The sequence below is a fragment of the Pogona vitticeps genome, chromosome 4 (genome assembly GCF_051106095.1).
Source record: "Pogona vitticeps strain Pit_001003342236 chromosome 4, PviZW2.1, whole genome shotgun sequence".
Lineage (NCBI taxonomy): Eukaryota > Metazoa > Chordata > Lepidosauria > Squamata > Agamidae > Pogona > Pogona vitticeps.
The window spans coordinates 96705112-96848012 of NC_135786.1; the positions used below are offsets into that span (position 1 = coordinate 96705112).

Below are 142901 nucleotides of genomic sequence, written 5' to 3' on the forward strand. Positions count from 1 at the left end.
TCGCTCACGCAGCTCCTACTGCCCTTTTCCTAAGCAGTCACCAACGCAACGTGCGCAAGCGACAACGTCCGCGCTCCTCACGTGCGTCCATCAGACGCCGCGGCTGGTGAAAATGAGTCTAGGGAGGCGATTGGTTCCCCTTCCGTACTCCACGGGGGAGGGGCCTATCGGCTCACGTGTACTGCCCCCTGACCAATCGGGTGATCGCGTGATGTGAGCCTCTGTTACTGCTCCGGCTCCCTCCGCTGTTGCGGCGGGGTTGTTGTTCCCTTCTTCCCCCCTCCCTCCCCCGCCCGCCCTCTCGCCAAGATGGCGGCGCCGGCGGCGGGTTTCTGAGGGAAGCTGTTGCTGGCAGGGAGGAAGCGAAGTCCTGGCGAGCGCCGGGAAAGAAAGAGGAGACGCCTCGGCCCCGAGTCCCTCTCACTGCCTGGCCCTCACCTCCTCGGCCCTCCAGAAGGATGGTAAAATGACCCAAGCGGGGAAGAAGAAGAAAAGGGCTGCTAACCGCAGCATCCTGCTGGCCAAGAAAATCATCATTAAGGACGGCGGCACGGTGAGGAGAATGGCGGGGGAGAGGAGCGACCCAGCCCCGGGAAGGAAGGCCGGCCAGCGGAAGAGGGAAGGATGGGTGGGCGGGTGAGCAGGGGGACGCCGGCCGCTTGAAATGCCCTGAGAGGCCTCGGTTCGGGGCAGAAGAGTCCTGTTAGCATGTCCCGTCCGTGGATGTGCCTTCATACCAATTCAGATTCAAACCGGTTTTACTTGGGGCTCAACTGCCATGTGTTCAATCCGAAGGCGAATGTTTTAACTGCCCTTTTTACCAGTTTGGCTAGATTTTTTTGCCGCTGATTTCTGGCCCCCGTTACTGATCAAATAAACTTGCATTAATCCTTGGCTCCCCTCCCCGCTCCTTGGAGGGCTCTTACGGGGTGCTGGTTAAGGAAAATTATTGAACATGCGCAACACTGTGTTTTTGTTGTCATTCCTTCTCTCATCCAAAAGTAAATTTTGTTTCACGTGTTCTGATCATGTTCACTGTTAATTGAATTGATTCATTTGCAATCCTAACCTTTAGTTTGTATAGTTTGTGTGCTCAGAGAGTCGTCTAAATGTGTTGGGGTGTCCCTTTATTTTAAGGTGGGCTGGTCTGCTTTCAGAATGCCAAGACCCTCAACTCCCTGTGTGTGCCTTTTATGATAATACTACCTAGATCCACTGGGCAATTAAACATGGTTAGTTGTTTTTCTTACTGTTTCTGGATGGATCTGATAGGGAGTATACAGTCATGTATCTCCATGTGCTATAGGTCTGGCCTACCATGCCCTAAGAATAATTTCTTTGACAACTTTTAAAATAGAAGGTTCAGAAAAACCTAAGTGGACTTTTCAGTACACTAATACAGCTCAGAAGCCAATGTAGAGTGCCTTGTTGCACATTAACTCAATATGAAATATACAAAATTTTCAGCAGCGTTCAGTTGCCATCAGGAGGAGTGGTGAAAAGACAGAGGTTTTTGATTTGAATGTTACAAGTGTATAATAACAATGTGCCATCAAGTCAATTCAGACTTATGGTGACCCTTTTCAGTGTTTTCCAGGTAGAGAATACTCAGAAGTGGTTTATCATTCCGTTCTTCTGGGGGCACTGTGGGACTGTGTAACTTCCCCAGGCCACACAGGCTGGATCTACCCACAGTAGGGACAGTGGGAAATCAAACTCTAAACCTAGCTTCACAGCCAGATACCTAAACCACTGAACTTAACTAGCCAGCTGCAAGTGTATAGGCATGTCAGAATGGTGATAAGGGGTTATAATGGTTATACCTCCATTATTGCGGGACGTGGTGGCACTGCGGGTTAAACCGCAGAAACCTCTGTGCTGCAGGGTCAAAAGACCAGCAGTCGAAAGATCGAATCCAGGCAACGGAGTGAGCTCCCGTCACTTGTCCCAGCTCCTGCCAACCTAGCAGTTCAAAAGCATGTAAATGCAAGTAGATAAATAGGTACCACCTCGGTGGGAATGTAACGGTGTTCCATGTCTAGTCGCGCTGGCCACGTGACCACAGAAAACTGTCTTTGGACAAACGCTGGCTCTATGGCTTGGAAACTGGGATTAGCACCGTGCCCTAGAGTTGGACACAACTGGACTAAATGTCAAGGGGAAACTTTACCTCCATTACAGTATTAAGTGCTGTTCACCTTAAAGATACAATTGTAATGTGAAGTCGCTGGTGATCTGCCAACTCACTATGTTATTATAGTATTGGCACTTGGGGACCTAATTTGGTTCAGGAGCTTTAAACCTGATTCTGTATTAGCATCCCTTCATATGCTATGTTTCTGTAGCATAACTACTTTGGTGTAAATTGAAGTTATTACTGCTAGACAGAATTGGATACTTGACTTTTGAAGGCTGTTTACTTCTGATTGTCAGCTGCTTGGGAGTAGAAAGATTGGATCTTTCTATTACACTTTGCCTATTTGGCCACTGTGCATTAATGAATTCCTGTCACAGATACATGTGTTCAGCAAGTGAAATGTTTTACGTTTTTCATCGTGTTTGGACCCATCTGGTAGTTCATGTAGGATTGGCAGTTGATGTACAATGTTCTGTTGTTCAGGGCTACTGTTGCTGCTTCAGTAGTTACTATTCCTTAAATGCATTCTTTTTAAAAAAAAAACACCCACACCGGTGGCCATATTAGCCAATTATACAGTACAAAAGTTTAAAACAAAACTAACCATGTGCCAATAATGTAAAGCTACCCCCACACAAATATTTAAATTGCTTACATTCTTAACAATACTGCTATGACTTGAATCTAGCTCTGCCTGTTTTTGTTATGTATTTAAGAACTTGAGGAAAGTCAATGTGCCTGGCGGGCAGCTGACATGGTTACCGTAGTTGGTTTTTCAGTTAAGTCTGGGTTCAGTTTCTTGCTAAACCAGAGCTACTTTACACTTGATGTATAATTATATCAGTACTTTATACAGTAGCATATAAAACAGATGTGTACAGTAGTTAGAAATGCATAGGCATCAGGGACTTCCAGCCATTTAAGACTCTTGGTGGTTGTGTCCCTGAGTATGTAGGGACACGTCTTCTGTTTACACTTTTCGAATGTTATTGCTACCTGAAGTGTGAGGCAGCTATCATTGGGAGTAGCTATCTTAGCCTCAGCTGGTTCTGCTGTTGTTTTTCTGCAGGTGTGGTATTCCCACTTGTGTTGGTAATGATGAAAATACTATGTCTGCATGTTTATGAACAGTAATATGTTTTGTGCAAACTGATAATCCATTGCTTTGACTCAGAAGTTTAAATTTCAAATATTTAGCAGGCAAATTTCATGTGACTAATTTACATGAATGACACTTTTCTATTGGAACAGATAACATGGTATCCCAATAAATTCTGTTAGCTATTTGTAAGAGGTTGACAATATTTAAAGATAACAAGTCACATATAGAAAGGTAGTAAAGTATTTGACATTTTAAAAAGATATCTCTATCTATCTATGTATCTATATATAGATATAGATATAGATATGTAGATATATCTGTATATAGATATATCTATCTATCTATATCTGTGTGTGTGTGTGTGTGTGTGTGTGTTCTGGTTCAGATCACTGTTGCTGATATCTTAGATCTCATACATACCATTTTCAGCCAACTGAAGTTTTCTAGACTCATATCCGAGCTTGTCTAAAACTTCCAAAGTGGAAGAGACAAAGAGGGTAAGACTGTTAACTTGAGGCTGTTTTTTGTGTTCTGTTTGGATTTGTTTGTGTGCTTGTGATTCTTTATTTGGTTGCAGCTATATGCTCTACTGGTGGTAGCGAGGAAGCTTATAGGAAGTGAGTTGCCAACTTATTTGAGGAGGAACTAACACTTACCAAGTTTAAAGCTGCACTCAGTTTCCCTGCAGGAGCTTGAGAGCAGGTTGGCTAAGTGGGGCATTGGAGTTGGAGATCAGGTGTATTTTTTCTGCCTAGAACAAGAAAAAAAGGATGTTCAAGGAGCTTTTGTAGTGACCTGTACAGTAGCATGTTTGTCTTTCTGCCTGAAGATGAAGTTAGCTGGTTGCCCTTCTATAAAGGAAAGTAGAGCAGCTTTGAGCCCATCAGTCCACATTTCATTGCATCAGGGGAAAAGAAGCATATCTAAATAGAGTTCAACATACTCTTCTGGAAGAACAAAGAGGAGGATGCCCCTAGGGGAAAAGAATAATGCTAAGTGCAAAACACAACCACTTGGAGAAATGTGACACAGAGAAACAAGATTATGGAAATAAGTGTTGTCTTTAGAGCTACAGAATTGATATCAGGTCCTCACGAGGAACCCTGATTCTGGGCAGCTGGAACAGCAGCAACAAAGGGCACGGAAGTGACCATGGAGGATTTTATAGATAGAAGGATTTTTGTTACTGCCCAGAGGAGGAGACAGGTGGTGGTAGGTGACTTCATTTTGAGGGGGTGGAAGCAGCAGTTTGCAGACTTGACAGGATGCCTCAGTAGGTGGGCTGTCTCCTTTGCGTGAAGTTCAAGGACACGACAAAGATCTTGTCAAGATTCATGAACTCTAATGACCATCATCCCTTTTGTCTGATTCACATGGGAATAAAAAGTGGTTTTGGACACAACCTTCAACATACTACAAGTTACTATAATCTTGGGATTTTTAAAATACCCTTTTAATACCCTTTTTGAATACTTTAAAAAAAGGTCAGGGCCAAGGAAAAAAGTCAGGAATACTAGAAGTGAACAGTTGATTGCATAGATGGTGTCACCGGAAAAAGTTTGACTTTGTGTACGATGGGCTTCTGTAAAGAAAGATTCCTAGCAGATGTTGAGATGCACCTTCCTGGAGCTTGGAGAATATGTTTACTAGGAGACTTGCAAACCTGATTGAGAGATTGTTAAAGTGAATTCTGTGGGTGAAGGAGATACTTGGTACTGAGGATAAGATTGTAGGTAATAGACTAGAAATTGGAATAGTAGAGCAGGAATTCATCAGTGGATGGCAACAAAAAATAAGGACTTAGCTGGCAAGAATGACCCAAAGTCTTTCCCAAAGAACAAGAGCATAGGAAACAAACAAAATGAGCTTGTTGGACCAATACAGTATCTCAGTTTGTCAGGCAGCTTATTTCATGTAGGAGGAGAGCTCTGTAGTTATGACCATACTCAATTTCTTACTTAGATAACATAAACTGTGCTTTCAGTCTGGAGTAAACTTGTTTTGATGCCTGCACTTGAAGAAAACACGTAATTGTTATTCTGTGTTGGTTGACGTATATAACATAGCTGTCACCTTTTGTGTGCATTGTGGTCTTCAGCTGCAGGCTTCCCAACCAACTGCCTTTGTGAATGATTCTAAAATTGCTTAGAAACATAGATGGATTTTATGTTTATATAAAACTATTTATGGTCATTTGAGTGGTATAAGGAAAAATGGATGATGCTATGACTTCTTTTCTTTACAAGTATTTCTTAGAATTACTGTATTAAGAAATATTTTTGTCTTCTCTGTTTGGTTTTCTTTAGTCTTGAAAGCTCTAAGAAAATGTTAACTCTCTTTGAGAAAGTGTAAATGCAGTGTCTTAAAATAGTCAAAGGAAGTAACTTCCTTGAAGAAAGGAAGAAATCTTAACACAGCTTCTCTGACCTTTGTATGCTAAAATTCATATTACTGTGCTATGAATTCCTGCTTCTTTTTGTTCATACTGCTGCTTGTTCTCTATAGCTCTTGGGTGTGATGTACAGTAATAGTTAAGGTTAAGCTTTCAATAGTTCCAAGCAAGTGTACTAGAAGTTAGAACTCTAGGACCAGTATTAATAGGTGTAAAATCCTTTAACATTGTCAGATATTTTGTTTACCATTGGTGCCTCAATCCTCTACAAAGTCTCTGACCGCAGACATGAGTATTAAAAAGTGATGCTTCACTGTGCCTTTTATTTCCCTCTAAATTTTGTTCTCTTAGAAGAGGAAGGAAGTGCTAGGGTGGCAACAGGCAGTGTGCTCCATTATGTTTGCCTAGATGCTTTCTAGTTTTGAGTCCTGTGCTAGAAAGAAGAATCAGTATATTGTTGGAAGAGGCAGAGTTTTGAAGTGAGAAAAAGGAAAAATTATGATTCAGTAATTGCTGTTTTTAATACATGTATTTGGAAGGCACAATGAATTCTTATTTATTGTTAGCCAGGCATGTCTCTGTTGCTTAGACATGGACAAGGGCACGTCAAGAGAAAAACAGAAATGGTTCTGCCATCCTTTTCCAATACAGAACTGATGGAAAACATTGGAAGTATATGGGCTTTCTTTGTCTCTGTATCTGCTGGGTAATTGAAGCTCTAGTTGCTGGCAAGCACAGAGACATGTTTAGCTCATGTTTGGACCAGGAGATTATTCTCCCACCCTCTTTAATGCCAGTGCAGAGGGAAATCTAGGGCTTCTTTCACGTTTGGAAATCTGCCCCTTCACATTTATGACCGGACAAATAAGATTGTTGATCTCTATGTGTATATCCTTTTCTCTGCTGGATAGGCAGCTAGGCGTTCTAGCTTTTGCTTATCTGTTCTTTTATGGAAGAGGGAGCTTGTATGACATTTTCAGAAAATGTGCCTAGATAGATACCTGTAGTCAATTTTTATTTGCTATACCTGAGCCCTGCTGCAACGCTCAGGGAAACATGTAGTCTTGGACTTCAAAACATTTGATTCTAATGTCTAATAATGGAGAGACAAAAAACTGTAGGCTCATAAAAATGTTACTTTCATTTTATGTGTTTGGTATGAAACTGTACTTTTGTGATGTTTGGATTAATTTTTAGTTTAATCTTATTTAATGAGTAATTGAAAACCTGAGGTAATTAAGATTTTCATCTAATTCTTCTTTTGTTTCAAACATGCCTTATCCCTGTAATTGCAATTAATTATGGTTCCATGCAGAATTTTCTTGGAAAAAAGAAGTGAGAAAATCTATCACAGTACCACATGATGGTCCCTAGATAGCCAGTAATAAGCAGCTGGCATTCCGATCCATAAAATTAAATCTTTGAATCTGTATTTTTCAGCTATTGGCCAAAGTGGAACATTTTGATGCTTCCTCTGGAGTCTGTGCCAGAATACTGTTCTGCATTGCATTCTGGTTCATAAATTATCTTGGGTGTGTTTTGAATTTTGTTAAATTTTAACACCACCTTTAAATTGTTGAACATAATAAGTTAAGTTAAAATAATCGTTAAGTTAGGATAATCATAATAAGTTAAAATAATCATGTGAAGTGTTGTATCAGTCAAATAACTGTTGAATCTGTCAAAATAACTCTTCCCCCCACCCCCCAATTTCTTTCTTTTAGCCTCAAGGAATAGGTTCACCTAGTGTCTACCATGCTGTGATAGTTATATTTCTGGAGTTTTTTGCTTGGGGACTCTTGACAGCACCTACCCTAGTGGTAAGTAATACTTTTCCTTCCTTTTTATTCATTAGTCCTTATGCTGTTCATTGTTTATACTTGTGGTATTCCAATGTCTGAAGCTGCTGCAGCGATGTGATGAGGCGCTGGTTGTGTGCCTGGCCATGCATGATCAGCACTTTGTTAGGTTGCTGTGGCAGATTGTGAAGCTGGAGTGCTTTATGTCTATAAATATTGAATAGTATTACCAGATATGCTGTCAGAGCACATGTACAAACTCACACATGTTCAGAGACATGCCCATAAGGGATGTTTGAATCATGATAGTAGTTTGTGGTGAGACAGATTGGACTGAGTATATCACACTTACACAGAGATATTCACAAGAGGAATTTTATTGAACATGCTAGAATTAAAATGTATACAGTGATTTTTTTGACGGGGGAGTAGTAGTAAAGATTCAAAAAGGAAGTATATAATATTGGGAAATATAGACTCAAAAGAACTGTACTCACATGGCTGAGAGAGTCCTGGAATCAGGCTGCACTATGAAATACTGCAGTGCTGAGCAGTCGATTTGCAGGAGTGCTATAAGGATAAGAAGAAGAAAGAAAGGATGTTTCCGTAAACCACACACACAAAGGTAGAATGAGGAGCCCCCAGTGTGTGAGGAAAATGCTTCCAGAAGATTGATTAGGGGTGATAAGTATTACCTCTTCATAAGTCTTGTTAGACTATATTCAAACTGAAGTTGGGGTGGGTTGAAACTCCAGCTAGAATAATGTGAGGGAATTATTGGGCAAGGATTTGAGGAGAGGACAGGTAAACCGAGGTCCTAGGCCAAGATCCATGAATTCAGGAGAGCAGCATAGACTGGCAGGATTCTCTAGCTAAGTTCAGGATTCTGGGGGCAACTAATGTAGGGATTTCAGCTCAGAAATAATGAAGATAGCACAAGGGGGCCTGGCAGGAATCAGCAGGAGGAGAGCTTAGGTGGAGATAGGAATAGCAAGAAGATTTATCCCACAGCTGTTAATATGGCTACTGTGTATCTGGTTTTGCGAGGCTGATTAAAGTGATCTGGTCTCTTATCAGTTATTTGTCTACTTTACCTGTTCTGATGTTGTTAGGATCCTGCCCACTTGGCTAATCCTATCTGAGGGCCAAGGACAGTAGAATTTGAATGGGCTACTTGGCTAAACTGGAAGAAGATGGGCGGAGACTGTTTACAAAAATGCAGAGTATTCTAGGCTGTTTGCTTTCTCTGATCTCAAGGCAATTCTTGTATTAAAAAACAGAGAGAGAGAGAGAGATCTAGTCTGTATGGTCTTTCTGCTGGAGGACTATCCTGTGAGAAGAGCTATTTTGGCTGGGGCATTCATGTCTTCTGTGTAATTTTGATAGGGGTCATTTAGGTATATTCATGTCATTTCCTCTTGGCAGCTTGTCTCGTTTGAGACCAGAGGCTCTATTTTCTCACCCAACTGTTTCTAACTTATGCTTGTACTTGGCCAGAGAAGTTTTCCACTTGAAACAGTCTGTGATGTGCACACAGATGTCTTGTACTCTGCAAGGAAGTTGTACAAACCTCGACAGTTTGGTAGCAATAGTATATCAGCCACTTTAACTATTGTTTTCTGACTTAAATTGGGCTAACTATTGTTTTCTGACTTAAATTGGGCTTTGTCTGTCCATGGTGGTGTTTCATCGTATAATGTCCCTGGCTTGGAAAACACAGTAATAATTGTTGGGTTGTGTGCTCTCAGCTCACCCTTCATATTCTGTCGTACTTGTTGCCTGAAGTTGGTTTTAAGATCCTAATTAGTAAACAGAAGTAGACCAAGCTCCCCTTTATCAGCCTAAGAGACAATAGTGCTTTAAACCAGGATGTATAAATTGAGTAGATAGTGCATGACTGTTTTTTCATTTCTAATTCCAAAACCAAATGATTAACAAAATGAGAAACATGCAGACAGACAGACAGAGGGCGGGAGAATGCTTAGAAGAGCCATTTTTCCTAAGCATACAAATGCTGAAGGGGGAAATTCATTAAGTAATAGGGAGATATAACACGTATAAGAAGAACTTGTGCAAACTTTCCTGTCATATGTTCTTTTTTATTTGTAGCTATAAATGTGTTTAGTCAAATGTTTTATTAAAGATAGAGTGTTCCATTTCCAGTCTGAATATGATCAGTACCTGAGCCAGTTGGCTTCCAATCACCAAAAAGAGATTAATAAATATTTTCCTATATATAGCTATGAAATTGTGAGTACAATTCATATTTTGGAAGAGCAGGAGATGTAGAATATTAGCAGTTGTTGGACAAGGAGTGAGAAAATACTTACTGAGCTATCCCCTTGTGGGAAAGTCTGACAGCATCAGGTGAATGACAAAATGACAGAAGGAGGGTGGGCTGAAAATATGATAATATCTCACCCTGTTTGCCAAATATGAACATCTCATCCTGTTTGCCAAATTACTGCAGTAAAACTAAATGTTTAGAATCCAGCTCAGCAAGGCTACACAGGGTAGGAAATGCTGAAGGTTTTGAAGTGTTTTTGGAGATTTACAGTTTTGATAAGGTTTCTGTGGAGGAAGCAAAACTTTCTGAACTTGCTGATAAATTGCAGGACAGAGTATTAACACTGAAAGGAGGAAGTGGGTGGTCTGATAATAGAGTGTTGGCTCAGAGTGAAAAGTTTGGAGCTATTTCTAAAATGACAAAAGAAGAAACTAGATTAGCAGAAATTTAAAAAATAATGGAGAATAATATTTTGGAAAATAAAATAGACATGGAAAAACGCACAAAAACATACTGCCACAATTTAAAAAGATTTGAATGTGACAATGAAGAATACTGAAAAATAAATGCAGATATAGGATAAGATAATAGGAAAAATGTGAAGCTTCATGGATTCCAGGAAGGTATAGCCAAAGATAGAGTAAAATTCAGAGATGCAGTATTACAGTGGATTAATACAGTGGCATCAAGACTGGTTGTGTAGAAGAGAATTTGGAGAGACTGCATAGAGTGGGACTAAAGTGAGCAGTCAAAAGCAATAGATGTATAATGTATAATTTGATGAGAGTTAAATTAGAGGCCTTGTTTAAAAAATTCAGAAAATACATACTGTGGGGAGGTTAACTTCAGGAAGAATTGGGAAATATAGAGAGAAAAATGTGGGCATTAGAATTCTAGAACTAGATGGAGATACTGTATAATGGAACAGCCAATAAGAAATGAAGAAATTGAGGAAATAATTTATAAATTAATAATAGCAAACACACCAGTAATGGATTGATTGGGACCAAAACTGTTATACTTTTTTAGGATAATGCTGGTACCTAAATTAAAGTCCTTTTTCAACAAAATAATGGAGGGAGAAAAGATTCTGTTATCCTGGAAGCAGTTGATTATAATTTTAATTCTAAAAACAAATAAAGACTCTGCTGGCCCTGAACCTTATAGACCTATTTCACCAGTAAATCAAGATGCAAAGATGTTTATAGCAGTATTAGTACTGAATATTTTTTTATTACTGAATGCTGTACCATAAAGAAGATCAAAGAACACCATAGCAGTATTAATAAATGATGCGATAACAGATGTCTTCAGACTGAGGTACTAGATGAGGTTGCCTCCTTTCCCCAGTATTGTTTGCTTCAGTTATGACTTATTACTTACTGTTATTAGAGAAGATAATGAGATTCTATGTATTGATATTAAAAAGTTTTTTTAAAAATTAGTTTATTCACTAATGATAATTTTTTACCAGTATAAAATCCTTTAAAGGTTATGAAGAGTGTAAAACTATATTAAAAGAATTCGGAGAGATATGGATATATTGTCATAAATCAGACATAATGGTGTTTAACTATAACAAAGAGGAAGGAAAAAAAATAGAAAACAAATGGATGTCAGTACAGTATTTGAAAGACTGTTAAGTTTTTATGTATAAATATCCCAACTAATTTGGAAACATTGAAGGAGGAGAATTTCAAAATATTGAAGCAAGTAATCAAAAAATAAGTTTGATGATTTAAGGAAAGTTGGATTTTCATGGTTTGACAGATTTGCAGCATGCAAAATGAAGATACTACCCAAAATAAATTTTCTATTTATGATGCTACCAATGAAGACTAGTGAAGGAGAATCAAAGGATTGGCAAAATATGGTTAATATATTTTGTAATGGAGATAAGAAGTCAGTGATTAATAAGAGAAAATATTATAAATCTCGAAAAGTAGAAGTGTTGGGACTTCTTAATGTATAGCTATAGTATATAGTCGTATTAGGGACGTGGTGGCGCTGATGGACGTGGTGGCGCTGCGGGCTAAACTGCAGAAGCCTTTGTGTGCTGCAGGGTCAGAAGACCAGCAGTTGTAAGATCGAATCCACGCGACAGAGTGAGCTCCAGTTGCTTTGTCCTAGCTCCTCGCCAACCTAGCAGTTCGAAAGCATGTAAATGCGAGTAGATAAATAGGTACCATCTCGATGGGAAGGTAAACAGCGTTCCGAATCTAAGTTGCGCTGGAAATGTGACAACGGAAACTGTCTTCGGACAAACACTGGCTCCACGGCTTGGAAACTGGATGAGCACCGCCCCGTAGAGTTGAACACGATTGACTAAAATGTCAAGGGGAACCTTTACCTATAGTCTATTAATTAAGACATATGCCGGATATTATCTCTCAGTCCAAAAAGCTGATCTGGTTGAATATGGAAACAAATATTGTATTTGAACTCTGTAAACATTTCCTTTATACCAGATTTTTGAAAATAGTAAAAAAAAATATAGAAAATCCCTTCTTTAAAAATATGCTCTTGATTTGGAAAAGAAGTAAAAAAAATTATCCCACCAGTTTTCCCATTACATCTAGTGGTAGAGTTGGGGAAATTCCCAAGAAACCTAAAAGGATTGCTTGAGAATTTATTAATAAAGAGACAGTTTTTTAGAATAAAGGATCGGTTGGGAAAGATAAAGAATAAAGAGCAAATAAAAGAAGTGATATGTATGGATAAAATATGGTATAATATTATTCAACTAGAGCAGTGGCCAGAGCACTGGGTAAAAGAAATGGTAACTGTGACAAAGTTACAAAATATGAAGGAATTAGAAAAGGAAAGTGAAGATAATGTATTAAAAGGTATAATAAGGAAAATTCGTATTATTGGAAGAAAAAGATCAGGAGAACTCACTTAAATCATTATAGGGATTCAGAATAGGAGAAGAAATAAGTATTAGTACTTGGAAAAATGTATGGAACATTAGAATATTGAAATCTATATCAGTAAGGATGAAAGAATTTTTATAAGTTAGTTTGGTACTTAATTCTAATAAAATTAAATCAAATATATGGTAATTACTCTAATATGTGCTAAAGAGACCAGAAAGTGGGATACAGTGGTGCCTCGCGTTACGTTAATTCGTTCCAGCAAAAGCGCTGTAGAACGAAAACGTAATGCGAAATTAAAAAGCCCATAGAAACGCATTAAAACCCGATTAATGCATTCCTATGGGCTTGAAACTCACCGTTCAGCGAAGATCCTCCATAGCGCGGCCATTTTCGCTGCCCGTGCAGTGAGGAATCCATCCCAGAAAAGAGTTGGGAGCCTTTTTTTAACCCGGCGGCCATTTTGAAACCACCGATCACCTGGCCAAAAATCGTCATTTTGCGAGAATTGGTTCCCGAAGCAGGGAACTGATCGTCGCAAAGTGAAATTCCCCCATTGAAACCATTGTAAAGTGATCGCTTTTGCGATCACAAAAAGTTCGTCGTGATGCGGTTTCGTCGTTAAACAGGGCACTCGTCTTGCGAGGCACCACTGTACTTATTTTCAAATGTAGTGAGAATATATTGAAATTTTGGCAATTGTTTTTAAGGAAATAAGCAAGTTAAACTCAGTTGTGTTTCCTAAAGTAGTGCTATTATTTTAAAAGGAGGAAGGTAATTGAACAACTAAACAAGCAATTTCCAGTTTAATAAAAGCAGCAAGATTGATGATTGCTAGGAATTGCAAAACACCTTATAATTTCCAGTTGAGCAATTAATGCAGGGACATTAATATAGGGACACTTGGAATGTGGCGGCATACACATAACTCCGCCTCTCTCCACACAGCTTTCCTCCTCCTCCACAAAAATGATGGTTTTCAGCCCCTTTGGTTCTGGTCATGACAGAAGCCCACTCACAGGGGATGGAGTTGTGTGCATACATGGGGATGAAGTCACACGAGACAGATGCGAAGCTGGACAGGGATGAAAATTACTAGAATGTAATATGAAACCTAAGAGAGGGTAATAGGAAGAGATGGATTGATAGATGTAGAGAGAGAAACTGTTGATTTCCCCAAAAAGCAAGTGGCAAAATGCAGTTGCAATCATCAATACAGTTTTGGGAGGGAGATAAGTCTCCACAATGGTAAATGATATACAGTAGATTGTTACTCCCAATGAGGGGAAGCACTGTGTATTTAGATATTTGAGATTGTTTTTATTTTCTGGTTGTTTTGTTTTCTGGTATAAATAAATTAAAAAGTTACTATATAACAATGTGTGTGCAAGAGGCATTTTATTATAGTAAATTTTGTACTCAGGCAAGCATTCTATTCTCATTTAAATATCCAGGTGGCATATTCCTGATAAACCAGATAATCTTGTACCTGGTGAAAGGTGGCTGGATAGTTCAGTGATTTAGGTATCTGGCTGCGGAGCCAGAGGTTGGGAGTTTGACTCCCCACTGTGCCTTCCATGACTCGAGACACACTGTGTGATCTTGGGCAAGCTGCAAAATCCCATAATGCCCCCAGAAGAAGGAATAGCAAACCACCTCTGTGTATTCTCTACCTAGAAAATCCTGGAAAGGGTTGCCATGTGTCAGAGATATTAGTATAAAAGCTGTGTTTCTCAAATAGTTGCAAACATTTAATTATGTTCAAAAATTCCAGAGGCAATTGCTTTTTCTTCTCTGATGTCATCATTCAAATTTGTCTTGGATTGATACCTCTAGCCATTTAGCTTTGAAATCTATACATTTGTGCTGTGAAGAATGGAACATTTAAATGTGAGTGAAGACCATAAAATCACATACAGTACTAGTAGCTTCTGATATATGAATTTTTTCTTTTGTGATCTATTTAAACGGATGCTTATGGGTCCCACAACCATTTTTAATTTCTAATTGTTCAAATCTGTTGTATCTACCCATCCATAAGCCTCAACCTTTTTGTCATTCATTCTGTACAGCACAGAGAACACACAGTCCCGAATTCTAGATGGAGGAACAGGCCACAGTGCCACACAACTGCAAGTTGTGCAGAGCATGCAAAGACAATAATGTGCCTAGCAAACAAATTCCTGGCCATTAATGCTTCTCCAATGTTTGCATAGTTGCCAATGCTTAATTGTACTGTTCTGTCACGACAGAAAAAGAGCTGCCTTTTAATTATTATTATGACTGCAACATAATAAATTTGCAGTCATTGCACTCTCTTAACTATAAATGTGCCATTCCTCACTCTCCTTCCCAATACTTATGTAGAACATCTCACTGTACATTACAGATATTGATATGCTTTTTCCAATGGTTTGTCTGAGGTAGTAAGATCTTTCTGCTGTGAGCAAAAGTTAATCCGTTCTGCCTGTGTAGAGAGAGGTTTGTCGGTGGTAATTTTAGTTAATAACTTGTATTTGTATATGAGTCTGCTAGTCTAAATATGTGAATTCATAAATGTCCTACTGTAATATGCTGTTTGCATATTTATTTTACAGGTGTTGCATGAAACCTTCCCAAAGCATACATTTTTAATGAATGGACTAATCCAAGGAGTAAAGGTAAGTTTACTCTTAAATCCTTTGTACTAGTATATCTCTTTCATTCATAAGTAGAACGTCTTCTAGTTAGAACTGAATGTATAAGACACAACAAATTTCAAGTATGTCTTCAAATTGGAAATTTAAGTATAAGATCTAAATTGAGAGTAAAAAATTGGCTTGCTACCTTAACTGCTCAATCTGCAATGTGTGGTTTGAAGTGTAGGCGGTGATTCAAGTTTGAAGCAAGAACTTCCTCCTTTGATATCAATCACATTTAAGTCCTAGATATCTTTTTCCTCAGCTTGGACTCTCAAACTGCAAGGCTCGGAAACATTGCTTCCAGAGTTGATTAAAATTTTTGCTTTGACTTGACTTAATCTAGCGGAGTTTTGCTTTTTTTTACATGTGAATGAACTGCCCGGTGCTTTCTATAACCTTAATATATACTTTCACAGTACATTTTTTTTTACAATGTGTTTATCTCCATCTCCAATAATTTTTGGTTCATTTATGCTTTTTTAAAAGAATGATTTTTATCCACCCTGCATTGCTCCTTTGTTTGTAGTTAGGTGTAGCCACACCATTGTGCGTCATTTTTTGTTTTCTGAACGAGAGAGAAGCAAGTTGTAGAGGGAAGCATTTGAGTGCCATTCCTATTAAAGTGGACAACCTGTGACTGTGCTGAGTGACCTGGAGAACACTCAGTTGTGTGGACTTCTACATGCAGATATTAAATAGTATATATTTCAGTGAAAATATGGAGAAAAATAGGCTTGAGTCCAAGCTAAGATTTTACAGGAAGAACTTTGGGATTTTACAAGAAGATCTCTATTTCAATGTTGGGACATGAAAAGTTGCCATTGTTACCAAAGATGGAAGCCACCCACTTCCCTAGTGTCACTCTTAATAAAGGCTTCGACAAATTTCTTCATATGTATCCAGTAGCCAACTCTCCCTAAATCGGCGTGACCACTCCCACACAAATCACACAAGCAGCTCTAAGCATTCTTCTCAGAAGACAGTCGTTCTAAATTCTGTAGAATACGTGCCAAAACAGTTTCCTTTCTGTTTCTGCCAACTTAAATAACATTGTCATTCAAGTTTTCTCCTTTGGCCACAGGCTCTTTCCGCCTTCCATTTTACACTTCTTCCCCTAGTTTCTGTTCTAGACTCACTGCATGTTTAACTTTATGTTCCAGCAAGACCACTACATTCTGCTCTTACAATTTCTGCATGCTTTTATCCATACACTGTTCTTTTAACGGGTATAGTGCAAGAGTCTGACAGCAAGGCACACTTTTAAGTTATTCATAAATCAATGGCTTTCTTTGTAGGGAGGCCACTTAATTGTATTGAAAATTGTTCATTATACATTGTTGTACAGTGTGCCACAGGTTGTACTGGGGATCCTAAAGGATCTCTTAGACTTGGGATGGGCAGCATCAGTAGGCTTGGGGACCATGTCCGAGACCCCAGATCTCACGCCAGGTTGCACTGGTCCTAAAAATAGCCAGCATCGTTCATTTAAGAAAAAGCAGAAGTACTCTACTCATATGTGCACATCTAGTTTCTAGTTTGGTGCCTAAAATGTGATTTGTGCTCTCAGTGCATCGCTTCCCCAGGTTCCTAAAGTGTTCCTGGAGACCTCCAAGGATGAAAATGGCCCCTTTTCTTCCAGACTAGTGGTAGTTCAAGGTTGTTTATGAGACTACAGAAATGCCACTGCAGGAATATGTGGAGCCCACAAGGAGCATTTTGCACACCCCTTCTCAGACTATCAATGTTTGTTTTATTTTTCAAACTTACCCTGTTTCAGTTGATGGCCACTTTGTATCCTTTAACTGTGCCAAGTTATAAGCTAAATTGGTTTTCATTCATTGTCTTGTTTGGGCACTTGGCATCTTGCAAAACTCCCTGGCAGATTGTTTTACTCAATTTGGGATACTGATCTTGTAAACAGTGGCAACAGTTTAAAGATAATTGGGCTAGAATATTGCTGTTCTGGCCATGGAGTGGTGATGGGAATTCCAGAGTAACAAATCTTTCTGTAGACACCAGACTTCAGATGCTCAGTGTTTGGATTGAGTGGAGGGAGGCAGTGGGGTCTGTGTAGCAATGTCTTTTGAAAAGCTTGCCTAGCAGCCCCAAAATTTGCTAGTTTTAACTGTCCCACATTCCTCTCCTGCCCTTTCAGAGGGGTAACCAGGACAAGCTTGCTGTCTTAGAAACAGCATTCACTTTTCTCCTCAGAATGTCACTGATGGAGATCTTGGCTTCATATTTATTTGTTTCTTTGTTCATTCAACTTCTATACCACTCATCTGGCTACAAGGCCATTCTGGGCGGTTATGCTCATAAAGTGGGAGATGCAATAGCAGATAGGTCTTTAAATGATACTAGCCCACATGCCTGTATATTGCATGGGCTAAGTCTGCCTCCCTGGTTATCTGGAAGTGATACATACTTTATAATGGATCTTCTGACTAGCAGCATTATGACTTATGTTCAGTACAGTACAAACTTCACCTTCAGTACAGGTGAAGATTGGTGACTCCCAGCATTGTTTGGGGGATTGGATCTCTTGACATCAGCAGACTAAGGGGTAGCAGTAACAGCCTTATTGCATATTTCTTGTGTGAGAGAGGGACCTCTAGTTTTTGAGTGTTTATTTATTTATTTAAAATATAATAATCCTGCCTTTCTCAAAAAAAGGACCCAGGACAGCTTACATCATTAAAATTCAGTATTTAAAGCTAACAACAGTGAATATACAAATACTGGCCTTAGAATAGTGGGCCTTAGAAAGCATGGCTAACAACGCCAGTGGAGGTGATGGCATTCCAGTTGAACTATTTAAAATCTTAAAAGATGACGCTGTTAAGCTGCTACACTCAATTTGCCAGCAGGTTTGTAAAACTCAGCAGTGGCCAGAGGATTGGACAAGATCAGTCTACATCCCAATCCCAAAGAAGGGCAGTGCCAAAGAATGCTCCAACTACTGTACAATTGCACTCATTTCCAACGCTAGCAAGGTTATGCTCAAAATCCTACAAGGCAGGCTTCAGCAGTACGTGGACCAAGAATTCCCAGAAGTACAAGCTGGAATTCGAAGGGGCAGAGGAACTAGAGGCCAAATTGCTAACATGCGCTGGATTATGGCGAAAGCCAGAGAGTTCCAGAAAAAACATTTACTTCTGCATCATTGACTGTGCAAAAGCCTTTGACTGTGTCGACCACAACAAACTGTGGCAAGTCCTTAAAGGAATGGGAGTGTCTGACTACCTTATCTACCTCCTGAGGAACCTATATGGGGGACAGGAAGCAACAGTTAGAACTCGATATGGAACAACTGATTGGCTCACAATTGGGAGTACGACAAGGCTGTATATTGTCTCCCTGCTTATTTAACTTTTATGCATAATACATCATGCGAAAGGCAGGACCGGATGAATCCCAAACTGGAATTAAGATTGCAGGAAGAAATATCAACAACCTCTGATATGCAGATGATACCACTCTGATGGCAGAAGGTGAGGAGGAATTAAAGAACCTCTTAATGAGGGTGAAAGAGGAGAGCACAAAAAATGGTCAGGTGCTCAACGTCAAAAAAACTAAGATCATGGCCACTGGTCCCTTTACCTCCTGGCAAATAGAAGGGGAAGATATGGCGGCAGTGACAGATTTTACTTTCTTGGGCTCCATGATCACTGCAGATGGTGACAGCAGCCACAAAATTAAAATATGCCTGCTTCTTGGGAGGAAAGTGATGAGAAACCTAGACAGCATCTTAAAAAGCAGAGACATCACCTTGCTGACATAGTTAAAACTATGGTTTTTCCAGTAACAACGTATGGAAGTGAGAGCTGGACCATAAAGAAGGCTGACCACCGAAGAATTGATGCTTTTAAATTGTGGTACTAGAGGAGACTCTTGAGAGTCCCCTGGACTGCAAAAAGAACAAACCTAACTGTTCTGAAGGAAATCAACTCTGAGTGCTCACTGGAAGGACAGATCCTGAAGCTGAGGCTCCAATACTTTGGCCATCTCATGAGAAGAGAAGACTCCCTGGAAAAGACCCTGATGTTGGGAAAGTGTGAAGGCAAGAGGAGAAGGGGACGACAGGACGAGATAGCTGGACAGTGTCACTGGAGCTACCAAGATTAATTTGACCCAATTCTGAGAGGCAGTGGAAGACAGGAGGGCCTGACGTGCTCTGGTCCATGGGGTCACAAAGAGTCTGACATGACTGAACAACAACAACGAAAAAAGATCAAACAAATACAGCACTAAGAAACATAAGCAACATCAAAGCACATTCAAAGCAGTAAGGTGCAACAATCCATTTAAAAAAAACCACCAAATAGGTGGTGGGACTGAGAGAGAGGCCTCTCCTGATTATCTTAACACCTGAGCCAGCTCATAAAGCAAGAGGCAGTCCTTGTGATAGCTTGGACCCAAGCCGTTTAGGGCTTTTCTGGTTAGAACTAGCACTTTATTTATTTATTTATTTATTTTATTTTATTTTATTTTATTTTATTTTATTTTATTTTATTTTATTTTATTTCTATCCCGCCTATCTGATCATATTAGACCACTCTAGGCGGCTTACAGTAAAAACAACAATGTAATTTTAAAACTTTACAGCAGAAACGTAAATAAAAAATAAAATAATAAAGAACAGAATAAGAAAAAAGATCGTCAAGGGTTTTCTGTTGGGAAGGCCCGCCTATACATCAATGTTTTTAGTTGTTTCTTAAAAATGTTTCTTTAAATTGTGCCTGGAAACTAATCAGCAGTCAGTGGAGCTGCTGTAAGAAGAGACTTATATAATCTCTGTGACCAGCCTGTGAAGGTTCATGTAGATGGGCTTCCCCTTTCTTGAATAAATCACCAGACTCGTTGGAATCAAACGGATTAGTGTTGTTTATTAACTCAACCAATGGGGTATTAACATTAACATGATCTTTCCTCTGTATCTCTTGTTCAAGCAACAGCTCAGACAAGGGCAACCTTAAGTTTTCTTCAAACAGATTAACAGTAGTAACATTCCAAGGTCCAGCAATCACCCATTCTGTTTCAATTGTCTCTAGTCGGGGGTCATCCTGGTTTAAAAGTGGGAGGATGTCTTCATCCCCCATCCGTCCCTATAATGGAGTTCCTTCTCCTGACGAGTCACCCCAAGGTCCAGTAAGCACCCCATCTTCCTTAACTCCTTGAGATGCCATGCCCAGTGTGCCTCGTTTTCTCTGGCAATAGCTTCCTTCTCTCTAAGCTTCCTTCTCCATTCCCTTGTCTCAGACTCACCACAATATGATGGTCTCTGGGGTAAACCTTTATGCCTCCTGTTCTCAGCTTCAGCCTTAGGCACGCGAACCTGTTTCCGTTTCCCACTCCATGGATCCTGCATCCAGACTGTTTCCCAACCACATGGAATATTGTCCCGGGCTGTATTTATTTCCCCTAACCCCCCCTCTTCCAGAGCCCGCCTTTTCTCTTTTCTCGCCATTTCGACCCTAGATGGAATAGCCACACTTAACCCTTTCAACTCTTTCTCTAAGTCTTGGGTATCCACTGCTCGCGATATCCCTTTTTCCCTCATGTTCTTCTGCTCCAGCCCTTGGGTGTCTATCCCTTGGTCTTTCTTTCGGGGTGGGGTAGGAGGTGGGGTTGGATATCTTAAGGAGAGACGGCTCCACCAGAAAGACCCCTTGTCTTTGGTCTTTCCCCTCGCACAGCCCCAGTTAACATTCTGGCTGCTGTGTTTTGGACCCAAAGTTTCCTGACAAACATCTGCTGGATTGGTGGAAGTTGAAGGCCAGTATGTCCCAGGAGCTTGATTAGCATTTAATGCAAAAGTAATCCCAGTGATTTTATATTTTATTGAGGTATGGATAACTGGAGATTCAAAGAAATTTGATCACCACCCTGTGGTGGTGCTGCGGGCTAAACCGCAGAAGCCTGTGCTGCAGGGTCAGAAGACCAAGCAGTCATCAGATCGAATCCACACAATGGAGTGAGCACCTGTCACTTGTCCCAGCTCCCGCCAACCTAGCGGTTCGAAAGCATGCAAATGCGAGTAGATAAATAGGGACCGCCTCGGTGGGAAGGTAACAGCGTTCCGTGACTAAGTCGCACTGGCTATGTGACCATGGAAGATTGTCTTCGGACAAAACGCTGGCTCTACAGCTTGGAAACGGGGATGAGCACTGCCCCCTAGAGTCGAACACGACTGGACAAAAATTGTCAAGGGGAACCTTTACCTCTTTCTTCCTAGGAGGCTAATGAGTATCTATGGTGTGTAGCAACTGTTGTTTTACAGGCAGAGTTTGCCCAGCCTTCTATTGAGGCAAGAGCATGGAAGCAGGCTTTGAAGGTTATCTTTTCTAATTGGTCTTTTGCTGTACTATGGGAAGATTCTTTCCTGGCAGAAAGTAATGTATAGTAAGCTAGAATCCCTAAGTTTATCATGAATTAATTATGAAGTTGGGTGATGTAGTATCAAGATTATGTATAAGTAAGCAAATTTGCCAAATAGATCCGGCTAGCATTCAAATGAGAGCTTGACAAATATGTTCTCCCTCCTCTTTTGGTATCTCTGTTCCCAAGTCAATCCCATCATATTTCTTCCCTCTATCTCTTCCAGGTTACTGCCAAGTCTATTTATATGTAAGATTGAATATTGTCTCTTCAAGGGAAGTGCTTGGAACATTGTCAGGCTGGTGTTGTCACAGGGACAAACTTTCTCGGAGAAAGTTTGTCCCTATGACAACACCAGCCTGGATACTTTTGCACATATATTGCCTTTTACCCCTTTTTATGCAACTGCGAGAGAGTGTTTCATTAAATGGTTGTTGTGGGTTTTTCGGGCTCTTTGGCCGTGTTCTGAAGGTTGTTCTTCCTAACGTTTCGGCAGTCTCTGTGGCCGGTATCTTCTGAGGACAGGAGTAGCACTCTGTGCTCTGGTGTTTCATTAAACTTTTATTTGATAACACCACTATCCAAAACTACTAGAAGACAAAAATCCACTGTTTTCTGGAGCAATTGCTAGATGTGTTGCTGCGATTCAGCCCTCCAAGGTAATTGAACCACTTTATGGTGTCTAAATATTTCATTTTATGCTGCTCAACAATTTTTTTCATGAGCTTCTAAGGAGAGGAGAGGACAGAACGTTGTTAGTTACTCTAAATAAAGGCAGTTACTGTAAATAAAGGCAGATTGACACTTTGTTTTAAAAAATAGCCAATATATAGTATATTATGCCTTTATCAGGATATACAACCTTTCTGTTTTCTTTTTGCTCTTCAGTATATATTTCCTTCTATTTGCAGGGCCTACTGTCTTTCCTAAGTGCTCCTCTAATTGGGGCTCTGTCTGATGTTTGGGGCCGAAAATCCTTCCTGCTGCTAACAGTATTTTTTACATGTGCACCAATTCCACTAATGAAGATCAGCCCATGGTTAGTGTCCCTTTAAAAGTTTGCCTTTATATTTTGAGCAGGTTTATCCAGTATATTTAAGTTTTGTTATAAGTCTACTTTAAAATGTCAACCCCTCTTCAGTTGGTTTTGACTGATCTTGTATGAGCCTGGATTGGCCTTTGGCAGAGTGCCAGGTCACTCACCAATGACTGCATTGTGTATGACATGAAGAACTGTCCTTGGCTTCAATACTTGTTTTGCTGTCCCAACAGTACCAGAGCATAATAGAGCAACACTTGGTACACTTCAGACTTTTCTGAAATCTTGGAAGTACAAATCATTTGTAGAACTGTTATTTCTCTTCAGTTTCCTCAACAAGATTTTCTCATATAGCAACTTCAGATGCAAAATAGATTATCAGTGTAAATTCAGTGCCTCATTTGAAAGGCTGCTTCTTTTTAATTTTAATTAACTTTTTTTGCTGAAATACCAGTTTTTGAAATCCCTATCAGGTACAGACCCTCTGGCTGAAATCCTGTTGGCATAAATTTATGCCATACATACTAGATGATGTCATCAGCTGACAGATATCCTTAATTTCATTCAAAAACTTTGTCTCCCCCCTTTCACATTCCAAGGTTCACTAGGATCCTTTTTTATCTTGGGATACCTTTAAGAGCCTCAGAATGTGGGGGAGGGAAGTCTTTACCACCAGCAGTCCCACCACCAGATTGGGCAAATTTCTGAACATTAAATGGTTTGATCACAGACTATTGAATTTCCATAGAATTTTGAGAACTCTTTTTGAATTATGTAGAGAAGGAATAGCCTTGTGGGGTTTTTGTTTGTTTGTTTGCTAATAAAGAAGTTTTATATTATAGAATGCTTGGTTGGATCTTTATGGTGCTGCTGTAGAAGGTGATGGTGTTGTTTATACACCTGGTGGAGGAACTAGACTTAAGATACAGTGGTGCCCCGCATAGCGAGGTTAATCCGTTCCGGATTAATCTTCGCTATGCGAAAACATTGCTGTACGGGGCAGGAAAAGCCTATTGGAACGCATTAAACTTAGTTTAATGCGTTCCAATAGGCGCCAAAACTTACCCTTCCAGCGATGTTTTCGCTGGTCCGGCGGCCATTTTGGAGCTGCCGATCAGCTGTTCGGTGGCTCCAAAATGGCCGCCGGATGACCCGAAATGGCCCCCTGTCAGTGTTTTCGTGCCCTCCCCTTGCTTACCAAGGTCGCGAAAACGCTGCGGGGGGCATTTCGGGTCGTCCGCAGCCATTTTAATGGCCGTGAATGACCCGAAATGGCCCCCCGCAGCGTTTTCGCGACCTCGGTAAGCAAGGGGAGGGCGCAAAAACACTGACGGGGCCATTTCGGGTCATCCGGCGGCCATTTTGGAGCCGCCGATCAGCTGTTCGGCGGCTCCAAAATGGCCGCTGGACGCCCCAATCGTCGCAAAGCGAGTGCGGCGATTGGGGCAGCTGCGTATAGCGATCCCCAAAAAGGGATCGCTATACGGATTCTTCGTTATACGGTGCGCTCGTTAAGCGAGGCACCACTGTATATGTCTAATGCCAGTGTTAGAGCAAGAATTATATCTCTGCTGTTTAACCACGATAAATTTGTAATATAACAGTTGGATTTTTGGTGGTTGCACATAAGGTTGGGAAAGCTGTTTTGAGATTGATTTGGAGAACTGTAAAGATATTATATTGGGCATGATTAAATTTGTATGTCTCTTTCTTAAAGAGTGAAGGGGAAATACATTGTTGTTTTCTGAGTTCTATGTTGTCTATAGAGCTGATAATAGTTGTGATGATGTATTTACAACTGTAATGACAGTGGTTGGAAAATGAATACTGTGCTTATACAACCTGTGAATGCAAAATTAAACAGGTGAATTTTTGAGCTGCTTATTAATCAACTATCTTTAATTATGCTTTTTTCTTGTTTTTGGTCTTATGGTGTCTTTTCATCCTAGGTGGTACTTTGCTGTTATCTCTGTCTCTGGAGTTTTTGCAGTTACCTTTTCAGTGGTGTTTGCTTATGTAGCAGATATAACCCAAGAACATGAAAGAAGTATGGCTTATGGCTTGGTATGTGTATAGTTTTTCAGTACACTTTAAATGCAATAGATCTTAGTACTGTATCTAGAAGTGCTTTTTAAATGCCACCTGTAACACTTAGCAGCATGTGCACCTCTAGAACAATTGCATTACCTTCTTGGCAGAATAGAATGTGTTTTTCCATTCTTTTATTTTGCTGACTAAAAATTTAATCTTCATTTGCCTAAAATTAACAGTTTAGATTCAGAATCTAAACCATCCAATATACCTTAGTAGTATTGGTTGTGTTATTTACATTATGAACGGGTTTTCTAGCTCTTTGATAAGCCTTGAACACCACTGCTTCCGAAAGATGGTCTAAAATATTGTAATAGCATTGTTCCCTTTTTAAACTCTTTATTTTAATGTTCTTTCCCACTAAATGTACATTTTTTGACTATTGCCATTCATAGGTTTCAGCAACTTTTGCCGCAAGTTTAGTTACCAGCCCTGCCATTGGTGCCTACCTGGGTCGAGTGTATGGCGACAGTTTGGTGGTGGTCCTAGCTACAGCTATTGCATTGCTGGATATTTGTTTTATCCTTGTTGCTGTACCAGAGTCATTGCCAGAAAAGATGAGGCCTGCATCATGGGGAGCACCGATTTCTTGGGAACAAGCTGACCCATTTGCGGTAATATATTCAAATGTTTTGTACAAGCAGTGCCTTGGGTTTCCTTGAAACCATGGTGCTTTCATTAATGTGTATTGTTTGGTTTTGGTTGTTTTGTCAGTTTTTGACATACGGTGGTGTTTCAAAAACCAGCCTCTCTTCCCCTCCCCAACACACACACAAACATACACGCATAAAAGAATTAGAATCTTTCCACATATGGTTCTATACCTAGCCAGTTTCCAGTTCTCCGGTGATTTATTTACTTAGGCTGTATGTTCAGATCCAGCCTGGTTTGTCTTCAGGCAGGTCCTTTTTTCCCTTCTGGATAGCAAACTGCCCACCTGCCTGTCCCTCACAGACTGGTTTGGTTATAGACATGGCCTGTTGTCAGTCATAGGTTTTCTAGCTGCCTGCTCTACACTGGCCGGGAAAATGTCCCAGCCATTCCTTATTTCAGGATGCTTCTGCACAATGTTCCCTCTAAGGTGTGCGCCTGCACATGACTCTGCCCCCCTCCACACAGCCTTCCTCTTCCTTCGTGCACTGACAGCAGTCATTTTCAGCCCCTTTGGTTCCAGTTGCAACAGAACCCTGCATGGGGGAGATGCAGCCGCATGGGGGTGAAGTTGCGCATGCAAGGGGCAGAGCACTGAAAATTAGAGGGAATGTTCCTTCTTCCTTCTTAGGAGTTGGAAGAGTCTAGGGCAAGGCAGTTAAGTAGTATGGAGGAAAGTGTTTTTCTTCTGTAGTTAGGTTTTTGGTGTGGAAGTATGCAACTTTAAAATAAATAAGCATCTCAAAAGTCTATAGTACATTGCAATAGAGAAGTTAATTTTTGGTTGATGAGTGCACATGTCCTCTAACATACTTTCCCCTCCAAGGTTATTGGTAAGATGTTGGATGTTCGTATTGAACTAAGCTACCCTGTCCCTGGATAGTTTAAATTGTCCATGGTTGCTGCTGAGCAATGAGTATTCTTTGTTAGTTTTTTTCCTATCCAAGGGGGTGTGATTAAATCTATTTTTCTGCACGTCTGAGATCCCCCACATATGCACAATCTCTTCTCTTGTGTGTAGGTTCCTGCTGAGCCACCGCCACCTCCCTTGACCCTTGCCTGGCCTGGCCTATCAAATCTGCCAGGCCGGTGATAACTGAATGGGCCACTGAAATAATAAATATTGTAGGTCTCTTCTTGAAGGCAAGGTTCCTCTTTTGCCCTTAAGGAAACACTCATTAGACCCATTAGAAAGAAACCAAGCTTGGTGGCGGACAACATTGCAATTATAGGCCCATCGCCAATGTTTCTTTTCTCAGCAAGGTAATTGAGAGGGTGCTGGCTAACCAGCTTCAGGCTCTCTTGGATGAAATCGATGCCCTGGATCCGTTTCAGTCAGGGTTCAGGCCGCGCCATGGCATGGAAACGGCATTGGTTGCCCTGCAGGATGACCTACTTAGGGAGGCCGACGGGCAAAATGTCCTTGCTCGTCCTCCTTGATATCTCAGCTGCCTTTGATACCATCGGCCACGGTATCCTCCTGGGGAGGTTCTCCAAGTTGGGGATTGGTGGCCTTGCTCTCGCTTGGCTCAGGTCCTTCTTGGAGGGCTGTCCTCAGAGAGTGCAGCTTGGGGAGAATGTATCGGCCACGTGGTCCCTCAGTTGTGGGGTTCTGCAGGGCTCAGTCATCTCCCCAATGCTGTTTAACATCTATATGAGGCTGTTGGGGGGGGGGGTCATCTGGGGATGTGGAGCTTTGTGTCACCAGTACACTGATGACACCCAGCGCTACATCTCCTTTTCCCCGTCTACAGTGGATGCCGTTCCATTCCTTGGGTGCTGCCTGGAGGCCATTCTGCAAGGGACTAAGTTTGAACCTGGACAAGATGGAGGTCCTGCGGGTAGGGGGCCCCAGTGTCAGTGGTTTGGGGAACTCCCTCTTTTGGGGGGTGACTCTCACCACAAAGAATTTGGTTCACAGTCTGGGGGTCCATCTTGACCCGGCGCTTACCATGGAGACCCAAGTAGCATCCATGGTTCAGTCTGCCCATTTACATCTTCGGCAAATCGCCCAGCTGCATCCCTGTCTAGACACGGGGGCGCTCACCATGCTAGTCCATGTGCTTGTAGTCTCAAGAATAGACTACTGTAACGCTCTGTATGTGAGGCTTCCTTTGAGACTGATGCGGAAGCTTCAGATGGTCAAGAACATGGTGGCCAGGCTTTTAACAGGGGTGAAAAGATTTCACTGTATTTCCCCTCACCTTGGCTGCCTTACATTGGCTACCTATTCACTTCTGCATTGATTTCATGGTGTTAACCATTATACATAAAGCTCTTAACGGTTTAGGACCTTGATACCTGGCAGAGCACCTTCTTCCGCCGAGTTCTACCCATATCACCCACTCCAGTCAGGCCGGGCGGCTGAGGGGCCTAATGCCAAGGGAGGTCCTGTAGGAAAAGAAACAGAAATCGGGCCTTCTCCGCAGTGGCCCCTCAGCTTTGGAACAACTTACCTGTTGAGATCCACCTGGCTCCCTCGCTTGAGGGCCTTCAAGACTAACTTGAAGACATGGCTATACAGGCAGGCCTTCCCTGCAGCCATTACCTAGACTATCTTCCCTTTTCTTCTTCTTTCTTTTCTCTCCTTCTTCCTCCTCCTCTTTTCCCTCCTCTTTCTTTTTTCCTTTCCCACCTTGGATTAATCTGGATTTTATCTTAGTTTATTTTTTATAGTATATGTAAACTGCACAGAGTAGACCCATTCTAGATGGGTGGTATATAACTCTAATAAATAAATAAATATAGGTCGCTCCTTTCACTGCTTTATTGAGAAATATGAGGACATCTGTGTTGCTTTTAATATACATGATGACATTTGACAACTTGTTTTCCCTTTTCTAGTCTTTAAAGAAAGTTGGTCAAGATTCCATAGTGCTGCTGATCTGCATAACAGTCTTTCTTTCATACCTCCCTGAGGCGGGCCAATATTCCAGCTTCTTCTTGTACCTCAGACAAGTAAGTATTTGCCAAATTGTTTTGATTATGGAGCATTAATTACAGAAATGAGAAATAAAGCCTAAGTAATTTGTTAGTAGATTCAGTTGCTAGTTCTTGAGTTGTAATTCCACTGAGATCTTTTAGTTTCAAGCAAATCCTTATGTGATTTGACCACACCTTATCATATTTAAAGTGAATTTATCAAATTTATTTTATCTAGATAATGAGATTCTCACCAGAAAGTGTTGCTGCATTTATAGCAGTTCTTGGGATTCTTTCCATTGTCGCACAGGTAAGTATAACTGACCATTGTGCACTTGTTGCTGATGTTGTCTTGGAAGAAAATGTTCAAGAAGAGAACCTATCTCACTATTATAGTGGTGCTTAATTTAAAAGAATTAAAACATTCAGGACCTTGAATTTTCCGTGCATGTCTTCCCCCCCCCCCTTAGCTGCAGTATGGTTTCTTGTTAACAAATTTCTTTTTATCTTCTACTGTATGTTCCCTGGGTAAATGGAATTAAATTGTTTGATCTGTACTCTGAATGAATCACGTGACTCTAATAAATGGTTGATAGATGTAGTGTATACTTCAGTGATCAGAAGTAAGATGCACAGATATAACAGTGTTGTTGAGTACAGTGGTGCCTCGCTTAATGAGGATAATCCGTTCCAGCGAAATTGCTGTAGAACAAAATCGTCGTTAAGTGAAATAAAAAAGCCCATTGAAACGCATTGAAAACCCTTAAATGTGTTCCAGTGGGCTGAAAACTCACTGTCCAGCAAGGATCCTCCATAGGGGCGGCCATTTTCGCTGCCTGTAAAGCGAGGAATCTGCCCTAGAAAACAGCGGGGGGCCATTTTGTACACCCGGCGGCCATTTTGAAACCCAACGAGCTGTTTTTAGATCGCCTAATGCGAAAATCGGTTCCTGAAGCAGGGAACCGATCGTTGGGAAGCAAAAAAAGCCCATTTGAAACATCGTTTTGCAATCGCTTTTGCGATCGCAAAAACCTAATCGTCAAGCAATTTCCTTGTTAAGGCACCACTGTACTCAGTGTGGTATAGTTGTTGGAGTGACAGGACTAGGACTCAGAAAATCTGGGTCCAAATCCCTGCTCAATCATGGAAGCTGATATGGGGGTCGAACTTGAAAAACTGCTTCTTAAATATCTTACTTATTGTGAAAGACCTATTAGGGTCGTCGTGACTCAGTTCTTACTTGATGGTACATAATATGCCCCATAGAACTTCTCCAGAGTATGGCTGACATTCAACTGGAAATCTTTCAAGCAGTCTACTAAATAGCAGCTGTAATGTGACAAATATGGCAGTCTGCCAACAAGCTGCAAACTCAAAACTGGCCTGCAATGAATATAGTCTAAAGAACAGCCATTTGAACAGATTTCTGACAGTATTCTAAAACTGCATTATGTGTTTCCTCTCCCACATGCTTTGATTGCAAACTGATTTGTGATTTGTTAGGAGCTAACCAAATGTTTCTATAGCTTATGTTGTTTATTTGATCTCTTGATGTATCCTATTTACTGGTGTTTTCCTTCCCTCAGACAATAGTTTTGAGTTTACTTATGAGGTCAATTGGAAATAAAAATACCATCCTGCTGGGTCTGGGATTTCAAATACTGCAGCTTGCGTGGTATGGTTTTGGCTCAGAACCATGGTAAGTAACTTCTTACTGTGTTGCTACCTGTTTTGATTTTGCTACAGGTCTGCCACAGGGCTCTTCTAAATGCAGCATTTGTTTTCCCTTTTCATAAGTTATACCAGGATTTAAAGCAGCTTCAGCAGCTAGTCAGTACTGTGCATTCCCTTCTGACTTTTCTCTACTTTCTTCAGTATTCCTTTTTTGTTCTCGTGATTCTTTGGCACTAAAACGCCTGGGACGTGCCAAAGTGCTAATCTGCACCCCCAGTACAAGTTGGCACACAGAGGGGAAAAATAAGACAGATGACTTAAGAGGAATATAGTGTCGATGATGGGAATATCCTATAAAATCATCTCAGTCCTTAAGACAGAACAAAAGCTGCTTCTGCAAAAGCCCATACACTATATTTTAGGGGAATCTAAAATATTGCTCAATTGACCCCATTAATTCAGATACAGTGGTGCCTCGCATAACATTTGCTTCGTTTAACGTTTTTTTCGCTTAACGTTTATTTTTTCAGAGTCAGATTGTGCTTTGTATAACGTTTTTCCCTATGGGCGATTTTCACATAGCGATTTTGGGACCATGCTTCGCTTAACGTTTTTGGTTTTAGGTCCCCTGCTTCACTTAACGATGTTCATTTTTTCAATTACAAAAGTGTCTTAACATGTTGAAAAACGGTTTTAAATGCTTGGAATCGTTAGTGCATCTTCTAAAATGTGTGCATACTTAATTTGGCGTTGATCTGACTTTTTGTTAATTTTTCGTGAATTTTTTTCTCCCCCAATGGGGAGCTGTCAGATTTTGACAGCTGTCAAAAGTTGGGGGGGGGAAATTCACCATAAATTAACGAAAAGTCAGATCAAAGCCAAATTAACTTTTGCATCCTTTTTATAGGGTGCAGAAGCTAATCCAAGCATTTAAAACCATTTTTGACCCTTTTATGACACACTTAAATTTGCAAAAATTGACTTCGCAAAGCCATTGAAATGTATTGAGTCGGCTTCAATACATTCCAATGGAGGAAACATTCTATCGTTTAACAATGTTTCCTATGGGTTTTTTCGCTTAAGGACGGCAATCCGTGCCTATTGGAACGGATTAACCGGTTTCCAATGCATTCCTATGGGAAATGGTGTTTCGCATAAAGTTTTTCTCGCATAAGGTTTTTTTTTTTTTTTTGGAACCAATTAAAAACGTTATGCGAGGCACCACTGTACTTGAATACCAAAACAGTCCTATGTTTTATGGTTGATGCCCATAAAACCGCCCAGAGACCTCTGGGTAGAGTGGGCGGCATAGAAATTAAATAAATAAATAAATAAATAAATAAATAAATAAATAAAATGGTTATAAAGAATTGGAAGCTACATAATTTATACGGTAAAGCTTCATAGTGGCTGAAATCCTGTTGCTTTATTGTGCACATGGACAGACACAACACAACTTCCTTGTGTCCTTGTATGGCCTTTTCTGTGTCCTTCTATGGCTGTATAGCTGGCGGTGAATAAGTATTTGTTGAAGTTCTTCTGTGCTGTAATTCTCAAGTTGCACGCTAAACAAGGGGGCACACACTCTCCCCCCTCCAAGAATATGAAAGCTAACTTGTTAAGTGCCGGCTAAAAATGATTAAATGTTACAGTTTGCCTTCCTGCATGTATAACAAAGCAACAGGATTTCAGCACTGACAGGTGTCATGATGTCTGTGTCCAGAACTAGACATTTAATAATAGCATTAAGGATAAGAAGCATTTTGACAATACAGTGGTGTCTCACGCAACGGTCGCTCTGTAGAGCGACGAATCCGCGCAACGATGCCGGCACCTAGATAGGGGGAAAATCACAGAGCGAAGGTCGGTAAGCGGTTCGCTTACCGACCTTCGCTTTGTGCCCCGCCCATCAGTTGTTAGGTGGGTCCAAAATGGCTGTGCGCAGCGTTTTCGTGCCCTCGTTCAGCGAGGGGAGGGCGCGAAAATGGCTGCCGGCCATCCAGGAACATTGCACAACGGTGAGTATTCGGCCGAATTGGAACGCATTAAACTCTGTTTAATGTGTTCCAATGGCTTTTTACTTTCCGTTGAGCGATGTTTCACATAGCAAGGGTTAATCCGGAACGGATTAACCTCGCTGTGTGAGGTACCACTGTAACAGACTTATTTGTTGAGACTTCTATTTAGCCCAGGCTGTTTTGTTCCTCATTTCTCCACTAACCATTCACATTTTATGGAAAAATAAAACTAACATTCTAATAATGGTAAATATTTAGAAATGCCAAATCAGTTAAAAGTGAAATTGATTTAACATTTTGTGGAGCCTATTTGAAGTGATGGTATGCTGTCCGATTTATCCTCACCAGCTATAATTTTCATTTTCAGGATGATGTGGGCAGCAGGGGCTGTTGCAGCCATGTCTAGCATCACATTTCCTGCTGTTAGTGCACTTGTTTCACGGACTGCTGATGCTGATCAACAGGGTAGGTGCTTCATAAAATGCCTAAAATAAAATGTTCTCGTCTCTTCAGTCTTGGAAGTATTGCTGTATTGGGACCTGACAAGTCTCCATACCCAGGCAATTCTAGACTATTAATTTCAGTGCAATTCATAAACAACAGTACTTCTCAAGAACACTGATTATTTGTGATAAGATCAAAATGCTTGTCAGCAGTCAGTGTATTTTATGGAGTTTACAAGTGAGGCAGGTATTTATTGAACATAATGCTATCTTTTTATCAAGACTTAAGATAGTAAAGCATTTGCATTAGCTGACATATATGAAAACTGTTTTGTAGGCGTTGTTCAAGGAATGATAACAGGAATTAGAGGACTGTGTAATGGCTTGGGACCAGCACTTTATGGATTTATATTCTACATTTTCCATGTGGAATTGAATGAACTTCCAGTGACTCAGAATGACTTAGGACCCACACAACACCATTCACAGCAGGTACTGTTGAAATTGGGGGGAAAAGAAACCATGTCCTACAACTTTTAAAAATGTGCATGTAAAAACATTAGGTATGTGTGGGGAAACCTGCATGTGGCTTTCAGTCTTCCTTGACGCCACTCATATTTTATGCAACTAGCAAAGATGGAGATGACATGCATTGAGAGATGGCATGTTGCAAAAAAGAGCTAGATAATTGGATAGAACAAACCCTGCCTCCACATGGATATTTGCTCTACCTATACCTGGCAGGTTACTGTTCAGAGATTGCCTGATGAGATGCAAAAGCATCATTGTAAAGAAACAGCGGATGGTGTATACTTGGTGGTCTGCAGTTTAAAGTCACACCATATATCCAGAGGAGAGTTGAAAAGGTTGTTGTTTGAGTTTACTGACTGAACCAGTTGGTGCCTTCCAATCCTTCTAAAGGAGAGAATGAAAGTGTCATAATTTGATTTCCTTGAGCCTTATACAAAGTATTTGTGAAGTCCACTCATTTCTGGTGTAAATGAATCTAAATTGAGACATAAGTGAGTAAAGTGAAAAATGCTATTGCTTTTTGTGTGTTCTAAATGTATTCTATGTTTTCCTTACAGAACTCCATCATTCCTGGTCCCCCGTTCTTATTTGGAGCGTGCTCTGTATTACTAGCTTTGCTTGTTGCCTTGTTTATTCCTGAACACACCAACTTAAATGTTCGATCTAGCAACTGGAAAAAACACTGTGGTGGGCATGGCCATCCACATAGTCCACAAGCCCCTGGGGAGGCCAAAGAACCTTTATTACAAGACACAAATGTATGACAACAGAACTCAAGGACTCCTAGAGCGAGTTTCTTATTTTTATTCTTTTTCATCTGCAGTTGTGGATGCACATTCCGTTTCCATTGAAAGTGTCATTTCTTAAGGTGGACTTAAGAAATTTATCTCTTTGCATGAAAACAGTAAGAACCACAAATGGGAAGAAACTCCAAAGAAGTTACAACTTATTTCATTTTTTAAAAACACCTCTGTTTAGGATTTTTGCCATAAAGTCCTATTGGAATATTAAACCTTTATATCTTAATTTTGAAACAAAATTATATATATTCAAGGTATCAGCATGTGTTCCTGCATCAGTTTTCTGAAGGTGTTATGCTTTATTCTCTTCATGCTGGTCTCAGTGAGACACATATTGGCAGGATTAAGGTACCCATTTATTTTATCTATAAAATCTTGGGTCACATGAATTCAAAGCCTTAACATAGATGCACTTGACCAAGACAGTGAATTAGGTGGACCTTGGACTTTCAAATCAGTGTCTGGCAGGTCTTTTTAAAAAAACTAACACAATCATGTGTTGAAAACACATCCTGAGCAGTACACACTCCTTTAAGTGCATTATTCTGCTAATCTTTATTCTATGAATTAAGTATAGTATCAAGATGTAGTACTTAAATTAGTGGGTAGTGTGAGCCTAGATTTTGTTATTGGCTCCTGAAGTCTACCTTCCTGAATACAATTTGATACCACTATGCTTTGGATGTTTTACATAAGGACCTCAAAACTTGAATATACAAACTCTAAGCTGATAACCTTGAAGATGTCAGTGTGCTCTATGCTGGATTGCCTCTTCTATTACTTGACAGGGTCAGAGGGTATTGAGTATGGCTAAGGACAGATTTGCCTACTCCCATTTTTGAGTGAAGTCTTGTAGGGTAACAGATGATTGGTAGAGTCTTGACTAGTAATTGAAGTGGCAATCTTTGCTCTATAGTGGCCTTCCAGGACTGTCACAAGTAACACTTCAAAGCCAAGGGTTAGTCCTGCAGTGTCAGGACCACAGTATAGGAGAGAGCTTTATACAATTACTGATGTGAATTTCTCTAAAAGTGTATATTTTTGTGTCCAGTTGTATTATTTAAGTGTTCCTTTGTATAAAATGTGTATAAAGTATTGTATAGTTCAAAATGTTTTCATCTTGTGCTGTGGTTATTGCTTAAGCTTTTTTAACTTTCACCACGGTTGACTAAAAGCTGGAAAATATGTAAATACACTGTTAATAAAGTTGAATATTTTAGTGATTTTTAAAAACATTATTTGAGATTATACTATAGAGCAGAATACTTTGTAAGTAGATGATCTTAACTGTTTTAATCTTATTTTTATAGGTACTGTATTTGTGCTGTCTTTCATAACAGATGCAACAACTAGTCTTTGCTTACCTTTGGCACAATCTGTTGGGAACAACTAAAAGAAATCCTTAATATTTTGTTTAGGGTTCTTTTTAAGTTTGGCTTTTGCAAAACCTCTATCGGACCAGAACTGAAATGGTTTTGAGTTGACCATAGAGAGCATCAGTTGTGTGACTTAAATTCCTGCAGAAAAACTATAGTCACTTGTCTGTTTGATAGGAATGGGATGGTCCTGAAAGAGCTTCTGTGTGTAACAATTTAGCAGAGGTGCCCATTCTTTAATAGCAGAAAGTGAAAAGTGTCCGGTGCAGTCTTTATTTTAACATTTTCATCTTGGAGGTGGAGATATATTTGATGCCATTCTCCAATATTTATGTAGTTAGTAGATGATGGATGTGATATTTAATTAAAATTGGCAGCAGTTTATTCAAAATACAAAAGGCTTTTAAGATCAGTTTCACGCAGTTAACTTCACACACCACTGGGTAAGCACTAAAGCTGCCTTGTCCCCTCCTAAGCAGGTAGGTATTCAGTCCTCTGCTTCACAGTTCAGTGAAGAAAGTACTGATAGCAGCATGTTAAGAGTATCAATTCATGCTGCTGCTAGCCTAAATTAGCAGTAGCAAAGCAGATTAATGCATGTAATATGATAAATTGCTTAGCACATAATGTATTAATTTGCATATTTTATGAAAGGATGCTTGTGCTACCAGAACACTTTTGTGAGCAAACAAGATTAATGTAATTGTCATATCAATATTTTCTGTATTTCCATCTCATTTTCCTGTCTACCATCAGTACCAACTATGTGCACTCTATACCATATACTGGGAATAACAAGTAGTATTGTTGAGTTCTACCAAAGCACATGGCTATAAATTTGTTCTAATCCATCTGTGCTAATCCATCAGATATTTCAAACATCTCAATCTACATACTATTGGTGAGAATTAGACTTCCTTTTATTTGAAGATTTCTGAAAAGAGGATATAAACAAACACTGCATTCTGATTATTGACAAATATACAAATTTTACACTGCAAAAATTGGTTCAACTGTACACATTCAAATTATTTCAGCTCTATTTACACACTTGTAGTATTATACAGCATAACTTGTCACCTGTGTGCCACTAAAACAATTACTCAAAATGAGTATACAGCACAACTATTAGAATTGCCTGTTATCTGTGTATAAAATACTTTGATTTGAACTCAAAAAGCTAATTCATTTCAGTTTTTAAACCCCATAGTAGCATTTATAATAGATGAAAGGCACAGTAGTTCTGTTTGGGAAAGTATCTGAAGAAGAAAGTAAAAGTGAAATCAGATCCAATTATGCAAGTTAAAACTTCCATGACAATAGCACTGGGCATTTTCCAGTTACCATCAGGGGCTTTGAAGCCCCTTTGATTTCATGCAGAATTAAAATGTGCTGAATTTCATAGCTTTCAATGGAGATTCAAAGTACTTTAAATTCACTGGAACATATCCCACATTCTTGCTGATTTTCCTTTAGGTTTCAATAGTTGCATTCAGACTCTACATAAATGACAGAGCTCCTTGTGTTAACAATAGGAAACACAATCCAAGCAGAGATTTCCTGAAGTGGGGGCAGGATCATAATTTTTCTCACCCCTTTCAGCCTCCAGCACACCTGCTGGACTATTCCCAAGAGTCACTCAGTGATCAGGAGCAGAAACGAAAGAAAATAGCTTCCTCAAGAAGGATCAAAACTGCAGCATATAAAGGAGCCAAAACACTACAGACTTTTTTCTGCATTACACAACAGTTTTACATAACGTATTGTTGTGAGTTCTGAACACTACAAATTTTAAGATGTTCTACAGTTAAAACAAGACATATGTTCAATACTGGACTCTAGTCTAGCATCTTATACTACAGATGACTTCTGGGGAAAGAATCAAGATTTGATTTGCCATATACATTTTTTAAAAATAAGTGCTAAAACATCTTTGTGCTATGAACGTAAATATATTCAGCCAAGGAATTGGTCCAAAAAGATTAAGAAAACAGCAAGTAAAGCAAGCCTGGGAGGATTTGCAGCCCACTAAATACTGTTGGGAGTGCTGATGGAAACCTCCACTCATCTCTCAAACATTAGCAATGCTGGCTGGAAGTTATAGTAACTACATATCCACAACATCTGGAGGGTTACACATTCCTGTAAGGGGTTCAGTTTTGGCACTGTAAAAAAGCCTCCTTAAGCTACTCTTGCAAATTCATTTGAAGTATACATACTCATTAAAATGAAAAATCACACTTTTTTGTTAATGATTCTTTAAATGCTGTAGCCATGTAGACAAACCACAGGCTTCCAATGTTCAAATCTCCAATGAAGTCATGCAATTGTGCCATTATACAACCTCTAAAACTACAGTCAAGAACAGCCTTCAAAAACTGTTACTCATGCTTGATATACTTGTAATTAATGGTAATATTCAAAGAGCTGATAACTCAGTTTGTGACTGATGTTTTTAAGACTTAAATGCAGTGGGACTTCAAAAGGTTTAGAAGAAAAAAGCTTCCCAAGATGCTTTCCTTCAGCTCTAAGGTCCATAACCCAGAGGGAGGTTTTGGGGCACAGATAAATTATTATTATTCAATTACCCAATTTTGGTCTAAAGTCAGTGTTAGGAAATATACATGTATAAAAATCTGACTGTTTAAAACAGACCAGACAATTGCAACCTTTCCATTTTTGATTGTCCACAATTCTTACAAGTATTTTATTGGTTTACCAAAAAATTGAATGTTGACACTTATTAGTCAATGCAGTTAAATGATAACAATGTACCTAACAAATATGTTATCTGCTATCCAGGAAAGTAAGCAGAAGTTCTGGAAGGTGCTACAGGCTTAGATGGTATTTGTGATTTTTTCAGCGTAGTTGACTTTACATGCCCTGCTAACAATAGGAAAGAGAAGTTCTTAATTAACATCTTCAGAGATTTTTAAACATTAACATTATCATAGTTCTCTTAAATATGCATGTTTACCTGTGTTATGAGATGTGTTCTGGCTGAGTCCTCGTAAAGGAATGCTGTCTTCCCTTTTCTTCAGATACTTTGCTTCCAATCCCAAGTTTTCACTACTGATCAAGAGAAGAAGTTGCACTAAGAAGCAATTATTAACAATCTGCCCACCTCAATCTGGTCTATTTTCAAGACCCATAGTGCAAGCTTCAGACCACAACTTATTCATTCCTCATCTTCTAAAATTCTGTCTTTCTACAATAAGCTGTGTGTGAGGGGCATTCTCTTACTCCTCAGGCCCCATCCCATTTATTCTATAACCAGATAAATAATGTAAAGAACCAAAGGATTCTAGTAATTAATTCCACAGTCCCAAACATTCAACATATTTTGAGGGTAAAAGCACACTGCACCATAAGATAAGCCAATTCTGAATGGGAAGAATTTGTCAAAAACATTTTAGGGTATCCAAGGTGGGTCATCCTGTTTAGCTTAAAATCCCACTTGTCACGTCTGTACACACACCTGCAATTTATCTACTGAAATTGCCAGCATGTTCATATATCTATATTTAGAGCTTCATTGGGTTCTCATTTCTTTCTGACACACAACGCAAAGTGTGTAAATGATCTGAGAACTGGCCATGTGGAAGCTGCTACTGTATGAGTATGCCTGGTAGACTAATACCATCAGCACAAGACTTCTCCAGATGTTCTCCTTCAGACACCAATCAGAAACTGATGCTTTTTCATGGAACACACAAAGATTGATCTTCCCAGTGTCTTTTAGCTGGCAGGCAAGTCTACCCTGTTCACTAGAACTTTTAATGCCTCTAATAATGTTTTTTTCCAACTGCCACAATGGTGAGTAGCCCTTTATAGTTGAGTAGTTGTATACAATGATAGTTCTGAATTGAGTTTTAATGTTTGTATTTATTTTTGCGGATAAGGCAATAAATGCCATCTTTCCTATTTATGGGATAAGGACAGGACTGTGAACACATCTGGGCAACTGTGAACATATCTGGGCATCACCTGGGCAACAACTGTGTCCTGTTGGGTTGAGCCTTCCACTCTAAATGCACCATTAGTTGCTTTTAATTGATACATTTTTTTATGGTGGTGGGTTTTTTCTCTTATATCAACATACTTTGCTTGCATATTATGATTATATCTTTGAAACATTTCCATTTCTTTCCTTTTTCAAAGTTACTCTTGTTATTAACCACCTTGAGCCTCAGTCTTGGCAACAAGGCTGCATCAAGTCAGTCAACATTAAACCTTGGAGGCAAGTTTCCTTTGATGCTGCTTCTAGAGTTTATAACAATGGAGGGTAGTTTGGAATTCAAGAAATACCTTTCAAAGGGATTTGTCATACCCAGAATGGCTAGGGAAAACAGACAACATCAGGATGGATTAGTATGTGGTTTCCTGCCATACAGTTAGTTTGCCATGGGCTTGGTAGTGATGAATTGCTCCCGCACATAAAAAGGAATTGGGCACAGCCATGTGCAGGATTCCAAGAGATCAATCTTGGGTCTCTTTTGCAGAATGAAAATAAAATCTTGATAAAACCTAAAATCCTACTGGTGTTCACATAAAGGTTGCATAAACTATCCAGTTAATTGACAAGGTGCCAAGCCATGTCCTAATAACACATCTGGTCACACAGCCAACTGCAGGACAGACACGTGCCCTAGCATCCTGTCAATTAGATGCAGCGAGATATGCAAAACATAAGTGAACACCAATAGGATTCCAGCCAATGCTACTAGATCTATTTTATATTTTTATATTAATATCAAAATAAATTATTTGTTGTAACAGACATTAAAAAGTCCAACAAAAGTGCTCACTTTTCTTGATTCGTCAAATGACACATCAATGAAGGAATTGCTGGCTGTGTTTCTGCACATCTGTTAGTCTCTGGAAGCTGCATATTGAACTGAACCTGCTGAGATAGTTAAAATGTTTCATATACTTAATAATTCCATACCCAAGATGCCTTGTATCTTAAATAAGCCTAAGAAGACCCATCCTAAATATACTGCCAAATAAATATACTTTGATGATGGAAGCACCCAATTTCAGTAGTCAACACCAGAGACTTATTTAAAATCATATTTAAGTGAACTTTCCCACTTGTCTTTCCTAAACTGAGTTGTACATTAACTGGCTATCACAAAAACAATTCGATTGACAACAAAACTGAACACTGATATTCCTACAGTGGATAATCCAAAACTTTTCTCATGGAACCTGCATGGCTTTTGTAAGTCACCTTCCTGTTTAAACAAAGGAAGAGAGCATTTACAAAAATGAATGGGCTTTTCTCAGCTCCTCTCTGTATACCTTTAAGGACAACAAACAAAATTAACTTTCCCCTCTAAAGTGAAGAGAGAGGCATAGTTCACACAGGCTTCTCACTTCTATTTAAGATAGACAAAGTTATATAATAATCCCTCATTAGGAAATCGATTTCCCTGTTTGCAGGGGCTGAGTTGGGAGGAACATAAAATTATTCAAAGGATCTCGAGGATTTTGGCTTACCATGGCAACAGTGGAACTTTGTTGGGTTCTTTTGGTTTTTTAAAGCTTTGCTAATAATGCAAGCAAAGGCTACAAGTGAAAAAGTTTGACTCATTCACGTGCCAAAACACTTTTCTCCTGCTACAATTATGTTTGCTAAAGCATAACATTTGAACATGCTTTACATACTATATCTTGCATGTGCAGCAACCATAACTAACTTGAAAAGATGTAAGAGGATGTAAAAGATATTGTAAAAGATATATAAGATGCCTGCCTTTGCTCCTGAAGCCTGCTGGTGAGTGCTTTTAGCACCTGTTGCATCTGGAAGACCTTGAAAAGCTAGCAAGGGGGAGATAGGATAGTTCAATCCTGAGCTCAAAAACGGGAATCTGCTGTCAACCTGTCAAACAGAATTAAGATGTATGAAGCCAAAACAGTAGCAGCACAAACACAATTCCTAAGTAATTTTCATTTCTTTTTTAATCTTTAAAACAGGCACACCCCAAATTCAGCAAATATACTATTATCCATTTACATGGGACTTGAAATCATATACTCCCCCACCCCGATACTTAGAAAATCAGATCAGTGTATGGCAAGGGAGTGAGAAAGGAGCCAGAATAAAGCATGTGAGCACAAATGCTGTTCCTGAACTCATGGAATTAGTATCATGTACCGATCAGAACAAGTTAGTATCACAGACACACAAATATTCATAACAACTGTAGTACTATTACCATACTGTGAGGTGAACTGCCAGTTCTTGAAATGACATTGCTAGGAGAAGTAGACATTCCTAATGCTTCCTGCTTCTTTGTCATCTGAATTTCATTCAGTTGCTTGTTCAGCCAAGTGATGACTACAGAACAAAAACCAAAACAAGCATTTAAGTTCCTTTAATTGCTTTTCAGTTCCTTTAATTACTATTTTTAATCTGCCACTGTTAATACACAAACACTATTACAGTGGTGCCTTGCTTAACGAGCACTCCATTTAGCGACAAAATCGCTTAGCAACGACTTTTTTGGAGCGTTTTTGCGCTTCGTTTAGCAATGGTCCCTATGGGCAATTTTTGCTTAGCGATGGTTGGGACCATGCTTCGCATAGCGATTAAATTTTGGGTCCCCTGTTTCACTTAACGATGGTTTAAACAGCCTCATGTTTGCTGGTCCCATGATCACTGCAGATGGAGACAGCAGCCCTGAAATTAAAAGGCGCCTTCTTCTTGGGAGGAAAGCGATGACAAATCTGGACAGCATCTTGAAAAGCAGAGACATCACCTTGCCAACAAAAGTCCGAATAGTCAAAGCTATGGTTTTTCCTGTCGTGATGTATGGAAGTGAGAGCTGGACCATAAAGAAAGCAGACCGCCGAAGAATTGATGCCTTTGAATTGTGGTGCTGGAGGAGGCTCTTGAGAATCCCCTGGACTGCAAGGAGAACAAACCTATCAGTTCTAAAGGAAATCAACCCTGAGTGCTCACTGGAAGGACAGATCCTGAAGCTGAGGCTCCAGTACTTTGGCCATCTAATGAGAAGAAAAGACTCCCTGGAAAAGACCCTGATGTTGGGAAAGTGTGACGGCAAGAGGAGAAGGGGACGACCGAGGATGAGATGGCTGGACAGTGTCTGCGAAGCAACCAACATGAACCTGACACAACTCCGGGAGGCAGTAGAAGACAGGAGGGCCTGGCGTGCTCTGGTCCATGGGGTCACGAAGAGTCGGACACGACTAAACGACTAAACACATGATGCAGCTATTGTTGCCCATTCTGTCAAAGAGCTCCAACAACTTATGAATGGTTTTAGTAAGGCCTGCCAAGATTTTGGATTAACAATCAACCTGAAGAAAACAAAAGTCATGGGCCAGGGCGTGGACTCACCTCCCTCTATTATCATATCCACACAAGAATTGGAGGTTGTTCATGACTTTGTGTACCTTGGCTCAACAATCTCTGACACTCTCTCCCTATATGTCGATCTGGATAAACACATTGGCAAAGCAGATACCATGTTCTCTAGACTAAGAGAGTATGGCTTAACAAGAAGCTGACAGCATATACCAAGATCCAGGTCTATAGGGCTTGTGTCCTGAGTACACTCCTGTACTGCAGTGAGTCCTGGACCCTTTGTGCACGGCAGGAGAGGAAGCTGAATGTGTTCCATATGCGTTGTCTCCAACACATTTTTGGTATCACCTGGCAGGACAAAGTTCCAAATATAGTCCTGGAATGAGCTAGAATTTTTAGCATGTATACGTTACTGAAACAGTGACATCTACAATGGCTTAGGCACGTTGTGAGAATAGCTGAAGGTTGGATTCCAAAAGATCTCCTGTATGGAGAATCAGTGCAGGGAAAGCAGCCCAGAGGGAGACCACAGCTGCGATACAAGGATATCTGCAAGCCAGATCTGAAGGCCTTAGGAACGGACCTCAACAGATGGGAAACCTTGACATCTCGGCATTCAGCCTGGAGGCAGGCGGTGCATCACGGCCTCTCCCAATTTGACGAGACACTTGTTTAGCAAGCTGAGGCAAAGAGGCAGTCCCGAAACCAGCAAAACCAGGGAGCTGGACAGGGGACAGATTGTATTTGTCTTCAGTGTGGAAGGGATTGTCACTCTCCAATTGGCCTTCTCAGTCACACTAGATGCTTTTTCAAGACCTCTATTCAGAATACATTACCATAGTCTCCCAAGACTGAAGAATGTCTACTGTTTGATGTCTGGTGTCCAGTCAACAAATTATTAATAATTATGCACTAGGTATGGGACATTTTTTGGGGGAAAAGAACTCCCAGTCCCATAATTGGGTGGGAACCCCCAGAACAAATTATGGAACTGGGAGCCATCACACCAACAAGTGGTACCATGGTCCTCCTACATCCACGCCTTTTCCATGCCGTTTCTCTGAGTCATCTGAAAAGTGCTCCACTGAACTGTGGGAATCATGAGGATCCCCTGCAACGCACAAAGGTGCACATCCATGTCCATGAACCTTTGTAAGTTGCAGGGAAACCTGAGGACTGCTCTATCTCCTACTAGTTTTACGCCTCCCAGTTCCATAATTCAGTCGGGGAGGTTCCTGCCAAATTCATTTTTTCCAAAAGTCCCAGCCCTTCTAGACACATTTCAGTTCAAAACACCAGAATGGCACCTAGCTGCCTATTCATGCTTTACTAGTAATCTTAGATATGAAGGAGAAGTAGAAAAACCATACTTCAGCAATCCTTCAGCTATTGGTCAGAAGAAGCCTATTATATTTTTATGCTAGCAACACTCCATCTGAGTAAGTCTCAGCAACAAATAGATGCAAGTTAAGAAATTAGCATAGGCATTTGCTGTTGTGGGCCAAACAGTGAATGCCTACACTGCTTAACTCATGGCAACTTGTTACTGAGATTTATGCCAATTTCATAACACCGACAGACATACCTAACAGGATTTTGGACCACTGTTTATTGCAAACAGAGAACAATTAGGTGGTATATGACAGAGAAGAAACCAAGAGCATTCTAGTGCTACCTCCTTAGCATGGGGGTACAGAAGAATAAGTGGCAGCCACAGGGATCCCTGAGGATCAGCATATCCTTGAAACCATTTATGTAACCAAACAGAATTAGTAGTTAGAGATAGGCACAAACCCCAGTTTGGAGGTTTGTGCCTGTTTGTAATCTCAAAGCAGGGACTGGCTGAACAGCCAAAGAGAAGGAGAGTAGGGTGCTCCAGCTGGTGAGAGGGGAATTGGTCAGGGGAAGGGACAAACGATAGCTGTAGTGCCAAACTTACAAACTGGCACAAACCTCCGAATCAAGGTTCGTGCCCATCTCTGTTTGTTCACAGGGATCTGGTTATATTGCAGGTTGAGCCACAGAGTAAAATTGCTTCCTGTGAATGAGGAGGATAGGGGAAGGAAAGGTTCATTGTTAGAGATGGGCATGAACCTTGTTCCCTTCCCCCGCCTTCCTGACTAATGCTCTACTCACCAGTCAGTGCGTGCTCCTCTCCTCCTACTCTTCGGCTGTTCAGGGGTTGCCTATCCCACCTCCTTGTCTCAGTGAGCAATCAGCCAAGGAGGTGAGGCAGGGAAGCCCAGGGACTGGCTGAATAGCTAAGGGAGCAGGAGGAGAGAAGCACGCTCTGGTTGGTGAATGGAAGAATTCAGCTGAGGAAGTGAGAGAAGGGAACACACAGCACCTGTGACGCCAGGCTTACAAACTGGCACAAACCTCTGAATCAAGGTTCATGCCCATCTCTATTAGTAGCCTTTGCACAGAATATAGGATCCATTAATAATCTACCAGTTACTAAATATATAAAGTGGAGAGGAAGGTAGAGAAGAAGAGAGACCAAGGAAGACAGACTTTACAACCAAACAGAAGTTATGTCTCTCATATCAACTTTATTTGTTCAGTTCTGAAACTTTAACAAGATCAGTTATTAGGGAAATGGAAAGCTAACAGAAAAAAGTCACTTACCATTTTCATTTGTTTTGAGAAGATGCTTGCTTTCTTCTAGTTTTTGAACTGTAGTTTCTAATTGTTCCTGCAATTTGGACACCTGAAATATTAGCACATTAACATTTGTTCATATTAATTTAGTAAATTTGTCAAGTCTTCACATTGATTTAAAACCACAGATACTGTATAAGTAATTTTCTACTCAGTTTAACAAAAATATGGTTCAAGCTATTAAACTCTATTAAAGTAAAAATCATCTGTTCTAAATAAAAAATCAACATCATAATATATATAAAATATAGCATTTTAAATTCTGTGTAGATAGCATTTGTAAAAATGTTTTAAGATATGTATCTAGCATTAGTGAAAGAGTTCATCACTTCTGGATAAACAAACCTGCATTGCACAAATTGCAGTATACTGTATTTTCAGAACTAAATAGGATTTCCAATGTACTGCAGAATATTACAATCCCTCATGTCCAGAGGAGTGCTTATGTGTGTAGAGCGAAATGCATTCCACCCAAACACCCCTGGTTGGAAAATACAAGCTGTAATAAAATCAAAAATTACCTAAGGATAATGAAAGTGTACCTCTCTCTGTACGTTGTATCAGCCATGACAAAATCTGCACAATGGCAAAAAAGCCAACTAATCTGTCAGATTTTTTTAAATGGACTAAAGCTTGCTTGCCTGCTTGACTATTTAAGTCATTATTATTTTTTTGCGTACTAGAATTCTCAAAGCTATTTACAACAGGTTCAGCTTCCTCTTAAAATAATTATTTTTGAAGATAAAGACTGCTAAACATTCTGTAAAAGCAGATCCAACCCAACCTCTCTAAAGTTAGTTGTAAAAAAAACCTCTGAAAAACAAAGGCCCTTGAAACAATGTACTTTTGGCTGTCTTTCACAAAGCTCAACAGACAGGGAATGAACCTTTTCTCCTTGTGAAAAAAAGTTCCACTCTTGGAGTGCTGCTACAGAAAACCCCGTCTTATCTACCCACAACTCTTGCTTTTGGGGCTATATTGAGGATCTCATACACCTAGCAAATGATGATTTTGTACTATAGCCTACACCTATGTCTGCAAAAATTCTATAAAACAGAAGTGCATCTGGAGGCTAAAATGCTTTACTAGAGTGCATGGAGGCTAAGTAACTACTAAAAAAATTCAGACTCTTAAGTTACCTCCTGTTCTTTTTCTCGAAGAGAGTTTTCAGCCATATGTAATTCCTTTTGCTCTTTCTGTAGCTTTTCTTCCTTTTCAGCCAGGAGCTTTTCTTGCTGAATTGTTACTGTATTTTTCAGTTTCAACTTACTCATTAAGGTTTTTACATCTCCTTGCAATTTCTTTATTATTTCATTGGCCTAAATAAAGAGTTTCATAGAATTCTAAATTAAGACACTGTAAAATGACGTTGTGATCCTCATAAAAGGCAACTTTATGGTTGAACAAACCTTAAGGAGTTCAGCTGATAGTGACTTCAGTGTTGCTTCCAGTTTTCCTATCTGATTTTGTTTCTGGTCCACATTTTCTTCCAGGTTTGCCTTTCAAAATATTATAAACTAACATCAAGGACATTTTATATTCCTAAGGTGGATCATTTCAAATTTTATTGAGAATCCTACTTTTGAATGCCTTAGTCTAACCCAGTGGTTCTTAACCTTTGTTACTCAGATGCTTTTGAACTGCAGCTCCCAGAAGCCCCAGTCAGCACAGCAGGTGGTGAAGGCTTCTGGGAGTTGCAGTCCAAAACTCCTGAGTAACCCAAGGTTAAGAACCAGTGGTCTAACCTAAAACATGACATATGAAAAGTTCATACAGCTGAAAAACCTATCAGTGTAATACAATCTATAACCACTCAACTATTTTCAACATACTTCTAGTTTCTAAAACTTGCCATAGTGAAGAACATCACATAATTAAGTTACTGTAATGAGTTGCCAGGAATCACCAACCATCAGTAGAGTGAGGAGATGTAGGTAGGAGCTTCTATAGAGCCATAGTGGATGGCAACACCTCCTAAACAATGAAACAGAATCCTGCCCACCTGCTACCCACCACCCATGAGCCCCAGGCTATGAACAGAAACAGGTGAGAGCAAGTGGAACTGAAGAGAAAATGAGCTGGAGAATGGAGGAGTAAGGCACTGAAAATGAACAGCTGGAAAAAGGCAAGGAAATGACACAGCTGTCAGGAAGACCTCCAGTTAATCTGATTCTCTCCCCTTTTTCTTTTGTGATTTATTTTTCATTTTCTCTCCATCTTGAAGAATTGGTTATTTAGTGTAATAATTCTTTTTTTATATATTTATTGTTGTATTATGTGTTTTAAGCCGCCTAGAGTGGTCGCAATGACCAGATAGGCGGGATATAAATATAATACATAAATAAATAGACCTGGCAAGCTCAACTTTGTTCAGAGTTGCTTTACTCTACTTCCAGAAGCTAACTGAGACAATCTATTCATTGGGCCACCCAGCAATAATATTCCTGCTAAACCAGGCTGTTACAGTGGTGCCTTGACTTACGAACATAGTCTATTCTGGAATGGTGTTTGTAAGTCAAAACATTCGTAAGTGAAATCAGTATTTCCTATAGGAATGCAATGAAACCTGATTAATTTGTTCCAGCTGTTTTTTGTTCTTATGTCAAGGCACGGTTTGTAAGTCAAAGCGTTAGTTCCCATAGGAACTAATACAAAACCGGTTAATCCATCCTCTACCACTAGGGGGAGGAATTTTTTGTAAACCTAAGATGACTTAGGTTTAAAAAAGGGCAAGAAAGGAGGGAGACAGAGAGAGAGAATACAATTGGGGGGGGGGGGGGAGAGAGAGAGAGTTTGGAGTCGAAAACACATTTTAAACCCAAGCCGGCACAGACCCTTGCAAAAACTTTTCTGATTTGCAAGGGAAGCATGTAGGAACCATTGCAAAAGCACAGAAAACAAACAGAGCAGATCAGAAATGCAAAGAGAACGAAGCAAGAAAGCAAGAGAAGCATGCAAGACACATTGAAAATGGGGGGGAACCCAAAAAAAGTAATCAACGCCCCAAAGACCCATCAGAAATGGGGGAAAACACTCCAAAAAGCAACCAACCTCCCATTGGAAATGGGGGGAGAACCAAAAAAACAAACAACCCCCTCAGCCAAAAACCACACTGTACTGCAAAAAATACCCAGAACAGTTTTTTTAAAAGTATAAAGCAGCACCTTACCTTAGTAGGCAGCATCCTAGGATCGCACACTCTCTAACTGCCAGGGCGAAAGAGCTACAAAGAAGAAGCCTTGTCGCCGCATACAGTTAGTGATTTGAATTTCCCACCCTTTTGTGTTTGTAAATCAAAGCTCCCTTCGTGTCAAAGCAAAATTATGTGAACGCAGCTGTTCGTAACTCAAAATGTTCGTAGGTCAAGGCGTTCGTAAGTCAAGGCACCACTGTATTTTGTTTATCCTAAGCATTACTTCTCAGGCAAAGCTAACAGAGCAGGGCTAGATGAAGGCAAGCAGTTTTATTTCTGTTCTTGAAGATGTAACACCAATAAACATTCCTGGAATCAACAAACTCTGTGGAGCTCTTACGTGACTATTTTGAGGTGTTACCTCCCCACAAATTAAACCCCCTGCCAGCTTATATGCTCAGTGGGGTTTTAAACGTTTATTTCTCAAACAGTAATGTCTTATATCATAAAATAAACTACCTCTGAAAAACCTAAGAGGAATTTCACACACATAGCTAATTACATTCCTATAGCAATTCTGTGTGTTCTTAAATTCTCTAAGTGAAAATTCAGCTGTGATAAAAAAAAGTTAAAAACCTTTTGTTCCTGTGTCCTATCCAATACTTCTTTTGTTGTATTAATTAGCTGGTCCTTGTCCTTGATCTCCTGTTCTAAAACAGCAACTCGCATTTGCAGTTGATTAACTTCTTTATCTTTTTCATGACATTCAGCATCTAGGGTAGAATTCTCTCGACGTAGTGACTGAACTTCTTGCTTTGCTCTTTGGCACTCCTATTTGATTGAAAAAGTATTTTTAAAAAGCAATTACTAGAAACAAAAACTGTTCAGAATGTAAATTAGAAACACTAGGAATATAGTGAGCAAACACAAATTGTAATACTGTATTGTTTTCTGATTTAGGTCTTAATAATTCAGTATTTCTTACATCTTCTATGCCAGACAATTTCGATTTAAGCTCTCTGACTGTAGAATCGCCCTTGTATCTCCTTTCCAGTAGGTCTTTATTGGCTATTTCCAGGTCCTTCAACCTGTTCTGCAGCTGTTGGACAGTCTTCTGGTGTAAGCTTTCCAGATCCTTTTTCTGTTGCTCATACTGCTGTTGATATTGTGCTTGTGTCTGCAAAGAAAAGCAAGCATTTTAACAAGTGCTAAATATGAGGATTCTATTCTTTCACATAGCTTTCTCTCTGTTACAAACCTGCAGGGCTTTTTCTTTCTCATTCGTCAGTTCCTGATTATGCTTATTGGTTAATGATGCTGTTTTAGATGTCCACTCACTTCTTAACCGGTCCAATTCCTTGCTCTTTTCTGACAAGCTCTAAGAAAATAAAAATTTAACAATACATCTGCATGTAATCAAAGAGTTTTTATTAATATTATGTCAAAGCTTTATTAAAAGAACACAAACATTTTTAGTTTTTTTAGATACATCCCAATAAAAAAATATTTTCATTTTATTTGTTTGTTATATTTTGTAGATCAACTCCTAACAGAGTTCTTGCCTCCTAGAAAAATAATTGCTTTTCCCTTTCCTTATCCCTGTTTAAACACATGTAATTATTTTCAAAACCAATCCTGAACCACCTGAATACATTAAAATTGCATCTGATTAAGTTCAGCTTCAACTTCCTTTCTTCATGTTGCAACTAATGTGTTACTCTTCAAGGTGCCATCAAACTATTAATTTTGCTAAAACTATCTATTGCTATTTGCAAATAATTTTTCAATTATCTCCAGAGTCAGTGGCATATATTCTATATAACCTATTATTTAGATTCAAAGGCACACAATTAAATATAATAAATACAGATATCTTAAGTTTGTTTTCTACAAATCAATTTATATTGTACTATTACCTGCTGGGTATAGCTCAGCTGTCTTGTAAGATTTTCTTCTGTTTTGCTAAGTTTTTCTTCCAGTAGCAACTTTTCTTCCTATGAGCAGTTGATAGTTTGTCAGTCAATACAACCTTTCTCACTTTTTAAAAGCAATTAAGGCTGTAAGTTTAAGCACACTTACTAAAAAGTATATTCTACCATGCTAAGGGCTCGGCTATACATCATAATACTCCTGTTTTGGTACTGAGTATAGCACACTCAAAATCAATTTTAAAATATCAGCTGACAGGATATACAGCTAAGGACACATTTTTGGTCTGAAAGCAAGCTTTTTCAAACACCTATAAGGGGATTGTTTCTTTTGAATTGATCCCGATCCCGATTTTTAAAAAACTGTTTTGGCATGCATCAATGCCTGTGTTGGGAGTAAATTGTGTCTGTGGGGTTTGTTAAGTTTTGGATGCCAAGATCATAATGGTGTGTGGCCCCCCCCATAGCTGTAACAGTGATCTAGCACTATGCCATTTTGGGGAGAAATAAAACAAATATTAAAAATAAGTAAAATTAACAAAAAGATTATTTATGGCAGCTGTAAACAATTCTCTGCAAAAGGAAAAAAAACACCACAGAAGAAAATGGCTTTTGTTGGCATGATGAAGGACCCAGAAAATTCAGAAGCTACAGAACCAATTCAATTAAAAATGCAATGATTTTAAAATGTAGCTTCCTTGCCCAATATACAACAGAGCTTACAACCCGATTAAACATTGTCCCAAGAGGACGCACATACTGATACAAAAAACATGTGATTTTAAACTGACTTCAAAAGGCCCTATCTAACTCCTGATTCCTCTTAACAGTGTAGCTACACCCTGCAAGAGACTACCTATATCTAACTAAATACATATTGGGTTGAACTGTATGAGTTTAGCACATCAGTTAGAAATGCATCTCCACAACATGAATCACAACAGGTTAGTTAACTATTTATTTTATTTTTATACCGCCCATCTGGAGGAATCCACTCTGGGCGGTTTACAATAAAACACAGATAGGATTAAAATAAATAATAAAAATAAAATAAGAAACGTTAACATATGAAAATCCAAGATGGGAAAGACAAGGGAAGGAGCTAAGGACTAGCTGGTGGGAAGGCCTGACAAAAGGCACAGGTCTTCAATTGACTCTTGAAAACTCCCAGCAAGGGGGCCAGGTGAATCTCTGTGGGCAGTGTGTTCCAAAAGTCAAGGGCTCTACTGTATTAGGTTCCTTCCCATTAGAAACTACTAGGTTCCTTCACATTTCATTATTCTGGCATTATAAAAGAATTTAGCTAGAGTTTATTTTCTCTTTCTATTACCATGAAACATTAAATACGATCCAGTAGGTTAATCAACTGCACACCCTGTAGCAGGATGCCCTATAACTTTATATTTTACTTCCTGCTATGCATAGATGACCAAATAAGTCATCTAGAGCAGTGGTCCTCAACCTTGGGCCTCCAGATGTTCTTGGATTTCAACTCCTAGAAATCCTGGCCAGCAGAGGTGATGGTGAAGGCTCCTGGGAGTTGTAGTCCAAGAACATCTAGAGGCCCAAGATTGGGGACCACTAATCTAGAGAATAGTAAAAGACTGGAAGTATTAACACTACAATGTAGCTGAAATCCTGGTTTTACCTTAACACATTTCAAACAGGCTCCCAAAAACTTCTTGATTTCTGCATCATTTCCTGGTAAAAATTTTAGTGACAAGTGGGTAAGGTGCTTAAATGGGTTTGTCTCAATCACATTTAAGAAAGATGGGGTGTGATCTAAATTAGATCCTGATGAAATCAGCTGTAGCAGAAACCTAAAGAGAGACAGTAAAATATTTATAACAAGACATTCTAGTTGCCTTTTGACCTGTGAAGCACACATGCAAACAGATGTACAAGCTGTTATGGAAGAGTAAAAATCCTTATTCTGTTCCCTGCCCACCAAGGTAATTGCCCATCATAAAGAGTGCCACTTGTTGGCACAGCGGATCAGCATAGGCAAAATAAAGATTTTCCAAAGAAACCTTCAAGCCTTTATTCTGAAAGCTTGTAACAAAGTACCATTTCACAGAAGCCTAGTGCTCTCACTATGCCACGGAAACAGAGAAAGAAAGGTAAAGAAACAAGAATACAGTGAGGTAAAGGCATGGGTGCCCTAAAGTAAGGTCTGTGTTGGCATGGGAAGGCTAGATGCAAAACAGAACAACTGAAGGAATAAGAAGTCTAATAAAGCTGTACTTTTCCTTGGAGGCAAGAATTGGAAATGGGAAAGATACAGATCTAATTAAGTCCTGCTCAATGGAATAAATGGGAAGAACAACTAATTTGAAGGTTTTACTCCACTGCAGGAGAGGTATTAAGGTACCAAAATAACAGATGACTACCACCCACATCATTAAAGAGTATGACTACAATTTTATTTTACCACTCTCTTTCTTACTGAATCTGCTGCTCGTAACTGAAGCAGGAGTCAGAAATGTGTAGCCTTCCAGATATTGCTAGACTACAACTCTGCCCATTCCTAACCAATGACCATACTTGGTGGGAAATGGAATGGAATACATCTGGATAGTTAGACAACCCTTATTTCTTAACTTTAAAAACTGAATAAGTAACCTGTTGTTTATGTTCGTTAACAGCTGTAAAGAAAATAGAGAATACTGCATATTTATTACTAACCTGGGGATATCTTTATTTTGTTCTTGGATACAATGTTGGAGAAGATCTATAAATCGCTGAGGAAAAGCAGCAAAATCTACTAGAAGACTCTGTTGGAGTTTTAAACTACATAAAAATGAAGAAAATCATCAATGTGCATACCCATCTTAGTTAAGATTAATAACGCTTCTAGAACAAAGATAAAAGAACTGCCCTGGTTATAGCACTTACAACTGCCAGCACAGCAGCTCCCAAGCAGCACCAAGCCTAACATAATTATTTTTAAAACTGAATACAGCGGTGCCTCGACTTATGAACTTAATTGGTTCCGGAACTCTGGCCATAACTCGAAATGGTCATAAATTGAAGCACCATTTCCCATAGGAATGCACTGAAATGCAATTAATCCGTTCCGACCAAAGAAAAAAAAATCACACACATACCAAAAAAAAAAAAAAAAAACCCACTGCAAGACCCATCGGAAATGTGATTAATCCGTTCTGGCCAAAGGAGGGGGGGGAAGCAAACAAATCGTGCAAGACCCTTCAGAAATGCAAAAAAAGCAAAACAGAAAGCAAACACACTGTGCAAGACCCATCGTAAATGCAAAAAGAAGCAAAGCAGAAAGCAAACAAACCATGCAAGACCCTTTAGAAATGCAATAAAGCAAAGCAAAAAGCAAACAAACCCAACAAGACCCACTGGAAATGGGGGAAACCCCAAAAGCAAACAAACCCCGCAAGACCCATTGGAAATGGGGAAAAAAAACAAAAAAGCAAACAAACCCCACAAGATCTATTGGAAAAGGGAAAAAAACACCAACAAGCAAACAGACCCCGCAAGACCCATCAGAAATGGGGGAAAAAAACCAAAACGCAGACAAACCCCGCAAGACCCATCACAGCATAGAAACATAATCCCACCACCCAGTCCAAAACCACACTGCAAAACCCACCCAGAACAATTTTTAAAACGTAGAAAGCATCACCTTACCTTACTAGGCAGTCCAAAGCCTCCTCTGATCGCACACTCTCTAACTGCTGGGGCAAAAGAGCTACAAAGAAGCAGTGTCTTCGCCGCCAACGGCTAGCAATTTGAATTCCCTGCCTTTTTTGATCGTAACTGGAAGCTCCGGCCGCAAGTCAAAGCAAAATTTTTGCAACTGGAGTTGATCGTAACTCGAAATGGTCATATGTTGGGACGTTTGTAAGTCGAGGCACCACTGCACACATTTTTAAATGCCCTTTGTGACCTCTAGGTGGGTAATGTTACAACTTTCAATTACAGTCTTTTTTTTATGCCCAGTACGGTTTTCTTAAAGCCGGGAATGACTTTCAAACATTCAAGGTTTTTTAAAAAGACCTCCAACAAGCCTTAAACAAATTGGGGGAGGGGGCAGATAATAGAATTGCCCCCAAAGTCCTTGCTATCAAACAGTTTTGGGCACATGTCAAGACAAGCCTCAACAGTCCACAAGGGTGGGTAACTTAAACTTTTGAAAGTCGCCTACTGCTCTACACATAATTATTCTATCATTTATATGAAAGGTGTGTAACTTCCAGTGGTCCACAGGCCATACCCACTTATCCTTAGAACTTGCAGAGCCACTGCTACTTCTGCAGCATTCTATTCCTACCCCCTTCAAATATTTTTCTTCCTTATATACACAGAAGTATCCTTATGCCTTCTAGTGGCCACAAAGAACAATGTCACCATTTTGGCTGCTCCTGAGCTGTTAAAGGACTTCCAGCCTGAAACAGAACCCAGCCAGAAGCTGTGACTACACTGATAAATAGTTCAGGATTTGCTCCACAATTAGCACAGATGAATTTGAAGTATTTTTCAGTGCAAAGGCCAACATGAATCAACCTACTGTGCATGGCAACCTCTCTCCCTAGTCACACCAAAGTATTTTTTAAATAAACTACAGACTGGTCACCTTATCACTCCATTGATACATTAGTCTAACATTTGATCACTGCGGCATAGTTTTAAAAAAAGGGATGGGGTGACCCTGGGATTACCAGGTAGACAGTATTATAGGAAAGGGTGCTGTAGCAGCATATCAAAGCACATCAGACTGAGGCCCGTGTGGACATTGGCACCAAAACAATCCGAGGTCTCTATGTGATCACCTAAAAACTGAATACTACCGCAAAAGAGACAGCAAATCAAGCCAATTCAGCTTACCAGTGCAGATGCACCCTTAGACACCTTGGGGAATATGTGATAAAACTAGCCCTCCTGGGCCCTAGGAAAGTGTGAAGAAACTTTTTAATAATTAAAAAATTGAAATGGGAGAGTGCTGAAGCAGTGATAATGGAGGTACACTTTATCTATTCCTGAATTATCTTTCTGAACTATACCAGTAGTTAATAATAATCAGATTGAAACTTTGGAAGTTTGATTTATCTAAACCATCCAAACCAATAGATTAACCTAAACATTTTTTACCTTTGAAAATCTTCCTCAGAAATAACAAGATTATATAGGAAGAAGGGATCTGCGTCCTCAGTTAGCCGAACAATTAAATCCTAAAATCAAATGTTTCAAAAAATTATGGAATTAATCAAAGCAATTAATTTCTTGAAAGTAATACATTCAGGAGTAACCTGACCAAACAGTACAAGTGCTAAAAGCTTCTACACAACATACAGTAGTGTTGAAAGGGCTGCTCATGAGGAAAGAGCTGACCAGTGGGGGAAAGGGGCATGGTTGAAGGGTTTAGCTAAAAACAAAAGAAAAATATATTTCTTTCATCACTGGCACACTACTGCATTTCCAGTGCAGTGTTCTGTATAAGAAAAATAAACAGCATCCACTGCAGTGCCATCATTCTGATCATTGTGCAAATCAAGATGGACAGGTATGAATGTGGGGGTGAGGAGTTAGACTATGGATGTGTGTGACTCAGGTGATTCTATCCATGTTTGGCTTTGCCCAGACCCACCACCACCGGCACGCGCTCCCTCCCCATCCTCACAAGGAATGTCACTCAGCTTCAAAAACATTCCCAAACCCTGCTTTAAGATGTATAGTCAGGAACCACTATTATCAATCATAATATGCATTTTCATGAAATACTAATAATCTATTTAAATGTATTTCCTTCCTAAAAGGCTATAGCTCCCAGAGGAATATATGATAGTAACTGACTGACTTCAGTAAAACTACTTGCAGAAGTAAACAATATTACGGTACATCTACTTGTCTATTCAATCAGTAGGCACTCTTCAGTCTCGAGAGACTATGCTAACGTGCTCTGTATGGAGGTCTTGGAACAGCGTCTAGTGTGGCTGAGGCGGCCAATTCGAGAGTGACAATCTCTTCCACGTTGAAGACAAATACAATCTGTCTCCTGTCCAGCTCCCTGATTTTGCTTGTTTCGGGACTGCCTCTTTGCCTCGGCCTGCTGTACAAGTGTCTCTTCAATAACTTTTCTATTAATATTAAGATAAATACATGATAAATGAGACACACACCTTTCTATGAATGGGGCTTGTTGTTGATTGAAGTTCAATATTCACACGGACATTTATCCGCCTAAAAAACAAGCATAATATAGTAACTGTACTCTTAACAAATTTCTATCAGCAGTTTATTCTTCAACTTACTGAATGAAACTTTTTGTTCAAGTTCCTTTATTTGCATCAGTTGTAGCAAAAGCTAAAACCTGCATCAAAAATTAGGAACAAATTATATCAAGACACATCAGATGCAAAACTGAACTAGGAAAAATCAAGCTACTAAAATCTGTAAAAATCAAAATTAAAGGCAGCATACTGAGTGCAGCTGTAACAAAGTTTGCAGTCTATGCTGTCAACCAAAATATTTTGTATTTTAACTGAAACCAAATTTTCCACAAAAATATAGCCTAGACGTCAAAGAAACTATCAGTGAAGAATATTTTGCAAGTCTTTGAACTGTTTACAATGTTTTTGTTGGCAGAATTTTGTTAGCATTTTGAAAGAATATCTTTCTCAAGATAGCTCTATTGTTGTCTTCTCTACATTAGGTTATTTATTTCTTCAAAGTGTTTTGAGAACAGATTTAACTTGGCTTTCTATAACTGTTACAGCAGATAACATGGAAACCTCTCATCAACCTAACAATACAGTAATGACAGCCAGCATATAACACGTTTACTCAGATGTAGGTTCAACTGATGTCCATCATATTTGCTCTCAGCTAAGCTTACATAGGAATAACTCCTACTGAATTCAGTAAAAGTTATTGTTGATAAATATATGTAAGACTGCACTGTAAAATCTGAAACAGAAATTGACTTCACATTATTAGAATGAACAAACTTTTTTTATATTAGGATTGCGAGACATAATAAGATACTGTGTCCAGCTATTTCTGTACATTAAATAATTCCCCAGAAGCATCTCCCACCATTAACTTACAAGTTTTGAAATACTGAATGTTAAAATATACATGGATGGGCATAAACATAACACAAAGATGTTAGAATATACAAATTCAACTTCTAACATTTTCATGTGTTCGTATTTCCCACACTACTGTATAAAAATATCAAAGGGGTTTTGTGGCATATGTAAGAAAAATTGTTACACCAAAGTAACCCTATATACACAAGTTCACACTCTTTTATCTTATAAAGGAAAGGTACTGCCATTGACTAGTTCATTACAACTGAGCAGACTGACCATTTAACTTACAAGAAAAGGACCCTTCACATATTATCCACACAAAGGAGGTCCATATACAAAAAGAGACATAAAGCCAAACAATCTGTCACCACACATTACATAATTCGAAGGTTTCTGGCATCTATACATTGCATGGATATCTAAAGGGGGAAACCTCTACACACAGAGATCCACACCATTTGGAACCCAACTTGATCCATGTTCCGGTGCTGAAGGAATGAGAAGAAATAACTTGCATTCTTAACTGTACAGCATAAGTGGGGACAGGGGAACATTGTTAGTAGTGCTGTATGGGTGACTAACCTGAGCACAGTTCATATGCAAACCACTACATCTCTTAATTAGGGAAATTTCTGAACTATTTGTAACAGCTGTTAGTAAAAAAAGCATTAAAATGTTAACCAAAAGGCATTAAAATGTTCAGTTGCCAGTATTTAAACACCCAGCTGAACAAAGTGACAATTAAAGTCTGGTATAGGATCCACACCCTGTAAGGTTAAAAATGATTTTTAAAGTTTGCCACATCTTTTCTGACAGTACTCTCTGGGGCTTTAGAGCTTGAAGAACTGTCAGAAATTTGGAAAACCTGATCGGCTACTGTGTTCTGAAAGTGTCAACTGAAATTTTGCCCATAGTATAACTAACTACTCAAGGCACAGGATCTCTGAGAGAAAGGTGCCATATCTAATACTGTATATGCTAAAGACTAGTAAATACATACAGCTGTTACAGGCAAGCGATAGAAAGGGATTAAAATTAGCAACCGAAACCTATCCCTCCTCACTATCAATTCAACATAGTACATCCAGGAGTTATGGAACAGAAACCCCGTTCGTCTGTTACAACAAAAGCACGTCTTACACCATTTTAAAAGCCCGGCAATTTTATTGACAAAGCCGGTGAACTGTAGCCCACGGACGTTTATGCAATAACAGGTCCGTTAAGTTTTTAAGGCACCACAAAGCTGAGGACGGGACAACGAAGGCGCACATTTGCTGTATTCCAGAACGATGCCGCTTTCTGGCCTTCCTCTCGGTTTTGTTTTAAAATTTCCTGTAGAAAAACTACAGTAAGAGGGAGGGAGACAGCCACCCTCCGCCTAAAGGCTCAGCTTTCTCTATCCCCTTGAGAAAAACAGCTAAACTGCCTGGTTCTGGCCCGACACCCTGCAACCAATGCGGCTTGCACTGGAAGTGGCGGGGCAGACCCACACACACACACCTCAAAAAAAAGCAGTGCCTGGGTTGCAAAGTATTGCCCCTAACCCTGAATGTCACCTCAAGCAAGCTGCGCCAGCCTCTCTCACCTCTCTTCGCAGCCCTGGCACTTCATCTGCACCGGCACCAACCGACTGAACAGGCACTCCGCCGCCATCTTGCGCTTTGAGTTTGGCGCCGAGCTTCCGCGGGGGGTCGAAAGGGACGGACGCGACTGGTGGGAGGGAGGAGCCCAAGCCGTGGGCGGGGAGAAGGGGGAGGGAAGCAGCAAGATGGCGGACGAGGGGGAGGGGCTTTCCCTTCGAGCACGGGGATGGGTGGGAGAGTAGGTGGGTGCGCGGACGCGACGCTCCTATGCACGGGAGCCTGCGGCCTGCCATATGTTCAACCCTAAGCTATAAATCATGAGGAAGATTTATGCAAAGAATATATGCACTAGAGTTTTTTTGTTGTTGTTGTTTAGTCCTGTCCGACTCTTCGTGACCCCATGGACCAGAGCACGCCAGGCCCTCCTGTCTTCCACTGCCTCCCAGAGTTGGGTCAAATTCATGTTGGTCGCTCCGATGACACTGCCCAACCGTCTCGTCCTCTGACGTCCCCTTCTCTTGCCTTCACACTTGCCTAACATCAGGGTCTTTTCCAGGGAGTCTTCTCTTCTCATGAGAGTTTTAAGGCACCACAAATGGGGGGGGGGATAGTACTGAAATCGCCAGGATCTCCAAACCCATCGCTTTCTAGCTTTTTACTTAGTTGTTTTTGCACGTTCGCTGTAAAGAAAAAGGGAGAGGCAGCCATTCCCCCCGCTGTCTGCACTGTTCCTCCTGCATTAGTGCCAACAACTGGTTAAACCGGTTCCCCTTGGTGAACAGTAGAGTTTGGCGCCGGGTTCCCGCGGCGAAGGAGGAATTGGGGGGGCAGGGCCGGCGCGAGTGGCGGAAGGAGGAGGTGCTGGAGTGACACCGGAGCAAGATGGCGGCGGGCGCCTCCGTGGCCGTATCCCCTGAGCCGGGGCGATGCGCCTTTTACTTGGAGCGAAAGAGACGCTTCTGCAAGATGGTGCCGGCCCAGGGCAAACGCTTCTGTGGGGAACACGGCGCCCACGAGGTATTATTGAGGCCGGCTAGGCGAAGCTGAAGTCCCAGTGGGATATAGTAGCCAGAGTGATGGACCAGGACCCTGGAGAGCAGAGTTCGAAGCCCCCCTTGGAAACTCAAGGGTTGGAACTGGGAAAATCAATTCTTAAATACAGTATTTCATTTACCTCGAAAGCCGAGTTAGGATCGCTAGTAGTCGATTCCGACTTGATGGCACAGAATACACACAAGCATCCGAAGCGAAGAGGGAGAGAGTGGAGGAGTTCAGCCTTTTTATTCATTTGGGCAACATGGCGCAAGGAAAACTTTAATTTTATAAGGAATGAATCGGTTTTGTTTGAACGAGCTGCAAATCACCCAATACATGAAGATTACACTCATTTCCAGGTTTAGACATAGCGATGAGAGAAAGATATTGTGCACACAATCAGAAGCATGCTATGTTTTACAAACTTTTCTTTGGTCCCTTTTAAGAAAAGGTACAAATTAAATAGGTATGCTTCTCCTGCTTATATTTTCTTGCTGAGGAAAGACTTTATCTGTTTAGTTCATGCAGGTTTCAGTCCTCCCTTCTTCATTCTTTTAAACTTTATTATACAGTTTGTAGTCACATTCTTGCTGTCAGTAAAAGCTGTGGAACTATAACCAGATTGTGACATTACTCAAGCTAATGGCTTTAAACATCAGAACATTTTTTAAAAGTAAGGTTACCTACTCTGATTTAAATGTGAAACTTTTTTTTTACTAGGAAGAGGAAAACAGGAAAAGAATTCTCTGCCCTTTGGATCCAAAACAGTAAGTACATTAAATATATGTATTCTCGAAGGCTTTCACAGCAGGAATCGGATGGTTGTTGTGGGTTTTTCGGGTTCTTTGGCCATGTTCTGAAGGTTGTTCTTCCTAACCTTTAGCTAGTCTCTGTGGCTGGCATCTTCAGAGGACAGGAGTCAGAACTCTGTCTGTGCTCTGGTGCAGTTTGTTTGGATAGTTCAGTATTTATAGCTGTGGGATCAGCTTTTGTCCTTTTCAGGAGATGGGTGATTGTGGTGATTAAATGTATGTTTGTATAGAGAAAAAAAGGAGAAGGGGGGAAATGGTTACTAGTCTTATCTCTGTTTCTGATTTTAGCACTGTATATGAAGATCAACTGCAAAAACATTTAAAAAGGTGCAATTCAAGAGAGAAACCAAAACCTGTAAGTGTACTTGGAACTGCTTGGTGGAATTAAAGTCATCTTTAAAAGGAATAATCCAAACAGAGCTGCTTTGTGCAGCCTTCTGTTTTGCAAGTATTCCAATGGGAGAGAATTCATGTGCAGCTTTTGTGGGTAAGATGACCAACATCATGAAAATAGAGAGAGGGGATACTATTTGTGTACTTACTTACATACAGATACTCATATGTAGATGTAAAAACATACCCAGTGTGTGGTAGTGGATAGAAAATGGATTAGGACTCGAATGAGCTGGGTTTGAATCTCTGCTCAGTCATCAAAACTTACTGGTAGAATGTGGAATTGATAAAACTGCTCCTTAAATATTTCACGTACGTACCTTGAAAACTGCTGTTACCATCTCTTTAAGCCAATTCAACAAAAATAACAAACATGCAAAATTAGAAATGATTGTTATGACATGAATACATTTTAGCTGAGTATAAAAGTCTGTGGTCATGTGGCATCTGTGCTGGCTAAGTCTGCTGTCCAGTTGTTAACTGTAGCATGGCAACATTGAGACCCCAATACTCTTCCTTACGCTTCTTTACCTTTAAATCAAACTTGTCATACACTATTTCACACAGGGAATACTTCAGATAGAGGGCTATCCTCTGCAAAAGAATCCATGGCAACCCTATATGTTGGTGATACTTTAGGATGTCCTCCAGGTGCTTTGGGCTACAACTCCTATAAGCCCCAGCTTGCATAGCCTATGGGCAGAAACTGTAGGAGCTGTAGTCCAAAACATCTGTACGGCTGCATGTTGCCTATCCTGGGGGTGATGTTGATTAAAACCTGAATGGCATATTTAATTAATATGAATATTAGAAACAGGATTCTCTAAGCGAGAAATGGTAAAAAGCTGTGTGTAAGATTTCAAAAAGAGAAAAACAGAAGGAAAGGCACTGACAAAAGAAAGGTAAAGAAGAACAGTTTGAAAGCAGAGTTAATTTAAAAAAAGTCATTTAGCCAACTAGCAAAGTAAAATAAGCATTCATGGCTGAAATCCTATCAAGTAACAATGTTTGTGTAACTCAGTATTACACTAGCAGAAGTTGCAATAGGACCAAGGAAGAAATGCTGTTCACAAAGCACTTCTGCAGGCACATTGTGCAGTTGGTGGCAACAGGAAGCAGGCAATGATTGCACAGTCAATTCACACAGTCCTTGTTGTCTGGCTATAACACCTGGCAAAGTTACTGCTGTGTAACTTTGTTATACAGCAACATACAGTATTCCAGCATTTGTTTTCTCGTGTCAGGCGTCTTCTAGCTACAGAAAATAAACTGCCTCTATGATTAATCTTTGCATGGGTATTTTACTGAGTATTATTATAATTAACACCACCATTATGATTGCCATATATCACGGCTTCATCAAATGTCAGGAAAGCCAAAAAGAACTTCTTAGTTGAATATTTTAATTAAAGCATAGGTGAATCAATGTAAACAGATTCAAGATTACTTTGCTGCTGTCAAATCATAACTAGTGTTCTGTTTTGTTTTGTTTTGTTTTTTACTTAAAAGGTATATTTTGTTCAAGATATTAATGCAGGAATAAAAGATACAGCTGTTTTGTCTGAAGAACAGGTGAGTGATTCTGTCAAATATATGATAATAATTGCAAGATAGTGATAAGGGAGCAGAGTTCATCTGTGAATTCAGCGTGTTCTTTGGTGCTAGAAAAATAGCTTGTATATGCTGCATTAATAACTTGAGTTTGCAAATTTATCTGAGTGGTAACCACAATTTTTCAGCAAGAAAGCATAGGCAACTTTTCACTGACATTTTGGGCTGAGATAACTAAGGACTGGGTAAATAGTTGTATTAATATATCATTAGTTATAACTATACAGTGGGGTCTTGACTTGAGAACTTAATCTGTATTGGAAGGTGGTTCTCAAGTCAAAATGTTCTCAAGTCAAATCTGCATTTCCCATAGGAATGCACTGAAAACCATTTGATCCGTATCTGCTCTTTTCTGTCCATAGAAACTAATGGGAAGCTGCTATTCCGCCTTCAACCACTAGAGGGGGATATTTTGTTTCTTTTTTTCTTAGGTCAAGAAAGGTTCAGGGAAGGCAGGGAAAATACAGTCCAGGCAGTACAGTACCAGGCAGTCTGAAGACTGTCTCCCAATCCACTCTCTAAACACTGGGAGGAGTGAGGAAGCAGACAGGCACCCTTTTCACTGGCCAACAGTTAACTGAAAGTTCAAATTTTGCACTTTCCCTGCCTCCCACATGGTTTTTTTTCAGTTCTTAACTCAAATCTAAGTACTTAAGTCAAGTCAATATTTTCTTATGAGAGCGGTTCTTAAGTCAAAATGTTCTTAACTCAAGCCGTTCTTAAGTCAAGACCCCACTGTATAACCATTTATCTCCATCATTTAGTAACTGCACTTTCTAATTTAAGAGATTTTGAACATCATGCCCAATGGATGCTTGTATGGTCAACTCTTTTGTGTGATTGAGCTGGCTGGATAGCTCAGTGGGAATTAGGTGTGTGGTTAGGAATTCGATTCCCCACTGTGCATCCCAGAAGTGCCTTTGTGGCCTTGGTCAAGCTGCAGAGTGCCATGATGGCCACAGTAGAAGGAAATGATAAACCACCTCTGAGTATTCTCTACTTAGAAATCCCAGAAAGGAGTTGCCATAAGTCAGAATTGACTTGATGGCACACAATTATTATTATTTGTGTGATTAGCACTAATTTATGGGACCCTGGACTCTTTTCCCTAGGAAGCTGGGCTGAGGACCCTGGACTCTTTTCCCTAGGAAGCTGGGCTGAGGGCGAAGGCCAGGTCTGTTTGCATGGATGCCATGCTGAGTTTTTTTTTCCTGGGCTTTCCTTTTGTCTCCTGACCACATGGCCTGGGGGTGGGGCCTAGGGGTGGGACTTCCTGCTGTAAAAGAGCATGTCCCAGGACCCTGGACTCTTTTCCCTAGGAAGCTGGGCTGAGGGCGAAGGCCAGGTCTGTTTGCATGGATGCCATGCTGAGTTTTTTTTTCCTGGGCTTTCCTTTTGTCTCCTGACCACATGGCCTGGGGGTGGGGCTTAGGGGTGGGACTTCCTGCTGTAAAAGAGCATGTCCCAGGACCCTGGACTCTTTTCCCTAGGAAGCTGGGCTGAGGGCGAAGGCCAGGTCTGTTTGCATGGATGCCATGCTGAGATTTTTTTTTCCTGGGCTTTCCTTTTGTCTCCTGACCACATGGCCTGGGGGTGGGGCCTAGGGGTGGGACTTCCTGCTGTAAAAGAGCATGTCCCAGGACCGCGTGCCTAACGGTGCGTGTAATTCTCAAATTTTGTATCTGGCCTCAATATGGTAAATAGGAAAGCCAATTAGATTTGCATAAGCCGGGGAGTTAGGAAAGTTTTTAAGGATCAGATCATACTTTTGCACTATTAAAGAGCAGGCCGGGTAGGTGGGGCTCATCAGCCATGGAAGGCAGCCCATCTAGGAGAAGGAAAACTCCGATTTCAAACCTCCACTGCCTTGTGGCTATATCCACCAATGGAAAAGGCTTCAGGAGTTGACCTCGAGGCAAAATCCGGAGCTGGAGTCCCGAAGGCAGCTCGTGTCGTTCTGCCAACTCCTGCAACGTTGCTGGAACCAGTCGTATTGGCTCTTGCCTTTCCATTGGACCATTTCAGCAATGTGGAGAGGGGGGATCTGCTGCTTGGGTAACAGCCTATCCTCCATATTACCTTACCCGGGCTTCATGCTCTGGAGAGGACACTCCTCGATTCAGAGCATGTTACCATAGTCTCTTGAGACTGAAGGATGCCTATGATGGGCAACAGCATATAATTTAAATCAGAGCACACTTGATATTGTTTATTTGAGCCTTATTTTTCTTGGCTTTTATAACCTATGCCACCTTTTGTTGCATGAACAACAACAAAACCCTTTGTGTATGTATTCTTTTGTGTACACTGCAACAGCTTCCAATTTCTTCACTGTCTACAGAAGAGTTAGAAGACTTAATTAGGAAGTTAAGAACAGCAGCTGACAGTGAGTTTGTTCTTATTTTTATACCCAATTCCACAAGGGCTAGAACACCTTATTCCCTGATCCCTTAAAGTACTTGTGCTGCCACTCCCACTTCTCTTTTCCTCCCATACCTTTTCTTCTTCACTGGTCTCTCTCTGTCCATCCTGGTACTTACTATATATACCTTTCCTCATCCTCCCTCTCCATTCCCTTCCCCGGCAGCAGTGCAGTTGGAGCTCACTGGAATAACTACATTTCATTTACAGGTATAAATTATGTACTTCAAGATCAAATCCTCTCTCATCCTGCCTTAAAGGAAGCTCTGAATGATCCCAGGAATGGAGAAGCAGCTTCTAAGCATTTGAAACAACAGGTTGTACAATTCTTTGAAGAAGATACTATATTCAGCAAAGTTTTCTGTTGGTTTTTAGTTGTTGTTTTTTAAATCCAGTACAGTAGTTTCCCTTCAAAGGGTATTTATTTGAATGAATGAATGAATGAATGCTGCCAGACTAAGTATGGGGAACATTAACTGAAGATTTCTTGAAAGTGTCACTGAAGCTACGTTCCATCCGAAATCTGCATTGTGCATAATATGATCTGAGATCTCGCATGAAATTACAAAATAAATTTTAACAATAGATGGTACAATAAATTCTCATAGTATTGAGTAAGTAGTGATAAAAAGGATGTGTGAGGATAATAATGCAATTATTTCATCTTCAAATCCAAGTGCCCTTTGCTAAAGAAGTAAAGAGATGTCCATGTAGACAGGAACCACAGAAGCCAAACGTTCCCCCCCCCCCCAGCAATATGTCCCATAGTTAGGTGAGTTGGAGTGTTTGGGTGCTGAGCCAAGGGCTGGAGGTATGAACCCCTATTGTGCCCCCTTGGAGATGAACCAGTTGAGATCACCTGTTGAATGTGTGGTTGATAGGATTATATAGCCAGCCATCTGTACTGTCTTGCAGAGGCCACATGGTTCTGGAGCACCATCAGAAGGAGGAACTAGTAAACCACTTTTGAATACTTTGTGCCTAGAAAACCCTGGGGGGGCGGGTTTGCCATAAGTCAGGATAAATTTGATGTCAATTATATGTCTGATGACGGCAACAGCAGTAGTGTGCCTTCACACTGATTCTGACTTATGGCAACCCTTTCCAGGATTTTTAGGTAGAGATTACTTAGAATTGGTTTACCTTCTTCTGGGGGTGCCCTGATGCTATGGAGTTTGACCAAGGCTACACAGGCTGGCTCTCCTCTTGGGAATCAGATACCTAATTCACTGAGCTAACTAGTGGGCTGAAATAATCAAAACTACAGTACTACTCTTGCAGTTATTTCAGATAATATGTTTGCTTTGATTGTAAAATCATCTTTTGATATCTGTAGGCTTCTATATTAGGTAACATGGAAAGACTGCATTTGCTTGGACCAGGGAACTGTTTTGTTGAATTTGGAGCTGGCCGGGGAAAGTTGTCCCATTGGGTGGATATAGCCTTAGAAGATGCTCAGGATGTTCACTTTCTTCTAGTTGAAAGAGCAACTACCAGGTTCAAGGTAGGATATTACTATAACCTTTTCTGTGGCTTTGTTATTATGCTATACTCAATAAATCTTCACTCATAAGTAACCAGGAAAGTCAGTTTCAACAGTATTAAGAAAATTCTAAAGTTAGAGTTTAGGTGGTATATCCATATATGTAGGAGTGTAACTCTTTAATAGAAGTATGTGGGGAGTGAAAGGGGCACTTGGCTTCTACTACTGAGAAATGGTAAAAAAGTTTGGTTATTAAGAGAACCTAATGCAGTAAGTTTGACAATGAAAGAACAAGCAGAGATGGATACTTCTGTTATGATTTGGTGGTTGTCATAATCATCCATTTATTGGCATAATAAAATAAAACAAAATAATCAATGGGGAGCTTATAAATAAATAAAATCCAACAAGCTAAGATGTACAGTGGAAGATACATAAGCAAGTGTAAGACCAATGATCAAATAAGACCTAGTTGACTAAATTCGAGTAGCATCCTTCTTCTCTGGATAATCAATTTCAAGAAAATTGCCACTTTCTCTGTTACGTCAACATTCACGCCTGAAAGAATAGACCTAATTTTCTGTGATTTGGTGATCTTCTGTTGCATATGTAAGAAGTATAAATGACAATAGAAACATAACCACTAGAGACACAGGGAAGGATGTTGTTTTAATTCATTTAACAAAATAAAATTTGACTAATTACCAGAAAAAGTGATTTTAATATGTAAGTTTTTTTGTTTTGTTTTTTTGGATTGTGATCTTGTCAGTTGCTACTGTTTTCATTTTTTTAAATAATTCATTAAAAATATTTTACAAAGCTAAGGTTACTGCCATTTGGTTTTAAAACGGAAGGCTAAGTGTGACCCTACAGATACTGGCAGACTGCAGCTCCCAGCATCCCTCATCATTGGTTGTATGGCTAGGACTGCTGGGAGTTACAGTTCAAGAGCTTCTGGAGGGCCACACTTTGCCCTCGCTGTTTTAATGCCTTGCCAAAGGACCACCACAATAATAAATTGTTTTTGCTGCTGAGCATCTTTGTTTTTAATTGTAAAACAGGATCAGAACTTGCTAAGTAGCTTAAGTAGCCTTTATTTTGTAGTAATGTGTTGTTTTGTTAACATAGGTAGATGGTAAGCACAGAAAACATTGTTTTGAAAGGCTTCAAGTTGATATCCAGCACTTGTGTTTAAGTAAGTTGATAATTCATTTACCTAAATGTTAATTAAATGCTGTTTTTTAATTCAGGGGAAGTCAGTGGAAAATAACAGTAATGTTAGAACAGCACTTAAGGGCAGGATCAGTCCTGTTGATCTCAATTAAGAATGAGCGCAATGGCAGAGCAGTGGCTATTCATTGTCAGATATACCACTGTCGCTCAGCTTTGAAACGCCACCACTGTGAAATACTGTTCTGCGCTCTTTACCTTCTGTTGCAGTATCTGTGAACGCTCTGTAGCCTGTTAATTTGTAAGTAATATCAAGGCCTCTGATTGCTGGATATAGTAATCCATACCTATACGATTAAAAAAGATGTAGTTTGAATGTTGTAATTCAGGCTGGTTTATTTTCTCTCTATTCTTTCTTTCAGATAAAGTGCCTGCCCTTGTGAAAGAGAAGCTCCCTGTGGTAGGAATTGGAAAGCATGTATGTGGTTCTGCAACAGGTACACATTTTATAAATAGTTAGTGGTAGTGAGAGCCAGTGCGGTGAAACAGATGGTGTCAGGTTCAAATCTCTGTTCCATGGAACATTGATTGTGGGGTGGCCACAGTAGACTACACCTTGAACAACCTGTTAGGGCCATCAGAAGTCACAAACAATGAGACAGCACCTAATAACAAGAACAAATTGGTAGTGAAGGTTCAAGGATGGGGGAACATATGGCCACTCTGATGTTATTATACTGTTATTCCCATCACTCATGACCATTGACTTTGCTGGATAGGGCCAATGGGGGCTGGAGTTTAGCAAAGCATAGGCTCCTGTGAATGAAGCAACGCTGTTGAGAAACATGTTTTGCTTGCAGTTATACAAGCCCCAGAGATAGTGTGACTTAGTGCTGACTTTGACTTGTTATTGAGTAAGTCAAAAGTAAGTATTTCACGGCCTTTTCTTGATTTATAACAAGCTCTGAGAAATGTTGTTGGACTCCAGATACTGTTGGGCTGCACCCTCACCACCTGATTGTGTTGTGCCGACATTCTGTAGAGCTACATGCATCTGTTACTGCTTGCAAAAAAGCTGCCATTCAAACAATTCCTATGTATCTACAGATCTTGCTTTGAAATGTTTACTTGAAACCTACACACAGCTCGGTGACAACAGAAAGGAAGATCCTGCACCAAAACGCTTGAAGACCAATGGAACCACCATAGCACCCAATAATTCTGATGAATCATGTAGGATGGCTATAACTGAGAACAGATGCTGTGTAGCTGGAATTGTTATTGCGCTATGTTGCCATCACAGATGTGAGTGGGAACATTATGTAGGCCAAGAGTTCTTTAGAAGAGTAGGATTTGGGGCAATGGAATTTAATTATTTAAAAAGATTGACAAGCTGGGCTACTTGTGGAATGAGATACACTTCAAGAAAAGCCTCCATAGCTGACACAAAGAATGAAGAACAGAGCAATGAAGTAGAAGAGCATGACCAAGATGACAGTAGTGCCGAATGCAATTTGGATAGTATTCAAGGGTAGGTGATCATTCTTCATACGTTCCTGAAATAAGTATGTTCTGATTGTATGCATCCAGTATGTAGATTAGGAAAATTCTAGTTGTCTTCTTACATTTAAATGGGCTAAATCTGATGTCTTTGATTCCATAGAATGTGAATGTTGGTATATTCTGAAATCTCTCCTCCGTTGTTTGTAGGGTGCTAACCACTGAAGAAAGAAAGCAGATAGGCTACCTTTGCAAGCTGCTGATAGACTATGGTCGGATTGAATATCTACAGAAAAGAGGATACGAAGCTGTGTTGCAGCACTATACAGACCTCAGTGTATCCTTAGAAAATGTACTCTTGACAGCTGTGCCCTGTTGTCCTTCTTCAGCACCTCCTTCAACTGCTTAAAAGTGAGAGGACTTTAAATGGTTAAAAACACAGACTGTTGAAATGAGAGATCCAGCATTGAGGCTACCAGACTGGTGTTGGCTTTTTGGTGATCCTCTGGAACCAGAAGAAAAGTATTCCTTGGTGTTGGTGTTGACCTCAGTCTCTTTGTTGAAGTGGGTATGGATGCTGTTCAGGTTTTCTCTGCTTGGAAGAACTATAATAATCTTTCAGTAATAATGAAAACTTAGACTGGCATGCATACTTTTTCATTTGCCAGTACCAGCAGCTGTAGTATTGTTTTCTGAAAGAGAAGAAGTGTAATGGAACCTATCAATATCTCAAAAAAATTGAATTTACACTTATACAAGTTTAATAGCAATGGATTTTTAGTCATTTCTACCTTGTTTGCTATACTTTTTGTATGTCTTCTTTTTAAGGTGCTTTAAAACTGCTTTTGAAAAGCCAGACCAGAATTTTTGATTTATTGTTAGGAAGGACTGTGGGCAAAATCACTCATTAAATGTCATAGATACAGTGGTGCCTCGCTTAACGATGTTAATTGGTTCCAAAAAACCCATCACTATGGGAAAACATCGTTAAGCGAAACACCATTTCCCATAGGAATGCATTGAAAACCAGTTAATCTGTTCCAATGGGAACGGATTACCGTCCTTAAGCGAAAATCCCCATAGGAAACATCGCTAAGTGAAACAATGTTTCCCCCAATGGAAAGCTATTCAAAAGCATTGCAGCCGGCTGCAATGCTTTTGAATGGCTTTCCGATCTCTGTTTTCGCTCATTTTTAAGTGTCTTAAAATGTTTGAAACCTGTTATAAATGCTTGGAATCGATAGCCCCCCTTGTGAAACATGTGCAAACTTAATTTGGCTCTGTTCTGAGTCTTCGTTAATTTTTGGTGATTTTTTGTTTCCCCCCTTTAAATCCATTGAAGGCTGGCTTATAGGCTTTCATTGGATTCCTTTGGGGAATCTTATTTTCAAGGAAGATATAAGAACTGAAACAACAAATGCAGTCCATTTGTTACTTTTGAACTAGAGCAGATCAACTGAACGAATCAGGCTTACTAAATCATAGTCATAGAATCATGAAATTGGAAGGGGCCTATAAGGCCATTGAGTCCAATCCCCTGCTCAATGCAGGAATACTAATTGAAGGATATCTGCTAGGTGGTTGTCTAAATCAATAGGTTACAGAAGTCCCACTGTTTCAATTAACATTTTGGCTGGAATTAACCACTGGATTTAAGCCAGGGCCTTGTTCCCACAGCCTGCTTTAGAATAAATGTTGACATCTCAGGGAAAGTGCCTTAATTTCCTCTGGCTTTCAAAAGGAAAATAATAAAAGGTAAAGGTCACATCCCTTTGAAAGTCAGAGGATTTTTTCTTCACTGAGGTCATACTTGCTTTCACTTTTAACTGTGAAGAGTATGAAGGCATGGTACCTTTTCTGCTGAGCGATTCCTGAATGTATGCATGCATGAACTGAATTCCATACAGTTCCCGTTCCTCTTCCTCTTCAGGATTCTCACAAGGTGGAAGCGTTACTTGAAGCTCTAGTGGGTTGTCTCTGAAGTTGACAAATCTAGTGATATATTATTAGAGTAACATGTTCATGAAATTGCTCTGCATAAAAAAAAAAGTTAACTAATAGGTTGGCTATTTTAATCACTATAGTCCATCACCTCAACCAAAATTGTTTGCCGCTCTGATCACCTCAGTGGTACTTTTGGAGGCATTGTTTGTTCTTCAAAACTCACTGATTCTTTGGCCTAGTTCACACATAATGCTTAACTGTGATTTTGTGTTTTGGGGATGAACTTGTGTAGACCACAGGCTTTTCCCTCTCACTTCCTACACTGTGCTGGGAAAGATATCAAGTTTACATTTTAAATTAGTCACTTTTTAGCCTTACATCCAAACCTTAAACTGTGTGGTTAATCCTTAAGCAAGTCAGGTTCTGAAACTATGTTTGACAGCACCTTTATGTGAAAAACTCAACTTCTCTCCCTTTTTGATCAGGTCTATGGACAAAGCATATGAACAGGCATAACTAGGCATATATAGGCACCAAAATCTGCATTATTTTTATCTTGAATAAATGTATTTAGCTGAGAACTAGACAGTGGTCATCCTTTTGAATTCATGTAATTCTGAGTGTGTCAGGAACTCTAGATGTATAATTATGTCAGTGCCCAATGTCATCTGTGCCTGTTGGGATGGGGGTGTTCAATTTGACCTCCCTGATCTGAAGGGCTAAAATAATGGAAAATACAACTTCATGGCTTAATTTTTCAAGGCACACCTTGAACACACCTGTGTCTTGCACTACCATTCAAAAACACTGGTGTATGGAAATTCATAATTAATCATTAATAGAAGTCTCAACTTTGCATGCCACCACTCAGTTCACATAAAGCAGATATTATACAATACTCTTAGCTTATGACAGCTGAACAAGGTGAATCAGAGAGAGCTGCCAAGAACTATAGGTAGCAGTCATGAGCAACATGACTGTGTGCACTGACCAGGGCAATAACCTCTCCGGTTATTGCAGTGGCTTTCTTCTCACCTCAGGTTTGGCATGTCTTTCATGCAAGCAGGAATATCTTGTAATTTGTTGCTGGTGAGGACGAGGGTGCTCAGGTTCTTTAGGTTACAAATGGAGTCTGGTAAACAAGCTATTTCATTCCTTTGGAGCCACAAAGTATGTAGATTTTCAGCTCTGTAAAGTCACATACAGTATGTCAATTACGAAGAGAATCACCTGGCTATATATACATGGATTTCTATAACTTCTTTTGCTGTATAATTTCTCATTGGGCCCCCAGTAACAGGTATGTGGTATGTAGGGGGTCCTCTAAGCAGTTTATCTCAGGGTCTTTTATTAGAGCATGTCTGACTGGGATCTTGAAGAAGCTATACTAATGAGAGTGGAAAATATCAAGCCCCATGTCCAACATGGTGGAAGGTAGCCTCTTAAGTTTTGTGTAACTCTTACTGTTTATTACAGACAACATACTCAAGACAGTTTTGCTAGGGGTGTGCATACAGTATTGTGATTTTGGAATGTACCTCCCAGAATTATGGGATATACAGTCCAAAACCACAAATCTGTATTTTTAGTTTTTGCCAACATACTTCTGCCATTCGCCTCTAAATCCTTACAGATGACCCACAGAATGTCGTGTTCTGACCGAGGCTTCTGTGATCCTCATCAATGTATACAAATTATTTAAATACAAATTAATTAACTTTTCAAGTAGACACTGTTTTAGTTTCGAGGCAGAATAGTCTATGTATCAGTTAATGCACAGGTCTAAATTTAAGTGTTTGTGTTTTAAAATGTTTATAGACCATAGTTTCAAGATTCTTTGTGGATGTTGTATGTTATAATACTACAGCAGGACCTCCCTATCCTCTGCGGATTGGTTCCAAGCCCTCCCTGTAGATACTGAAAACCGAGGATGTTTTCAATATCCACTATACATACAAATGCTGTATATATAGCATAGTAGAAGGGAGGAAAACAGGAAAAATTTAGTTTCATATGCATTACTAGAACTGGCCACTAGAGACCACCAGAACAAGTGTTCATAACATGGTATCTTGCTCCCTCTTGTGGCCAGTTCTGGTAATATATGTAAAATAGGTTTTTTTCTGGATTTTTTCTTTTAATATTTTTAATATTTTTAGACCATGGATAAGTGAATCTGTAGATACTGATCCACTGGAAAAAAGGATCCTTCTGTACTGCTTGCCTGTTACAATCATTCAGTTTTCATTTTCTGTAAACTTTATTGCTGCTAGGAAATGTTTGGCAGGAGTTTAATAGGAATATTCCTCCATATAAAGTATGCTTAAAATTAATTTACTTGTCAAGATCAGCAGGGATTTCTTTCAGTTTGTTGCTCCCCATGTCTAGCCATTCCAGGTTTGGCATATTCAGGATGACCGATGGGAAGGTGGTGAAGTTGTTCATGCTCAGATCTAAGTGATAGAGCTTTTTCATGTTGCTCAGCTAAGGAAGAGAGAGTGAAAGATCTCACTGGTAACATAGCTTCACAAGATGAACACTGTTGTTGAGAAAGCTCACATCCCTAAAGCAATCCTGTATAAAACAGTATCACTATTCTAGAGTCTTAGATAGCCTGCCGTTATAGTCAGACAATGTTCTCACACAGCTTTTTTTGGTATTACGCTTGACAAGCAACAAAGATAAGATGCACTGCTTGAAGAAACAAATTTGTCTGGTTTCTACAGTGATAAATGATTTGTTCTGCTCCACTGCAGACAAGCCAATTATGACTAACGTATTCCTTCCTATTATCACATCACTCTAGGGAAAACAAAGTACAGATAGCATGGAAAAGCCTTCCCAGAATTCTAGACAAAAAACAAAGTGTGAAAGAAAAATCAGGACAATAATTTCTGCAAAGAAATGTAATACGGAAACTATCCTAAAGTAAGCATGTTATAGCCATGTTATATATTACAGAATAAGGAGGGTGTAAGTGCCAATTGAACGGACACTGTATGGGTATGACAGATTGTACTGTGAGGAGATTCATTAAAATTCATGGTAACTAACCCTGTGATATTTAGGATGCAGCTCTAACATCACTTAGTACGTTAGTATGAATAAATCCCAATGAACGCAATGAGGCTTCCTTCTGGGTAATCATGCATAACATTAAGCTGTTTCAGATTCATCCATTAAGAACCTTATGGTTAACAAGAAAGAGGTGCATTATTAACATGGCAACAATTATACGGGCAGCAACTGCAGGTGAAATGCCATCTGAGAAGAGGAAGGCACTATGATTTTTTTCAAGGACAGAAAAGTACCTTTTCTATATTTTCTACATTGTGTTTTCTGTAACAAACACTGCCTTTTGCAAAGAGCTTTTTTTTGATACTACTGTATTGTTTAACACACATAAGCAGATTTAACCGAGAGTGATCAAAATCCTATAGACTTGTGCAATCAAAAGCTTTTCCTCTCCTCCAGCATGTACCCTGTTATGCACTCAGTGTTGCAGTGATTACAAAAATGGCACATATCTGATTGCATAAAGGTGAGACGAGAGGAGGGGGGGAAACATTGCATGACTTCCTTACACACTTGATTTTTGCTAGTTGGATTTTGAACACTAACTCAGCTAACTGCATAAAATTTAACGTCCAGTGATTGAGATATGGCATAATATATTAATATGAGGGTATGACTAGACAGCCAAATTGCCGCAGCCTGGATTGGGATAAATCATGCTAAACAGGGTTGCTGTGAGGCGTGGTATGTCATTGGGGTATGCACGTGGACGAATCAACTGCACCACACTTCAAGCAACCCTATTTGGACATTTTATTCTTTTAAAGGGAAAGGGGGGGCAATGACAAAAGCAGCCCAGCACCAAACCAAAAAACAGTAGCCCCTGAAAGGGATCCCAAAGAGTCTGGGTAGGTATGCTTCGGAGAGGGGCAGGTTCAGAATGACATCATGTGGTTGCCAGGAAAAAAGAGTGAACCAGCCTATCCCCAGTGTGGACCAAATCATGGGACCAATCCCCATCTAGTCTCACCCTAATTTAGTGCATTGTATGTGCTAACATGAATTCATGCATTAACAATTACCCTCAGGCTCACAAGGAGATCATTGTTTGCACAGCACTGCCATTTAGGAACATGTGCATCTCCTTTGTGTGAGGCTGCATGCATGAATCTACTGAATTATCTCCAGAGAATTTAACACACCAAAACAGCTGCACTGTTGCCACCTTTTGGGAGCACCAATTGTACAAATAGTCTCTATCTATCTTCAGTGTTGCCTCACTCCAAGCCGCAAGGTACCACCAACACACCTTACGCCAGCAGTAATTGGAGGATTACATTCAGCACTAATTACTTTATTATTTAAAAGGCAGTTTAAAAAAAAATCCCCTTTGCTATCCTGATCCAAAGTATGAGAGAATAGTTTTTTCAAACCTGATGGGGAAGATCACAGATATCTCTGTTCACTGCCAACTCCAGTCTTTCTAAATTGGCACAGTTCTTTAGTTCTTTAGGAACAGACTTAATTTTATTATAACTGAGGAGCAGCTCTTGGAGATTTGACAACTGACCTGCAGAAATACAAGAAGCTCAGTGTAATATTCACATATAAACTTATATTACAGGCCTAGTACAAAAACAGCTACTTTAATTTATTGGAGCTATACTTGAATAAAGTCTGAAAAGCCAACCACATCACTTTTTGCTGACTTGAGATTTAATGCTTGCAAAACTATCTTGAAGGCACTTATTTATTTATTTATTTTATTTTATTTTATTTATATCCCGCCTATCTGGTTGGTTAAGACCACTCTAGGCGGCTAACAGCATAAAATAACACAATAAAATACTGTATAAATAACTCAATTTTTACATAGTAAAAACATTTAAACAAGAAGGGAACTAATGATAGAAAAGAGAGAGAAGAGAACATCAGGAATTGTCTGGAGGGAAGGCCTGCCAAAACATCCATGTTTTCAGTTGATTTTTAAAAATACCCAGCGAGGGAGCCGCATGAATCTGAGGAGGTAGGTTGTTCCAGAGACAAGGAGCCACCGCCGAGAAGGCCCGATTTCTTGTCTTTTCCTTCCAGGCCTCCCTCGGAATTAGGCTCCTCAACCTCACCTCCTGGCTCGCACGAGTGACACGGGTAGATCTTGGTGGGAGTAGGCGTTCCACCAAGTATCGAGGCCCTAAACCGTTTAGGGCTTTGTACGTAAGCACCAACACTTTGAAGTCGATGCGGAACCGGATGGGCAGCCAATGCAATGCAGCCAGAGTGGGTGAAATACGTTGATATTTTTTCACTTGCTAAGTAGTCTGGCTGCCGCATTCTGCACCACCTGTAATTTCTGCAACAGCCTCAAAGGCAGCCCCGTGTAGAGCGCATTGCAGTGGTCTAATCTTGAAATTACGAGCGCATGTACCAAGGTAGTGAGAGCCCCAACATCAAGGTAGGGCTGCAGCTGGACTATCCGCCTAAGATGAAAAAAGGCGGTGCGGACCACCGACGCCACCTGAGATTCCATAGTGAGCACCGGGTCCAGATGGATCCCCAAGCTGCGGACCCCGTCCCTGGCGGGCAGAGTCACCCCCCAAAAGAGAGGGAGTTTCCCAAATCCCCAATTGTGTGGGCGCCCACCCTCAGTACCTCCGTCTTGTCCGGGTTCAGCCTCAGCCCGTTCTCCTGCATCCATTGCAGTACAGTCCCCAGGCAGCGCTGAAGGGACAGAACAGCATCTCCTGAGGTTGGTGAAAAGGAGATGTAGAGCTGCGTGTCATCAGCATATTGATGACACAAGGCTCCACACCCCCTGATGACCCCACCCAGCGACCTCATGTAGATGTTAAACAGCATTGGGGAGATAATCGACCCCTGTGGAACCCCACAATTGAGGCTCCACGGGGCCGAGACACTCTCCCCAAGCTGCACTCTCTGGGGCCAGTCCTCCAAGAAGGAACGGAGCCGGGCCAGTGCCAGGCCACCAATTCTCAACTCAGAGAGCCTCCCCAGGAGGATACCGTAGTCAATTGTATCAAAGGCCGCTGAGATATCGAGGAGGACCAGCAGGGACACTTTGCCCCTGTCAGCCTCCCTCAATAGGTCATCACACAGGGCAACCAATGCCGTTTCTGTACCATGGCGCAGCCTGAAGCCCGACTGAAATGGATCCAGGGCATCCGTTTCATCCAGGTGTGCCTGGAGCTGGTCAGCCACCACCCTCTCGACCATCTTGCTTAAGAAAGAAACATTGGCAACGGGCCTATAGTTGCCAATTTTGTCCGCCGCCAAACTAGGTTTCTTCCTAATGGGCCTAATGAGTGTCTCCTTGAGGGCAGATGGAAATCTGCCCTTGAGGAAAGACCCATTAATTATTACAGTGGCCCATTCCGTTGTTATCGGCCTGGCTGCTTTGATTAGCCAGGCCGGGCAAGGGTCAAGGGAGGAGGTGGTGGCACAGCAGCGATCAAGCTGGCACACATTAACATAACCAGGCTCTGCCAGGGACACTTTTTCTCAGAAGTCAAGACAAAAGATACTTTCTGCTTTCCTTTCTTTGCTGGAGGATATGGAAGTGAACGAAATTCTGCTGGCTTTGTAGTATGATTTTATTTGATTTTAAAGATGAATTAAAAAACAATTGGAAATTTGTAAAGTTACCTAAAAATGCAATGGTAATTTTTTATTGTAACCAACACTCTCCATAATCAGTGAAGAGTTAACACAGAGCTGCTTTGATGGAGCTCTTGAAGTTATGCTGTTCCTCAGTGACTTGTTTCCACTTCCTTGTGCCTTGACTGCTGCATGGTTCAACAACTGAAGATATAAAGGGGTTGGGGAGAGATTTGGATGGATCGGCTGTTCATATCATTCATACTGTATGGAGGAATGAGAGGAAGCTACAGACGTTGCCCTTTGCCAGAGTCTTCCTTGTGGAGAAGACAGCAGACAAGCTGATAGGTAGAAGGAAGCTGGGAACAATAGCTGTCCTGAATATCAGATCAGGAGCCATTTTTGGAGGGAAACCTGAACCTTCCCAGGTTTCAATCACCTATCTTTCCTACATCTGATACCCACCAAGCCCAGTACACTTTTATTGATCACACAACAGTAGTGATGCTACAGCGTTTGTCCAAGATGGTATTTCACTACCCACTAGACCAAGTGGAAATGCCCACTGGTTTAAACAAAGCAATGTCTGCTTGCATTATGGAAAGCTGGAGGTCACACAGAATGGGGTGCATGTTATAGCTCTCTGACCCAGATGTTTTAGATTACCAGTTCCTATCAAACTAGAGCATGTTGACTGTGGATGATGGGAACCGTCTTTCAAAACATCTAGTGGCCCCAGGGGTGTTGGGAGGATGTTGTAGTCTATGACGAAAACATACAGGCAGGATACAAAGGAAAAGGGGTTGGAAAAGAGTGAAACAAGCTGAGTGGATCTCAGTTCCTCAACCCACCCCCTTTCTTCTGAAGATCTCAGTAGAGGGCGCTACTTAACCGGCCAGTAGTGTCTGAAGGATCGTGCCAAATGGCGACTAGAAAAGAACAACAATGACATTTTTTTCTGCAAAATCCTATCATGTTATTTCTAGATGTTAACATGATTTTACCGCAAAAAAATATTTTGTAATCTAGTTCAAAATTCTCACGTCTCTTTAAACAGCAAATACATTTTGAAATGAAGGAGAGTCAATATTCACAAAAAATAGTTTGTTCGAGAAAGAGGAATCCCAGTGTGTTTGGACCATCAGGAGGGAAATGTTCATCCAAAAAGCCCCAGAAACATGGCTCAAAAACTCCTGATTGAGAAGCAGAACTTTTTTAGAGGGAAATAAAAGAAAGTTTAATTTTTTCAACTCACCAATCTCCTTTGGAATGTCTGCAAGGGAATTTCGAGACAGATCTAGAACAATGAGATTTTGAAAGCGACCGATGAACTGAGGAATTTTTACTAAACCAGTTCTGTGAATCTGCCATTCCTGGAGGTGGTTCAAGTTCAGTAAGCAAGAAGGTAGCGTCTAAATTTGTATGAAACAAAATAAGAAAGGAAGGAGATAGTCACTGATCCTATTGGCTCAATCCTCTTACACCAAACATTATGACAAGCAAGCCTTCCCCAATCCTTTGCCCTCCAGATGTGTCGAGGTACAACTCTCCAAAGTCTATCCCACACGGCCCAATTTGTCATGCTGGTGGGATGATGCCAGTTAAGCTCAACACATCTAAAAGGCACCAGCTTGGGGAAGATTACAACAATCTAGCTTTTTTTAAAAAGGCAAAACACAAGATAAACTGAGCCAGATCTTAGTAGAAAAAGAATTACCAACTAATATTATTCAATGGTTTCTCCTCCTCTTTGTATAACATTAAATATACATAAATTAGTTAGCAAGAGAGAGAGGGTGGGAGAGAGAAAACTTAATTCAACTTGCTAGTTTTGCAGCACAATCCTATGTATATCTGCTTATAATTGTTTTGTAGTTCAGTGTCTAATAAAGGTTTCAGAGGACTAAATTCTCTATTGCAGTGTGGGTTAAATTAAAGTTTTATCTAAATTTTAAACATGAAGCAATTTAACGACTGATTTCTGAGTGAGTGGAACAAGCCTGCAGACCCATAGCCAGAGATGTTAAGTTTGGGTTGACACTTTCAAGTCATTTCCAACTTATGATGGCTAGGAGTTATGCACCTCCAGAAGTTTCTGTCATTAAACACTCCAGTTGAGGTTTTGCAAACTAAAGGACATGGATTCCTTTATTCCGTTGATCCATCTTATGTTAGATCTTGAGCTTTTCCTAGCATTATTGTCTTTTCCAATAAATATTTTCTTCTCATTATGAGAGCCTCAGTTTAATCACTATCACTTCTAGTAAGAGCTTAGGCTAGATATCTAGAACCTACTTATTAGTCTTTCTAGGACTCCAAACTATCCATAAAGCTCTCCTCTAGTATCACTTTTAAAATGAGTCATATTTTTAAATGTCAATTTTCTTCATTGTGTAGCTCTCACAGCCCCTCAGAGTAATTGGGGATACCACAGGATGTATGTCCTTGGCTTTGATCTCCAGTGACTCATCCTGATGGCTAAGAATCATTCCTAGTTCTTTCATAGCTGTTTTTTCCAAGTCTCATCTTCTTCTGATTTTCTTGCTTTTGATTAATGATTGTATTAATAATTAATGATTGAATCAACCTATAAAAAAATCTCAAACTATTCCAGTTTTTTCTTTTTCAATGGTGAGCTTACATAATCTTTCTGCAGTCTTGATTTTGTCTTTTGCCAGTTTTCCTGACATACAAACACTGTCACCACATTAAGGCGTGCATCCAAGAACAGGATGGTCAGCATAGTTAAATGAAAAGTGGAGGAGAAATGGTATGCTATTGCTCCTCACACTCTACTCGAAAAAATTAATATTCAAGCACAGACTCACAGCTTCACTGTCTATCCTTGCTCTGGGAGGTTGGGCAAGAGATACGTTCATAGTGACTAGCTCTCTGTGCCTACCCCTCTTGAGTATAGAAGAATCACAATAATACAGTGAAACAATTCCATGCCAGTTTTTCTTTGGTACTGCTTCCTCTTGGACTTGCTGTTATAAATTGACTGCAGTAGCTTCATTCTGAATACGTACTAAAATTAAGAGTTATGATGTGAGGGTTTAGCGAAGTAGACATATATGTCTCATGATTTAAAAAATTGCCCCATTTCAGACTGCAAGTAAATGGGGAATGAGGAGGTGCAACAAGATAGATAAATGCTCTTTAAGTTCTAAATCTCTCTCTTCAGCATTTAAAATCACATCCCTCTCTCTGATACCAGTGTCACAACTCCCTTTGTCTTGTCACTTAACTATTTAGGTAATGATCTCTTTATGTCTCCACAGGAATAAGGTGTGTTCTTTAACAATCTTCATTTATTTGCCATCTTCCTCTTTCACTGCCAACAACCTTTAGCTGCCCCTATGCATGTATTTGCCCCTTTACCTATGCCCTTATACCATCATTCACATAGCCAGCCTCCGGGCATTGAACTCGGCACCACACAGCTTGAGCAGAACAAATAACATTTTATTAAGTAACATTTTAAAAAGAATATTGTTTATTCCTAGGCTTTAAATTCATGTGGCACAATCATGTTTCCACTCCCATCCTTCAGTCTCTCTCTCTCTCTCTCTCTCTCCCTCTCTCCCTCAGACTGTTCTCTTTGACATTTTCCTCAGACCCCTATACTCCAAAACCATTATCTCCCCAATCTTTCCACACCAGACTTGCTCACAAACACATTGCAACCCTCACTTCCCTGGTTTCAACCAGCCAATCAGAACCACGCTTACCAACATTCCATGTTCCTCACTCAGCCCCTCACAACGCTTTCAAAATCATATAAACAATACATTTAAATATAACCAAATGTCACCGTCATTGAGTTTTGCAGGAAAGGGCAGGATGATGGATATAGAAACTGTATGCTATACAGTAATATGAACTGGGGAAAAAAACTGGGATAAAACCAGCTATGGCAGCTGTGAGGAGTCCAATACTATTGTTTTGTAGTCTTAACGCAGGAGTAATATTCGTGGCTGTGCTACTCACTTTAAAAAACTGATTTCTTCCAATACTCTTGACTTGTGTTTATAATAGATTTATGTTATAACAAACATACAGTAAATCTAAGTCTCAATCGAAACAAACAAAGCACCACAGCTCTAAAAAAAATCAGGATCACATGACAACCACTGATACTGATGAAGTGAAACACTGAAGCTGGGATAACAATAGAAAATCTTTTGACAGTTGTATCACATTAATAAAATACCTTCCATTCTTCCTGCTCAATTCTTAATACAGCCCTTCCTTCTTCCGTGATTACTTTTTTCTTCAGCTTGGCCAAACTGACTCTCTCTTCCCAAACAAGTGTCAATCTGGGGGGGGAAATTGTGAAGTTGTTTTTAAATTGCTTTGGATTTCCAAACTTTGATTCAAAAATGTCAAGGTCGGAAAGTGAGGCCTGAGACAGGTCAAGCATTGACACCAGACTGTCGAAATAGTGTTTTAAGTACAGTAAAGTTTGGGTAACAAAAAGATCTGAGACTAGTCTGACTGGACTGAGACTTAAAACAGTGCAATCCACCTTGCTACCTTGTAGTAGAGCACGTCTAGAGCAGGGCTCCAGTTTAGCTGAAGTAAATTGGAGACCTGCTCATGAAACTTTGAAATTCCCAAAGTGTCAAAAAGTACCTACCTCTCAGTAGCCCTCTGACTGAATTCCTTTTCCTTTCGAATCTCTTCATTTATTTTCTGGATTCTGACTTCCCAAAGTGTCTTAACAGCTGTAAATGAGCCAATGCAAACCGTTGTTTCAGACATGGCTCTTCGGCCTTCTGTTTCAGCATCTGGTTTCATTTTCCCCATGTTGCTAGAGCTTATAGGAGGGTCATTGGTGAAAGAGAGACGGGGAACCTGGTGAGAGTGTCAAGTGCATTATATCTCTGTACTTTACTTGACCTCCAGAAGGAAATATCATTCTACAACAAAAAGAGACATAAACCATTATTCAATTTCCATGGCCTGTTGTTGGATCTTCATTTGTGGGCCTCTGCATTCAAGGAGCACGGAGGAGGTGAACAAAGCTATTCTGACAATCATTTAGTGAAATGCTGATCATAACCTGCCAGACATTTCAAAAGCCTGTTCCCAATTTTAGCTGCAAAGCAACATCACGCTCCATCCACAGATCAACACATCCCTTGCTAACACATTTCTCACTAGGAAAGAACAGAAGAGGTATTTTATAACTTCTTACCTAAATCCCTGGCTGTACTGGCAGCTGGTTGTCCACGGCTCATAGATTTTTGAGCAATGACTGAAAGCAATCGTGAATCTTTAATGCTTTGTTAGAACCATTTACAACCGTCACACCAACTACGACAGAGTGATATGTAATGCCAGCCGAGTTCTAATTTTAACTTGTGTCACTGGCTGGGACGAGTAAGTATTGCTGTAGCCAGCAACCGTACCTTTCTAAAATATTTTCCCATTCTGAGCCTCTTTCTGCTTTTCAAAACTTGTCATATTTCTACAAGTTAAGAACGGTCAACTACTCCAGATAGAGTAATTTTTTTCTATGTTTACTGTTATTATTTATCATATTATTATGGCTATATGTGGGAGGAATAGCGACATTGGCAGATATGAAGTATCATTTTGGAAACATAGGAACAGCCGTTTTTAAAGTAAATGACAGAATACAATCAATTAATATCCTTAGGGGAACAAGTTATTTAATATTATTCTAGCTAACTGCAGGATATTACAGTATGATTTATCCTCTCAAATAGTACAAAATCCATTGCAATGTCAGCACTTCTTAACTGGTAGCCATTTGCCACTGAGATTTATGCCACTGGACTTACATAAGGGTAAGTATTCAGATGGATTCTGGCCAATGAAAGGGAATCGGGAGGATCAAAGAACTACAAAAAAAAACCACATGGTGCTCTCAAGAATATTAAATGTAAACCAACCTCATGTATGTCCGCACATGACTTCAAACTGTTGCTTTCTCACAAGGAGACTAACAGTCTATGCCATGGCCCATATCCAGGTACGTGGACTTATACTACTGGAGGAACTAAAACCATTTGATGCCCCAAATAAAGCTCTAAAACTGGAGAAGTATAATAAAAGATGATTTATTAAAGAATATATAACAATTTTTAAAATGTTTAGTACACATTTTTTCTTTTTAATCAGCAGAAGCAAATATGAAGTTCAAAGATGGACAAGAGACACCTTTACATTGCTCCCTCCTGTTCCTCAGAGTAACAGTATAGGAAAAAAATATCTCATTTGAGATATTTTACCTCATTCTTCAAACAGTCCTTATACATTACAAAGGGAGTTTTTTAAATGACAAAGTTACAGGCTACCAATTTATAAGGACATTTACTCAAATGCATCTTTTAAAAGCAGGTAATCGTTTAAAATTCAGAGCACAGTATTGGGGGAAATCCTATTGTACAGCTTTATGCCCCACAATAAGGATGATACCATTATCCAACAAATTCTTAATTTAAAACTTATTTTCTCTTCCCCTTTCCAATTTCTGAGGCTCCCTAGAAATTCCTAGCGAGCCTTTGGGAGCCTCAGGGTGGGCCAGGGAGGCCTTTCATATTGGAAAATCGTGCTGGCAGTCCCTCTGCCAACAGCAATCCAAGAGTAATTTTCCAATATGAAAGGCTTTCCTTCTGTGCTAGGAGGCTCCCAAAGACTTCCCCAGAGCAAACGGGAATCCTAGAGAGTCCTGGAACCTGATTGGCAGGCAGATAGGTAGTTTAAAATTTAAAGATTTCCATTGCTGGTTGATGACATCATCTTTGTTGGATAGTATAAGTTTACCTCACCTGGATTTCAGCCATTAAGGTTTTATTTCAATCAAGCCTGGTTGCTTTTAAAACATGCTTACTTTTAGTCTTGTCTAACGTACATTCATGTGACTGCTTATCTGAAATCTGTTCTTTTCAAATCGAACTTTCCATCCACTCTTACGTTCAGTCTAAGCAGTACATTTAATCTATACATGAGCGCACATAGAGAAGTGTGAATCCCCAAAGTGCTGTAGAAAATCTTAATGTGAAACCAATTAATCTTTTGAGCCCAATGTCTCTTCACAGAATTTTTAAAGAAAGGAAATTTATTCCTTTTTGTTATTGTATGCAGAGCAGTGCAGACCTTTGCATTTCCTTCAGAGTTTCTTAGCTGTTTTCTGAATGCCAGCCATTCTGAGGCAATTCACAGCTGGGATAGCAATGACTAGACTGGCTATTAGAAAATTCACTGATTGTTCTGATGGAAAAGGTGCCATTATGATCACACACAAACTCATATTCACACCTTAAATTTTTACAGTTGTATGTACAAGGCACAGAAAACACATTCCGCAAACTGTTCTGTGGAAAACTGTGGTTACATTCATTGTATTTCGTAAAGAATATTGAACACATTTCAACATCTAGCATCATGAACTGTCAGCATGGACATAACTTAGTTCTTGGGATACCTTCAGAAACCAGTTCTTTAAATTATCTGTATGGCATAAGAAAGCACTTTTTATTTCCTTAGTCAAGTAACTTCTGTGTGATCAACAGATTTTTCCAAACAACTACTGGATACTTCAAAATTTTCATATGAAATGGGCAATGCTTTCTACAGTACAGAATTGTCAGAGACATATGCTGTAAGTATCTTCTGTATACTTGCAGCGTTTTTTTTTTTAAAAAAGCTATGCTTATATTTTTAAAATGCCTGCACACTGGTCTATGTAGTGCAGAGCCTGTTCTTCGTGAGGGGTGCCCTGTAGGTAAAAAATGGTACCATGTACCACAGACCATCAGTAACCAATCTGCATAAATTATTATAAAGTAGAAAGGACACTTAAAAAAAAAGAAGACACACAGCCCTATAAATCAAGAAAATATCACCCCCAAGTATTTCACAAACTAAGCATAAAAGGCATTTTATTGGAACATTATTTGTTGTTCATTATTTGGCAATATGCCTTCAGTTTTCCCCCATCTCCAGAGAGAAATGTCTGTTTCCAACAAGGAATACGCTTCAACATAATTTATTCTGTATATAGCAAAAGCAGTTTTTTTAAAAAAAGAAATCCTATTAATAAATTTTCTTCTGGTAGTGTCAGAGTAGAGCTTATTTTATTACCATGAACTTCCATTGCCTTAACAAAAGAGTCATACCATGGCCTACGACAGCATTTAGCCAAATAATTTGCCACTAAACTAGATGGAAATGTAACAGGTAATCAATATGGTGGCCACTGCTATGAATGGCCAATCCATTCCCAAACGTCATTGCGTTATGAAATGTTGTTCCTCAAGGGCACTTGCCAGTGTACCTAGCTTGATAAAAGTTCCACAACTAGAGAAAATTGCATCCGGTCGTTAGTGTTCTTTATTTAAGATCCAGCAGCATGGAAGCAGGGTTCTCCAAGTAATATTTCCACAGGTTAGAAAAACGGGACATGGTTGCACCATCGATGATTCGGTGATCAGCTGACCAACTCACATTCATTATATGTGCTTTAACTACTTCACCTTTACTATTAAATCGAGGAACAGCCTGGAAATTCGGGAACAGAAGAATATATGAGACAAAACTGAAGCATTACGAAATGATCAGTTCCTATTGTTTTAAACCTGGCTATGTAAGAGTCCCTGCATTTTTCTTATCATAGTCTTCTTCCTTTAATTTTTCGTTGTATGTGTATATACTTACAATGACAATAAATTATTATTATTATTATTAATTTTGGAAAACAGCCTTGCATAATTCATTGCATCGTCAATCCATGGAAAACAACTGGTTTTGAGGTATTTTCTTAAGAACTCAAACAAATGAGGATGTAATATAAAATTGTTAATTTAAAAAAGGCTATTTCAAATAACTTTTACCACACAATCCTACATATGTCTACTCAGTTATTAAGTCCCACTGTATTCAGTGGAACTCACTTTCATACATAAAACTGCAGTCATACGGTGCAATCTGACATGATGTACTCAGAAATCTTCCACTAAACATCTTAGTAGGCTGTGTATTTAGAGTTGCAGGTTTTAGTTACCTGAAGGTGATTCTTACTTGCCATAGGCGATCTGGTAAATAGTCATTAAGTGTCCAGACTACAGCATATCTTCTAACATGTCATAAATAATAACAGGGGTCATCTTGAATATGAACACGCAGGATTAGAGGCAAGATCCAGCTGTTCAGGGGTGTAATCTAGCAGATATCAGTGAGGCCAATGCAATCCAGGCTCAAAGGGATTGCCGCTTAAAACATTTTATGTAGCATATTAGCTGTATACCAGAGAGGGGGACCATTTTCCTCTCTCACACACACCAGCATCCCTCATTCTAGCAGCCTAACACCCTCTTCTCTCTCATATTTTAGAACCATATGTGGAATAAAGAACTTTTACATTTTTAAAAAATGTTTACAACTTAGACCAATGTCTTATTAAGGCAATACAGGGAGACCTGCAACTGGCTTTCCCCCACCCTGAACAGTCATCAGTCTAAGTGCATTCTGTGTTGCCCGCCTTCTCTTTAAGTGTCTTTTCTGAATCTCTGTGTGCTGAGATAAAGAGAGAGAATTAGCCAAGAGTAAATGTAACTAGTTTGCATTTGGCTCTAAGATGTTTGGGCAAGACATTCGCAAACATCTTAGAGACAAGTACGAGAAGATAAATCACAGTATGTGTTATACCAGTTTATTTTCTTGTTTCAATAAGAATGCAATACACTTACTAACTAGTATACTTTCTGACCTCACCATAATAGAAAGTAGCTCAAGAACACAAGTAATTATTTTCTGATGCATATTAGGCTTCAGCTATGTCCCCAAAAGTGGGACAAAATAAAGGAATGGTTCATTCTGTTATTTTTCTCAGGAACAAACTTGTGTCAATTGATGCCATCCAGGCTAAAAATGGGATAGCTACAGGTTAAACTCACATAACAAAAAGACAGGTTACTTGCCTATATAACTGTAGTTCTTTGAATGGCCATCTGTGAATCCACACTAATGGGCTGTTCTGTGCCTGCACAGAAACCCTCAAGACTCTTCCACAGCCTAGATAGCTGTTAGCCCCACCCTCACACATAGTGCATGCTCCTCCACCCAACAATGCCAAACAATCCATTAAGTGAATCACCGAGACCACAAAGAAGGTTGTTAACAGCCACACACCTGATCATTTATGGCAAGTAAGAACTGCAACATGGCCTAAAAGCTACAGCCAATCCAACTTTTTATTAGGCACCCTTTGCTTTATTATAAGTAAAACTGTAGCTTCATCGTTGGAAAATCAGTGTACCTGTATCTTTCCAAGCGCTCCAATAGCTACTTCGGGAGGTAGTATCACTGGTTTGGCATATGTACCACCAATCTAGAAAAGAAAAAGTGAAGGAATCAGATACGGCAGATGTAAAGATCAGTATCATTTGGGATGAAATCTGTACTGGGAAACTCCTATGCAAGAGTGCACAACTTATCATTTTATCAGACATTGTTTGACTACATATCCTACTCTCCTGGTGCCACTGGCTCTGCTGGGAACTGCAGAATGATGGGAACTGTAGCCCAACATCATCTAGAGGGTTGAAAGTTTCCTATCTCTATTTTAGTCTCGGGGGGAGGGGGGAATCCACCATCTGCTCCAGCGCCCATGTGGGCATTGTTGCAGATGCAACACAGGACTCAACTGAGCCCTGCTTTCCTTCCTCCTCCTCCTGACCTTTGTCACACCACAGAATAGCAATGGGAGATTGATGCATTACTCTCATATAAAGACAGCCGAGCTACCCTTTTGCACTCAGAGCACCAAGTTACATCTTCTCACTTCTCCTCTCACAGAGACATAGTGTCCCATTATATTTAGAACAGTATAACATGCTGGTGGGTTTTTTAAAAATGTAGAAACACTATTTTCAAAGCTATATCTTAAACATTATCTAACTCACTGTGCCAATGTTGGAAAGTGTAAACGTTCCTCCTGTGAGGTCATTTGTTCCCAGCTGGTTGGTAACCCCCAAGTTTTGCAGGCGGTTTAGTTCTGAAGCAACCTCAAACACACTACGGGCCTGAACGTTCTTCACATTAGGAACAACCAAGCCTTGTTCTGTATCCATAGCAATTCCAAGGTTATGAGAAGCCTAGATTATATGGTCAGGAGAGAAATAAATAGTCAATTATATAGAAAACATCATGTACATGAACTTTTTTTTCCTTTGTGGGCAAGATAAAGCACAGTATTTAGTAATTTTCTTTATGAAACATTTTGTCACCAATAATATGACCTGGGGATCTTCAGGGGTGGGGAGGGGCAGCAAATCTCTTTTTCTCTCTGTGGAACATTGACCAGACTTCTGTTATGGATTTGCTCCAGAGAAAGTGTAATGATGAAAATCACAGTGGTAACTGCCACTAATTAACAAGCGGTGTTTACATTCCTAGTCATGTACCAAGTTGCACAAGTGACATACAATTAGGAATGCAAGCCGAGACACATGAATTAGCGACAATTTGCCATTGCAAATTATGCCATTATACTTAGAGTGGCATCACTTTGCAATAGGATTCTGTTCCAAATGTTTTATAAAATACTGGACAAAATACAATTGTGTAACTGTGTGCACACAACTCAAAGTCATGGTAGTTATGACAGTACCGAAGTGGAAGTGCTATCCATGAGGCACTTCCACTGTGCACAGCTGGCTGCATAGGAGGATGTGTGACCAACTGTGTAAGTGAATTACACAATTTCTTGTTGCATCTAAGGCCTGGCACACTTTATGTTGCGTTAGTGTTGACAGGATTTTGACCACTACTTTCTGAAATATGCTATTGAAAGGTTGCTGGTTAACCTAAAAATAAGATAAAATTACAACATAATGAAATACAGTATTAAACTTGTAGCACAGCAACCACAAGCAAGCAGTCAGACAGCGGACAGTAAAAAGGGCACTCGCCATTTTCCTAGGAAAGTTTGTCACTCCTTCCCTCTGTACTGTGAAAGGTGCTGCTCATTATTCATTAACTATAAATCTGATACTGCCTCCTTGCTAAAATAACCTGAGGAAATTATTTTAAGGTCCACAGGAGGAGTACAGATTGCATAGTTTGCTTAATTAAAATAAGTAGTTTCACTAATATTATCTAATTTGTGAATATGGGAACAAATCTCTAATGAGACTCATATAACAAGGTGCCCTCACAGAATCATCTGAGACATTGCATGGTAGCAAAAGTAGTCAAAGATGATTCATTGAAACCTGCTTGTGCCAGTGGCCTCCATTTGAGTTCCAGCAATTACCTCCTTCTGCTGCAGCTTCTCAGTACATTAAAATCCCAGGTCCATCCTGATGATCTCTCTAGATCTTCAGGAGAAACATTTTGGGACATGAGGAACTGCAGAGAGGAACAGGGAGATAAGATTTCCTAACCCTTCACATCATTGCTAAGGATAATATGAGCAAGGGTAAGAATCATACTGAATATCCCTTTATTATTTTATTATCATAAAACTAAAGGAATTTAGAATTCACTACCAGTTAAAGATGTAAGAGGAGTTACTTATGTACCATCAAGTTGGAACTGATTGATAGAGACTAGAGATGGGGGTATTCATATTTGTATACCAATACGAATATCCCCCCACAGGTGAAGATAACGAGGGTCCAGCGTCCTGGGCCAGATTGACCACTCCCAATTTCACCACAGACACGAGCTCAACTGAGCCTTCCTATCGCTCCATTGCTCGCAATGGATTAGCCACTCTGCGACCTGGCAAGAGAGACTCGTCACCCCGCTTTCTGCCAGGACTGGCTAATCCATTGTGAGCAATGGAGCTATAGGAAGGGTCCCTCGAGCTCACGGCTGTGGTGAAATTGTGAGTGGTCAGTCTGGCTCCAGGGGGCCGTACACTCATTATCTGCACCTGTGGGGGGGGATATTCGTATTTGTATACGAATACAAACGCCCCTATCTCTAATAGAAACCTCAATAGGGCTTTCAAGAAGTGAGGTATTTAAAGAGCAGTGTTACCAGCTCCACATACCCCCAGTGAGCTTCCATGGCTAAGTGGGGCTTTGAATACTGGTCTCCAGAGTCCTAGTCGCTCAATCTATCCACTGTCCCACACTAGGTGACCTGTTAAGAGGAATACCATCCATATAATATACATACCTTATATGTGATGTTTTGGCAGCCTTCATCCACAGAAGCATTAAGAATTGGGTACTGTAACAGACCTAAAGAAGCAGCCTGTTAAATATTAAAAAACAAAACAAATACTAGTAGCAAATGCAAGAAGAGCACATATTCTCACTGGTGCTCAAACAGGATTTGCATAACTTGCTATGGCTAATTTACAAGATGGAGCACATCACAGTTGCACAATCAGGTATATGATCCAGACAGCAACTGAGATGCACCTTGTCAACCAGCCTCATTAAGTTATGAAAACCTTGTGTGAACAACAAAAGAATTTTGGCCAATATGTCATAGTTTGCACACATGCCTATACATAAACAAAGACAGATTGCTCTATACCAAGTACTTCATAAAACTAAACATGCCTAGAAGCAGGCTATACTGTTGGCAAAATCCAGACGAAGCCATCCATAAAGGGATGAGTGAGAGGTTGTGACAGTTACCAATTTCCCCCTCAACTTGCTGCTCAGTCCTCAGAATCAAATTTTCAGAGGGAGCAAGAGGCTGCATGTTGAAGGGGAAATTGACAAAACTTATTTGCCTTCCTTCTTCAAATGGAACCCCACTCAGGGGATGTTCCCACCTATCAATTCAAGACATTAGATCTTTTCTAACATTCACCCAGAATAATAATTCCTTTTTGAAACAAGTTACAAACTATATCTCGCATGTCTCCAGAATGTCCAAAGTATTCAATTTTAACTTTAATTACAATCCATTTTTAATTACAATTTTAATTACTATCAAAATAGAATTTCGAGTTTTTGAAAAAGCCAGTTTCTTACTGCAGCCAACCCATAAATGGAAAAATAAGCACTTTGGCACTGCAAGAGATTGAAGGACAGTCCACTAGTTACAGACAATGGCCAGAATCATATTGCTTACTTTCACCAGCATAAATCCAGTGGTTCAAATTTCAGTGACAAATTGCCACCAGTTCAGAAGTCAAGATTTTTACAGTATTTCTTGAAGTGTGCTATATCATGTGACAGCTGTGCAGCAAATAATATGAACACTAGCTTCTTAACTAGTGCCAATTTTCTGCTGAGATTTACAATAGGATTCTGGCCATTGTTTCGGATGGAGATTTATACTGTATTTGGTTCCAGTTTTTAAAAACCCAACAATCTAAGTGAGGTTTATAAAACAAAAAAAATGATGTTTAATTCATTAATCATCTGCCTTTGACCTTATTATAATTTATTGCATTTATACATTACCAAACTGATGTACAACTGGTGTGGGATACTAAAATGAGAAGCTGCTTACAATTCAATTATTTAGGGTTGCAGTTCTATGCATGTTTAATGTGAGAGCAAATGCCACTGAAGTCAATGGGATTTCTGAGTAAAATGTCTGGAGCACAGAGTTTAACATCAGTTCATCTCCTCAAAGGGCAGGTTTTAATTCCTAGTTTTAAGTAAATAATAAATTAATTGAAATTAAAATGAAAGCCTTTCCTTTGCATATTAACTAGGTCTTGCCATTTTGCCTCACCTTCAAAAAGAAAGGCATGAAAGTGAGGTTAACGCCCCGTTCCTGAGCTACAGGTTTCAACTCTTCTCTCAGCTTGATAAGCTGACTGAGATCCACCTCATCACAATAACCAAAGTGAGGAATCTTCAAAGCAGCAGTCATGGTTTTCACCATTACCTTCTGAAATCCTGAGAATCAGAAGAGAAGAAACATAGACCTAAAAGACATTTACATTTAGGAGTTTTCTTATCTGTCGCTTCATTTTACATGTAAGAAGCAGTCTTCTCCATCAAAGCAAATGAACAATCAAAATATTGCATAGCCGATTATAGGAACTGTTGGCCAAAGGAGGGAGGGGAGCTCTGCAGGAAAGCCTTTTGAGAAAGTGATTTATCTGACAACAAAAGTAATATTGTTGAATTAAGGCTGGCATGATTCGTAGCTAAATGGGTTCATGGCCCCTAGAAGCTACCATAAATAACAGCTTCTGAATGCATATGGGCAAGGCACGGATGTGCGCTACTGTTTACACAATAGCCAGAGCTCAGCTTCAGCCTCATCATACTTAACAATTAGCCCCTGGATGGAATTGTACATTAAAATGTTCGTTCAGTGGGTCCACTGTGATCTAAATCTACACTGGTTGCCCATGAAAAAGCCTCCTTGTGTCCATATATCCCTTCCTAAATCGTGTTTTAGGAAGAGAGAGTTGTGGTGCTGTACACAGGCTACTGTTACTAGGACTTAGAAGATCCAGGTTTAGCTCTGAATCTCGATGAGTAATATTGGACCAGTCACACTTCATCAGCCCTGCCACCTCAAATAACTGTTCTGAAAATGAAAGTGGAAAAGTGACTAGCAACATATGCACTGTTGGTGCTCAATGGATGAAAGGCAAGATAGAAATATAACAAATATATCAATTTATACTCTCTTGCCTGTTGTACTAATTGAATATGAAGCAACCCTTAGCAGCCTACCACAATGGGGGGGGGAAGCATTAACAAATTTTTTCAGAATAAAAGCACAGGGTAACATTCAATGTTCTTTTGTTTTCTAGTTACTATGTATTTATACATTACGTTTGTATGCTATTTAAAAGGGTTTCTTTCTTTGTGTTACCTGATAAGGCCACTGTTTTATCTTTTCCTGCAAGTACCACAGGTTTAGAAATGAGTGTAGGAATTTTCGATGCCTTCTCCTTTGCTGTTTCTGGCGCTGACTCCAATTTTCGGGAAGGTGGAATTATCTCTGCTTTTGGAGACAGAGGTAGAATAGCGCCTGTCTGCTTGGCCAAATAATTGAGAATGTCTTCTTTGAGAATACGGTTATCTTTTCCTGTTCCAACTACTTCACTCAGTTTAATCTGAAATATATACAGCAAGCTAAGGAACTCTGGATATATATTAAAAAAAAACACATACATTTTTACTGAATGGGATGACAAAGGAAGAAAATGTTACAAGGAAGATCAGCAAAGTGTCTAAGAAATCTACTGGACCTCTATTAACTCCCAGTCCATATGGTCCCATTAATGGCTTAGATCTGAAGACTCTTTACAGGGCTGTTGAAGGTATGTACATGTGAATCTAAGACTAGTATTTCTATAAGGCATCGATAAATTTATCCTTTAATTTAGTGTAAACATGCCTATAATTGGCTTGTGTAAGATGACACAATCCTGTGTCACCCATGTATACATTAACAAGACAAGTTTTGTTCAGGCATTGCAGATCCACAAGCAACCAAATGCTTTAGGATCACGACACCCAGTATACTGCCTCCCTCAGACAACAGACAACATGTTCTTTGAAAGTCTTACTAGTTATGCCATAAGCAACAGAACACCACTGTTGCCTCACAAAAGTAGGTCCTACAGGCGATCCCATTCTCTGGAACATTCTCTTCCAGGTATTTATTTATTTAACTTATATGCCGCCCACACTACCCGAAGGTCTCTGGGCGGCTTACAGCATTTAAAATACAATAAAAAGGCAAAATAAAAGGACAAAATAATTAAAATGCAATTACAATATATATTCTAAAAATTGCCATCAGATCCACATTTGATGTTATTTCAGTTAAAAGCCATTAGAAAGGTTACAACTCTGTTGAGTTTTAAATTCCTCACCGTTCCTGCTTTGCAATTATTATTTCCCCCATTCAGCACTGTCTTGGCTATTTATGTATTTTTTTTAAAAAAATAATTAAATTAATTTGAAATTTGTTGTATTTTTATACTGTATTTTATATATTTTATTTAATTTGCTCAAGAATTTTATTATTATTAGCATATGCATAGACCCCAATACATATAGTATCCTATACTAATAAACAATATACTGGCATATAACATATGATATATTAAACAGTATATAAACATCAAAATGAACAAACAAACCTCTGCTTAGACAGCTACGATTTTGATGCCAGATGGCCCACACAATAAGTGGATGGATATACTGTATAGAGTATATGGATATAAAGAGATATATATCTCAACAACCCCTCCACCTAGCTGCATTGTTGGCACACACTTTTCGTTACAAGTGCATCTACTAGACATGTACACACTTGCGTGTGCAACAATACACTATATATCTACTGCAAGATATATTTTTTTTGCTCCAAGTCAACGCACATTGTTTTCCATGGCAAGGCGCCGAACAGCAGGAGTTGCCAAGGTTTTGTGGCCTTTAATCTGCTGGTGGGTCTGTTCTTCATGTGACACAGCAGGCGTTTCCACAACATCCTCTTCAGAAGCTACACCTGCAGATTGGACATCAAATAAAGAATGCATGTTACGTGCCATAAAACTATATTAATCAGTTTCTTTCACTTAAAGTAGCAGCTCCCCCACAGTTTCTCACTGTTGTGCTTTATTTAAACGTGTGTTAAATGGACTTATTCATGCACTTAGCCTGCAATGTGTGGAAATTTAGCTCCTTCACACACACCTCACTAGGGTGCTGTTGAATGGCACTACAAGGAGGAAACATCCAAGTTGCTGCAGTTATTTTCTAGTGTAGAATTTGATTTTAATTTGTAAGTTACCTCAAGAAACTTGAGGTTCAGGAGTGTGCAAGCTCAAGGCTTGTGCATAAAATGAGAAAGAAGAACCTACTGTATTTGAACCAAGGCTTGGGAAAATTGCTGTTTTGGACTATAGCTTCTAGAACCACATATCCAACATGGCAGCTGTAATTGTAAAAAGTAACTTCTCCATGCCTTGGTCAGAATCTGGTCACATCATGAAGGTCCATTATTAAAAGATTTCAAAGAAAAAAAAGTCCCACTGGCATGTACAACCCATCAGGTAAAACCCATCTGGCTTTTGTTCTCAGTATGATCTAGTGACCAATATATAAACAAAGAGGAAGGAGCACATAAAATATTCATTTTATTTTTTGCATGGCCTGGTGAAGAACTTCTTGTAGTTAGAAGGCTTGCTGAGGAACTAATGCAAAAAAGCCTCCTGACATAATAATGAAAATCAGTTAAGGTTACCTTTCAAGGCAGCTATTTCTATATCCACCAACGGTTTCCCCACCTGGGCAATCTGATCTAAATCATAATGCAGTTTTCTGATGATGCCATCATAACGGCTGGTGATAGTGACAGAAGCTTTATCACTCTGCACTTCACAGATGCTGTCAAACTGAGACACAACATCACCTTCTTTTACATACCTGAAAAAAACAAAAGACATTCAGATACATGGTAGGGAAAGTGGATAATCGCCGAAAGCAACATTGCACTGCCCACAGGATAATACGTTCTAACAGCCCCAACATTCAACAGATGAGGGCAGAACTTGAAGCATACCTTTCCAAAATGAACTCATTGCTTCTGAGCTGCCAGGCTATCGTTATCATTACTACTTCTTCAACTGTGCAAGTAATTCACTACATTGCACATTGTTAAGGCACTGCATTATTCATGCCAGCATACTAGAAAAAGGCAGGTAAATATTCTCTGAAAGCTGGTATAACTCAGAGGTTTAGAGGGCCTGGTTGTGCAGCCAGGGAAAGGAACTGCAAATCCTCACTGTGCCTCCTAGAGAGGCCAGCTGAAATGATCCAAGCATTTTGACTGATATGTCACATGTGTTACCATCTGTGTGGCCCTGGGCAAGTTGCACAGTCCCAGAGAGCCACTGGAAGACGAGGACTGGTAAATCATTTCTGGGTACTTTATACAAAGAAGCCCTGGAAGAGATGTCATAAGAGTTTGCATGTAAATTGCTTGAATGTATAATCTATGGGCCTGGAGGCTGTCCATGTAAACAAATCCTGAGCTAGAGTCAACACATTTCTTTGCTAGCCCCCCCAATACCAAAATAAGTATTTCATTTATAAAAGTTCATCCTCTCTTGCCACCCCCACCCAGAATTATTTTTCAAATTAACTGAATAGTGAGATGAGTTTCTCTAACTGTTGAGTTTCATACACGTGTCTGTCTCTTGCACAACTCTAAAATGACTGTTGTCCTTTATTTCCCATCCCATCTTTTCAGGGAAACGTAAGGTAGCTAGTTATGGACTGCCCTGCTCTATGGAAAGCTGCAAGTTAACTTACCATTCTTTCACAGTCACCTCTGTGATTCCCTCTCCAATATCAGATAGCTTGAACTGGACAATCTGGTCATTTGAAACTTTAAAAAGATAAAGGAACAAATGTTAAACAAAAAAAAAAATAGAACTAGAAAACGTCACTTAAATTTAGGCTTAAATTGAAAGTAGTTCTAAAAACAGACAGATCTGTAGGTAATTTTCACAAAGTGACAATGTGGAATAAGGGAGTTAAGAGATTCATAAGGCTGCTAAAGTTTTTATGCAAAGATTCCCCCCCGCCCCCCGAGTTCAGTAAGGTTTGGCATATCAACACTTGATGCTTGATTTCCAGAACACCACATGTAAAGGACCGATAAAGACAACTGATTTTATGGATAAGTGCCTTTGGTTTGTTCAGTATGATCTGTAATAACTAATTTCCTATTTACGATGTTTTATTTTGTTTCTGAAAGAAACTATAAAGCAGAAGAATAGTAATAAGTAAAACTATGTAGAAACAGTTGTGAGGGACTACTGTCATGCGATCTGGTTTATTTACCTAGAGGACAATTCCCCAGTCAAATTGATTGTCTTTAGGGAAGAACTGCAGTCTGAGACTGTAATCCTGTGGACACTTGACCGAGAATCTACCTCAGTGACCACATAAAGGAGATATAATTGAGCTTCTTGCAGCTGTTTTCATTCTCTCCTTTACACAAATGAGCAAACAAACCTGAACATCTTCCACTAACTATAGTAGTTTGTTTTGTGAGAAATAAGAAAATATAGCTAATGGCTTCAAACAATCCAGCTTCATATTGTGGCTTGATATGCTGCATTGTGCTGGAGCTGTTAATTGCAGTTTCTTGGAAACATGAAACAATAATTAAGGACTGATTTCCCAGTTTGTTCACCCATGTTTGTTAAGCTGATACAGGGTCTGCTGTTTGCGGAATGGATTGGACAGTGTCATTAATGGCTTCCAAGCTTCAGAGGAATTGTGAGCATTTTGAAAGCTTGAAGACTTTGAAACTTTGTGATCATTTCAAATGCTTGAAGAGTTTGTATTATTTTCTTCTTTGATCACACCTCTTTGGATTTATGGAACCAAAAAAGCACTCCAGGCAGAAAAAGTAGTGTGAAAGAAACTCACCAGCAGTTGTTCTAAAAAAACGATGTTGATTTCGATACCTCCACGCAGATTTGTCAAATCCATAAATGTATTTTGCTTTTACCAAGTGAAAGCTACGGTACAATCGAATGTGGCGGACACAGAGCTGGCAAGGGAAAGAAAAATAAAGCCTTAGAATGAAGTATTATACATTCTCCTTTAGTTTGCCAGAAATATGAATACAAATTCCATATTTCTAGAGAGGTTTTGACATTAGGATTAAAAGAGACACATTTGCACTGATCTCATTACTGATCAAGGGAAGATCTATGCTCAATTGAAAATAATTTTAAAAACAGATTTTTGATAAAAAAAAGTCCAAAGGATAGTTTATGTGGCTTGAATACATTTTACAAGAAAGACACAGTCATATTAAAAACTACCAGCCTATTCTATTATGAGTTTCAAAGTTAACATGGTGCCCTGCATAAGCAAAAGTTTTCAAATTCCCCTCAATGATGGGTAATGGCAGAGAATGCACATCCATAGTAGATGCATATAACGGTGATAAAGAGACAATATTCTCTCCTGTATCCCACATGCACAGCAGAGTCCCACAGATCTTGGAGGGTAACCCCAGCAAAATCAACATCTGCAAGATCTGCAGAAATCTGACTTTGACTGAAATCTCAAAAATCCCAGTCAATACAATTTTATTAATTTGATCAAAGAAATCTCAATGGATTTAGCACAATCGTTAGGTTAAAAATGAGAGAATACAGCTGAAAATTTCTTCTAGAAATCTATTTAATTTTTTAATGACCACACATATTCATTCAGACAAATACATTTTGATACGTCTTGCATTATACTTACGACTTTCAAAACAAATTACTGAAAAATAATGCAAAGGACTATTCTGAGCTACTCAACCTGTGGAGAGATTCAAAACATTGATAAAATGTACAAGTGTTTGTTTTGAAAAGCTGAAGAGATGCTGAGCTCAGAAGCAGAGATATGTTATATTCCACCTATTTAAGAACAGTGGAAGGCAGCCGATAGGCCACATAGTGGGACTCATTACGTACTTCAGTTTTGAAGCAAGATGTAAACTAAGAATGTCTGCAGAAGAATCTAAAATGTAGTGTCATATAATAAGCACTATAGTTAGCGTCCTCTTTGCTTCTCTGGGGTTTATACTACAGCCAGTGCACTTATGGAGTATTCACCACCCAGATGCAAAAGCAGACACCTCCTCTTCTTCTGCTACAAATAATGAGAAATCCCAAAAGCTGTGCAAGCTGAGTTTTGTGTTCCACTCGAATGCTGCCACCAAAATAATCTTAGGGAGCCCCAGAAACCAGGAAAGTAGCTAATTATGTGCTCTAATCCAATACCTTTAAAGTAGAGAAGCAACAGTTCTGGAAATTTTGCCACCATGAATGTAACAAACAGAAATTCAGGGAACAATTAAAAAACCACAACATTTTTTAAAAAATCCTTTAAAGAGAGCAAGTTGTTTTGTTACATCAGAAAATGTAATGCTTTATGTGTAACTTCACCTTCATATGAAATTATAATGCTTGGATATATTAAATGTAAATGTATCCAAACAGCAATTGCAAATCTATTAACTGTGTTTATTTTTAAATGCTGACTGTATTATACAAGGATTCAGAAATTGTTTTAGAAGAATGGTCTATTGGTTGCTGGATTCATAACAAAGAAACAAAGACAGGTTTTTGCTATCTACTTCCCAAAGCATTTAGGAACTTCTGATATACCCACCTGATGGCTAAAAAACAGTGACAGAATCCTGCTAAATCAGAGATAAAAGGGGCAAAACATCCTGGTATGACCATTACCAGGATTTCTATTACAAAATTAAAGGAGCATTTTATGGGGGACTGTGAGTGGATGTTACACCTGGAAGAGATGAAATTTATTGGCTCACATGTCTACGCCTTAGATGATTCTGAAGCTGTTTCTATGAGAAACATCACACTAACAAGCCTGAAATCACCAACTCCCTAAAAGATTAGAATAACTGGGGGGGGGGGGTCCTATAGCAGACCTGGGGTACCTGTGGCTCTCCAGGTGTTTCATTCCAACCCCCATCATCTCTAACTATGGGCTAGACTTGAGGATTGAAGAGATATAGAATTCAATATAAACTGCTGGACCAATGGTTTCCCACTGGAGGAGAGTATCATATCGGCAGGCTCCAAAGCCAGAACACAGTAAAGGGCAAATTCAAGGATTCGTACTAAGAAACAAAGTATCCAGTAAAAAGGAAGGAAGGATGTGTGGCTCTATCTCCTGGGCCTACATCTCCCACCTGACCTTGGCAAGACAGACACAGGGAGTTATAGTCCCACGACACCTGGAGAATCTCACATGGTGTGGGATTTTTTAAAAAATTAGTGAAATATTATGTTTCTCATGACAGCCAACCAGATGTCACTGAAAGCTGGTAAGAAGGCTCTTCAAATGCTGTTGGCTGCTAACATCTGGAACTCAGAGATACACTCTCTATTCAGGGAAGTGCCCCTATATTCTCATAGTTTAAGGATCTTGGAAAATACTCCAGAGTAGCGGATTTTTTTCCGCCCGGCTGTGCCTCTCTCTCCCTGGCTGCGGCCTGGGCTCGACGTGGGATCTGCCGGAGCGTCTTCCCCGTTTGCAGGAGCCACGGCCCGGCTTCTCTCCGTCGGTGGCGGCCCATCCTGGGCGACGGAGACTGAAACTCCCGCCATTTATTTTTTATATTTTGGATCAATGATTCTTGGAGAATGACGGAAAATCATGCAAATGAATTCATGCAAGGATTCGAGATTTCCCACCCAGTCCTGCAAAGCCTTCTCTGCTCTCGCACTCAGTGAAGTAAAAACAAGGCGGACCACCGAGGGCCGGACCCCACTCAGCCACCACCACGGCTGAAGGAGGTCGCCCTGTCCGCGCCCGGCCTCTGCTCCCTTACCAAGAGCCCCGCCGCCCTAGAGCAGCTCCTCAAGGCGCTCGCTGCCGCCATCTCATTCCGGAAAAGAAAGCCGCTCACACCTCCCCACCCCTCCCACCCGTCAGCCAATCGGATCGCGCCCTTTGCGCGCCGTAGCCAATAAGGAGGGGGGAAGGCTCCCTTCTCCCTTTCAGTCCAACGAAAGGTTACGGGGAGGGACCGATTGGTTTAGAAAGCGGAGGGGGAGAAATATGATAAGAGGGCCGATGCGTGCAAGCATGCGAGGGGCACAGAACTCTTCCTGTGCAGGAGGCACTGCGTGCTACACTGCCTGCTCTTCTCTTGTTTATTCTTTGTTTTCCCTTTTCCATCTTGTAGAACTTGTTATTTGATGTAATAATTTCTTTTTTTCTTGTGCTATATTTACATGTTTTATGTATTTGGAAGCCGCCTAGAGGGGTCGCAAAACCAGATAGGCGGGGTATTAAATAAACAAATGCATACATACACAAACATACACCCCGGGTCACGCCTGTCGGAGTCAGTGTGGTGGAATGGATAGGCGGGGACTTTTGAGACCTGGGTCGTAATCCCCAATCAGCCAACAAAACACTTGGAATCCGTTACTCTCTCCCAGCCTGGTCTGCCTCACAGGGGTGTTGTAAGGCTAAGGGTGAGGAGAAGAACCATACAGTACTTGGGGGTTTTTCATTGATGCTCTGATGAGGAGACCGCCCGGAAGTAGCCTGTGGTACGGTTCCTACCGGCAATGTTTTAAGGGGGGGGATTAGCTTCCGTAAAATCCAGCCACAGAGGGTACATCATGGCAGGGGGTTGCGAACCGCAATCCCATATAGTCCTAGTGGACAAGGAAATCCTACCTGGAAAGACGCGAAGGCTAGCAGGTCATAGAGGATGCTGGCCGGACCTGCCTGCGCCTGCGCCGCCAGCCGCCCGCCACCCATCGAGCGCCTCGGCCGAATCCGAGCCGGGGGCGGAGCTGGCGCCTGGTTCCCCCGTGGAGTGGCGGCTTCTTTCCGCCGGGCTGTACCTCTTTCTCCCTGGCTGCGGCCTGGGCTCGACGTGGGATCTGCCGGAGCCTCTTCCCTGTTTGCAGAAGCCAGGGTCCGGGTTCTCTCCGTCGGCGGCGGCCCATCATGGGCGACGGCGAGCGGGTGGAGATCGATGGCGGCATTATGGAAGGGGTGAGCCGGCCGGGCGAGGGCAAAAAAGGACCGGAGGGGCAGCCTGGGTGGCCCTGGAGGGACCATCGAGCGGGCAGGCGGTGGATCTGAATGAATGGCCGGGCGGCTGGTGGGGTTTTGGGGTGAGCGTGGCACGGGGGGAGCCCCCTGGGGTAGATCGCCAAGGGAGAGACCCTTGGTTGAATGTTGCCTCTTTGGATTGGGTTCCTCAGCGGTAAGAATATAAATAATAGCCTTCGCGGTCCTCTTTCCATGTTCTCTACAAGTCTGTTCAGACGTTAAGGCCTATTGACTTGCTGGAGACATATATTGCAGCCTTGGGGCCTGCATTTCTGGGAGGACATGTTTCTGATCACTGCAAGGGGAAACCACATCAAAAGCAATGCAAGGTTGCCGTCCTCTGCTGAATTACAATTCCCGGGATAATCATAATACTTAATTATATGCCATCAAGTCAGTTCTGACTTACATGGCAACCCTTGCCAAGGTTTTCTAGGTAGAGAATACACAGAAGTGGTTTTCTGTTCCCTTCTTTTGGGGGTCAGCTCTGACTGTGCAGCTTTCCCAAGGCCACACAGGCCAAGAGACACAGCGGGGGGGGGGGGGGATCGAACTCCCAACTTCTGGCTGCACAACCAGATGCCTAAACCACTGAAACTATAGAAGCTTGCAATTTCTGGAAAACTAATTTCTCCAGCGCTGCCATAAATCTGCCTTTGGCTTCAGAGACTTGAGACTGGAATGTGGAAATTAATAGTGATGCTTAATTTACCCCAAGAATAGTTCAGGGTATCTGGAAACTATATTAATATTACTGCCATTCCTTATACAGTATTTATATTCCACTTTTCCTCCATTGAGTTACAGGTAGTGAACCTGATTCTCTTCCTATTCACTTTTCCCCCTTCACAAGTGCATGAAATAGCTCAAGCTAAGAGAAAGTGACTACCCAATGATTTCCAACATGATTCAAAGGGGCACCCTTTCCTGGACCTCCTGAATTGCAGTCAGACACCGGCTCTCATATTATCTGCCCTAAAACCTTTACTCATTCATTTAAAAAAAAGAAGTGGCTACTGAATGAAGAGAATAAAATATTTTTCATGTGTCTGAAGGAATTTTTGTTTACCAGCCTACTCTGTTGTTAGGAAGGCCTGATGCCATCAGTGTTTAACAGTGTGTATTCCTTACAGGGTGGTCAGATCCTGCGTGTGTCCACAGCCCTGAGCTGCCTCCTCCATACACCTTTGTGTGTGAAAAATATTCGAGCTGGCAGAAGTCAGCCTGGCCTCAGGTAAAATCTGGGGAATTGTTGTGACAGCGGTTTCTTTGGAATTGCAATGTGTGATGGTGGTGGCGGGGAGGACAGGTGAAAGTAACCTTAGAAGAAAAGGTAACAGAAATTATGACACATGTCTGCACTAATCTTACAGATGAACACACACAAAAGATACCAGGGTGCATAAACACTTACTAGCCCATTGGGGTCTGGGGGAAGACAACTAGAGAACTACTTTTTTGGTGCTGAATGTGGAGGAAGCTTCTCCCTCCAGCAGCCTGCTTGGGTTTTGCTTTAGGCACAGAGAAGCAGGTGAGCGAGTACCAACCCGAGGTGTGTGTGTGAGAGAGAGTGTGGGGGCAGGGGTTCACCTTGAAGCAATGGAGTGAGTGAGGGGTTCCTAGAGTTTGAACTAGAGGCTTCATGTAGACTGAATACTTCCTTTTCTCCCCTCCAATTAGCTAGTCTACATGGAATTCTGTGCCTTTCCTAATTGTCTCTGGCTGCTAGGTTAGTGCTTAAATAACTAACTATATTGATAAAGCCTAGATTGTACTCGGGTGATGATCCTATGTTTGGGCTATGCCACTTCAGACCACGGGTGGCGAGTCATGTTTTTGAATGCTCTTCCATAAAAAAAAAAAGTCTCCTGTCTGGAAAACTTGGTGTTAGGGAGGAGATTTCCAAGACAGGCTTCTTTCTGTCATACTTTGGAATTTGCTTTGTGGAAGAACAGTCAGTCATGGCAATGTCAATCTTCAATGAGAAGTGATATAGTCTAGACACAGGTTTATCATTTCTTGTGTGTGATATCAGCAGAAATGGTGGCATTATTCGCTGCCTCTCTGGGGTGTCACGTCATTTATAATAGATTTGAGTTCAGTTCTGTTTAAGCCTTTTCTGCTCAGTGTCCATGATAGTACAACAAGTGTTATGAAGCATTGCAGATAAATGAATAACATCTATGTGCTGCGCTCCCAGTCTCTTCCATGTTGGACATTCAAATTATATGTAGATTAAATCAATGAAAGTAAGCTTATATACTAATTTGGTACTCCTTGCTTGAAGGCCTCAGCACCTGTCGGGACTGGAAATGGTCCGGGATTTATGTGATGGGCACCTGGAAGGAGGAGAAATTGGGTCTACGGAAATCACTTTCACACCTGGAAAGATCAAAGGTGGAATCCACGTTGCAGACACCAAAACAGCTGGGTATGTTTCTGTGCCATTGTCATTGCTATTGCTCTGACAGCAATTTTCAGAGTCCTAGAGGGATGTTGGGGGATACTCTTTTCCTCATGTGTGGAGCTTCCAAAAATAGCAGGTCTCTCCGCTTCGGACTCTTACCCTCCACGTGCAGAAGGGTGATGGAACTAAAGATGGAGGGGTGGGGCTAGCGCACACCCCAGCCACTTGTATTGAGCCTTATTGGGACATTCAGAAAGTTGATGCGATCCACATGACATGTGTTATACAGAATAAAATTGTTTTCAGGGAAAGCCATTTAGCCCATTGAGGAGAGGTAGAATATGAAAAAAGTAGCAACAACAAGGCTCTTCTGCCTGTGTCCTGTTTCCATTGCAGGAGCGTTTGCTTACTGATGCAAGTAGCTATGCCCTGTGTCCTGTTTGCAGCATCGCCATCAGAACTGCACTTGAAAGGCGGCACCAATGCAGAGATGGCGCCTCAGATTGACTATACAGTGATGGTAAGGAAACGTTTGTCTGCCTAAACTCAGTCCTTTGCCTGCCTTTCACTCAGCTAATCCTTTGTAGTCATTTCAAAGGTGATTTCTGCAACAATGTTGAACAAGAAAGCCAAGCTTGCAGTGAGGTCCTATTAAATGATTCCTGAACCTAGGCCACAGACAAAGAAGATAAGAGAAATAAGTCAGCAAATGCTATGACCTCTCAAAGAGCTTCAGTTGTCTACTTTCCTTGATTCTGTAGGCTGTTATTCATAGGAGACAGCAGGAGAAAACATTCTTCCAAAGGTTCACTGCTGAAATCACATAACTTTTGTGGAAGCATCTGATGCTAGCTGCTAAAGTTTAAGCTTGGATGGAGCTGATCACTCCTCTGAGTTGGTGCTCTCTGGCAGAGTTGTGCAAAAAGCAGATTATTCTTATTCTGCTGGAAGTATTGCAGTACCCCCATTCCTCTGCAGTCCTCTGCGCTCCATATGTCTGAGAAACACTTCAGATTTCTGGGCAAAGCAGAAACAAGAGGCAGGGAAGAAAGTTCAGTTATGGTAGCAGACAGCTAGTAACACATGTCTAGATTTAGGGCTATAACTATAATACAGTGGTGCCCCGCTTAACGGTTACCCCGTATAACGACAAATCCGCTTCACGACGATGCTTTTGCGATCGCTTTTGCGATCACAAAACGATGTTTGAAAGGGGTTTTTCACTTAGCGACGATCAGTTCCCTGCTTTGGGAACCGATTTTTCGCTTTACGATGATTTTCCAACAGCTGATCGTCGGGTTTCAAAATGGCCACCGCTGTGCAAAATGGCCCCCCACTGTTTTTAGGACTGATTTTTTGCTCTACAGGCTGCCCTATGGAGGATCTTCGCTGGACAATTAGGTATTTCACCCATTGGAACGCATTAACCGGTTTTTATTTTGTTTGACAACAATTTCGCTCTACAGCGATTTTGCTGGAACGAATTAATGTCGTCAAGTGAGGCACCAGTGTAAGTGCAACCATGCAATTACTACCAGACAATTGGAAAGAAGTCTTACTAAAGGCAACCAGCAGAATGGCTGTGTGCCGCTCTGTATCAGCTTCTTCTTGGAAAGTATCTACTTCTACTGGCCTTTTTATTTTTAAAAACTGAAATGCATTTGAGTTGAAAAGTTTGTGCTTATTGTGTTTAGGATGTATGGAAGAAGACAGAGAAGTGATTTGTCCTGAACAATTAACTAAATGAACCTCAAAACATAAATGGAATAATCCTAATTTGAGCTAGTAATTTGTTATTTATTAGCTGAAGTCTTGTTGGTTTGTTTTGTGTACAGAAGGCAAATGCTGTAACATTCAGTCACTTCTCCCTGTCAGTTAACAAAGTCCCCATTGGGATTCATAGGCACATGCCGACCCACAGTCAGACACATCCCCCAGGAATCCCAGTGGGGACTTATTTAGTGACAGCTAGAAGCGACTGAACGTTATGCCGCTTGCCTTCTGCATACAGAACAAAGCTACAGGATCAATTTTGAGGGGTCAGAATCTAGGTTTTCTAGGCCTGGGTGATGAGCATATGGTCCCCCATATATAGTTGGACTCTAGCTTCCTTCATCTGTTACTACCGGCTGTGTTGTTTAAGGCTAATGGGAATTACAGTCCAACAGCATTTGGAAGTCTATATATTTCCTACTGCTGCTCAGGACAGTACCCAAAGTAGAAGGAAAAAAGAGATGGTCTGGTTATAGATCCAGATAAGAGGTGGAATGCTTTCCCGCTACATTATAAGCACTGTCTCTAGAATATCTGATATATTGTCTTATATCAGGCATAATGGCAAACATGGTGAGCCTTGGCAATTTAACGATACCCCCTCCTTTCTTTTTTCTGCCATTTGGTGAAGACCAGCAGCATCTGCTTTTAGTTTGCAGCAATCCCTAGTTTGCTCTCTTCCCCCCCCCCAGTGCATAGAAGTGGTTTGCAGAGACAATTCACAGACAATTGTTTCTCTTTAAATGAGGATCACAAACTGTGATCACAGGTTTGGGATCTTGATTTGACAGTAAATTGGTTTGTGGAAGTAGAAGCCTATAATCGCTTCCTGGCCACCCCTGTGCACCAAGGAAAGAGTATGGGAAGGCATGCAGGAGCTCTGAGATGAGCTGCAGTCTTTGCAGTAAGATATTTTGTCCCTCAGGCAACATGAGAGAACGAGCTCTTTTATTCACTAGGGAAAAAACCCCATATCTTTGCTTTTCAGCAAATGCATTCTCTCTCCAGGTCTTCAAACCAATAGTTGAGAAGTTCAATTTGACCCTGGATTGTGACATAAAAAGGAGGTAAGACTCGGTATTGCGTAACACGTTGTCCTGTCTCTGGGCAGTGAATTGTGGGTCGTGAGTTCTTGTGTTCAGTGCCTTTGCTCTGCTAATGTTTCCAGAGCAGAAAAGTAATAATGGCACGACAGAAGAGCCTTTCTGTATATGGCCTAGTAGTGACACAGTGACACCAAACAGTGGAATATATCTTCCTGTCTTCTAATACTTTGGTGCTCCTGCAAGAAGACTGTGCTAGCCACCATTCATTGTTATACCCAAACCAAGTGTGGCAGATAGTCATGTTGTTGGGAGTTATAGGTCAATATGTGGTGATTCTGGGTCAGGAAAGAATGTCTTAAACTGAGGTTAATCTAAGGTATGATTTAGAATCAAAGAAACTTTATAAATTGTAGTTTGAAATCTTAAAGTGTAGTTGAGACTAACCATGGTTTGTCCCAGTTTGGACAAACCTGTTTATTTAGCTGATGCTTTTCTCTTGTTGATAGAAGTTGTTTGTGATTATATGCATGCTTACCTATGTGCAGCCTCATGTAACTCAGTGGGGGCTATTTCAGAGGACTTATATATGATACTGTGCTGCTGATTGCTTTGCATCTGTTTCATTTTTTGTTTAATGAACTATAAGTCACATCAGAAACTGTAGTTTCTGCAGTAAGTGATATATAAAATTTTTAAATCACGGCTTTGATGCTTGACAATGCAAATGAAAGGTCTATACTGAATCACATAAAGGGGCCACTGAGTCTCACAATTGCAAGCCGTAGTGAACTGGAAGCCCCACTATGGTGCAACATGGCAAAACAGACTGAACAGAAGTCAGGTATTGTTGTCTTGCCTTGCATTTTGGGGTGTTTAGAGACATTTGGTTGCCTAGTATGGAAACAAGATACTCAACCAGATACACTTTTGTATTGGGGCGCTTTTTCCGCTCCATAGCATTGGAGAAGAGTTTTGTTGTGGTTTCAGTGAGGCAAGGCTAAGGCAAAGGACAACACGGCGCCCCTTCTGTTCCATGTACAGAAGCTGCCATGAACCTAGTTTCAGCGTTATTGCTTAGGTTGCGAGCTAGTGTAGGGGGTGTTGGGAAGCTCTCATCCAAGAGAGTGGAGAAGGCAGGAGGCTAAGGAGAAAGAGCTGGAATACCTCCAGCCTCTGTTGCCTGAGCATTCTGTCACCTCATTCTGTCCGATGGTGGGATTGATCCTGCTGTGAAAATTCTGGGTAACGTATGATTTATTCTGGCATTGTAGACTTGCTTGGAGGAAGGAGCCAGTTGAAACCTTGTGCCTAAAAGCATACTTGTTGTACTTAAAAGTTATATCTGTTCTTTCTGCCTGAGAAGAGTCCTTTTCTCCAGACAATCTCTTTCTGACAGAAAATATAGACATTCCCATGTTACAAACTGATCTCCTTCACTGAGAAGGCAACTTGGCTCTGTCTGCTATGTCTTAATAGGGGCTACTACCCCAAGGGTGGCGGTGAAGTGGTCATCCGAATGTCCCCTGTGAAACAGCTAAGCCCACTCCATTTGACAGACCGTGGCACCGTGACCAAGATCCACGGAAGAGCCTTTGTTGCTGGAACGTTGCCAGTCAGAGTAAGTCTGTCTGATAGTCTTGCGTGGCCAGGGGAGGGAAGGCAGGAGTGTTGTCCTATACACGGGGTTGAATCCAGACTAAGACTAGGAGTTAGACCCACTGAAGTTGACAGAAGAAGGTACTTACATTGCAGTAAGACATGGGAGTTTTGAAAGTTATTTTATGTATTGCAGCTCCCAGAATCCTCCAGCCAGCATCCCCATCGACCACTTATTTTAAAAAGTTTAATTTAGTGGCCAGTGTTCTACCCAGTATTTATATTCATGTGGAGCTCTAGCTGTGGAGGTTGCTTCAGCGGTCTGAGGAGGTGCGGGTTGTATGTGACCAGGTTTGCTACCACCATCTAGTTAGATTGCTGTAGATGTCCCTGCAGTTGGAGTTTCACATACACAGATTACTGAACAAGACATTGGCCAAATTATTTTTTTCCAAGTTCTTGGGATAATTTGGTTAGTTTGCTGCCCAAGACAAAGAGCAATATGGCTCCTCCTGTTCTTCCCTATGTCAAGGCCAGTTGGATTAGTTGTATTTAGGCATGGGCTTTTTGGAATTTGTGGGATACATTCCACACGGGTCTGCAGGAATTCCCCAAGCCAGACTTCTGGGGCTTTAATCAAGAAATAAATCCTGACAGGTGTTTTCAAGTTCTTAAGCCAATGAATTCAGGATTTGGCAGCCATTTTCATCCTGTGGAGAAGATGGGGAAACAGGTGAGTGGGGCTGGAGGAGTTCCTAAAAACTTCTGGGGGGTTGTAGTCCATGAATTCTAAAAATCTCATGCCTGGTTGTATCTCCGTTCAGCATTTGCTAGAGCAGTGGTTCTTAACCTTTGTTACTCAGATGCTTTTGAACTGCAACTCCCAGAAATCCCAGTCAGAACAGCTGGTGGTGAAGGTTTCTGGGAGTTGCAGTCCAAAACTCCTGAGTAACCCAAGGTTAAGAACCAGTGTGCTAGAGGACTGCCTCCTCCTCCACATTTAAAGATAAGTTTGGGAGGTTCACGGCATGCAGAGTTCTGTCCTCCACTACCTTGACATTTCTGCCTTCAATGCATGTGGAAAGTTGCAAGTTCATTCCTGGCCATCTCCAGTTAAAAGGATCCAGTTATATGAAATATCTCTGCCCAAGACCCAGGAAAGATGAAGCCAGCCAAACCAAGCAACACTGACCAAATAACCTGATGGCTTAAGGAGCTTCCAGTCTTTCTGATTCAGTTTTTTTAAAATGTGATATAGAACACTAGACACACTCCTGTTTTTATATATATATATATATATATATATATATATATATATATATATATATATATATATATATATATATATATATATATATATATATATATATATATATATATATATATATATATATATATATATATATATATATATATATATTTGTTATGTGACTGATTTTCCTTTGATCTGTAAAATAGATGTCTATGTTTTCTTTTTTACGTGTAAGATCTTTAGTCAATTAAATAAAATTGTTATATCAAGGATTTCGTGAAAATCATTATACTCAGTTTTATTTTTTCACATTAGATAGCAAAAGACATGGCTTCAGCAGCCGTGAGATGCATCAGAAAGGAGATGCGGGATCTTTATGTGAATATTCAGGCTGTTCAAGAACCTGATAACAAAGCCTTTGGAAACGGAACTGGAATAATGTGAGTAGGTTCGACAAGTGGCTCAGTATTACCAGCAAGGCAATGCAGTTCACAGCCAAGTTAAGCCAAAGTGTTTTATTTTAGAGTGAATAATTCCCTAAGATTAAACCAGACTACTTGGATTTCACCAAGTGTAACCTGCTTCTGATTCAATCTGCCATTGCATATAACACACCAGAAGAGATTTGGAGAGTAATGGAGGATAGGAGAGAAGATTATATTTCCTGTTTGCTTTCTTGGAACTTGGCTGTGTCTGGTTTTCTGTTATTCATTTCAATTTTTTGGAAAAAAAAAAAGATTCTGTCACCAAATTTTGCATTCATTTATAGACTTCCTAGTAGACATGAATCAAGATCTAGTTTAAAAGCAGTAGAAATGGATTCGTTTGGGTTTTACAGAGATCTGCAGACCATTAAGACCAGTATGCTTCTAATTACCATCTGCTGGTGTGGGTGGGGAAAGCATGAGAGAGAAAGTTCTTGCCTTCATGCCTGGCTCTGGTAGTCTCTGTTAAGTTACTGTAGCAAGCAGGATACAGAACTAGGTGGGTCATTGCTTCAGCCAGCTCTAGATCTTGAAAAGAGCAATGTTCTTGCATTTTTTTCTGTGGCTCCTTTGAACATCAGGTGCAAATTAAAATGGTCCTCTGTAGCTTTTAGCACTTTCGGGTTTGGTCTTAATTTAAATTTCATGAAGACCCTGGCCATAAAAGAAGGGCCCAAAGTTATGGTTTGTGCCTAGAAATTCCCATGTTTTCGTTCTGTGGAGCAGCCCAAGGCAGGATGTCACTGTTCACAAAAGGAAAGGGGACTATTCACAGCAGTGTTTCATCACTTTTGATGCGACTAAGCAAAAAGACAGGAACATGAGTGCTCAGTTATTTATTTGGTTCTTTAAATGTGTTCCAGTATACTCTTACGTGAGCATGTGTTCTTATAGTTCCTCACTTTAAAAAGAAACCTTGAATGTTACATTGGCTCTTTTTCTCATCTGTTCATGGCACAAGACAAGTCCAAGACATGTGCCTTTCTCACACAAAAGACAAGATACGGCCCACTCCTTGCTTTAATATTTATTTGTTGTTGTTTAGTCGTTCAGTCATGTCCAACTCTTCGTGACCCCATGGACCAGAGCATGCCAGGCCCTCCTGTCTTCCACTGCCTCCTGGAGTTGGGTCAAATTCATGTTGGTAGCTTTGATGACACTGTCCATCCATCTCGTCCTCTGTCGTCCCCTTCTATTCTTGCCTTCACACTTTCCCAACATCAGGGTCTTTTCCAGGGAGTCTTTTCTTCTCATGAGATGGCCAGAATATTGGAGCCTCAGCTTCAGGTTCTGTCCTTCCAGTGAGCACTCAGGGTTGATTTCCTTCAAAATGGATAGGTTTGTTCTCCTTGCAATCCAGGGGACTCTGAAGAGTCTCCTCCAGCACCACAATTCAACAGCATCAATTCTTCGGCAGTCAGCCTTCTTTATAGTCCAGCTCTCACTTCCATCCATCGCTACTGGAAAAAACAGTTTTGACTATGCGGACTTTTGTTGGCAAGGTGATGTCTCTGCTTTTTAAGATGCTGTCGAGGTTTGTCATTGCTTTCCTCCCAAGAAGTAGGTGTCTTTTAATTTCGTGGCTGCTGTCACCATCTGCTGTGATTAATATTTATACTGCTTCTTATTTTTAAAGAAAATTCTGAAGGAGTTTAGGGTATCCACTCCTATGTTGCATCAGAGGGTAGCAGGCCAGCTTGGGGGCTGCATGAAAGGCTGCATGGCACACACAGCTCTGTCATCCACTAAGAGAGGAATGAACAAGAGACTTGGAGGAAGTAGCTAGGAGGCTGCACTGGCAAACCCCCTGGCATGTGCCTCTTAAGATGACTGCCTGTTGCGAAGGTAGCTGGCTCTGTCGTAAAGGCTGAAGCATCCTGTGACATTATGCCTATTCTGACTAGGAAGCTCTGACTAGCAGATGTAAGACTGTGCTCATCAACACAAGCTCATCAGGATCAGTGGACTGTTGAGCACTCAACTCTTTAAAGGATGGCAGTTTTCAAATTTGAAGCATTAGTATGCCATATGTCTTGTTATCAAAGCCTATCAAGGGGTATTTTCTGAACATAAACAGTTTTGGTCTGATGTATTCGCGAAGGTTTTTGGTCTGACTTTATAACAAAATTCTCCCCTCTACTGCCTGCCATTTGATTTAGAATTGTTGCAGAGACTTCTACTGGCTGCTTGCTGGCAGGATCATCACTTGGAAAAAGAGGTGAGAATTTTGACATGAGGGCGCTTTTAAAATGCTGCTTAGCCTACCTGAGAAAGCCAGTTTGGCTCTCTGGTAGTATCTTCTCTTCTTTCTTGTGTGTGACAGGCCAGGATGGTTTAATACAGAGGAAGAGAACATGGGATTCTCCAGATCTCATACTGCGACTCCCTGCGTCCTAACCACTATAGTTAATGGTGAGCGATCATGGGAGTTACAGTTCAACAACATTGGGAAGGGCACATCTTTTGCCCCTCCTTGGTTTTGTGATGATTGGGATTGTGTCAGATCCATTGGCCATTCCATAGTCTGAAAGGACAGTGGGGTCCGATAGAGGTTTCCTGTTGGAGAAGTTGTGTGTGTGTGTGTGTGTGTGTGTGTGTGAGAGAGAGAGAGAGAGAGAGAGAGAGATTCACTGTCCCTTGATCATCATCTCCTCATGGTTCATATTACTCTTGAAGGTCCCTTGCCACAGAACAGCTTTCCAGGGGACACAGAGGGCTGCAGGGGGAAGGAAGTGTCATAAAAACTGCCTGCCTGCTCCTTTCCACAAAGGCATAGACATGGCAATTAACTCTACTAAATCTATTTTAAAAAATAATAATAATGTTATGCGTTTTTACCCTGTTTCATGTAAGTGGTTGCATTGTCAAGTTAAGTTAATTACAGTATGAATAAATGAATTATTTTGGTATATATTCTGATTATTTTAAATGATGGCTGGAATCCTTCTAGAATTTACACAAGTAAGGACAATTGTGCAGGTGGTCTTTGTGTCTTGTTGCTGGTGCATCATGTGCAGTCAGGGTATAACTTAAGTGGGTGACAGTCCATGAAATAATGTACACTGCTTCTGTGATTGTTTTTCCACACTGCATGATGTCAATACCTTATTTAAGCTATTTCAAATTAGCACATGTGTTGTGATGTTACTTATGTCACTATGCATATTTCTTTTTTGTTCATTATCTGAGACTATGACCATACAATAGAGTAAAACAAAGTTCATATTTTGAAATCATATATGTCCTCTTCATAGGATGGTTTTGTTATATTAAAGAGCTTTTTAAACTCTTGCAAAATATTCAGGCCTAGTTAAGATGAAAACGTCCATATTTAAATGGTGAGGGATCCATATTTAAATGTTACCACTGGTGGTGGAAGGAGCAAAACTGTCTCTATTATCTCTGCAAAAGTATTTCTGTTATATCTCTTCATAATATGTTGCATGCTCTGTTTGCTGTTGTATCTGTCAAATACTGTTTTTGACCCAGATGTTTCGGTTTTTCACCTAAAACTTTACCAAAAGGTAAGGTTAGAATGTAATGACAACTCAAGAAACTGTTTTGTGTTCTACTTGTGTAGAAAGTATATTGTATATCAATGTGTTTTCGGTGCAAGCTTACAGAATAAGATTTGTTTAATCAATATCATGATAATGAGGTTCCTTGTTTTGATGACAGTGGGCATCTTGATAGTGATACCATACACTGAGAGAGAGGAGCTTTGTAAATGTTCTCCTACAGAAAAGTGCAAATCAAATGAAATTATATGAATACACTTTCTGTATATTCTTGAAGGCTTTCACGGCCAGGATCCGATGGCTGTAGGTTTTTTGGGCTGTTTGGTTATTCTCTGGAGATTTTTCTTCCTAATGTTTCGCCAATCTCTGTGGCCAGCATCTTCTGTCTCTGACTCCTGTCCTCTGAAGATGCTGGCCACAGGTGAAATGTTAGAAAGAAAAACCTCCAGAACACAGCCAAACAGCCTGAAAAACCTACAACACTTTCTATAACTTAATTTGCAAACAAAATGTTCATCAAGAGTGAACCTAGCACTTTTCAAATTTATTTTTTAAAAAACACAGACCAGAAAGTTGTAATCGACTATGAGATTTTTTTTCTCCTGTTTATTAAAGAGCGAATCTTGTTTAGGAATTTCTGTTAACCTTTCCCTGTGCTTTTTTTAATTACACAGGAAAAAATGCTGATAAAGTCGGTATTGAAGCAGCAGAGATGTTGCTTACAAATCTTCGACATGGAGGAGCTGTGGATGATTATCTGCAAGACCAAGTAAGAGCTACACAAAGATATGATAAGGCTAGTGGGGGATGTCCGCCACAATCTGAAAGCCTGAATAACTGAATTAGACGGCTCCTGTTATGGATTGGGATTCTGGGAATGCATTGCACCAGTAGTGGTACTAATCCTGTTTATTCATTACATCTGAAATTGAGGAGAGAACTAAATGAGATGATGAGGATTTGGAATGCATGCAAGTCCAACCTTCAGTTACTCCTTCATGCAGAAGTCATCCAGATCCTTGCATAATGAAACCAGAGGTCAGCAGATGACCTGGGAAAAATGTTCCACTGAAAGTGCTTACAGGGTTCCAACAATCAGAAGTGTTGCGTGTCATAGGAGCCAAATGTGATTATAAGCTACTTTACAGATTGTACACTGAACATACTATGGTTTGACTGACTCATTGGTGGATGGAGCAGGTATTCAAGAGAGTGCACCCCCCTCCCTCCATGTTTAGGGCCTAATGCCTGAACTGGGCTACAGTTTCCTCATTGTTTTGATAGGCACAGTTCACCATAAGGGCTTTGATTTGTATACTCGGCAGGATGCAAAAGCTGAAAACAAGGTTTCCTACAGAAAAAAACCCTGGATTCTGTGACTTGCCTACGTTCTGGGAAACAGATTTATATACTGAAACATTCTGCACAACTTAATCTCTGCCCAGTCTTGCAGGGAGCAGGGAATGACATGGGGTTCATCCCACCCAAATCTTATATATTGTATTCCTATTCTAAAATAAGTTCTGTTGCATTCAATGGAAAATACATGGAAGTATGTGTAGGAGGAGAGGGCAATGTGTGGCTGTGACTCTGGCCCTTGGCACCCACTATTTCTTTCCGGCGCCCAGCCACAGATGACCCAGATACATCTTCTTTAATTAAAGGTAATTCTTTATTACAAAACAAATCAAATGTCTCCATCTTGACATTTGCCTCTTCTCTTTTCATTAAGGAGTTTCTCTTAAAACTTGTTTCATCTATGGCTCACTGGTTCCCCCATCAATGACTGAAGTGTAGAACTATAACTCTTTTCCCATCTCAGTGGGCTGTCTGTCTATTTTGCTCTTTTCCTCTTTATTCCTTAAGATCCGTGTGGGTAGTGTACCCGCCCCCCAAATGGCTCCCATACTTTCTTGCCTGAAGCTCATCTGCTCCTGGGTCGAAAGGGACTCTGCCCAGGAGAGCTCCCACAGGGCTTGAGACATGGTTGCTTTTCTCTGTTTTGAACCTCTCTTTCGAACCTCTCTCTCTCTCTTCCTTCTCTCTCTCTGTGCAATCTGTCGCCAGTAGGGAGGCTTTCTATACATTTGTCTTATCCATTTCCTTTCTGCCTCCTCTCTTGGGACCTTAAAAGTCACCCACTCGCCTGTGTGTGGGTGTTTCTTTACTATTTTGACCCCACCTTCTTCATTCTTTACTATTTTGACCCCACCTTCTTCGTTCTTATTCTTATTATCCTCTTCTACATCCTAACAACTTTCCTCTTCTGTCTTAGGTTTTAACTGTCCCTCTTCCCTTAATGTTTCTCCCTTCATACTTTCCTCCCTTCCTGCCAAGACGGCTCTCTCTATTGGTAAATATTTTCCTGGGCTTTTCAGTTTCTTTTCCATTAATGTCATCTCTTGCACCCCTTTTTTTCTAAGGGTGGCCATGTTGTTACTTCTGACTTCCTCCCGGGGACAGACAGCACACCTTCTGAAATGGTTTTCTCTGGTCCAATTTCACAGTAGCCCTCCAGATATTCTTGGATGGCAAATCCAAGCAACCCTCACCATTAGTTCTGCTGCTTGGTGGGAATTGTAACTCAACTATAGTTGGAAGGCCACAAAGTTTGCAATATAAGGCTGTCTTTAAAACCACAGATAGTCTTCCTGAGTTTTTAAGTTACTGTTAACAGAATGGTAACATTTGGAGATGTTGCAACACAGCGTTTGCCCAGCCCTGTTTTAATGTGGACACCCCTCTCGGACCCTGGATGGTTTATATATACTGTATATAAATTTACAACAGGGGTCCACAGAGCAGCATTCCCAATGATTGTGCTGGAGCTATGGAATTCCTTCCTATTTTTTAAATCTCTCTTGGGGTAAAACTAAGCATGTACCCCCAGTATATATAGTATATATACTGGGGCTACATGCGTGCGCGCACACACACACACACACACACACACACACAATCTTAACTTAGGCTTACACATTTCCTGCTTTATATTTTTAGGACAAGGATATTCTGTAAATTTGAATAAACAAATGCAAAAGGAGCCCAGAGGGAGAATGACTGGCTTGAGTCATGAGCTCAAATCCTGCCCTTGTGTCACTATGGTTCCTGATGGTGTTCTTTTTCTTCTTGGGTTCCTTCTCCAGCTGATCATTTTCATGGCTTTAGCAAATGGGATATCTCGAGTGAAAACTGGACCAATCACTCTTCATACAGAAACTGCCATACATTTTGCAGAAAAGCTGACAAAGGTGAGCACATGTGTTCTTCTATGATCAGCTGTTGGGCACATATTCCAAATTGGAAGTGTGCAGATTTGTGGTTTCGGTCTACATCTCCCATGGAGTCCTAGGAATTTAGGGAGTTGATCTGCACACCTCTGTTTTGAACACTGTCTTCCTGTACTTAGATCATAGACCAGTGGCTTTATCAGTGGGGAAATCAGGGCTGGCCTAAGACATGGTGGTCCCAGCTCTATTTCTGAGTACAGAACAAGACTGACAGTATGTCAGTGCTGGCCAAAGGTCTGGGTCTACCTCCAAGCTTGAGGACAGGAGGCTAGTTTAGGCGGTGCAGAGCAGAATGCCTGGCACAGATGTCCTTGTCTTCTAATTCTTTGCCCAAGCTTGCTGTCCTTCAGCATCTGCAAACTGAGGTGGCAGTCTCACAGTGCCTCCTTGTTGGGCTGTCCCTGCTTTGTGGAGCAGTCTCTCTGAGGGTCTTAAATAAATTCAGATGCTGCTTTACTCTTGCTTTTAACCACTAGATTTTTTATGATATGATTAGAGATGGGCACAAATCAGGAAGATGGTGATACATTTTGATTTGTAATTCATCAAGGTCAGTGAATGATTACGATTTTTTGTAACGAATCGACAAATTGATTTGTCATTGCATGTTTTACTATAAAACCTTATAACTTCCCCGTCACCACACCTAGAGACACCAGATTCACAGAAAAGCTTGCCCTCTACAAGCCCTTCATGTTTAGTGAAGTTTGTGTTTCGGACATCCAAGTTATAAACCCACAAAGAGCGCCACCTCAGGAAAGTTCTCCCCAGGCACCTAGAGACACCGAAATCACAGAGAGGTTTCCCCTGACTCTCCTCTACAATCTCTCCCAAGTTAGTGAAGTTTCAGACATCTAAGTTATACAGTGGTGCCTCGACTTAGGACCATAATCCGTTCCAGAAGATGGACGTAACTCGAAATGGTCAAGTCGAAGCACCATTTCCCATAGGAATGCATTGTAATGCAATTAATCCATTCCGGCTGAAGGGGGGGAGAGAAAAGCAATCAAGCGTGCAAGACCCATTGGAAATGCACAGAAAACAAACGGAGCCGATCGGAAATGCACAGAGAACAAAGGGGGCAGGTTGGAAATGCAAAGAAAAGTAATAATAAAAATGTCTCAGGGCAACTTCAGTAGCAGAAGAGCATTAGAGATGCCAACCAGACAGATACTTCTGTGGTCACATCTCAAGTTTGGAATGCCATCTCTAAGAAAGCAAGACCAGTGCCATTATTATGGATGTTTGATGCCAGATCAAGACATTTGTATTTACTCTGGCATTTTAACTGATTGGAATGCTTCAGTTGGTTATAAAGGCTTGTCATTCACTGCTTTTCAGGTACCTTATATTTATAGTACTGATTTGCACAGTACATAATGGTTATGGGTTTAAAGTTTCATTCATTCATTCATTCATTCATTCATTCATTCATTCATTGTCTTCTGCACAGCTCTGTAATCCATTTGGACGCCAGGCAGTTTATCCATTTAAAAAATAGTAAAACTAACTATATTTTAATATTGCAGGCTAAATTTACAGTTACAAAGTCCGAAGATGAGGGTTCTCCCAAGGATGCCTACATTATTGAGTGCCAAGGAATCGGGTTGCTAAACACCAACTTGTAGCTGCTGCTGCTGTTCTTGTGGGGTCTGTTTTGTTTCTGTTTTATGTATTATCTCCATGATAATTTGCACTACATTTCATCAAGGTGTTTGGGAAAACATAGTCTGATTAGTCACTGGTTTGATTTTCTTCCAGTGAAGGATCACCATTTGGGGTCACTGATCAATGGAGTCTTCCACATTTCTTTAGAGATAAAACACAGCAGGGCAGCTGTTCAGTACAGGCATCGTCGTATAGCTCTGGAGAGTGAGCAGCTTCTAGAAAAAAAATGAGCTCTGTGATTCAGACATTCTCCTTGTTCCTGGTGGGGATCTACCTTCTGAAATCCTACCCAAGCATTTATAAAACTGTGTGTGAAAAATACATTCATTACTGTACCCTCGCACATTGCACATAATTAAATAATAAAACAAAACAAAACAATTGAACAGGTGAAAAGTGTTTGCCAGTCATTATTGGTAGAAGTAAAGAGTTTTGCACTGAATCTTTTTGTTTACTTCTGATAATGTGTTATAAGCACATGGGTGGGTGTTTTCACTTCTGAGATATGGAATGTGAAAAATATTCCCCAAAAGTATAGGTTCCCCTGATATGCTGGTGTTTCTTTACCCTCATTCCTTTTTTTGTCTTTCACCGTGGTGGTTTGTGAATGATTCAGAAGTGCCCAAAATACACCTTTTCATTAGTTCTTTATTGATTTTATTTGAAACCTTCTGTCCCCATTGTCTCACTGTTTGGTGTTGCTTTCAGAATCTTAAAAGAGCAACAAAGCCATATAAACCCTACAAATAATAAAGGAACACCTCCCTCCCACGTACACGAGAGGTAAACCGGCAAAAAACATAAAAGCAGAACAAAAGGCAAATAACTTCAGTTACTGGAATGCCCTAGAGAGGGGCAGACTTAGGAAGAGGAGCACAGTGGTTGCATAGCAGCTACTCAGCTGGGGAGATGTGGGTGCTTTTAAACCACCACCACCCACCCCATAGGAGAGCGTTTTGTGACTGAAAAAAGAGCAGGTGAGGAAAGCAACCATTTTTTTTTCCCCAGGCAGGATGGATTAGGACATTCTTTTACGCCAGTGCTTCCCAGACCTGAGTAACTCAGATGTTCTTGGACTGCAATTTCCAGAAACCCACAGCCAACACAACTAGTGGTGAAGGCTTCTGGGACTTGCAGGCCCAAAACACCTGGGTTACCCAAGGTAAGGAGCCACTGTTTTACACTTAATTTCAGTTTGTAATATACAGTGGTGCCTCGCTTAACGAGTGCCCCGTTTAGCGAAAAAATCGCATAGCGATGGCTTTGTTGCCATCGCTTTTGCGATCGCACAACGATCTTGCCTATGGGGAAAAATCGCTTTGCGATTTTTCCCCATAGGCACCATTTTCCCCCAGCTGAGCGGCGGGAGCTTTGAAGCCCCGCTGCTCAGCTGGGGGAAAATGTCGGCAGTGGGCTGCGGCCTCGGAAGGACCCCGAAGCCACCGTCTCCTGCCGACAATTCCCTTCCGAGCTCTGGGGACAGGCTGGGGGGGTGAATCAGGAAGCTTGAAGCCTCTCCGCGCTGCTTACCCAGGCCGTTCCTGGACTTCCAGAAGTCTGGGAACGGCCTGGGTAAGCAGCGCAGAGAGGCTTCAAGCTCCCCGATTCACCCCCCAGCCTGTCCCCGATGCTTGAAGCCTCCCCGCGCCGCCTACCCAGCCCGTTCTCGGACACCTAGGTGTCCGAGAACGGGCTGGGTAGGCGGCGCAAGGAGGCTTTAAGCGGCGGGGACAGGCTGGGGGGTGGATCGGGAAGCTTGAAGCCTCTCCGCGCCGCCTACCCCGGCCGTTCCCGGACTTCTGGAAGTCCGGGAACGGCCTGGGTAAGCAGCACGGAGAGGCTTCAAGCTTCCTGATTCACCCCCCAGCCTGTCCCCAGAGCTCGGAAGGGAATTGTCGGCAGGAGACGGTGGCTTCGGGGTCCTTCCGAGGCCGCAGCCCACTGCCGACATTTTCCCCCAGCTGAGCAGCGGGGCTTGGATCCGAGCCGCGGCGGCTACCCCAGCCATGGCCGGACTCTAGGGAGTCCAGCCATGGCTGAGGTAGCCGCCGTGGGTCAGATCCAAGCCGCGGGGGGAGAGAGAAAACCGGATAATCCGTTCCAATTGGAACGGATTAACCGGTTTTCAATGCATTCCTATGGGAAATGGTGCTTCACATAACGATGTTTTCACATAACTTTTTTTTTCTGGAACCAATTAACATCGTTATGCGAGGCACCACTGTATATATTTTTAAAGGACTGCCAATGCAGTACATAAGCAGGTCAGGAAGACAAACCCAAAGATTTATAGAATATATTTAATTTGATTTTTGGTGCAGCTTCTTCCCCTTCTTGGACGCACACCTTAACGTGATGAAGGGGTTGGGTTCTAATTGAAGCAGAGAGCAATGTCAACAGGAGGCCAGACTTCATTACAAGCCTGGATTTCTAGCAGGGAAGAAAAGATAATCAAGTGTAAGGATGTATTCCTGGAGACCAAGAGCACTCATACTACTGCATTTCCAATTACCATGTCTGCGTGTGGAATGCTAGACAGTAAAGAAGGCTGATAGGGAAAAAAGTGATTTATTTGAAATATAGAACTGATGGGGAGCTTTGTGGATATCCTGGATTCTCAGAAAGACAAACAAGTGGGCCCTAGATCAAATCAAGCCCGAACTATTGTGAGAGGCCGAGAGTAAGAGTCCTCTCGGCAGAGTGCCGTCCCTTCCGCAAACCATAAAGAGAGAGATTCAGATTTCTCCCATCCCCGCCCTGCAGAAAAGTGAACAGCAGGGTACCGACACCTGGGAACTCAAACAGGAGTTGCGCGGAGATAAAAGGGAGGAACAACCAGTTGCCACAGAAGAGAGGTCCACCCTAGACCATCCTACTGGGGAGAAGCAGAGGTGCGTGAGTGGCGATGGAGGCTGAGAGAGGAGAAGGAGAAAGGAAAAAGGGAAAAGTGAGAGAGGTTGACATGGAGGGTGGAGGAAATTAGGAGGAGAAATTATCCAGGGGACCCTGAACTACCTTTTCCCCCACCAGAGACGATGGAGGACCAGACTCTGCATAGGAGGAGACTGTTCCCCTATTGGAAAGACCGGTCTGAGAGGTTCTGAAGGACGATGTTGCAATGGACTGGCCGGGCCCGTGGAAGGTATCCAGGACTAACACCTTTCTTGAAGAAGCTTGGAAGCCCTTGCCAGACCCGTTGGCAGGCGAAAACTTGTGGGACCCTTTTTTCAATACTGGACTATTGTTGAATTAACCCAATAAACCTTTCCCCGTTTCAAAGTTCAGAAAGCCTCCTGATTCCTTTGAAAAATTGTTGGATCCTAAAGACGAATCCTCACAACTATCTCCGGAGGCAAAAATGATTAACCTGAGACTGTCCTACTTTGGGCACATCTTGAGAAGGCACGATTCTCTGGAAAAGACGATAATGCTGGAAAACGTTGAAATATGAAGACCAAATAGGAGACGGATAGTCTCCCTAAAGGAAGCCATAGGCTTGACTTTACAATCACTGAGCAGGATAAGTGAGGACAGGACATTTCGGAGATGATTCATTCATAGGGTCACCATAAGTCAGAGGCAAGTTGACGGCACATAACAACAGATAGCTTGCTCTAAGAGAAGAGCCCCCCACCTGGAAGGGTACTTTAGCTATTTGAATGTGGGAAGCTATATTCTGGTGGCAAGGTAAAACAGATAACTTTTTCCTCTCTACTATTTATTTATTTAAATATTTTTGCCCTTCCTTTCTCTTCAAAAAGCATCCAAGGTGGCTCACATCATTAAAAAAGACAATGTTTTAAAGCTAGAAAGAATCTATCAGTGCTTTTGTGACCTAAACCAACGACTGCAGAATTCAAGCTAAGCTCTTTTCAGGAGGTTATCCTTATTGCATTTATGTGACCTGTACACAGCATTGCCAGCAGCAACATATTTGTAAAAGGATACTGCAAGCTGCCTAAAACCAGCTCTGCAATATCTTTTTACAAATATGTTGCTGCTGGATCCGATCGATTTCCTCTTTAATCATGCCAGTCTTCACTCTTTGGAGAAATTTCTAATACAAGGAATGGCCTGATGGAGGCAGTAGATAATTACACTGATATTTATTTATTTATTTATGGTGTTTAAATATTTTGTGCCAACCACAAAGGGTGAGAGCAGATGGGAAAATAGCTTGCGTTTTTGGACTGTTTGTGGTACAGTCCAGTGTGAGCTATTTTTTTGGTGGTGGCACCATGCACAGGAGATTGTAGACCAGCTTGACCCTGATCCATGCCCAACCTTTTAAGGGCTACCCTTTCTAAGTCGGAATGGAGCAATTACTGCATGGGCAAAAGGGTTACTTTAAAGGAGATCAGTGAAATTACTCTTTCCAGCATGATCAGACATTATCCTTTCTTGCTGTCTGATCACAGCCAAATACAATGATGTTGCCTCGGGGGGGGGGGGGGAAGCACAAGAAAATAATTTGAGGAAAATATAAACGAAGCTACAATAGTACAAAATGTTTTCAGCTAGTGCTAAGCAACTCTTTCCTGTACGGTCCATAGCACCGTACTTTAATTTAGAAAGATAGCGTGCTAGCTGGATAGCTCAGTGAGTTAATAATCTTTTTAATTGAAATAATGTCAACAGTGGGTCCTGGTGGCAATTTTTAGAGCACTGTATTTTTAATTGTATTTTAATTGTTTTATTTTTTTATTGTATTCAAATTGTTGTAAGCCACCCAGAGACCTTTGGGTAGTGTGGGTGGCATATGAGGGAGGGAGGGAGGGAGGAAGGAAGGAAGGAAGGAAGGAATCTATCTGGCTGTGGAAACAGAGGTTGGGAGTTTATACGCAATCTGAAAAAGCCTGCCTCTGTGGCCCTTGGGCAAGCTGCACAGTCTTAGGGCACTGCCGGAAGAAGAGAATGGTAAACTCAGTTTTGAGTATCCTATCAAGAAAATCCTGAAAAGGGTCAACATATGTCAGAATTGACTTGATGGCACACCATGAATTAGTTAAATGCTCCAGCAAAAAGGTTTCAGGTAGTAATGTGGTGGGCAAGTCATATTTTAAATGCAGCCCCCCCCCCCGAAGGTCCTATTTGTGCCCAAACCACATGTTCTGTTTCTACCAAAACCACACCTCCTGTCTCCTCTGTTGCTCCCCAACTCGGAAAACAGGTTCACTGTCTCTTGGGCTCCCCATCCTAGCAGAACTTCTGTTGTTTTCTCTTTGTCCGGAAATCTTCAGTGGGACTTTGTGAGAGGCTCCTAGCTATAGTCTCACAGTACTTTGTGATAGCCTCTTCCGGCTCCATACAGTAAGTGCAAAGACTAAATTTCAGTGGCAACTTCTGCAAGCAATTGCAGTTTCACTTACGGCGGCGGGGGGGGCGGTAGCAGCCGCCAAAGGGTTGAAGGGGGGGGACAATGGAGTGCCTAATTCAGATGAGCTGCCCTCTCGGTTTAGCCTTTTGTTTCTGAAACTCAACATCAAAAAAACTAAGATCATGGCCACTGGTCCCATCACCTCCTGGGAAATAGAAGGGGAAGATATGGAGGCAGTGTCAAATTTTATCTTCCTGGGCTCCATGATTACTTCAGATGGAGACAGCAGCCCTGAAATTAAAAGGCACCTTCTTCTTGGGAGGAAAGCGATGACAAATCTTGACAGCATCTTGAAAAGCAGAGACATCACCTTGCCAACAAAAGTCCGAATAGTCAAAGCTATGGTTTTTCCTGTCGTGATGTATGGAAGTGAGAGCTGGACCATGAAGAAAGCAGACCGCCGAAGAATTGATGCCTTTGAATTGTGGTGCTGGAGGAGGCTCTTGAGAATCCCCTGGACTGCAAGGAGAACAAACCTATCAGTTCTAAAGGAAATCAACCCTGAATGCTCACTTGAAGGACAGATCCTGAAGCTGAGGCTCCAGTACTTTGGCCATCTCATGAGAAGAAAAGAGTCCTTGGAAAAAACCTTGATGTTAGGAAGGTGTGATGGCAAGAGGAGAAGGGGACGACCAAGGATGAGATGGCTGGACAGTGTCTGCGAAGCAACCAACATGAACCTGACACAACTCCGGGAGGCAGTAGAAGACAGGAGGGCCTGGCGTGCTCTGGTCCATGGGGTCACGAAGAGTCGGACACGACTAAACGACTAAACACACACACACACGCCCTCTCGGTTTAAGGGGTGAACTGCCAATCTTATTTGGACTGGATCCAAGTCAACCTCCACTATACTAGGAATGTCTGGGTTAGAAGGGATGCACTTCAGAGAACAGCACTGGACTTTACAGGCCAGGCCAGTGAGGCATACACAAGCCAGTGACTGATTCTGCACACCATGAAATGTTTTTGCACCTTCCACCCTGTGCATCTTGCTACCATTTCTGACAAACTGTGCACCAGATATTTAAATAGGGGTGAGACGGGTGGGTGAAATGGTAAGCAAAACAAAGCAAAATCCCTAGTGTCTGCGACGGAGGTCCCAGAGCCAGCAAAATGTATACAGTTTTAAACCTACGTGGTTTTAGTTAGGGGACTTAAACAGTTGGTTAAATATCTTCTATAGAAACCAAAAGCCCTTCCTTACATTTTGCTCAATCATTACTTTGTTTGATATTAAATATTTTGGAAGTATCTTTGAGTCTTAAATATTTTGGCATAAATTTTGTAATGCCCATATAAGGAAAATGATAGTGGCAGTGAAGATATGTGTTTTGGATCTGTAGAAGAGATCCTTATGTTTTAATATCCCTCTTTGCATATGTGCTATTAATCAGTTTTATCTAAGATTATGATTATTTTCTTTCTTTTTTTCAATTCTATCTCATCTTGTCTTTTGACTCCCAAGTAATAAATTTGTTTGTCGTCAAAATCTGATATGAATATTTTTTACACTTAAGTTTACAAATTACTCATTAATATATTGATTGCAGCACAATTGATCATGGGTACACAATTAGGTTTTTTTAATTTTTTGTCTTCTGAACATTGCTGCATTAGCTGAAGACTTATAGTCAGTTGCACTGAATCCCAAGGTAACTATTGCTTGTGAACAGTCACCATAAATAGATTTAAACCTGCTTTAGAGAAAATGTCAACCTGCAGCTCAGCATGGGAAATGAGGCTTTGTGGTACAATTTGCAACACAGGAGTCCAGTCAGAGTTGGCAGATTTTGGTTTAATATTGCTCAAGTGCCAGGGTTGACTCACAACTTTAATTAAGCTTCAAATAAATAGCTGTGGGTAATATTCTCAATCTCTGTCCAGATGGCTACATCTTATCTGCTGGGCTCAGAAGAAAACTGGGTTTATAACTGCAGGTGACGATGAATTATTAGCTCGTGGGCCACAGCATGCCATCCTGGTGAGTGCAGGGGAGTAGATCCCTTTTTTGTTAGATAACTCTAAAGCGCCCGTCTTCCCATCCAGCTCAGCAGGTTTTCACACCGACCGTTGGCCTGCCTGATTAATAGCTGTCTCAAATTGTACCTCTAGCAGCTCATGAGGATGGCTTTCTCCTGTGATCAGTGCAATTCCAGAGCCACAAATTCAAGTTAAAAATAAGATCCTCACCTCTAAACTAGAGAACTGCATGTTGTTGTTTCCCCCTTATGGATGGCAGAAAGAGCTCTATTTTTCCGAGGCTGTGTGACTCGTCAAAGGCTGATGTGTGTGGTTGATGTTCCTTGGAGTTCTGCCAGGTCTCTGGCACTTGACTTTCTCTGGCATTCCGTAAAGTGGTTCTCGTCTCCTTGCTGTCTCATCAGAAGAGCCTCACAGACTTTGCCTGGCCTAACTCAGGAATAATCACGTGCACCTCTGTCCACTCTAATGAATCCTAAATCACCTGTTAGTGCAAAGGCAAAGTAGTAGAAATTAGAGTAAGATTTGAGAGGAGCAAGACTGCTAATTTCTTCTATGCATTAAGCAAAGCCACAAGCCAGCCTAGTTTAAAGTGATAGTATGGATCAGATCCCAAGTTAAGGCAAATCCTAATGGGACATCAGAGACCTAATCTGTGCTTTTGACAGCCTTTGGGGGTAGCAGAGCTATGCTTGCCAAAGTGGGCAAATGCTTGTGCAAGGAGGTGAGTGCAAGGCACTGAATGCTGACTTACACACACTTGAAAAAGGTTGACACATTTAGACAATGGGATTACATTAGTATAGAGACTTGCAGGGTTCTCGCCCTTGATCTATATTAAGGCAGAGTTGGCTGAATCTCATCCTACCTTCATTGTAACTGAAATTTAGGAGGGAAAGTTAAGTTCCTTGATCTAAAGCCTCCTGTCCCCAGAAGAGTGACATAAAACTCTGCTGCCTTGGTTTGAAATCCTCCCTGCCAAATTTTGAGATATAAAATGTCAGAAATCATTCATAGCAGTTTAACATTTAATGAATGTCTCCTAGCCATTTGACAGGGTTTCCCCCTGCTTTTTTTCCCATACATTTCTGGGGTTACATATTATCACTAGTTCTTCTGTTTGTACAGCATCTTTTGAGAAACGAGGAAGGTTCTTGTGGCATTTTAATGATCAACAAAAATTATGTAGCGTAAGCTTTAATGCACTGTAGTCCACTTTCCCAGAGGTAGTGTTCCTGAAAACTTATTCAAAACAAAACTTGCTCATCCTTCACAAAACTCTAATGTTTCCATTATAGCAGATGAACCCAGCTACATCCCTTAACATTTTGTTATAATAGGTCAGGGAGGAAATATAATATGTACTTTGCCCTAGTAAGAAAATACAGTCTTTTGAGTTTGTATTAAAATGCACTTCTATGGGCCATTTCAGACTAGTAACACAGTTATGATGGTGTTGTCAAACTTATTTACATATTTCTTAGGTTCCCTAAATGTCTTGATGGAGTTATGAGTAAAATGGGATACCCAGTGTGGTGTAATGGACAGAGTGACAGACAAAGGACTCGGGAGACCTGGATTCAAATCCCTGCTCATCCATGGAGATTTACTGGGGGAGTGAAACTGGTAAAACCACTCCTTAAATATCTCACTTACAGTACCTTGAAACCCCTATCAGGGTCGCTATAATCTGGTGACTTGAAAGTGCACAACAACAACAAATGAGTGAAACAAACCCCATTCTTGTATTTAAGAAATGTCTGGGAGTGCACTGTTGTTCAGATGGTACATATGCTATCTCCCACCCTGTTTCTTTAATGCACAATGGCCAAGTGTTTCCTTTGAAGATGGCCTGAAAAAGATCCTGGAGTTCCTGATCCTGAGCATGAACAGAGTGTCCTTTCACCAGCACAGTTTTGAACTCTGGCACTCCCCCCCCACCCCCAATTACATCCAATTTATTGGAAGCCTCACCCAAGCATTCAGACAGGTATGCTACAGAGAGACGGTTACCGCCTCCCACTTAGCAGGCACTCTCTCTGAGGCTCACGCTGTATTTTAGAAGAGGCTCTTGAGAGACCTCTCTAGATTGGAGAGGAGAGGCATGAAAGGAGCGAAAAGAAGGCTTTCACCCCTAGAAAAGGAATGAATAAAAGGACTTGGTTTTCCGAACTCAACTCCCAACGGCACACAAAGGCTCTCCCATCCTGTTAGTCCCAGGCTACATTTTGTGAAATGTAATGTGAAGTTATGCTAAGAAGAAAGAGGTGCCTCTGAGCATGCACAGAATACTTTTGTCTCAACATTGGTGCAGAGTCGCCGTCAGCTTTCACTGTCCCTGATTAGTAACTAAAATAACATGCAGACTCTTCACATTCCGTCCTGTTTCCTTCCCTTTGTGAACAACTGGAATTAAGAATGGAACAGTGAAAGGGGCAGGATAAAGAATACCACTGAGAAGGAATTACTTCAGCACTGCTCCTCACCCCTATCACTGCAATCAATTTACAGCTTTCTTTTAAACTACAATTTATAGTGCTGATGATATTTGTATTAGTTACAGTGCTTGGCAATGTGGACTCAGGGGGAAGCCACGTCCTGATTTTTAGCTAAAATTAATGACATATCCTAAATATATATTTTCCCTACCTTCTTTCTCTCTTTTTCTCTCTCCCCCTCTTGTCTTGTTTTTTCCTCTCTCTCTTTTTTTGCATGAATTAATTTGTAAAAATCAGTATTTAAAGGTGCAAAAGGATACATATTTTAAAGCTAACTGTTCAGATGCTCATTTTTTGTACTTTGTACCCAATCTGCTGGAGAATTTGGGCGGGGTTTTACTGTTAATATATTTAACAACAACACCCCGAGATATATTAATAGCTCCCTCTCCCACAAACCTAGCTCATAACAGATGGTTGCCCACTCAAAAAAGCCACAAAACCAGACAAGAGGCGAGTCCATCCTGATAAAATTAGATCTACAGCCATCTAATGATTTTATCTGCTCAGACTAACTGCACACAATGTTAAGTATTCAGTCTTTGCATTTTTTCCTGGCTTAATTTTTATCCACAAATTTATCTTAAATTTGGAAGAGCTACGCAGTCCTTTTAGCAGCAGATCTTGGACATCATAACAAGATAATGATTTCCTTTGTTGTGTTGTAATTTTACAGCCAGGATAGGCAAAGTGTTTGTTGTACAGTTCTGTTTCCTGTGCTAGAATAGCCTGCCCAGCTTTCTGAAAACAAGGATGAGCAATGCCTTTGTAAAACCACAAAAATCTCATAAACAGGCTAGATTTGAGTCCCACGGGACTCTTATTCATGCTGGGCATTGCATAGCTGGAGGGAGGGAAAAGGAGCTTCTGCACTCTCAGCTTTGCAGTGCCCAGCCTGATTAAGTGCTCTGCAAGACTCAAAAGCTAGCCTGTTTTGAGATTTTAGTGGTCTCCTAAAGGTATCACCTACCTTTGGCTGTGGATTGTGTACGAGGACCACATCTTCCTTCCTTCCTTCCTTCCGCCCGCACGCCCGCCCGCCTACCTGCCTGCCTTTGAATACTATACATACATACATACTATTCAATTTGATCTGGCCTTGACTACTCAGAGAGAAGGGTTGAAGAAGAAAATATTCTGACACATACTTTGAAGCAGAAAAGGCAGTATGTTATTTTTCCAGAATGTTTGACAAAATTTTGTAAAGTTAATGAGAACTAGAGAGCAACCACTTTTTCCCCTGACAAATGGAGCTGGCAAGCATTTTTTAAAAAAACAGTACAGTACTTTGACTAAAATGCGGTAGTGTTCTGTGGTAAGCCAGTTAAGTTATTTTTGTACTTTGACATCCCTGGTATAGAGGAAGTGCTAATACTGTAGTGTGTACACAGTAGGATGAAGTATATATAATAAAATACACTTCATCCTAGTGTATTTACTAGGGGTTTGGCTCATATTACTTGTCAGGGCATTTTTCCCCAATATCATCTGCCCAATGCACTAGATCATCACAGCTGAGGCTCCTCTGAGTTGCCACCCTGAGGGAGGCCCATAAGTCATCCACAAGAGACGGGACCTTCTTTGCAGTGGCTCCAACCTTTGTGGAACCAGCTTCCAACTTGCCCCTCTCACTGTGGGCATTTAAGAGGCAATTGAAGATGAGGCTTTTTGAGGAGGCTTTCCACAATGACCCCAGTTGGCCACTTTTGTTCACCATATTTCTGCATCATTGCTTTGCACCATCTGTTTTATTGGTCAGTTGTTAAATTGTTTTTAGCAGTTTTACCTCTGGTTTTGCATTGCTTTTTATTGTAAATCGCCTAGAGTAGTGCCTCAACACTAATAAGAGAGGTATACAAATCCAACAAACAAACAAATTACAATACTGGCCTAATGGCAGTCTTTCTACACTGACACATGCATTCCCTGAACAATCTTTAAGCACAACATATTACGCTTTACGAGATACTTACTTTCTGTAATCTTTCTATAATTTATTAGCAGCACTTAGAAAATATTGAACGGAACCAGCCAAAGCTCAGCAGTTTCAGGACACTGATTTTAAAGGGGGTGACTTTAACCACATCCTTCTTCTACCATTGAAATCAATAGGAAATTTGCCCATCTTCAATAAACATTATGTCCACATTGACTGCCTGGGCTTGAGAGTTTGCTTGTATTTATTTGCCTCAACAGCCATCTTACTGAGGACAGATGGATGTATCACCCACTCAGCTTGCCTGGAAGCTGCATCTGATGTCAGCTCCATGAGTACCCACCCTACATGTTTGTTTCCCCCCCCCCCCCGGTCTTCACCAGTTATGCCTCCAAAGCTAGCAGCTCTCAGTGAAATGCAGTACCAATTTTTCACCTTTGCTGTTAAAACCTTACCTTCCAGTTATTCACAGACTACAATCCTGATGGCTTACACAGTCATGTAAGTGTTTCTTCCCCTTCAGCAGGTTCTCCTTTGCTCTCAATTGTGAAATTGGTCATACTGTGAGTCACATGGCTGGTTGTGCGATGGGGAGTGTGCCAGATGAGGTACAAAATACTTTATAATGGCCCTTACGCAGGTATGAAACCGGAATAGGATTTTGGACACAGCATGGTGGCCAAAGGGCTTGCCTAACACACATTACTAACTGAGGGGGGAAAGCAAATGGTGTTCCCACCTCACTCCTGCAACCCTAGTCAACCTAGATGGTACTTAAAGGCAACCATGTTATTTTGGAACATGAGGGACAAAATCCCACAAGTTGTTCTCCTTACTTGTGATAGTTAAAATACAAATAAACAGAAAACAGTTTGTTACCTTTTCAAAACACAAAAATCTGCTGTACAAGGGCAACTGCTTCACGCTGCCTAATGGCAGAGCCAGGTTTGTGTCATAGAAAGGGTTCCTTTTTTTTGGCCATATGAATATCTTTTGCAGCCCACAGTAAGGTAAGACTAGGGTAACCACCCACAGTAAGAAATCTGAATTCTACAAGGCAGAAACACTATTTATATTTGCCCAAAGGCAGGAGAACATTGTCAAACTCATGAACATCTATTGTTGAATTTTTTGCTCCTGTGACTGTTAATTATGGGGGACATCAGCCTTCCTGTCACAATTTTTGGTCTTTCAAAGCATAAAAATATAGAGAGGTAGAGCAAGCCAGCCTCTCCTTTAGTCCCCATGGGAACAGCTTATTTTTAACTTGATTTCAAAATATGTGATCACACAATGATCTTCCAGCTTGGCTGGCAGTTTATTGTAGGAGGCAGTAACATCTGATCTCTGGATTTTAATCCTAAAATCTGCACAAGACAAATGGCTAAAGTTACTGTAGGAAGGGGATTTATGAGAGCTATGGCCTTTAAGCCTTGCTCTCTCCCCTCCCAGATTTCTTGCAAGGCACACATTCCTGCCTTTTGTCTGGTTACTCTAAAACCAGACCATCGGAAGTTGGTGTTTGACTATAACTTCCAAAATCCCCCAGCCAGAATGAGCTCTGCCCACAGAAGTTTCTTTTGCCTGATTCGGAGGGATGTCTTTGCCCCCCACTACACTTCACCCCATTCATCAGTGTCCCTCGACATTCTGTGTAGCATTTTAAAGAGGCCGAGGATCTGCTCTGAGGGCAAAACATCTTGGGCCAGTCCTGGTGAAATTATACGGGCAGAGTCCTTTTCTTTCCACTGCCTGCACACAATGGACCACAGTGGCCAGGTAGCAAAGCCATCTTGATCCTAAATAATTGTTAACAAATCAATAAAAAGCATGGTGCTCACATATCTTGTACAGTATGATCTTTTGGCCATCCTTCACAGTGGTTTTTCATCATGGGGACAACAGAAGCTGCACTGTGATTCGACTGATCTTCAGTATAAAATTCTTCCCAAAAGTCACTTGCTCTTGTCAGAAGCTTTTACCAGCTCTCCACATCAGCCCCAAGGGTTTGGCTGGTCCAGTTAAAAGCCAAGATGTTCTCTCCTCCTGTATTCCCCTTATTGGCTGAAATCTCGATGCACGCTTAAGCAAATGGCATAACTTTTAGATGCTAATTGCCGTAAGTTAATAAATCTTCACAGATATTAACTGTTGCACACTGAGTTGAGTTAACTCATTGTGCTACAGATCTCTGTCAAGATTTCTCAGCTTACAACCATTCACATCTAGAAGATAGGCCATCTGTAGAACGGGTTGATTTCTGTGTGTGAAGTGGACTGGCTTTAAAGCCTGGGCATCATTCATCTCCACCCATTCCTTGTCACCACCAGGTATCACTGGCTCAGTGTGAAGGTATTTTCAGGTGTGTTGTACTTACACAACACAGTTGCACAAAAAGCTCAGGAGCAAAGTGCATTCACATGATCCCATCATGCCATTTAGGGCTCCCTTAGGAGTCAAGCGCCTTCTTGTTGCACAAGCCCAGGCACCATTGATTTTATTACAATCCTATAAGCTCTGAGGTCTAAATCCACATGGTGGACAAGAGCATGCTTAATTAGGATTCAGCCTCAGGTTACTGTGAAGGGAAAGACCAGGAGCAGGAGGTCTTTCTAGGAGAGCCGTCTCTCCCTAAAACATCTAGAATGACACAGACTACCCCACCTCCTACCCCGCCCCAAAAGAGAGACCAGGGTATAGACACCTGTGATTTGGAGGAGAAGAACAGAAAGGGAAACAGCATATCCCACGTGGTGGACACTCAGGATTTAGACACAGAGTTGAAAGGGTTAAGCTTACGTACTCCTGTGGGGGGTGAAATGGCGGGGAAAAGAGGAGAAGGGGCGGGTTATGGCTGAGGCGGGAATGGGGGATATAAATACGAACCAGGACTGTATCCCGGGAGGTTGGGAACTCATATGGATGCAAGATCCATGGACGGGCAAGTGGGGACAAGTGAGAGTGCCCAAGGCTGAGGAAGATAGCAGAAGGAGAAAAGGACTACCTCAGAGACCATCCTACTGGGGTGAGTCAGAGACCCAGGAATGGAGGAGAAAAAATAGAGAAGAAAAGGAGGCCATAGCCAGAGAAACAGAAGCGCGGCAGGCATGGCATCTCGACGATTTGCGTAAGATGGGGTGTTTTGTGGACTTTGGGACACTGCACTGGGAGAGGGATCCCCGTGGTGGGGATGGAGTGGGGATGAAGAGACTCTCCCGCTTTTGAACCAGGTGGGCTCTGCTGCGGAAACAGCAGATGCGGAGAGAGTGATAGCTGGACCCTGGAATGTTTCTACAGTTAATCCTTTTGAAGAAAACCTTTGGGCGCCCTTGAAAGAGCCGTTGCTCAATCAAGAGACTTTTCCTAGTGAACATGTTAATTTCGAAGTTCCCAATGATGAAGTTCCCTTAGTTGTCTTAATAAATACTGTACAACCAATCCGTTTGAAGCTCATGTGTCTGATGCTTTATTGAAAGAAAGGGAAGCTGGTATAACCGAACCTTCACAGTTACCTCAGCCATCACACGCCTGCCTGCTTTCTTACCAGAGACAAAGGGCCTCTTTGTCTTCTTAGGCATCCTTCAGTCTCGAAAGACCATGATAACGCACTCTGTATGAGTGTCCTTTCCAGAGCACGAAGCCTGGGTAGAATAATATGGAGGATAGGCTGTTACCCAAGCAGCAAATCCCCCCTCTCTACGTCGCTGAAATAGTCCAATGGAAAGGCAAGAGCCAATACAACTGGTTCCAGGGATGTTGCAGGTGTATCTCTCTCTCTCTCTCTCTCTCTCTCTCTCTCTCTCTCTCTCTCTCTCTCTCTCTGTGTGTGTGTGTGTGTGTGTGTGTGTGTGTGTGTGTGACAAACACAGAGAAAATGTGGGGCCTGTGTTCTCCATCTACCACCACCAGCTCCCTGAAACCACCATCCTCAACAGTTGTAGAGCCCTTATAACAGGGTCCTGTGTAATCACACTGGAAGGAGTTGCACTGTCTGAGTCAATGATTGGTGATTACATACGTAAGGAAAATAGCTCATTTCCTCTGCAGCCTCAGGTTTCTTTCCTGATGTCTATATAGTCTCATTTTGGAAGATGAGATCCAAAAATGGCTTGTATTTAGAGCTGTCGTGCCTTGTTGGATACGATCTAAGTTCACATACTTCAGCTAAGAATCAAAGGATTCCTAGTGTGGGTGCAGTGGCCAGAGTGATGGACTAGGACTCCAGAAGCCTGTGTTCAAATCCTTGTTCAGCCATAGAAACTCACTGGGAGAGTGGAACTGGTAAAACCACTCCTTAAATATCTTATTTACCTTGAAAGCTCTATTAGGGTGGCTAAAAGTTGTTTCCAATTTGATGGCATATAAAAACAACAAGAATCTATGCCCTCAAAAGGGTGATGGGTTTTCCCATTCCCAAGTTGAGAAAACTCCAAAGACGGTTTATTATTCATCCGTTAGTACTCTACAGTGAGGCTGGCTTGCACCATGTTTAAAAAAATATTGAAACTGAAGAATATTATGGTAGGATGCTATTTTGAAGCGCCGTTTGAAAGAACTGTATATAAAATACACCAATTCCCAGGTTGCACTGTTACACAGAATGAGGCAGTTGGCTCAAGAGAGGCAGGATAAAAAATGGCAGAGACCATCTTGGCATCTCATCAGAGGCTTGAACTAGTGCTACAGCAAAGGAGATGAGAAGCACTTTGGATTTGGCCCCCATTCTGTTCTCCATGCAACAATTATAGCACAGTGTAGGAACCAAGTGGTGTTTTCAAATATTTTGATATATGGGATAATTTCCCCCCGTGGGTTAAAAATTGATGCCTCAGAGTGCAATAATTAAATGCATACATTGACTTTTCAACAATTCATCTGAAAGCCTTAGCATTAGGGAAATGCTGCAGTCCCTGTTAGTCAGTGAAGTAGTAGAGCCGGGATTCATAGTATTAAAGACTCAACACTTTCTCTGTCGCAGGATCTATGAAGTAATCTGCCCCCTCCTTCAGCCTTCTCACTGAATTTAACTACAATTCTCACAGGAGCTGAAGAAATCTTTCAGGTTGCAAGCTATCCCCATTGTAATGGGAAGCATTTGAGGGCGGTTTGGTCATGAATGGGCAATTAAGAACTAGTTGCTTTACAAAAGACCTGTCCAGCATTTGTTGACATGGATTATGGTGATAAGTACCTCCCTTTTAAAACCCATGGCTGTAAGACATTTTACTGCCTGAGGACCAGATGACTTTTCTGTGTGCAGTAGGCTGGCAGTTGTTTTACTCTGGTTGGGCAGTATCTTCACTGTACTCAGCAGCAGCAGCAGCAGCAGCAGCAGCAGCAGCAGCAGCAGCAGCAACAACAACAACAACAACAACAACAACAACAACAACAACAACAACAACAACACCCTACCCTGCCTTCTATCAGAATATTGCTGCTCCCCACTCCCAAATATCTGTTGCTCTTCAGGTGGTGAACTCTCTCTCCCTGAACATTGAGCTGGTCCTGGCAACAGCAGCAGCTTTCTCAAGCAATTTCTGTGATGGAGTGTCCCCTTAACCTTTTTCATCACACTATCTGGTGTTTAGAAGTGGAATATATATCAGCTGCAAATCACATTATTCCCATTCCAGCGGGTTCTGATATGATAATGAAAGAGGCTTACCCTCTTCAGTGTCACCCTTGTCACAGACACTCACTTAACGCACAAAAACGTCTTGGGAAGACAGCGCTTTAAGTGCCTGTTCAGAGTCAATGTACACAGAACACTCCAGGGGAAGGTCCAGATTCAGAAATAAAATACTGTACGTACATACATACATACATACATACATACATACATACATACATACATACATACATACATACATACATACATACATACATACATACATACCCCTCCATGCATTTCCACCTCCCTTTGGAATATGCCATCTCTGGGACCAGGAGAAGGAGACCAAAAGCAAAATTTTAACCTACCAGAGTAACTTTTAAAGTAGGAATTGAATTATATTATTTTATATTCCTCTTTCGTTAACACAATTCCATTTTCAGATGTGTTGCCATGGAACTCATGTTTATTTTTTATATTTATAGCTTATAATTCTATATTCCCATAGAAACACTGTTATATTAATGATTCAACTTCTGGTAGGATAAAGCACCAGATAATTTAGAAAACTCCTGTCAGTTCTATCCTGTCTCCTGCAATTAGCATTTCCAGTAAGGAAGCTGGAAACAATCAACTTTTTCCAAAATATTTTTGAATTAGGCTAGAGACTTCTGTCTCTGCTGACAGCTGGCTTTTCTTGAGTGTTGCTGACAATTGGTTAAACCAATATAATTGCAATGTGTGGTTATTAATTTTTTAAAAGGACTTCCTCATCTTTGCTCAGCTTGCCACACAATGCAACTTGAAATAAAAATTTGGACTGCCACTTATCAAATAATTTTCAGATCATTCAGCATACACCTTTTAACCGATTACATTTAAATCAAGTTGCAGACTTCCTTAAACTTAAAATAGTTGTTACTTTCAGATGCTGAGGGTGGTTTAACTTTTAAGTTTGTTTTTTTAAAAGAAGTCTACAGTGCTTCATTGAAAAACATTGTCAAAGAGGTAACCATAAGAGTCTATTTCAGCATGTGCAACAAAAACAAAGAAAAACAAACAAACAAGATACACAAAAGTATCATGTAAACTTGGTTGGGAGTGTCAGGTAGGTTTAGGCAAGAAACCTGCCTGAAATACTGGCAGAGTTGTCAGTACTGTAGTGAGACAGATAGACCATTGGTCTGATTCAGTGGCTGAAATCTTCTTGCACAGTTACACAAGTGGCATAACACTGAGATGTGAATTGTCATAAGTAAAGAAAGCAACACAGACATTATCTGTAGCATTCTCAGCTATGCAACACAGGGTGCAACAGAATCTCTATAGAAGCAATTAATGTCTAAAAGTAATACTGTTTGGGTAACTGCACAACAAGATTTCAGCCAGCGTAACACCCTATATTCCAGTGTTCCTTAATATGCATGGCCTTTAGCTGGAACAAGAGGTCTGTAGATTGCCACAATCCGATCAGTTTGTTCATCTCCAGGGCTTCATGCCCAGGCTGGCATGCAGTGTTTCTAAGCCCCTGAGTGCACTCAGCAGCAGTGGATAGGTGGAGGGAGTTCAATTTATGGAAGATAATCCTATGTGCTTAAAACTCACAGTGTAGCACCCATAGTGCATGTGGAGAAGATGGACTAACTAAGCCAAGCAAATCTTACAGGGAGAAAGGAGGATACCTTAAAAAAATTCTGTGGTTTATAAAGATCTGATTGGACACTCCACATATGATCTGGTGTAGTCTTGGTCTATGGTTCCAGATTAGAGATTAGGGGGGGGGGGGGGCTGTGGTCTGCTCTGAGCCAAGGCTCAAAGTCTGTTATGGGGAGTGTATGTCCCCCCCCCAGCTGTTATGAGACAGGAAGGTCCGTCAGCCCTGGCCACCATAGTCAACAGGAACAACCAATGGTGAAGGATGATGGGAGTTATAGTTCAGTAGGCAAATATGTTCCTCATCCCTATTTTAAGACAAAAACTCTCCTTAGAAGGGAATGATATAGAAACAAGTCCTTAATTAAAGATTTAGTTACTGTGCTGTATTCAAAACATTGCTGCTACTTTTTTGCTAGCAATTTGCCAAACCATAGCTTGTTCAGAATTACTCATGTTTTTCATGCAAAGGGTACAAATTGTACGACAGGGCCTTAAATCTCACTCTGAACCCCAAGAGGACGAGGCATTGTGCAACGCATGGCACCACGGTTGCAGCCCAGATTTTCATTGGACACCTTCGTCCACAATAGGAGAGCTGCTATGGTTTGCCTGCATTTCTTTTCAGCCTCTTGACAGGGGGCTCAAGAGGCTGAGAACAGATTTCCTTAAACTGAATTCTCTCCCTTCCATTTTCTAGTTTCTTTCACTTTCGAGACCAATTATTTCATTTACTGAGAAACCAATGCTTTCATTTACTGATCAGCAGGACAATTACAAGAAAAGTTTGGAGGCCGGCAAGGGAAAATCCAAAAGCTGCCAACAACTTCTAAGAGTAACTGCCTGTCTGGAGAAAATCCATGCAAGCCTCCATTTAATAATAGCCTTGGCTTTTGGCCTGGGAAAGCTGGGACAATGCCATGTGCAAAAGCTGGCATTAAGCATCTCCTTCCAGAGGCCACCCAGGCCATCAGTAAAGCAATCTCTTAAAACTGGTTCGCCAAGCAGTGCCCAGGCATGCAAAAGCGAGGGTGCCGGAGGGGAGGAAGCCCTTGAGCAATAACCCTTCCCCAATCGACGGCCAAGTTACGATGAGGATTCTGTTCCCAGAACTGAAGGACTGGAAGTGGGATTGGACACGAAGGATTTGGGATAACCCAAAAGCTATCTGGTCCAGCTTCTGACAATGCAGAAAATCTGCTGCTTCAGGACACCTGGTTGGCAGCCATTCAGCCTCTGTTCAGAAACCCTTAACAAAGATACTGCGGGGAGGTTAAAAAAAGCTTATTTCACTGTTAAATTGCTTGTTCCATCAGGACATTTTTTTTCATAATATTTGGTTGACAAACACCTTATAATGATTTGAATCCATTGGTTAGTCCACTGTTTCTGGAGCACGAAAAGCAACAATGATTGCTCTTCAAATATTTCAAGAGAGCTGACCTGCTGTTAAGTTCAATCGCTCCAAGAGAGGTTTCATACCCACCTGCTGCCAATGGTGATCTGGGCAATGTCAAGGTAAATGTGTGCTTACCATTCTACTCAAATATTTTTTCCCTGTATTTCCTATATTTACATTATTTCACTGCCATTTCCCCCCAAGAAGTTACCGGAAGCAGTATGCAAATCAACACAATCAAAATTCTGCATCAACTTTTTTTTCCGTTAAAAAAGAGAGGAAGTCCAAGAGAGGCATCTGCAGTTAACAAAATGCTTTAGCAAAACATGTTATTGTAACTTCAAAATAGGTCTGTGGAGCAGTCCTAGCTGATGATTTGCTTCTTATCTTCTCCCAAGATTTTAATGCTGATTCCCGGTGGCATTTGAAGTATCCCATGCATACACTTGATAAATAATTGCTTGTTTGGAAAGACTGGAATGTAGCCACCTCTGTTTCTAGGACTGTATAGCAAGTCTGCTTCTCCACTGCTGCCATTTTGTCACGTACACAGAACAAGCAGGCAAAGGCTCTTCCCAACGCTACAGGCAGACAAAGTGCAGCCCAGCTATTTTGATGGGCCATGCCCCTTCTCGATGCCTCTGAGCTCCCTGTTTCTAGCAACAAAGGTAAATTGTTACTCCTGGAAGCTTCTAGGGCAGTAATTCACAGTCTAAATAGATTATACTGTACCTCCCCTGTAAACCATACAAAACCTCAGTTTCTTAAAACGTGAAATGGTATTCCAGCTCCTTCTCATTTTGTGGTTCTGCCTGCCTGCCTGCCTGCCTGCCTATTTTGGTACTTCATTTCTGCATGGGTCTTGGGATAGAAAATTGGACTCTGGATCCACCAAATTTGTCCACCCCTTCAGAACCTGGACTTCTTAAAGCTTCAATTGAAAAGCAAGCTGTTGGTGTTCAATTGTCTATTTTCTTCCAATGGATGAAACAGGAACCATAAGAAGATAAAAAGAGCTATTCTCACTGAGGCCAAAGGCTGATCTGTTCCACCATTCTGTTCCCGCAGTGACAAATTCAATGTCCATTAGAAGCTAACAGGCAGGAAATATACACAACAGCATTCTCCTGCTCATGTTCCTCAGTAACTGGTATTCAGAAGCCTACTGTGTTTGACCCTGGAAGTAGTATACAGCCATTACAATTAGTAGCCTTTGACAGATGTATTCTCCAGAAACTTAACTAACCCTTTTTTAATATGGCTGTCACTAAATCCTGTCATAGCAAATGCTGTAGTCCATTTAGGCACGGTGTAAAGAAGTGCTTCCTTTAAGAAGTCCTGAATCTCTTACCATTCAACTTTGTTGGAATACATCCAATTCTAATGTTATAGAAGAGTAAAGAAGAATTGCTACTCATAATTTTCACACTATGCTTAACTTTATGCACTTTTTAAATATAACCCCCATGCTACAAAGCCCCCCAGTAACCTTTCCTCACAGGGGAATTGCTCCAGCCTCTCCATAAATCTGGTTGCCTTTGCTGTGGGGTTTTTTTGAGCTGTATAATCATCTTTCTGAGGTGTACACAATATCGCAAGTGTGGTCGTGCTGTAGATTTATATAAAAACATTATAATAAAGATGTCTTGTTTCTTCATAGGTAGTGTGCCTATGAAGCCTAGTGGGGAAAGTTGGGGATTGCCTTACTCACAAAGTGCCCCTACCAGTGTGTGAAAAGACTGGTAAGGGCACTTTTTCACCAGTGTGTGAAAATACTGTCTTTCCAACTACCTTACAGTGCTGGTTAGAACAAAATAGGAGACTGCCTCTAGTAGCCCATCCCTTTCTAAATGCTTTTTCTGAAACATCTAGGTAGTGGTTTCCAACTTTTCGTCCCCAGACATTCTTGGACTGCAACTCCCATGAGCCTTCACCACTAGCTGTGCCGGCAAGGGCTTCTGGGAGTTGTAATCCGAGAACATCTAAAGAGCCAAGGTTGGGAATCACTGGTTTAGGGAAATGCATGTTTGTTGAATTTAGCGCTCTTTAGGGCACTCAACCATTGCACACAAAGAGTGATAGTTTTTAGACGGCATGCCATTCTGCAGACTCTTGCGTTTGTGTTGCTCCAGTGTATGTCACAGCGAGTATATTAATCAGATGATTGTTACATACAGCACTGATGTTACCTGTCTGTCATGGGTTTGGAGGGAAAGTTCCAGCCTATGGGGAGTGGAAGGCGGGACATCAGGAGGAGGGGCTGTACTGTATATATATGTGAAGCCTGTGTGGTGAAGAGGAGACACTGGGATGTGACGAAGCAGCAGCTGGGAAGAAGAAGCTGGTGTGGGAGTCTGTGTGTCAGACAGGGTACTACTGTGTGTCAGTACCAACCTGATAGGTTCAGGTGTCTGTTGGTTAGCCAGAACTGATAGGTTCAGGGTCTGTGCTTCAAGTTGAGGGTTCTGTGTGAACCAAACTGTATGCATGTATGAATGAGAATAAGCCACGTTACTTTATCTTATTCACCTGATTATTTTATTTTCCCTGTGTGTTGTATTTAAATAAACCTTATTCTTTATTTGTTTAAAAATCCATCCCTGGTCTGTGTGACTTCTTATAGGGAATGGTTGGTGGCAGCTTAGTTAACGTGTGGCAGATCCCAGTAGGTCTGGGTTTGTCACATTGATTGGTGTCCAGCGTGTGGGATACGACTGGTCCAGTTGTCCAGTGGTCCAGCAAAGCCTTGGCAAGTGTGCCCAGAGCAAGGGGGGTCTAGTCAGGGACAATCTGAGGCGCGTAGGTAATCTTCTAGGTGTACCTCACGGGGAGGTGCGCTAGTGGAAGAACGTGCCAACTGGGGAGACTAGATTAAGGTGCTCTGAGGCAGCCTGGTTTTGGCGGGAAAAAAGCTGAGGCAAAACTGCGTAGTAACAGTGATCTAGCCTGCCTGCTGAGAGGCCCAGCAGAGG

At 40.9% G+C, this 142901-nt stretch overlaps 6 protein-coding genes across 19 annotated transcripts; 3 read left to right on the forward strand and 3 right to left on the reverse strand.

The window, feature by feature from the left end:
- The first annotated feature begins 206 nt into the window (after positions 1-206).
- On the forward strand, positions 207-35041 carry SLC71A1 (solute carrier family 71 member 1). The gene is made up of 12 exons (XM_072998000.2): positions 207-553; positions 7356-7451; positions 15188-15250; positions 22561-22688; positions 24638-24752; positions 25175-25393; positions 28275-28388; positions 28591-28662; positions 29939-30051; positions 32412-32509; positions 32825-32979; positions 33576-35041. The coding sequence occupies exons 1-12, from the start codon at positions 467-469 to the stop codon at positions 33780-33782; spliced, it is 1467 nt and encodes a 488-aa protein (XP_072854101.1). The 5' UTR covers positions 207-466; the 3' UTR covers positions 33783-35041.
- A 1051-nt stretch (positions 35042-36092) lies between these two features.
- SASS6 (SAS-6 centriolar assembly protein) lies at positions 36093-59040 on the reverse strand. 7 transcript variants are annotated; one of them, XM_072998001.2, is made up of 17 exons: positions 58896-59040; positions 56396-56456; positions 55368-55447; positions 52935-53039; positions 51898-52069; positions 50238-50315; positions 49580-49699; positions 49307-49498; positions 48958-49152; positions 46598-46687; positions 46328-46507; positions 45156-45237; positions 41416-41537; positions 40953-41078; positions 40003-40097; positions 38172-38263; positions 36093-38080 (listed from the first exon to the last, which is right to left on the reverse strand). In XM_072998001.2, the coding sequence occupies exons 1-17, from the start codon at positions 58961-58963 to the stop codon at positions 37989-37991; spliced, it is 1950 nt and encodes a 649-aa protein (XP_072854102.2). In that variant the 5' UTR covers positions 58964-59040; the 3' UTR covers positions 36093-37988. The 7 variants fall into 7 exon arrangements, with proteins under 7 accessions (XP_072854102.2, XP_078247910.1, XP_020644305.2 ...); XM_078391784.1 differs by having other exon boundaries at positions 36093-38077; positions 38172-38266; XM_020788646.3 differs by having other exon boundaries at positions 38172-38266.
- An 86-nt stretch (positions 59041-59126) lies between these two features.
- TRMT13 (tRNA methyltransferase 13) lies at positions 59127-71843 on the forward strand. 2 transcript variants are annotated; one of them, XM_072998007.2, is made up of 11 exons: positions 59127-59910; positions 60649-60695; positions 61029-61095; positions 62643-62705; positions 65058-65130; positions 65376-65482; positions 66502-66669; positions 67777-67843; positions 68241-68315; positions 68926-69349; positions 69529-71843. In XM_072998007.2, the coding sequence occupies exons 1-11, from the start codon at positions 59776-59778 to the stop codon at positions 69725-69727; spliced, it is 1425 nt and encodes a 474-aa protein (XP_072854108.2). In that variant the 5' UTR covers positions 59127-59775; the 3' UTR covers positions 69728-71843. The 2 variants fall into 2 exon arrangements, with proteins under 2 accessions (XP_072854108.2, XP_072854109.2); XM_072998008.2 differs by having other exon boundaries at positions 65061-65130.
- LRRC39 (leucine rich repeat containing 39) lies at positions 66962-83233 on the reverse strand. 2 transcript variants are annotated; one of them, XM_078391793.1, is made up of 9 exons: positions 83090-83233; positions 82529-82811; positions 82103-82208; positions 79145-79301; positions 75711-75847; positions 73601-73746; positions 72298-72450; positions 71171-71310; positions 66962-70010 (listed from the first exon to the last, which is right to left on the reverse strand). In XM_078391793.1, the coding sequence occupies exons 2-9, from the start codon at positions 82696-82698 to the stop codon at positions 69976-69978; spliced, it is 1044 nt and encodes a 347-aa protein (XP_078247919.1). In that variant the 5' UTR covers positions 82699-82811; positions 83090-83233; the 3' UTR covers positions 66962-69975. The 2 variants fall into 2 exon arrangements, with proteins under 2 accessions (XP_078247919.1, XP_078247918.1); XM_078391792.1 differs by lacking the exon at positions 66962-70010 and having other exon boundaries at positions 70465-71310; positions 83090-83205.
- A 729-nt stretch (positions 83234-83962) lies between these two features.
- Positions 83963-101300, reverse strand: DBT (dihydrolipoamide branched chain transacylase E2). The gene is made up of 11 exons (XM_072998004.2): positions 101194-101300; positions 98256-98379; positions 97128-97203; positions 96058-96239; positions 95192-95319; positions 93673-93916; positions 92572-92738; positions 91048-91125; positions 88824-89015; positions 88178-88249; positions 83963-86421 (listed from the first exon to the last, which is right to left on the reverse strand). The coding sequence occupies exons 1-11, from the start codon at positions 101242-101244 to the stop codon at positions 86254-86256; spliced, it is 1482 nt and encodes a 493-aa protein (XP_072854105.2). The 5' UTR covers positions 101245-101300; the 3' UTR covers positions 83963-86253.
- A 772-nt stretch (positions 101301-102072) lies between these two features.
- Positions 102073-119868, forward strand: RTCA (RNA 3'-terminal phosphate cyclase). 6 transcript variants are annotated; one of them, XM_078391789.1, is made up of 12 exons: positions 102183-102377; positions 103571-103671; positions 104725-104868; positions 105241-105364; positions 107626-107684; positions 109140-109281; positions 110827-110951; positions 113156-113214; positions 115189-115283; positions 117661-117765; positions 119334-119454; positions 119566-119868. In XM_078391789.1, exons 1-11 carry the CDS (start codon positions 102330-102332, stop codon positions 119430-119432), a joined length of 1101 nt encoding a protein of 366 aa, XP_078247915.1. In that variant the 5' UTR covers positions 102183-102329; the 3' UTR covers positions 119433-119454; positions 119566-119868. The 6 variants fall into 6 exon arrangements, 5 of the variants coding, with proteins under 5 accessions (XP_072854107.2, XP_072854106.2, XP_078247915.1 ...); XM_072998006.2 differs by lacking the exon at positions 103571-103671 and having other exon boundaries at positions 102073-102377; XM_020788668.3 differs by having other exon boundaries at positions 119334-119868.
- The last annotated feature ends 23033 nt before the right edge of the window (positions 119869-142901 follow it).

Excerpts from the sequence above, each read along its gene's own strand:
- SLC71A1 (XM_072998000.2), top strand. The coding sequence starts at position 467 with ATGACCCAAGCGGGGAAGAAGAAGAAAAGGGCTGCTAACCGCAGCATC. Across the intron at positions 7,452-15,187 it reads TGACAGCACCTACCCTAGTG|GTGTTGCATGAAACCTTCCC; the intron begins GTAAGTAATACT and ends TTTATTTTACAG. Across the intron at positions 32,980-33,575 it reads CACAACACCATTCACAGCAG|AACTCCATCATTCCTGGTCC; the intron begins GTACTGTTGAAA and ends TTTTCCTTACAG.
- TRMT13 (XM_072998007.2), top strand. The coding sequence starts at position 59,776 with ATGGCGGCGGGCGCCTCCGTGGCCGTATCCCCTGAGCCGGGGCGATGC. Across the intron at positions 61,096-62,642 it reads CAAGAGAGAAACCAAAACCT|GTATATTTTGTTCAAGATAT; the intron begins GTAAGTGTACTT and ends TTTACTTAAAAG. Across the intron at positions 67,844-68,240 it reads TATCCAGCACTTGTGTTTAA|ATAAAGTGCCTGCCCTTGTG; the intron begins GTAAGTTGATAA and ends TCTTTCTTTCAG.
- DBT (XM_072998004.2), bottom strand. The coding sequence starts at position 101,244 with ATGGCGGCAGCGAGCGCCTTGAGGAGCTGCTCTAGGGCGGCGGGGCTC. Across the intron at positions 98,380-101,193 it reads CTAGGGCGGCGGGGCTCTTG|CTCTGTGTCCGCCACATTCG; the intron begins GTAAGGGAGCAG and ends TTCCCTTGCCAG. Across the intron at positions 92,739-93,672 it reads TAAAACAGTGGCCTTATCAG|GATTTCAGAAGGTAATGGTG; the intron begins GTAACACAAAGA and ends TCTGATTCTCAG.
- LRRC39 (XM_078391792.1), bottom strand. The coding sequence starts at position 82,698 with ATGGGGAAAATGAAACCAGATGCTGAAACAGAAGGCCGAAGAGCCATG. Across the intron at positions 82,209-82,528 it reads AGTCAGAGGGCTACTGAGAG|ATTGACACTTGTTTGGGAAG; the intron begins GTAGGTACTTTT and ends TTCCCCCCCCAG. Across the intron at positions 73,747-75,710 it reads TCTGTGATCTTCCCCATCAG|CTGAGCAACATGAAAAAGCT; the intron begins GTTTGAAAAAAC and ends TCTCTTCCTTAG.
- SASS6 (XM_020788645.3), bottom strand. The coding sequence starts at position 58,963 with ATGGCGGCGGAGTGCCTGTTCAGTCGGTTGGTGCCGGTGCAGATGAAG. Across the intron at positions 49,153-49,306 it reads AATTGTCTGGCATAGAAGAT|GAGTGCCAAAGAGCAAAGCA; the intron begins GTAAGAAATACT and ends TCAATCAAATAG. Across the intron at positions 46,508-46,597 it reads TATCAGCTGAACTCCTTAAG|GCCAATGAAATAATAAAGAA; the intron begins GTTTGTTCAACC and ends CTCTTTATTTAG.
- RTCA (XM_072998005.2), top strand. The coding sequence starts at position 102,088 with ATGCTGGCCGGACCTGCCTGCGCCTGCGCCGCCAGCCGCCCGCCACCC. Across the intron at positions 104,869-105,240 it reads GCAGACACCAAAACAGCTGG|GAGCGTTTGCTTACTGATGC; the intron begins GTATGTTTCTGT and ends TTTCCATTGCAG. Across the intron at positions 107,685-109,139 it reads GATTGTGACATAAAAAGGAG|GGGCTACTACCCCAAGGGTG; the intron begins GTAAGACTCGGT and ends ATGTCTTAATAG.